This window comes from Acomys russatus, chromosome X (genome assembly GCF_903995435.1).
Source record: "Acomys russatus chromosome X, mAcoRus1.1, whole genome shotgun sequence".
NCBI lineage: Eukaryota > Metazoa > Chordata > Mammalia > Rodentia > Muridae > Acomys > Acomys russatus.
In genome coordinates, this window is record NC_067169.1 from 120564284 (window position 1) to 120686179 (window position 121896).

Genomic DNA, 121896 nt, shown 5'->3' on the forward strand with positions numbered 1-121896 from the left:
CTTTCACAAAGCAAGGGGCTCCTTACCCTGGGCCAGGAAGGGACCAAAGAAACCCTCTCATATGTGGAGTTAAGGCTCCACCCAGGACTCAGTAACTGCAGTTACGTGCCACAGTGATCAGAGAAAGAAGGGCCCCTTGATGCCTGGAGAGAACAACTTGTGCACAGTGTGGATGTGTGAAAGAACAGCCTGCTTCAGAACAATTTGAGGTTTGCTGTGCCCATCACATGGGTTGTCTTTGTGAATGCTGAGGACAAGCCTGGAAGGCAGAGCATCAAGTGAGAGAGGCTATTTCTCAAACTTTGAAACTGGAAGAGATCTGACCTACTAGATTTTAGACTTTATCACAAGGAAGCACCCCTTTTGTCCTTCCCACTTCTGTCTTCTTCATGTCCTACCATTACATCTGGGAAGCAGGTAACTTACTGCTTGGTTTCAAAGGTTCGCGGATAGAGAGTAATTTGGTACTAGGATGGGTTGGTTAACTGCTCTCCAAATCTCACCGTTGCCTAATTGACATGGTATTTGGGCAACAGTTTGGACTGAAAGAGCTGGTGCTAAAATGAATTACAGCAATGGGAGATGTTGAAAGACATTAACTCTTAAGAAGCAGGTGGCAGGCTGCTATAGATTTAATTGAGCCTCCCCTGTTCACATGTTGACCTGTTAACCTCACTTTAGTACTTAAGCATATAACTTTCATGAAAATAGGGTCATTAGATATGTAGCCAGTTAAGATGAGGCCATTTGGAATAAGGATCATCCCAAATTCCTGTGTCTAGTGTCTTTTACAAAAATGGGAAATGTGAACACACAGATATTCTTTGAAGAGAGATGATATAGAAGAAAGGCCCAGGAAGAATCCAGTTGTTTTCAATCTAGGGAGAAATCCAAAACAGATTTTATCTCACAGACCTCAGAAGGAATTAACCTGAACACTAACTTCTTCTCATGTATCAAGCCTCAAAACTCTGAGACAATATGCTTTTATTGTGTAAGCCCCGAGCCCAAGCTAGACTGTGGTACTTATGCTGTGGAAGTCTTAGAAAATTAAGACCGCTTTTGGTATTTTGCAAAAGGACCATATTAGATAGAGAATGCATGTTCAATAAAGAGATGGGACTTCAGCCTAAAAAGAAATAAGCTGTTGTTGATATATTTTAGGCAGATAAGGACCGATGTTCTAAAAATTAGCTAAGTCCCTCGTGTTGTGCTGACCTCAGCAAGAAAATTATTTTTGTTGCTACTCCATAACTGTAATTTTCCTACTGTCAGGAACTGTAATATAAATATCTGTGTTTTCTGATGGTCTTAGGGGAACCCCTGTGAAAAGGTCATTCAACCTCAGAGGGGTCACGACCAATAGGTTGAGAATCACTGGTCCAGAAGAAAGTGCATGGCCACATAAGTACAATCATAATATTTAATAACAGTAGTGGCATGACAATCATCATAACATAAAATCAAGCACGAGAGAAAATGATGCAATCCAGAATAGGGAAAACAACAAGAGCATGAAGTGGTATAATGTGACAGATTGGTTTTTACCATAAACTTATTTTTTATAAGTAGGAGTACATTCTAAACTAGCAAATAAAAGTAATAAGAAATGGGATCTGGTGATAGAGCTATCAGTGGAATGTTTGTCTAGCATGCACAAAGCCCTGGGTTTGACCAACAACACCACCACATAAAAAACAGACATGGTGGTACAGTTCTGTAATACCAGCACTTGGAAACCAGAGGCAGACAGATCAGAACTTCAAGGTCACCTTTGGCTATATATCGAGCTTGTGGCTGGCCCAAGCCACATGAGACCCTCTCTCAAAAATGTGATAAGTGCCTAATCATGTAGTATATTTTATACTGGATGTAACTGTCTTTACTTTTCTGTGACTGGCAATATCGTTCATTTGCTTGTATAAGCATCACCACAGACGTGAGCAATGCATTGCGCCAGTTTTAATGATGGTTTTGATGTCTATGGGTTTTATGAACTGTAAGTTGCAGTATAATCTTCCAGAGACATGCTGTATATTACGTCTATCACTGACCCATATGGCCCATGCTCATACTGTCCTAGGTGATTGACTTGTATTATTGTATTTAGTTATTATAATGCTTTAATGTGGTGAGAAGTATTGTTTTCTACATTTCACATGCTAGCAAACTTTCCCAGGCCATAGTTACTCATCAGTGGGATCAAAATTGACACCAGGCCACCTGGCTGCATGTAATGCTAAGCTGGTAAGTGTTTATCAACCCACTCTAATTTGTTGCAAATGCCCATTTCTTGGTGTAACTATTTCGATCACAAGCAATTTCAAGCTAGCAATGTCTCACCAACAAGCTGACAAAATTTCTGCAAATATGATAGGCCCTTGTCATAAGCTGAGGCAGACCAACCACTGAAGGACGAGGCACGGAGGAGCCCTGAGTATGAAGTGTACGCTTTCCTCCCCTCCTCCCTGGAAAGCTTTGTGCTCCTGGAGTGGTTCTGAGGCTGCTGCATCCCAGGCTGCTTAGTAAATTCAAATCTTTCCTCCTACAAGCTAACTATTCTTTCTGAGCTCACCAGATGGGAGGCACAAGGCCATAGTAGGGATGTGCTTAAGCTTCAGTTCCTTCAGGTTGTGTGGTGCACCTGGGGCACCATGTCTGTGTTTCCTCTGGTCAATATGTTTCCTGGTGTTGGTTCATATTAACCTTCTACATGGTTGTACTGATGGGGCCGCAGCATCTCAGCTGGTTGCCAGGACAGCCACAGGCCAGAGTTTTGCTGCTTTGTTTCCCTTTTTTTTAATCACAAAGTCACAATGGTCTGAAGGGTCCTAGAGCAACGGATAGAGCTTCTTCCCATGTGGGGCCTGAGTAGTGCCTGCACTGTGGGGAAAATGTCATAGCATGAAAATCAATAATTACTAAGACATCTGCATAATTTTGTCTACACAAATGCTTTGACAATGTCTTTCAGTCTTCTGCACGGAGCTGGAGGACAGCTTCCAGCCATCTGGCTCTATGTTAATTCCCTAAATTGTTTACCCATGTCTGTTTCAAAGGCTGTCCCCATCCTTATCTATGCTTTAATGATTTACCTATGGCAATCTGGAAAGCTGAGTTCATGGGAAGCAAGGAGTAGAAGGAAAAAATTGACTTTTAGCCACAATTTCCTGGCTTTATGGTGAAATCAATGCAAGCCATTCTACAGCTCCTTAATTAAATGTTCACTTGCTAATGTGGGCTTAAAAAAAGCTAAATGTTTTTATTTTTTTAATCTGTGGAGTAGCCAGGAAATTACAATCAATATTTTAACTATTTCCTACTTGTTCCCAGTGTGTTTCTTAGAAATGCTTACTGTCGGTGACATTCCAGAGAAAATTAAAATTGCTTAAGAACTCAGGGAAGAGAAACAATTCAATTCGTTCCTAGGGACTTTCTTCCGTAATTCCTAATGTCCTCTGTGATGCTGGATTCTGCCTTTTCATCTGGCTCAAACTCACCTTTTACCAGACATCCAGGGCACTTGCAAAGAAGCCAGGCAACAGCAGGGGCTTGGGCTAAGCACAGATCCTCAGTTGCCACTTGAATGTGCTGAATTTTGTTAGATTCACCACTGGTCTCCGGTCTCTAATAACTACAACAGCACCTTCTTATTTGAGCGCTAAGGGCCAGTGTCTTGGTTCCTTTCATGTTAACTGTAATGAAATATGTGGCAGAAACAGCTTATAGGAAGATTTTAGCTTAGTGTTTCTTAGGGTTAGTTCACTGCATGGTTGTTTGTCTGTCCCTTTGTGCTTGGGGACAAAGGGACAAGGCAGGTGGAATGTTTGGCAGAGGAGAGATATTAACTTTGTGGTTGACCAGGAGTCAAAGAAAGTCAGGAAGCCAGTAGGGATAACACACATCTACCAGCTCCACACAGTGACCTACTTCCTTTACCTAGGTCTGACCCCTAAAAGTCTCCCCATCACGTGAGGAGTAGGCATTCAAACCATAAGCACAGCAGCTGGGTGACCTAAAAGCAGGAAGGATCTGAAACCTTGACACTACCAAAACAAGGCAGAAACTGCTAACAGTATTTCAGGTTACAACAATAAACATGACATTTGGGAGATGGGGCACTTTGGAGACACTTAGCACAATGGGCAGCAGTAGGCAGCCATTAAGAGGTTACGGAATAAAGGGGTGAAGATTACAGCAACTGGGTATGCTTTCTGATTTTTACTCAAAATGTGAGTTATCTCTGGGTTCTGCCTGGGCACCCCCGTGGCCCCTCCCCCACAGAATTCCAGAGGTTACCCAGTTAACCACCCCCATTTGTTATTTGAACTTTCGAACACTTGCCATATGTTCACAGGAATATGACTGAATAACAGGTGGCTGCTGATTGTTTTCAAATCCATGAAGTTCCAGATTTGGGTCAGACCAAATGCAGGGCCTATATGTGCCTTGGAATATTGCCCCTGGAGTCCAATAGCTCACCCTCAACACTTTGACAGACTCTCAGTAGCAGAGCCAGAACCTTTCTGGGGGAGGAGGCTCAGTTCATTGAGACCTTTCTTTGTCTATACTGACCAGCCAGCCAGGATGGTCCACTAAGCAGGTGGCCACACACAAAGCTTTGAGATGCAATTGCTTTGTGCTCTGCCACCTTTCTGAGCCTAGCATGCCATTATCTAGAGCCAGATACATATATTCCTGCAAGTAAAGCAAAGTATCTAGGAAAATGGAGGGGTTTTGCTGTTAGTTTAAGACTCAGTACTGCATTGTGGGTGACAAAAGAACCCTGGGTGTCTTCATTCATTTACTCGGTGAAGAAAACGACCTTCTCCTTTTTAATCAACCTTGGAAATGCTTTCTTCCAACAAACACAGGAAAACCATGTTTCCAACAGTAACTGATAGAAGTATTCACTGTACCTCTATAGTTACTTCTAAGACAGACACCTATATATCTGGGCTACAGTGTCCCTTGATGACGTGACGAGGCTAGTTCCATAGTGGTGCTCACACTAAGCTCTTTGCTTGACCTTTATCCTTCTTAACATTTGTTTAGGTCAAAGGCCTCCTGAAAATGTGATGACAGGTATGCGCTCATTTTCCAGGGTGTGCACAATCCTGTGGCCAGCCTCCCCTCCCCCCAGTCTCTTAGAAAGCTCCAGGAAAAACAGAATCCATGTACTGTCACTAAGTGGAGACGCTACATGAGTCAGAGTGGGCACCACAGAGGTGCAGACAGCAGGCCCAGAGCTGCCCTCCTGGGATATAACTTACAGAGGCCAGCTGCTGGTGAGTGCTGGAGAGAAAACAAAGCAGGGGAAGGGAGAGGAAGTGCCAGAGATGGGCTTAGGGCTTTGAAACATTACACAGGGGGGCCAGGTGATATTTCTATCAAGACTAAAGGAAATGTGGGAGCTGGCCTGTCTGGGGGAAGTAAATTCCAGCCCTAGTGGAAGAGCTAGCGCAAAGGCCCTAAGGTAGACAAGTACCTACCTAGCCTGTTGAAAAAGGGTCAGGAGGCCCATGCAGGGTGACTCACAATGATGGAGGAAGCAGGGAGATGTGCCCCACTTGGCTTTCAGAAGCCCCTCTTCAGCATTGTGCACAGTACTATGGGGAGCCAATATAGCATTTTGCCCAAAAGAAAGCAGAGGAGTCTACAGGAAGGAAGAACCAGGGCCTCCTTGCTCCTGGAGTGAACTAGTAGGAGGGTGCAGGAGGCTGGAAGCAAAGAATATCCACAAGAAAGCAGGGAAGATGGAGATTGTGGCTTTGGTTTGAAACCAGCATTTCTGTGGGACTGGATCGGGAGTATGGCTGAAAGAGAAAAATAATTGAACCGTCCAAGGAGATTGTCCTAGATACCTTAAAGAAATGTATTGCCTTGAGCTGAGATCTTGAAATATGCCCTAGTCAGGCTAGAGGTCCTGCAGGCTCTCAGCTAAGTTGGGTTCATGGGTAGTTTGAGATAACTAGTGGCGGCCTTTTTTAGTGCCAAGCACTTAGCCTTAGAACAGGTACACAGCTGTGAACTGTACTTCCTAGGAATGGCCATCACTTCCTTCCTCAGGGAAGCAGAGTTACTGCCTATGAATGGTATACCTCTAGGAGTAGAGCTGCCCCTTCCACCTTCTCAGCTAGTACACATTCGAATGAGAAAAGCCTGCTAACAATGCCCCACCTTGGTTAGCTAACCTACTCCTTTTAACTCAGATACTGTTCAAGAGAAGATCAAGCTCCCTCAGCCAAAGGAGCCCAAGATGAAGTCTCCTCTCTGTGAATCCGAGGGCACCCTAGATTGTCTCACTAGCAACCCATAGCTTCTGCTGGCAACTGCAGGTCCAAAATAGAAAGGGTTGGACCCAGCTACAATGTATTCCTCCCAAACTGCCAGCCTGAGAAATGCACCCCCTTGACCTACTGGATGGTTCATGCCTCCAGTATCCAGAATCTGTGCCTTGAGTTTAGTCCCAGACAGAGCTAGGTCACTACAGAACTCCATCAAAAGCTTAGAAGGGACAGCGCAGCTATGTAGCACCTAAGAAGTCCACCAGGGGATTTTTTTTTTTTTTTTTTTTGGTTGTTGTTGTTGATTCTAGAACCTTTGGCCCCCCTCCCCCCAGACTGTCCTATGCCCCAGGGCTAGGGAGAAGGTGAGAGGAGGGGCTGAGTGGGCGGCAGTCCCACCCCTTTATGACCTTAGGCTCCTTTGGACAGGTGGACAAGCTGCACCTTGCTTCTTGAGGTACTGCACAAGCCCAGTGCTAGCTGTGGGAGTAGCTCAGCCTAGGTTGCCACTGCTACTGCACCTTCTGCAGCTGCGGCCGCTGCCACCAGGGATTGTTGAGGTTAGTAACATGCCTGGGTACCTTGACAAAGGGGTGCAGCCCACTACCAGGGAGAAGTCTCCAGCCTAGGCAGCTCCAGGGTAGAGGACGCTCGCTCTGCTCACTGGTCCACCAGGCAGTCTACAAGCAACTCATGCTGCTGCAAAAGCCACAGGTGTTGGTCCTGTGAACAACTCCACCATAAGCCTAGCCTGAGCATGGTCTTCGCTTGTCCTGAGCCCAGAGACAGAGAGAGCAAGCAAGCAATAGGAAGACTGTGGCCAGCGCACCTGAGTTCCGGGATAAGCTTACTGGCAGCTAGGACAACAATCAGCCGCTGAGCTAAGGACAGGAGCGGGGGTGGAGAGGGGGGAGTAAGGACAGAGACACTAAGGAGGGAGAAGGCAAGCGTTTGCGCGCGCGCGAGAGACAGAGAGGCGGGGGAGGGGGGCTGGGGCGGTGGCCTGTAGGTTAATAGCTGACACTTGAAAGCCTAGGTCCCTACTGAAGTTACTGCTGGTCGGCTTGTTTGACCATCAGGTATGAGCTGTTGGTGAGCCTACAAACCTATCGCCTCCCTACGTGGAGAGTAAGACCAGCGCTACCAGTGCAGCTGCCACTCACTGCAGGTGAGTGCCCTTACCTGAAGGAGGGGGGGGGGGGACTCTACAGAGACTGAGAAGGGGTCTTCCTTCCTCTTTGCTTACCTCATCATCATCTGTCTCTCTGAGTATCTCGATCACTTTTCTCTTGGTTTCTGTCTTGTCCTCTGTCTTCAATCTCTCAGGCTAAATCTGGAATATACCCTCACCTAATCCCGGTTGGGTAGCGGTTTTCTCGCTCACGCTCCCTCTCACTATTCTGTCCTTTGGTAACCCTCAGTAGCTACTAGCTTGTTCTGTTCCAATGCTATCTGGAAAGGTTAACCTGAGGCACATGGTTTTTTCCCTTAGGCCCAGGGTCTCTTTTGACCCTCCAGTGGCTCCGACTGGGGTCACCTTCTAACCCCACTGTTGCTTCTCCCCATCAGGGTACAGGACAGCCAATCCTCTTGACTTTGCTGGTATAGGGTACCCTTCACCTCCGAAGGAGCCTTCAGGTAACTGTACCCTCAGCCTTTCCACTTCTCTGGTCTCTCCTGGCTGCCCAGGAGCCATAAAGGAGAAATGAGGCTGCCACTATGAAGCTAGCCTGCTGTTCCTTTGGCCATTAAAAAGTGTTTGGAGGATGTGAGAAGTCCCCTAGGCGACTGGTTCTTAGGCTGCTTTTGGCTACATCTTGGTCTGGAAACCATGCACTTAACAGCTCAAGGCCGGTGGGGTCGCAGGCAGGGCAGCGCAGCTTCTCCTTTAAGACCGGAGCTGCTGGTCGCCGTGAGTGTGAGGGTGTGTGAGTGTGCGGCGTGCGTGTCTCCTCCTCCCCGAGTGACACAGCAGTGAGAAATGCCTATCAGTAACTTAAACCCCCGAAACTCCACCTTCCGGGCGCGCGGCGCGGAGCCGGGCGGTGGGAATGGAGCGAGCAGATTGAGGCCGCCACTGCAGCGCCGCCAGCATGAACTTGGCCGCAAGCTGAAGCGGCGGGCGGCGGGCGGGCGTGGGGGCACCGGCCGCTAGCCAGGGGGTGATCTTCAATCCGGCTGGGCCATTCGGCTGGCGCCTGGGGGAAGGCTGCCGGTGCCGGCGGCCGCCCGCCCCTCTGGCTCTGCCCTGGCTGCTGCTGGAGCTCCGCAACACGGTAAGGGTGAAGGCGGGTGCGGGAGGTCCGACTGACTGGCCGGGTGGCGGAGGGGAGGGGACTCCAGGGGGCACTTATAGCCCCCACTTACAGTCTCCATCTTTGAGGCTCCTGGGCCCCGGGATGCTGTGAGATGGAAGACCCCAAAGTTTGCTCTGAGCACACGGGCCCACCTGGTGCTGGGGGTTGGCTACCCCCTCTCAAGCTGGCCTAACTAGGGTGAGTGCAGGTCTCAACGCTCAGGGTTTTTGGCTTCTACCTTCTTTTAGGTACCCCAGAGGGCGTCCAAAACTGGGCGGAGGCAGCTGCATTCCGAGGACCAAAGGTATAGAGGGGTGCAAGCTGCGCGGACTCCTTGGGCTACCTTAGGCTATCAGGAGGCATTCACTCCATCCCACACCTCCGGGGCACTCGCTCACTGCCAAAGGTGCCATCAGAGACACTGTCTTCCCGTGCCAGCTCCCAGAGTCCAGCAGTGGGTACTGGATGAGGAATTCCCCCGCCCCAAACTGATTTGCTACCGCGGAGCAGACTGTGGGGTGTGCGCGTTGCCCAGTGCTTCCCCCACCCCACTTGCCAACTCCTCCTCATGAAAGCAGCCTGGAGCAGGGCTGGGGGCCTGAGGCAGCCCCTGCTGATTTCCCACCCAGCGTTCCCAGAGTCCCTATGCAGGAATTGGCGCTCCAGGCTCCCGGGCATTCTCTCAGCGGCAGAGCCGGCGCCAGGCTTTGCCTAGGGCGGGTGGGAAGCCCCCCGGAGCGCCGCCAAATACTTTTCTTGGCCACTTGGCTTGGCCAGGTTCCGTCCTGATGCAGTGAGTCTGAAGCCTGGAAAGCTAGCGGTGCTGTCTGATTCTGATCCGTGATTAAATTCGGACTGAGCGGACGCTAATAGGATTACCCAGACTGAAAACTCGGCCCTAAAGCCATCGGAACCTGAGCAAACAGACGCGCCCCAATCTGGGAGATTCACTCCCTGCTGGGCTCCTGCAGCTGGGTGCGGCTGAGTCGGGCACCCAGAATGTGGGTGTGTGTGAGCGAGGGCAGGAGCACAGAGTGGCTAGGGAACCTGGGAAGATTGGATTCCACTTGCTGGGGTAGGTTGTCCTTGTTGTTTGGCAGTAGAAGGAATCCCTTAGAGTGCTGTCTCCAAGCCAAATGTTCCCCTTGCGGGTAGCTGACCAAGGCCGGTTCCGGGACATTGTCTTTGAGGGCCAGAGAGCCTGGTCGAGGAGAGAAGGTCGTGCTGTAACAAAGACGCAAAGTCTCCGCCAGCCTCAGTAATTCTCAAAGAGTTTGCTCGGGAGAGGGCCAGGGTCTTTCAGAGAAGACCCCAAGGGAATCACGTCTCCCCCATCAGCCCCGGGCCATGTCCGCTACTCCTGTTGCCTGCCTGTGGTGGGCAGATGGGAGCATCACAGTGGCTTGGCCCAGTTTCCTAGCAAGCGCAGGCTCTCGCTATGGTGCCCACTGACCGGGTGGGGTCTACCATACACCCACCAGGGCTACCAGGCTGCTACCACTGCTCTGGGCCCCTGGAGGCCGCGCAGCTTCTTTCCTTCCCTCCCTCCCACCTCTTCTTGTCTTTATAGATTCCCCCCTCCCTCCCACCCCCGCCGCCGCCGCCGCCAACAATCCGCTTTATAAAAAGCCCCTTTGTTTCCCAGGAGGCTGGAGAGAGGGAAGGGGAAAGGGACTCAGAGGCAGAGGGCGGGAGAGGCAGCCTCCAAGTAGCTTCGAGCCGCCCCGGGACAGGAGGGCTAGTGTAGGCAATGGAGGAGGGGGTGTCTGTATTTTGAGGACCCTCTGTAGAAACCAGAAAAGTCACGGAAAGCTCTTGGTCCTGATGCTCTGCATGCGCTGGCCTTGGACACCCTAAATCCCTGCAGCCCAGACTGTCTGGCCCACTGGCAAGAGCCAGGCAGGAGGCAGCTAACACTGAGAGGGCTGGGTAAAAGCTGCAGGTTACTGTGATGGCAGAGCTTGGGCATAGGGGGCGCCCTTTCTTCGGTTTCGCTTTGCTTTGGGGTGCCCCTCTCTGCCTAAAACCTAGAATGGCTGATGCTCCTGTAGGCGGCAGAGATCGTGGCTTGAGGCTTTAACCACCTTGCAATCTAGCTACATTCCTCTCCCTTCCTGCTCCCCTCTATCATATCCCCTACACACACACACACACACACACACACACACACACACACACACACACACACACACACACACACAGTATTCAAACTCTCCAAGGGTGCCCTTTGTCTGTGGCACGAAGTGAGTAGTTAGCCACCTCTAGGGTAGTCTGGGACTGGAAGTGAGAATGCAAAAGCCGCCAGGGACCACACTTGGCCTGTTTTCTCTATACAAACACTGGTGTCCAAAATGCACCAGCATCAGGTTTTCAGTTGGATTTAGGGTTTACCAGGCCCTGTTCCTTCTACCCACTTCCTCCACCACTCACTAAATTTGGGAGAGAGAAAAAAAAAAAAAAAAAAGGCTTGCCCTGTGGAATGTTAAGCCTGATGTTACAAGTAACCTTTCACATTTTGTCAGCCTGCTCCTCTGGGCTTCTCCAAAATTGTCCACTTTTCTCCACCTGGGAAGATAAGGCTACTGATAAGAAAAAAAAAAGTAACAAGTAAGGAGTGGGCGGGCCTAACTCTAGCTGGTGGGTCTCTTGAGCGATCCTGTTCCTCTTGATCACTCCCTGACTCCACCCCTCCCCCATTCTCCTTTAATCTGATGTTGAAGCCTTCGTATGTACGCCTGCGCACTCATTCCTCTTTGCATATCTTTCTCCATCTCCACTCCCATCTGTGGAGTTTATTAACAAGTGTGTTGTCTGAACATTTTTTGGCCTTTAGAGTAGTAGATGAAGTGGCAACACCTCCCCCCTCCCCCGCCCCGCAACACACACGCATACATACACTCCAATTATATCTAAAAGCATCAGAAAGTAATCAAAGGGTGAACTACTGGTTCTACCTTCTCCCCCTTTTGTGCATCTCTTCTGAAGCAAGAGCATTGGAAAATAAAGCTGCTGATGTGCGAGATGGAACATATGGTACCTCCATAAGAGAGAAGCTGAAATGGCCTTGAACCTGCCGGACAGACCAGCTGTTTGCTGCCAGCTAGAGCAGCTAATCAGCTTTTTCCCCTTAAAGAAACAGCCCTCTTTTCTCTTGATGGCTTGTAGCATATTAAATAGCCTGTGCTCCAGTGGGGAAAGTGATGGGCATCTATGTTATTTTGTGCTTTTGCAGGTCTCTAGTGCTTCTTTCCTACTCTGGGAGTTGTTTTGCCCTCTAGCTTATGCATGCTTCCTCCAGTATCTATGAGACTGTTGCTCATAGCAGAACTTGGGAGGTATGGAAAGAGAAGAAAGAGATGGAACTGAGAGTTCCAGATGCCTGGAAGAAATCTATCTGCTTTGTACCTACTGGCGTTGTAAATAATAGCAGTGTTTCCCCTAATCTCTCTGTTAAAACATCTTAAATGTTGAAGGGCTTCCTTGCAAGATCTCCTTTAAAACCATCCTCTTCCGGCTATGACCATTTTCAGTTTTCCTCCAGTACAATGTGTTGGGGGGGGGGCAGCAGTTTGGCGGTTGAAGAAAGGCTTTAGAAGAGACAAGGAAATTCCATGTTAGGAAATCATTAGCAAAGGGTGACTTTGTCTGTTTTCCTGTCACTGACGCTGACAGTGACACAGATGTGTGGGTTGAAACAGAAACGTCACTGAATTTTTAAACTCAACCAGGAAATAGCCTGTTGCTGGAGTTGGGGGGGGCATATATTCACAGCATATTAAGATAGGAGATTTGCTGTTGCTGATTCTTTTCAGTGAGGAAAAGACTTTTTTTTTTAACCCAGCAGCATACTTAATGTGTTTTCCCCTCTCTAGATTTGACCAGCTAAAGGCTTTAAATGCACCTGTTAGTGAATCATGCCCAGGAACTGTTTTACTGTTTGGGCTTGTGAGATGGACAGAAATTGATTGTAATCAAGGGGTTCTTTTGGCAGTAGTTGGACTGCTTCTTTTCTTTTAGAGGGACTCCACATATGTAGTAAACAGTCTTGATTTCAATCATACTGGTTTTTCTTTCCCAGTGACAATATATGACAGATCAGATAATTTGTCTAAAAGCTGGGGAACTTTTATTTCTAAAAAAAAAAAACAAAAAAAAAACAAAATCTTTCTTTAATTAACAGAGGGATCTTGGGCAAGTTTGTCCTTCCTCCTCGCAGTCCCACTGTAACTCCTGAAGCTAATTTCCTTCGACTTCTGAAGTATTAGGATTTGTGAACAAAATGATCACTTTCTGAGAAAAATGCAATACCACATTCAGCCTTGGCATTATGGAAAACAGTGAGATAGATAAAGAACTGGGGCTAAGATTTTAAGAGGCATTGAGAAGAGAGGAATTAAATACAGCCAAAGGCCAATCAAAATAATATTAAAGTGAGAAGTATCCCCTCTCTTGTGTCTAACCTAGAGTTATAGACAAGGGGCCTGAGAGGCAACTCAGAGTGCCTCTTGTCCAGTGCTCCTAATCAGCCCTCTGGGGGCCTATTGACGGCAGACCTCCTAATCACTGGGCTGGTCTACAGATAACGGGATCTAAACTCCCGAAATTAGACTGGCATATTTCCAGAGGACTCATTAAATATAGAGCAGATTTGCTGCCTTGCAGTTATTCAGCAAAGGTTACAAGGACAAAAAGGCCCGCTATCCACATATGCACATATTCCACTGGGGTATGGATTCAGAACTCGATGCTGAGCCTTTTCTTAACCCTCCAGTTCAGAAAAATGGTTTCTAAGGAACACATTTCGTACTTCAAGGATTCAGCAGCAGTGCAGGATTCTGCCACTGTCCTGCTTGATGTTAATATTGATTTTTTTTAAACGGGTAAGGGTGGACATTATGAAGAAAGACCTTTTATCCTCTCAGTTCTTTGGCAATTATCTTGCTGCCATAAATGTTGATACACATATAATGGATGTAACTAAAAAAATCTCCTTATCCAAGCAAAAAATGCTGAGTGTTTGTTGGAGCAGATAGAATGCTGAGAGTGTGAATAGACCAACCCTGTTGTCACTGGAGAGGGAGATAAATGATGGAGGAACAGGAGCTGGTTACTATGGATCAGCACAATATTCCATCCTACACCTCTCACACCAGCACCACAGAGGGGTAACCTAGGCAGCACCAGTCAACTGGATGGCAGGAAAGAAGTACTGCCAAGCTTAGCAAGAACCAGCCTGATTTTTACATTTTAGATAGCACATTTTTAAACATCTTTAGGACTCTGGAAAGGGAAATTTCCCCAGTGGAATGTTATGGTACATGTTATTACTTGTTGCTGATGTTGTGTATGCATTGTTCTGGCTATAAATGGTGCAAAGGAAGAGGAAAAGGTGACAAAGGGCACATTATAGCATATTCATATACATCCTGCCCCATCCCCACCCCCACCCCGGTTTTAATTAACAAAGCTGTCACTCCTGGACCAAAGGGAGCAAATGGACTCAAAGGAGCTGAGCTTCTCCTTGTCTGCCCTCTCTCCCCTCCAGCTGTTCTCTCTCCTTCCTCTTTCCAGAGCTTCCTTGGTTTCCTTGGAGTCTCAGGTTTTCTCCTAAAATATGACCTCCCCAATTTCCAAACAACTGGATGTGTTACAATCTAAAAGACTCCACTGGGAAATGGAACCCGGCCAAAGGCATTGGACTCCCTAGAGTAAAGGCTTCCCAGGGACACAATCTAGGGAGGTGTTGGGCAAAAGAAGGCAAAAAGCTCTTTGCAAACGCTGTGAAATTTTCCTTGCTCTGAAGTGCGTTCTTGCCCTTCCATCATGCCTCAAGCTTCAGACGGCCCTACTGTCTGTAGACCTCCGCTAGTCCATAAGACAAGGACCTTGTGTGGCCCTGGAGAAAGTTCTAACTCACGCTCACTAGATTCTGTCTTTTGAAGTGTAAGAGCCGGTCCACCTGCAGTTCCTGACTCGCTCTGCCCAGTCAGCCATTGTATCTTCCTCCTTTCTTCTACCTCTGTAGGAGTACCTGGACACTAGGCCATAGGGATACCGTTCTATTGATTTTAGAAGAGCTCAGGTAGAAGCGTTCATGCTACCAAATGGAATGACATCAGGTTAGGAGAGTCTTCTGGCCCTGGCTTGTGCTTTCTATGCAGGGCAAGGGGTGTCGGGAACCTTATGGACTATAGACATGGCAAGAAAGTGTGTTGCTTTGGGGAATCCAGAGTGTTCTGTTCACTTATTCCAAGCCCCACACTGCTACCCCATATACCATCCATTCATAATTTATCCCTAGAACTTCAGCCTGAAAAACCCACTCTCGGCTTCTCTCAGTGGACACTGGCACCTCAGTTGCAAAAGAGATTGGGACCATTGGCCTGCTTCCCTGTTTGATGGACCCAATTAGCAAGCTGACCGTTGTCACTATATCACCATACAGTTAACACAGGAACGTCACGTCTCCTAAAGACACAGTGCTGAAAGATCGATCTTACTGTTGGAAGGTCAATCCCAGGGTGATTTTACCAGAGACCAAGACCCAGAGAACTGCCCAGCTTTTCCAGGGTGCTATAGAAAAGTTGTCCGAAAGAAACCCCTGCCTTCCAGTTCTCAGGCATGTCCAGAAGAAGCTTTTTGCTCAGACATTTGAATAGCTGCCTATTTTTTTTTCAAGGCAGAACAAAAGTAGTGAGAGGAGATGTGAGGTATGGAAGAAGAGTGTTTTGAATTGTGCTGTGAGATAATCTCCCTGTGGCTATGTATGCTGTGCTCAGTGTGGTCAGGACAGAGCAGCTGCAAGACTGAACAAAGCTGAAAAGTAGAGGCTACAAATTCACCATCCATCACGGACCTGGCCACAAGGGTCTCCGAAGGGAAGCTATCTCACCCTGCCTTTAAACTGGGCAGCTGGTGCCCTGGGGAGCTTTGCTGGGTGGTCTTTGCTGGGGGTTGTTTGGGTTTCATTCTTGGTGAGTTCTCAGTGTTAACATCTGTCTCTGGAAGTTCCAGTGCTGACCTTGGAATTTAAAACGGGACGGTAGTTTTGGTGTAATTGCCAACATCACATGCTTTGTGAGTCTGATTCTGAAAGACTGGCATGCATTATGCTAGGTTTGGGGAAGGAGGGCACAGAGTTTCTAAGCTGCATGTCTGTCAAGGATTAATTTAACCTCTAATTACTACATTTTCTTTGCTGTGTGTTGCATGAACATGTTACAACAAAGCTCAAAGTATGCTATTTTATTTCACTGCCACTCTAAAATTAATTTCAGGGATTTGGAGTCAAATCTGACCCACTTGGTGTTAAAATAGTTGTGCTGACATTGGAATTAAAGTGAACAATATAGTTCTTTCTAGAGATGCCCCGCCATGGAATAAAGAGCTTGATTATGTTAGTTGTAGTCAGGATCTCAAAATGAGCCCTTGGCAGTATCAGAGAGTGTCACTACACTAATCCCATTGGGAATTCAACACCCCCAGGGAGCGCCAGAAGCTGCCTGCATATTTTCTAGGTGTTCCCTTGGGAGCAAGAGTGATGTCTTGAGAAGCAGGGCAGCCCAGGGGTCCTTTCCTACCCACTAATAATACAAGATGAGGCCATTATCTAATTGGAGCCTCCCAAAAGCCTGCCCTGGGCTCAAACACATCCGGGAAATCCCAAGATTAAACTCATGGAGTCCCCAGTTTCCTGACCCTCTTCATAGTCACCATTGAAGTGTTCCTGCTCATTCTATGTTTTCATAAACCAGCTAGATTTGTCCAGTATGGTTAAGTAAAGAAAATATAAAATATAACTATTATTACTGGATTGCAGTGCACAGTAGCTTAGATTCCCATCCGTGGGCAAAGTGTCTCAGCTTTACTTTCATTATTAATCTGGAAGAGAGGAATCGTGCCAGTTGCTTGAAAGCAGATCGCACCTAGCAACTTGAGACAGCATCATATAATCAAACAAACAGTAGTGATTTATGAATCATAAAGTGTGGCAGTTGGCCATTGCCCTTGAAAATATGCACTGGTTTGGGACTGCGTTCTTGAGATTGAGAAACCCCCCAGCACTGTAGTGGGAAGAACACCCACCCATCTGTGTTCCTGGCTCATCCCTGATACCAACTAAGGACACTTCAAGCCAGACACTTTTCCTTTCTGGGCCTCAGTTTTCTCATATTTAGAACGTAGGAGAGAACTAAGGAAATCCAAGAACTCCTCTAGCCCTGGCATTCCATGATTGAAATATTTGAAAATGACACATAAGGATCTATAATTTTACATTACCAAAGACCTGCGTACCTAGGGGTTTTACTTTTGATTATGTAGAAGGTCATGGAGACTGTTAGCTAAAGGAAAGCAGTTTGAGAGGTTTGGCTAAAGATAAAACATTGGCATTTCTTTTTATATGGCCAAAGGATACTGGAGCTGAAGAAAAATATTACCTGCAAGTGACTAGAAGTTAAACCAGCTCAGGCCTCAGGAGTCTCATCTTGCACCCAACCCCAACATGTAGCCCCCTGCAGTCAGCAGAATACAGACCCGAGAGGTTTTTCTTTCTAGCTATCAGACAGTAGCTTATAAGGAAGACAGTTTTATCCCTCACCTCTCCCCTAACACCCATGAGTTGTTCTCAGCCAACAGTAAATATTGAATTTTGTTGGTCTTGTACAAATGCTTAATTTCAAATAAAACAGATTTTATGAATAATGGGGGGTGGTCCCTAGGGGCTTGTTATTTGAAATTATTTCATTTTAAACAGATGGCTTTTAGGTTTGACTTCGTGTTTTCTAATTTTCATTAGAGAAAGAAAAAAACAACTTCAAGCAACCCCACCCTTATTTTTGTAATGAGTAACAGTTTGTCTTGTCTAAAAGAAGCCTTTAGTCTTTCAACTGTTTGCACCCAGAGTGCTCAGCCTTAATCGGGTTTCTTTTTAAATCATGTAACTGTGTTGGCCACTTGCAGCTCACGCAGTGCTTACAAAATATACCCATCTCCTTTGGACACTGACACCAGCTCTAGAATTGCTTCTTCCAACTCCAGCCATACCCCACTCCTGTGGACTGGGTGGAGGGTAGGGCCTGGGAACTCTAGCCTTGGTGGGGAAGTAGTCTGCAATCTTGGGCCCAGCTTCACTAGCTCATCTTGTGGCCCTTTTTCCTCTGAGCCTCATCAGTCTATCACTACACTGAGGGAGAATCTGGGGACATTTTTTTTTTCTTGTTAGGTTGGCTCCTCCAACTTGGCTAACAGTTTGACCTATAGATATGTATTTTATTTGTGTATGTGTATTTATATGTCCATACGTGACTGGGTACATATACACATACCTCCACTTGTGTGGAGGCCTGGGGACAACATCAGCAGTCTTCATCTGTCACTTGTCACCTTGAGTTCCATACTCAGTGAGAAACTCTTGTCTCAAAAAGCAAAGAAGTGAGCAGCAGAGGAAGATAGCTGATGTTGGGAGGGGAGATGTTCTGCCTCTACAAGAGTTAAACTATGCTTTTCTGTGGGTGCTGGAGATCCGAACTCAGGTCCTCATGCTTGTTCAGCTATTTCTCCAGGCCTACGTTTTGATATTTCTAGAGGCAGTATACAATGATGTTTCTGCAAGAGATAGGTAGATATTTGAACAAATATATTTGCAAGTATGTAACAACTTCGTTTACTGAGCTCCTGGCCCTTAGGAAACAACTGTTCCTCTTTCTCTTCTCCCCTATGGCATGTCTTCCTCAGTGGGATTGGCATTGGGCTTACCTCTCTGCTTCCATTAGGGTACAAGGAAGGAGGCTGTCATATGAAACTGGAACTCAAGGTAACGTAATCAATTTGAGAGCTGTTTAAAAGTTACTTAGCAAAATGGATTCAACAAATAATTTTTATAAGTCTAGTATGCACAAGGTATTATAGGGGATGTGGAGGGAGGATGGGGTGGGTAGAACATGAGCTATTTAATATCCACAGTGAAAGTACAGATACAAATGTCAGTGATATAAGAGTGAGCAAAGCAGAAAAAAACATAAAAATAGCTCAGTAAGGGAGACAATGATAAACAAAGAACAAAAAGGTAAAATGTATAGTGCGTGAGATGATAAGTGCCTTGAAGGAAAATAAATCAAGGGAATTAAAGGGTGCCAAGGGAGGGTGAAGCTTTCAATAAGATGGACAAGGACCTTGGTGGGAAAGATCTGAACAAAATTTGCAAACCATAGTGCTGTCCAGTAGAAATAATTTAAGCTGCAATAACTTAAAATAAGCAGATTGTATTAGTTTGAATGATATATTTTTATTTAACCCAATATATCTAAACTATTCAGCATGTAATCAACACATAATTAATAAGATGTTATACATTATTATTATTTACATAATATGTTTTATATTTATAACACAAGTAATTTTGTATTCACTAGATTTTAAATCTTTAACAGCCACATGCAGCTAGTGACAAGCTTATTAGGCAACACATGTCAGGTTAGATGTCCTCATTTAAGTTTGTCTCTAATAAACTGCACTTTATAGAGTGATTCTTTGCTGAGTGGTTTGAAATTTTAATTTACTACTTATTAATTATTTATTTTTAAATTACTAACTAGTTATCATGAATTTGCATAGGTTATTTCACCAAGTATATTTAAACACCTTTAACACCTGTGTTTTCATATGTCCACTTGGTCTTTGGGCATTCACCTTTGCATCATTCCCCTCATAATAGGTACCCTCCCCAATGTCTCTACCTGAAGGCAGATCTCTGGTTCTTAGGTTTTCTGTCTGGAGAGACTTCAACAAAGTAGCTGCCATATGCCAGCTAGGACTTTAAGGAGCATTGGTAGTGGGTCCTTTGTCCAATTTTGACTTGAAAGCTATCCAGATGGCAGTTACTATTTTTCAGACTGCTAATATGTACCTGGAAATGTACACAATGTCTTCCTGCTTCTTAGGCAGTTATGTTCTGAGTGTGAAGCCAAATGTCTTTAGTCTCTTTGCTCTCTACACCTTGTCTTTGGGGCATCAATTGGTCATTTGTAAGCTTTTATCATGTTGTTGTTGTTTTGTATTTGGTGTGAATGTAGACATCCTTAATCACCACCACCGCCATCATCACTGATAGAGGACTTGACCAGCATGTGTAAAGTTCTAGGTTACATTTTCAACACATCATATCCACACACACACAAAGACAATTCCAATAATTTCTGAATACTTTGCACTTTGTTTCTAAGGAGTTAACATTTTGCCATATTTTCCTTATATTTTATCCACCTCATACCGACAAACCATACATGCATGCACAAATTGCTTTCTCAAATTTGTGTGAAAACAAATTATAAACACAGCACTCTGTTGTCCCCCAGATATGTCAATATGTATTTCCTAAAGCTAAAAGCCATTCTCATTCAGAAGGACAAGACATTGGTCAGAATTGGGCCTCCAACATTGTTACTAATCTTTCTAAAGGATGTAATCTAGAAGCCTTGTTATGATTGTGTAGGTTTAATCCTGGCATGGAGTTGCTAGGAATCATAGGATGTCAGAGAACACACCTTGCTCTAAGAGATATACTTCTTAGATACAACATGTCATGAATGGAATGTTTGCATTTGTATCCTCTCAAAATTCACATGTTGAAATCTTGATAACCAAGGTTATTGTAGTGGTAGTGAGATGCTTGAGGGGTAGTTAAGCCATAATGGTAGAATCATCATGAATTGCATTGGTATTCTTATAAAACAGGCCCACTCGAGCCCGCTGGCATCCTCTTCCCTATGAAGACACAAATAGACTTCTGTATGTGAACCAAGAGGCAAACCCTTGCTGCAAGTTAATCTACCAATGTCTCTCCTGCTTCCAGAACAATGAAACAAAAATATTTTTGTGGAAGTTTAAAACAAACAGATTTTGCCAGTTGTTGTAATAAAGCCTATTAAAGCATAAGCAAATCTATCATGCAGTGCAATTGGTTGTGACTTCAGTCTCCTTTAATCTGGGACTATTTCAGATTGTCTTTGTGTTTTGAAGCATTGATTTTTTTGAAGAGTACAGACTGGTTATTTCACAGAATGTCCCTTAATTTGGGTTTATTGTCTGCTGTTTCCTCTTGGTTAAATTTCATTTGTGTGATTTTTGTCAGGAGCCACACAAAAGTAATGATGTGTTCCCTCAGTACATCACATCAGGGGACACATGAGGTCACTGGCTCTCATTGTTGGTGATAGTCACTTTGATAACTTGGTTAAGGTCATGTCTTCCTGGTGCCTCCACTCTCAAAGCACTATTGCTTTACTTTGCAGTAAGAAGTGTCTTAATGGGATGAATGCATTCAAGGCTATGTTGGCATCTTATTACTCCTTTCTCTTTTCCTTGTTACATTAGCACACTTGATGGCCATGCCCGAGCAAAGTTTACTGTGGTGGCTGCCAAATAGTGAACAACTTCTTCTTCTTCTTCTTCTTCTTCTTCTTCTTCTTCTTCTTCTTCTTCTTCTTCTTCTTCTTCTTCTTCTTCTTCTTCTTCTTAATAGTGAACTTCTAATTCCATCATATTTTATTGTTTTGCTTTCTACTGTAAGAAAGACCTTCCCCACCCATATCATAAGTAAATATATTTATTTATGTACTTATTGATGTTTGTGAATTTTTATCCTAGATAATGTTATGACTCTTTATTATCATTATTTATTTTGCTTCTCATATTGCTCCTATGTCATTTTGTCTAATTGTTCTCTAATCATCACCTTCATTTTTGCTACAAGATACCCAGCCCAATTTATACCTATTCTTTACCTCCATTGGCCCTAAAATCACCCATTTTCCTAGGGAATCATAGCTTTTTTAAAATGGTATTTAGAACCCTTGATGTAGGTATTGCATGCATGATCATTCATTCCTACAAGTGTCTTAGCATCCTCTTAGTCGGTCAGGATACAGAAGAATATCAATCAAATCATTCGTAACCTTTTCCTTTAGCATTTCCACCCACCTGTCTAGAAATTCCAAGCTTATACTCATTCCTCTGAATTCCAATCCCACACCAAGGTTCATTCTACCTCTCCTCTTCCCATTTTTGTAATTCATTTTATAAACAGAAAGAAATCTCTGCTGTATCCATATTTACTCACTAAATCCTAGAGTACATAAAAAGTGATTTCAGCATTGCTAACTCATGGCTGTGAAGAAGCCTGTTAACAAGGTACAATATCAATTTATAGAGTTTTTTTTTCTTTAGCTTATGCTGCACAATTCATCGCTGTAAACAAATGTACCTGAGCTAGATCTCTGTCTCTTTACTCACAGGAAGACCACTCTGTTTGTCAAATGTTAAGATTTTCCCATATTTCCCTTATGTCTTAATAACCTTCCTCTACAGAACCGACACATACACCTCCCATCACATGTGCAGGCATATACTCCTTTTTCTGAATTGGGAGAGCTAATTATGAACATAATGCTCTTTTATCCCCCAAATATTTTAATATATAGTAAAACAAAGGCATGCTCCTGCAAAAAACCAAACCAAACCAACAATAACAAAAATCTCAAGATTTAGCTTATTTGTTTCTGATTGGATTCTTTTTCCTTTCTCTTTGTTAATTCTTTGAGGGGTATGTGTGAAATAATAACACAGCACAAGAAGTGAGAAGTATTGCCCTCAGGGACCTCGCAGAAGCAAACAGCACTTGCTACCTCTACCCTTTCTACCTCAGTCTACTCCTTTCCTCTAAATGAACACCATAGCAGTCTTTCTGTGCTCCCCTTAAACACAAACAAACATTTGTGTGGTTTTTCTTTCATAAAGTATGGCACCTTACAGACACTTTCAGGCTTTGCTCTGGCAGTTGAAAACAGGTCCTAGCAACCATTCTGTGTGAGTGCCTAGAAGTCTTCTTCAACCTTTATGACAGCTGCAACCTACTGTGCTAGGTGTGTGCCAGTTATTCAAAGCCCTTCTGCCTGCAAGCATCATAGGTTGTTTCCAATAGTTTGCACTTATGTTGCTTTAAGAAACAAGCTGAAATATATGCATTTTCATACCGTTAGAGCTGTATCTTCAGGGTCGGTTCTTATAGGTGTAATAATAACACAGTACACGTCTGTCAAATGTAAAAACAAATGAAGTTTTGATATGCATTACCCAACTCCCCTCCAGCAATGCATGAGAGTGTCTCTTCTCCCAAAGCCTCTTTAACAAAGCATTTGCTATACTTTTTAATTTTTCTAAATCTGATAGGTGAGGCGTGATATCTCAGTGTAGTTTAATTAGCATTTTTCTAATTATGAGTAACTTGGAACATCTTTTCATATGCTTAAGAGCCTTTTTGATATTTTCTGTATGTGCATTATCTGTTAAAGGCTTTTCTTCCTTTTTCTATTTTTTTTTTTTTTGTTTGTTTATATCCTCAATTTTAAGGCTTTTTGTGGTGACGATAATTGGGTTTTTATCTGTGATATTTATTACAAGTAATTTTCTAAATTTGTTTGTTCTCCTGGACACTTGTTTTCTATGGTATGCCAAAGGTTTTTTTATCTTCTCGCTTGCCTGCTGTTTTGAGACAAGGTCTCATGATTCTCTTGCCTTCATTTTCCCAGTGCTATAATTCAAGGCATACACCAAGCTCAGCAGCAAAAAGATGTTTCTGTATTCAGGTACCAGCTTTCTCTGCTATCACTCTTGGACACGGAGTCTCATAAAACCCTTTCTCACACCCACACTAGAGAACTCACCCAATTTCCTTCTGAATAATAAAATAGGCCAACTTTTATAGTTGATTTCATTTGGGGAATTAATATTTTCAAGGTTCATCCATGTTGTGCAATTTATTAGCACTTTACTTCTTTTTTTAACTTTTTATTCTTGTGTTATTTTGGTGTAGATACGTGGCTCACATCTGTACAGCTGCGTGTGCACATGAATATGAAGGCCGGAAGTCTGCATTCATGTTGTTGCCTTTTGAGACAGGATCTCTAAGTGAGACCTGGCAGCTTTGCAAGGGTTCTACCTATCTCTACCTCCCCAGAGCATCCTGACCATCATTTTATGTGGGTGCTGGTGATTGAACTGCAAACACATTACCCACCAAGTCAATGCCCTTAGTCTTTTATTTCCCCAAATATGGATAAAACTTAATTTGTCTTTCCTCTCATCAATTGACAGAAATTAGAGTTGTCTTAGCTATTGTGAATAAAACTGTTATGACCATTCATACACAATCTTTGATGTGGATAAATGGTCTCGTGTCCCTTGGGTATATCTCTAGAAGAGGGATGTCTGAATTACATGGTCACTAACACTTGGAAGAAATGCCAAACTATAATCCGAAGTAGTTGCACTATTTTACAATCTTGCCAACAATGCATTCCAATTTTTCTACCTCCTTGTCAACACCCATAGTCCTTGAATGAATATAAAGTGCTTTTTAATTGTGGTTTTGATTTGCATGTTTGTTGACTGGTAATGTTGAACATCTTTTGTATGCTTATTATCCATTTGCATACTTTCTTTGGAGAAGTGTTTGTTTAGACTTTGCCTATTTGAAAATTGAGTCATTTGTCTTGTAGTACTGCTAATAAGTTTTCCATTCTGTGCGTCATTTTTTACTTCATTATAATCAAAGGTGTTTTTGTTTGGTTTTGGTGCGCGCGTGTATATGTGTGTGTGTGTGTGTGTGTGTATACCTGCACATGTACATATGAACACACATATCATGGCATTTGTGGAGAGCAGAAGGAAACTTTCAAGAGTCAGTTCTTTTCTCCTATCAAGTGGGTTAAAAGTAGAGCTAAACCTCGGGCAGTGGGGCTTGGTGGCAAGTGCCCTTATCCACTGAGCCATCTTGTGGGGTCAACAACATAAAGGCTTCATTTAATTTTGATAAAGCCTGATTTATTTTGTTTTACTGTCATCACTTAGACTGTGGGTATTATACCTAAGACATAACTGTCTAATTCAAGGTCATAAAGATTTCATCTGGTCTTTCTTATGGTTTTAGTTTTGACACATAATTCTATCTTCCATTTCAGATTTAGTTTCATTAAAAACATTCAATTAACAAGCAAAACTGTGGAAAGTCATGTTGTGATGATTACATATACATACATACACATATACATATTATTACTACAGTCAAATTAGCACATCCAGTAGCACCTGTGGTTACTGTGCATGTGTGCTGACCACATCTAAAGCCTGTTCTCTAAGTGGTAAGGACACTTAAAATTTTCACTCTTAGCAAGTGTTTTATTCATTTTTTTTTAATGTTTAAAATGTACGTCTGTGTACCATGTGCATGCTTGGGGCGCTCAGAAGCCAGAAGAGGATATTGGATCTCCTGGGACTGGAATTACAGAAGGTTGTGAACAGCTCCCACGTGGGTGCTAGCAGCCAAACCTAGGTCCTCTGGAGGAGCAGCCAGTGCTTTTAACTGCTGGCCATATCTCTATTTTAATATACTATTTTTTTTTTTAGATAGACTCTCACTGTTTAAGCCTAGCTGGCCTCAGACTCAGAACTACCTGCCTCTTGAGTGCTACGCTTAAAGGCATGTGCTACTAGCCCTGACCTTTAGCAGATCTTAAGAGAAAAATATAGGATGTTAACTATAGTCATCATGCTGTATATTAGCTATCCAGAACTTAAATAGCTGGTAGCTGAGAGTTGGTATACTTTGAATATACTCACATTTCATAGCTCCTGGCAACCACTGTAATCTTTGCTTCCCATGTTCAAGTATTGTGGGTGGTACTGCAGTCAAATATAATCAAACCTATATCTCTTTCAGAATTGATATAATTTCCTTTCGATAGAGTGTATAGGAGTTTTACTTTTAATTTCTGAGGAACATCGTATTTTTCCTGTAATGACTGTACCAGTTTGCATTCTCACTAATGGTGATCAGGGATTCTTTTCTCCACATTCTCTCCAATGTTAAAAAAAAAGTAGCCACGTAACAGGTGAAGTGATTTTTGGCTTGTACTCCCCTGATGATCTTGAACAGCATTATACACTGTTGGTCATTTATGTGTTTTTGGGAAAATGTATAATTGGGTCTGTTGCCTATTTTGTACACAGTGGAAAAAAAGACAAGCACAATTCCTTTTCATGTGGCTATCTAGTTGCCCTCATGCTGTTTGTCAAAATACTATTATTTATGCATTATATTGTCTTGTACCTTGTTAAAAAATGAACTGACTGGGTGAGGACATAACTGTGCTCGGTGGTTACCTAGCATACCTAAGACCCTACATTCAATCCCCAGTACCAAAGAGGCAAAATCAGTTGACTATAAATATAAACTTTATTTCTTGACTCTCAAATTATTCATTTATACATCATTCTCTATGCCAGTATCATAGCTTTAGGGTCTCTATGTTTGGTGTTGGGATATATGTGTTATTTTTGTGAGGTGGTATTTAGCTCACTTAATGTATAAGCTGTTTTGTCAATTCATTGGGATTTTCCATACAGACAATCATATTATCTATAGATAAGGATAGGTGTATTTCATCCTTTCTGATCTGTGTACCTTATATCCCATTAATTTGCCATATAATACATCAATTAGAACTGAGGTATACATCTTGCCTTATTACTGCTCCAGTCTTTTATCATAAATACAATGTTTGTAAGGATTTGGAGATACTTGTTATGAAGTCCTTTTTCATTCTTACTAGTGTCAGAATTTTCATAATGAATGGTTATGGAACTTGTCCAGTGATTTTTCTGTGCCCAACGACACAATCATGTTTTGGTTTTGTTTGTTTGTTTTTTGTTTTTGTTTTTGTTTGTTTTGTTTTGTTTGTTTGTTTTGTTTTGTTGGTTTTTCAATACAAGGTTTCTCTGTGTAGCCTTGACTGTCCTAGACTTGCTCTGTAGACCAGGCTGGCCTCGAACTCACATGTATTCTTTTTTAAGCTGCCTATATTCTCGATAACATGAATTCATTTTCAAATGGTGGGCCATCCTTATAATCTGTGAGAAACTGTTGTAGGCTATAGCATATGATTATTTTATGCATCCCTGAATTCGATTTGCTAATATTTGTTGATTTTTTAAATAAATTAAATGCATGAAAAATACTGATTTATAATTTTCTTTTTAAAATAGTATTTTCATCTGCTTTTGGCATCAGAGTTGTAAAATGAGTTGGAAGATATTCCCATCATTTCTATTTTTAATTTTGTGTGTGTGCAGCATGTACAAGCAGGAGCCCACAGAGATCAGAAGAGGAAAACAGATCCCTTAGAACTGGAGTTACAGACAGTTTGTGAGCCATGTGGTGCTGAGAATTGAACCCAGGAGTTCGTCAAGAGCAGTATTAAGTAATGATTTGGCTTTCCAGCCCCTCCTGCCATTTCTTTATGTCAGTGACTGTGTAAAAGTGGGACTGATTTTCCTTTAAACATCTAGTGCAATTTTCAGGTGAAATTCTCGGTCTAGAGAGCTTTTCTTTCTTTCTTTCTTTAGCTATAAATTTATTTACTTGAGAATCACATTGCAAATTAATATTGTCGTATTTAAAGTTAGTTACTCATATCTATTTATATATTTAGTTGTGTGTATTTGTGTGAGAATGCAGTCGTAGACATGCCACAGTGCAAGTCTGGAGGTCTTTGCCAGTCAGCTCTCACTTTCCTCCTTGTTAAAGCAAGAACTCTGCTGTTGTTTCTGTAAGGCAGGGTACTCCAGACTAGGTGGCCTGTGAGCTTCAAGCTGTCTTGTCTTCATCTCCCATTACATCACAGAGGTGCTAGTACTACATATGGACAGAGATGCCTCTGGCTTTTTAGTTGAGTTTTGAGGTTTGAACTTGAATCTCAGATTGGAGTGGCAAGTGCTTTTATCCACAGATTCATCTCCCAGGCCCTAGTTAATTCTTTACGGACTTCCCATGTTCGTGAAGTGCTTCAGCTGTAGTGTCCTTTTTGTTCTGTCTTGAGTTCTCATGTCATGTTAATACCTAATTTCATTTAAAAGTATGATTGTAAAAAAAAATGAGTGTGGAATGTTTCCTTCTATTCTGTTTTCCAGAAGAAAATGTATTGAATTATTAGTTTTTTTAATTGTAGAATTCGCCAATTAAACCTTGTAGATCTGAAGACTGTGGGAGTAGTTTCACAGGTATGAATTACATTTCTTTAAAAATTATAAAGATATTGAAATGATCTGTTTTGGTAATTTATTGCACAAAAGGAAATGGTTCATTTCATCCTTTTTTTCCAATTTTCTATATGTAGGGGTTTGAGTAATAGTTCCTTATCATTTGGTCTTTGTAAGGTTTATAAGTGATATTCTTTGCATTTCTGATACTGGTAATTTGCTCTTACTACAAGTCAATTTTATTGTTCTTTCCAGAAAACTAGCATTTTTAAAAAAAATTTAAGAATTTCATACATGCATATAATGTGTTTAGATGAAATCCACCCTATTTCCTCCCCTGCCCCTCCACCACTTTCCCTTTGCAGCTTTACATGCTCTTTTTTAAAAATTCACTAAGTTCCCTTGGTGCTTCCTGTGTAAACATACTTGTAGGGCTATCTGCTAGAACATCAGTAGCCTTTTAGAGGCTCCACCCAGAATAAAACTGACTGTCCTTTCCATAGCAGCCATCAGTTGCCAATAGCCCTTCACCTAGAGGAGGTATGACATTACCTTTCCCATCTATCCTAGGATTTTTTCTAGCTTGCTCTTACGCAGGTCTTATACATGTGCTTACAGCTGCTGTAAGCTCATGTATGTGACTTTCCATATGTCGTGTATGTGTCATGTCCAGCAAAAAAATATTTCACTTCAGATATCTATTAGTACCGGATCTGAAATCTTTTTGCTCTCTTCTAAAATGATCCCTGAGCCTTGGGACAAGGGATATAAAATATTATGTAGATATTCCATTTACAACTGAGCATTCCATAGTCGCTTACTCTCTGCATATTGACAAATTATGGGTCTCTGTGTTAATCACCATATGCTGCTGCAGCTGCTACCACTACTACTACTACTACTACTACTACTAATAATAATAATAATAATAATAAGAAGAAGAAGAAGAAGAAGAAGAAGAAGAAGAAGAGGAGGAAGAAGAAGGAGAAGAGGAAGAAGAGAAGAGAAAAGAGAAGAAGAGAAAGAAGAAGAAGGAGAAGAGAAGAAGAAGAAGAAGAAGAAGAAGAAGAAGAAGAAGAAGAAGAAGAAGAAGAAGAAGAAGAAGAAGAAGAAGGCAAAAAAAGCTTCCCTAATGAGGGTTGAGAGACACATTAATCTATGGGTATAAAGATAAGTGTTCAGGGGATAATTTATAACAGTTTCCATTTAGCAGAATAATAGTAGTAGCTTTTCCCCTAGGATCTATGACCTCACTAGTTAGCAGTACCAGGTATGGGTTCCATCTTATGCAACAAGCCTTAAATCCAATCATAAAGTTGCTGGTTACTCCCATGGCATTTGTGCCATTGTTGCACCAGTGGTAATCTCTTACCGGGCTAGTCTTTCTTGTAGATCATAGGGTTCACAACTGGAAAAGACTATTAATTATACGTAACAACTTACAGCACTATGAAAACCAGCCAGTAGGGATGAAGCTTCCAGTCAGAATGAAGCTCTTTTTTTTTTTTTAATTCAGTATTTTCTTCTATTGTTTCATTTTGGAGGGCTGAAGGGCAGATGGGTGAGACAGGGTCTCACGTACCTCAGGCAAGGCCAAGGATAATGCCGATCTTCCTGGCTCTGTTTTACAGATGCTAGAACTTCAGGTGTGTGTCACTGCATCCACTCTTCTGTGGTACTGAAGATGAACCTTAGCCCTTGTGCATGCTTGGCACACTACCAACTGTACGACATTCCCATTTCCAGTTCAATTGATTTTTTATTTTATCTTTAGTATCCCTTATCTTCTGTTGCTTTGAATTTTTTGCACTATTTAAGTTATTGCAGGATAAGCTTAAATTGTTGGTTTATCTCAGGTATTGATCTGAATGCATTTTATTTTCTAATATATGCGTTAGTACTATATATTTGCCCTTCAACACAGTTTTATGTATATGCCAAGTATTTTTATAAGTCTGTGTTCATTTTTAATTAAGTTTAGTTCAATACACTTATTGGTTTATTTTTTAACTTCCAAATACTTAGAGACTTAAAAACGTTTGCTTATGATTGGTTTTTAGTTTGAGTCAATTGTGATTAGAGGACATGCTTTGTGCGACTTCATTCCTAAAAAATAATAATAATAATAATAATAATAATAAATGTTGAGATGTGTAGACATGTTTCAGGGATCCAAGTATTGTCTATCTTCATGGGTCTTCTGTGGACCCATGAAACAAATGTGTAATCTTTTAGTTGGTAGATTGTCCTGTAAATGCCATCTAGATAGTTTTAGTTGAGCAACTATTTATTGTTGATGTCCTCATCTTTAATTCTTTCTGCCTATTGATTTTATCTTTTGCTGAAAGTATGGTGCTAAAGCCTCAAATCCAACTGTGGTTTTAGTCTTTGGCTCATTCAGGTTTTGATTCATGTTAGTCTGAATCCCTATGGGCTGGGCGTAATGGAGCAGCACACCTGTAGTCACAGCAGTCATAAAGTGGACACAGAGGAATTGTGGATTTGAGGCTAAGCAGGAGTACATAGCGAGCACTAGGCCCATTAGGGCTACAGGGGAAGATAATATAAAAATGTAAAATATAAAAATAAAAACAAAAAACAAAAACTAAACTAAATAAAAAGACTTACTGTTTCAGGTGTACATACTTATGATTATTGTGCCTTTCTAGTGAGTTGGCTATTTTATCATTTATATAATTATATAATGCCTGACTCCAATATCTTTCCTTTCTCTGATCTTTTATTAATATTAACAGAGATGCGACTACTTTTGTAACATTAATATTTGTATTGTACATTTGCCTTTCAATTTACTTATGCCTTGTGTTTAGAGTGTCTTGTTATGAAATATACCTTTTTTTAAAAAATCATTTGTTAATTTCACCCTCTTAATTGATGTATTTAAACTATAAATGCAAAGTAACTGTTTATAAATTCTACCTTTAAGAAGAGTAATTTATTGTTTGATTATTCTTTGCTTTTGTAGTCTCTCTTGCCCCCACCTACCTCATTCTGCCTTCTTACATTCTCATGACTCACTTAAATATATTTTAGGATTCCATTTGGGTTTATATTCCATTTTTATTAGACCACACTATAGAGTTTTCCCAGTGATTATTACAATAAGCATACACAATTTAGCATGGCCTATCATTGGTATTTTATCAGTTTTACTAAAATACAGAAATTTTACTTGCATTTTAGGTCATGTTAGCTTCCTTACTTCTAATTAATTTTCTTAACTATTTCCCACATGCACACTAAGTATCAAAAGAAATGGTGTCAGAGGTTTTGCTTCATTCATTGGGTATGAATTATAAAACTCATAAGACTTGTTAATTGCATTATCACTATTTTTTACCTGTCCTGAATTTCTTTGCTCCTTTGTGACGTTTCTGGCATTCTTCTGTTATCATTTCCCCTCTGTTTAGAGAACTTCCTTTGGGCATTATTTAGTGATGGGATCATTAGTAACAATATCTCTCAGTTTTCCTTCATCTGAGACTATCTTGATTTCCCCTTCATTACTTAAGGGTATTTTTGTCAGATATAAAATTTAAAGTTGACAGTTCTTTTCTTTTAGCACTTGAAAAATGTTGTGGTATTTCCTCCTGGCCTCTGTGGTTCCCAAAGAAAAGTACCTTGTCCTTTGAATTGGTATGCCTTTGTAAGAAATATGCCCCTTTGTCCAGATGTTCTCAAGACCTTTTGTCTGCCTTTTAGTTGCTAGAAGTTTAATTTTAAGTTCTCTTAGTTTGGCTTATTTTGTTTGAGATTCTCTTTTATACTTGAATCTATATGTTTATTGTTTTCCCACATTTTTTGAATTTTTACTATAATTGTTTACACTTACAATCTTGCTTTCCCTTTTCTGGACTTTGGATGACACAAAATACTGGATCTTTTGTTGTCACTGTTCTTGTAAGTCCCCAACCCCTTATTTCTTCCTCTTCTATGAATATTTATTAGTTTTGTCTACTTTCATCTCAATTCTGTTGGCCCATTAAGTGGGTTATTTTACTTTTATTACTCTATTTTCATGTCTGTGGAATTTCAGATTCTTTGCTGAGATTTTTCTATTTTGTTAACTTAAAATGTTTTGGTAATTTCTTGTTGAAAAATTTAAAAACTGCAGTTTTCAAATTCTCATTAAATAGTTCTAGTACATGAATCATTTTGATGTTAAGGCATACTCATCATGTTATTCATTCATACTGTGGTGGTTTTTTCATCGTAGATCATTTGCTAAGAGGATGCTTGGGTTTGTAAAATACAACCAACGTTTTTTCAAAAGTGCATGGCTGTATCAATTTACATTCTCACACAACAATGAAGGAGAATTCCTGTTGTCCCATATCCTTTCTAGCATTGGATATCATCAATGTTACAGATTTATGGGAATTGATAAGGAAACATGGGAAAAATCATGGCTGCCTTGCTTTCTCAAGCCTAGGACCCTACATCATGCCAGGTTGATTTCTCCTGGGTTTTATTGTTTATTTTCTATTTATTTCAGTTTTAACATGCTCTTTTTTTCTGATTTTCTAATGGGAAGACATAACTTATCAATTTTGTAATTTTTTTGTCTACTATTTCTTTCTTTCTTTTTTTTACCTTTGTTGTTGTTGTTTTATATCTAATTTTTGTATACTTTTAATTTTTTCTTTCAATTTTAATTTTTGAGAACTTCATGAATGCATATAATATGTTTTGGTAAAATCCACTCCCCAGTTACTCCTCTTCAATTCTTCTTCTACTCTTTACACATTTCTCTGTCTTTGTCATGTGTGCTTTTTACAAACCCATTGAGTCTAGTTAGGGCTACCTATATATGCTTGGGTATAGGACCATCTATTTGAGGATAAGTAGCCTTGTCATGAAATTGAAAAACTCATTTTAGCTATTTGTAAATGCAATGAGTCAAGCTTTTTTTCTTTGTAATAAAAAAGACCTGGAAAAAAAAATGTGGCCACTCTCTCTTGATTAGAACCAGAAGTGTTCTTTAGCATGTTCTCCAGGCGATTCTTCCATGTCTCTGTGAGAAATTCTCTATGGCTTCAAATAGTTCAAGAAATACATGAAAATAGAAGGAGGTTGTGACAGAATAGGGAGGGGCATAAAGATGATATTTGAGAGGATAAATATTATCAAGATATGTTGAATTGCATGTATGACAATCTCCGAATCAAACCCATTACATTTTAACAAACAATGTTAATAAAATTTTGTTGGAATTTTTTATTATAGCTTGGTAATACCTTTAGCTATGTTAGAGAAAACTGATATATCTGTGGTGCCAGTTCTTATTTTTTGCTTGTACTTATTTAGCTCTAAATTTGTCAGGTTTAAAGATTTTTTATAGAACTTCTATATGTTACTGGTCATATTAATTCCTAAAGATATTATTTACCTTGTTGCTTTTGTAAATGGGTTTTTTTGCCTATTGTATATGTTCTATTCATGGGTGTTTGTACATTTGAACCAAACAAGCCATTCTCATATGTAGGTTTCCAGCTTATGGTTTGAAAATTGAGTCCAAATTTGAGCTATCCATTCTACTTATTCACCTACATAGCTTAGGAGACATGTCACTTTAACCTCAACGTGTGGGGAGCTTCCTTTCTTCTCTCGCAACCCCAACCCTTGTTGCACTCACAGCATGCCGTCCTAACAAGTCTCTAGTATCTAAAGGCTGATGCCCTCATTAAGGAATTTCTCCATCCAGTGTCCTCATTAAGGAGTTTCCAGAGACAGAAAGCTCCCTCTTAGGAAGCAGCCCATTTTACCCCTAGCCATTTCTAGGTTATCAACCAAGCCAACTCTTCCATTCTATGGTCACTACAACCTTACTGGTTACATATTTCTTTAGTGGGATCTGTTGCTCCAGCTTAGTTTTTTCCCTCTATCTTTATGGACTTCTGATGGGATTCTCAAATGGCATGGCTGTGTCAGTGTCTCTGCCAGGTTCCAAAACACAAAGGCAGAAGGCCACATCTCTCTAACATCCAGATCTTTTTTTTTTTTTTTTTTTTTTTTTTTTTTTTTGGTTTTTCAAGACAGGGTTTCTCTGTGTAGCCTTGACCATCCTGGACTCACTTTGTAGACCAGGCTGACCTCGAACTCACAGCGATCCGCCTGCCTCTGCCTCCCGAGTGCTGGGATTAAAGGCGTGCGCCACCACGCCCGGCTCCAGATCATTTTCTAATGATGGCCTCACCCTACCTTTACCACCTCATCCCTACCTACTGTGAGGAAAAGAAAGAGAAAGGAGAAAAGAAGAGGAGGAAAGGAGCGGGATGGAGAGTTTGAGACTACAGTAACTTTCTAAATTCCCATCGGAACATTACTTGTGGGAAGTCCTTCTCTGCTACACCAGTGGAGAAAAGAAAGACGACTAGCAACATTGACTATTTCTCAAGTAGAACCACAGTCATAATAATCACACCTGTGCATTTTCAGTGTGGCCTCAATAATGGATGTCCCTGATCACTTAACACAATGAAGAAGAGAGACACACACGTGCTGCTCTGAGGACTTGTAGACTAATGGAGGGGGCATCCTAATAAACAAATATATGAACAGTTGGTATAAATATAAAACAAACTATGTAATAATTAATTTCTCCTCCATGCACTGCTAAATGACATTTTTTTCTGATGTTACTATTTGTAGCTTTTCAGTATAATTATTTCTTTAAAAAAGTAATCCCCGTTAGATAGTTCATTTTGAGCCATCTTTGCATCTTTAATTCTGTCCTCTGCTATCAGAATCTCACTCACTCATTTCTAATTTCTAGGAAGCTTCCTCTGATCTTCATAGTACTAACAACTGATTGTTGAACTATTTTTCAAGGTTTTGCTCCTGTATCAGAAAGTGCTTAGCATAAAATAAATTACTGGTGAGGCATGCCTTCTACACTATAGGAACTCAAAGATGCTTCTGGCTTTATCAATAGGGTCTAGTGCCACTAGATATTTGTCATAGGTTTTCTTTGCTCAGGAACCTACAAGCCAGTGCCACACCCTAAGTAAGTTTTTTCCAGGGTTGGATAGATAGATGAAAGAAAGTTTCCAAATTATGTAATATCAACTTTAAGGAAATGAGAGGACACTCATTGCTCAGATGTAACCTGGCAACGAGATAATGATCGTGCAGGAAAAGAGGTTACCACCATCAAGCAAAGGCCTTTGCTTGGGCTTGGAAGCAATCAGTTTGGCAGAAGCAAGTGTGTAGAAGGATGTGGTGGTGAGGCCATGGCACATGTAGAGGACTCTGAAGGTGGCACTTTGGAGCCTTCCCTCGAGACAGTCAAGTGATGGCAATGTTTTTGCAAAAGTTTCTTCAGACTGTAGGGGAAATTAGAAGCAAGCAAATTGAGGCAAGGACGGCCTTCTGAGAGGAGGCTGTATCAGAATTCCAGGAGAACATGGAGAAATAAAAGCCAGGACTGTGGATGTAGGCACACGCAAGAGATCGTCACGAGGCACAATCAACATATGTCTATTACTCCAAAGATGAGCGTGATTGATGTTTACTAGGACAGAGTGACTTTAATAAGTCACAGAGTGATTTAAAAATCTGTGACTTTAATACTGTTATAAATACTGAGGGAGATGCTTAAATGTTATATATTTAGTTGTGTTTCCTAAAAGATATGTGGCAATCCTAATACCTGGAACCTGTGAATGATAATTTAGTGGGAAAGGGGGACTATGCCTCTGTAAACTAGTACAATGAGGTCAATAACATGGTCTCTAATCCAGTATGACTCTTCATGAGAAGAGGCAAATTTGAATGCAGACACTGAGGCACAGGGAAGACCATGTGGATGCAGAAGCACAGGTTGAAGTTATCATCCATTTAGCAAGGAACATCAAGTATTGCTGGGAGCCACCTGAATCTAGGACAGCTATGGAACCATGGAGGTCTTAGAACCTCTAGACTAGTTTATGGCTAAAATAGCAGCACAGTTCCTTTAGCCACTCATCTATTGACAAACACCTGGAATAATTTCATCACTTTGCCACTAGAGTACTTCAGTAAACATGGATGTCAAGGATGTGTGCTACATGACCTTGTAGGCCTTCAGGTCTACACTCAGCAGTGGTATAGCTTGGTCATTAGTGGTTCTGTCTTGAATATTTAAGAACCTTTCATATTGATTTCCATAATGACTTCACCCCACCTGCACTTGCTTGTTTTCTTGATGTTAATCATTTTTATTACAATGAGATAGTCTCAATTTAGTTCTTATCCTTGCATTTCCCTGATGGTTAAGGATATATCAAGTGTTTACTCACTGTTGGTACTTTGTCTTTGGAGAACTGTCTGTTTATTTTCTTAGCCCACTTATTGACAATTGTTTGATTTCCTTTGCTTTTTACATTTTTTTACATCCCAGACATTAATCATCTATCAAATGTATAGCTAACAGAGATTTCCCCCCATTCTTTAAGCTGTATTTTACTTGGACTGTTTATTTTACAGCTCTGATAAGTTATAAAGTATAGTAAACTGCAAATATTTAAAGTAAAATTTGGTTGAGTTTGACACTTGTGCATGATCACTATTGCCAAGGCAAAGAATATATCCCTCAGCCCCAACACTACAAATGTTGAATTGTGGTTCCTTGTAGTTTCTCCTTCTGGCCCATGTCCATCATTTTCAGGCAACTGCTTATGTAGTTTGTATTTTCTAGGATTCTATATATGCAGCTGTAAAGTAGGGATGCTGTGTCAATCTTTCTTCATTTGGAGTAATGACAGAGACCTGTGCACGTTGCTGAATGCATGTCAGCTACTAAATACTTTCTACTGCTGAGTGGTATTCTGCTGTATAGATTCTACCATGCTTTCTTTATCCATTCATCCTTTGTTGAGTATTTGAATTGTCTCCAGTTTCCTCACACTTATAAAATGCAACTACCATCACCACAGGTGTTACTAACATTCTCTTTAAACTCTTTTAGATAAATACTCGGTAATAAAATGTTTAAACCATAAGTTATGTGCTTAACTTGTTGACAAATCCCCAAAATGCTTTTCAGATAAGTGTGCATTGCATTCCAAAATTGGTGTGTGGGTTTTATTTTTATTTATTTATTTTTAACAACCCATGCTCTTCTAGGGAATTGGCTGAGATTTGTGGGTTTCCTCATATATTCTACAACAAAGTAGACACTGGGATGGATCCAGAAATAACTTAGGACTGGGTCTTGGGCCTATATTCTTAAATAATACTTAAGGGGAGGAGCTTTGTTAAGACACAGCTGGGTGTAGGAAATAAGATGCATTGGGAATAAGGGAAAGTCAAATGCAGATGGATTGATGCCCTTAAGGGAGGCATGAGAGATGTGAGTACTTGAAAGAAGGGAGAGACCGCCAAGTGCCTAGAAATCTTGCTATCAATTGGAAGATCTGTAAAATGAATAGGCAGGTTTGTGTGCCACTGTCTAGACTCTGCACTTTAACTACAGGGTCATGTTCTTGCCCAAATCTGGAAAGCCATTGCAATGGAACAGGATACACTTGGCTTTGACCTGGAATAAGTCAGGAGAAGGCACTTGTGAGGGTACCTATTTTTACCCTTAGAGCACTTTCTGCATTTTACACCCCTTCTTACCTTTAATACCATTCCTTAAAAGGCTGAGTTATAGAGAAACAAATAGGTACCACACCTTGTCAGAGAATTCTTCACCCCACAGAAGAAGCCCTAGGTTAGGAATTACTCTGAGGCAGTCAAGGCTTGGCTGAAAAGGTGCCTAGGGAGTGACAGCATGTGGGGCCCTGAAGATTATAATTCTTGGAGACAGAAGACATCTTTTCTAGGGCCTGCTCTGCCAGATGTGTCATTAGCTTCCCTTCTGGACTTTAATTACCCTCCAAATCCAGAAGGAGACTAAAACTAGGTGGCAACTGAGGTACCTTCAAGGGACAAAACCTGAGCCCAGCTTCAGGACATCATTCTTGCCTTTGAGTTGAAAAACAAACAAACAAACAAACAAACAAACACCTTTGGGCAGACATCAAATGTTCCATATCTGCATCCCAGAGCTTATACCAGCAGCATTTAATGGGGGACACTTTCCTGCCCTGGTGAAGAAAATGCTAAGGAAGATCACTGTGGGTATGAGACCCTGCATAGCTATTCTCAGCCTCTCTGCTCCTGAATACCCATTGGTACTGTCCCCTGTGACTGCCCTTGAATGTAAAGCAATAGCATGAGAGAGTGAAATGGGAGGGAAAAAACAGTTTTGGATATTCATCAAGCTTACCAGTTCTTGTCAAGTATGTATGCTTTGAAATCCTTCTGAGAATAGCAGGACCAATGACTGGCCCTGTGAGTAAGGTCACTCTTGATTGTCAATGTCCTGCACCTTTGAGTATCCCCCTACACTGTAGTTCTTGGAGGGTGGACTTTATTTTTATTGTTACCAATTTATAGACGAGGACACTTAGGCACAGAAAGGGCAAAGGCCTTGCTCCCTACTACAAAGTCACAGAAGGACAGAAATGGTAGGGGGAAAAAAGAATTCACCCCAGCAAGATAAAATCCAAAGCTCTAGTTAGGAAAGGAAGGCACATTGACCTAGGTGCCATACCATTAAGGAGCGTCCAGTCTGAGACAAGAATGGCCAGTTCAATCTGCAGTTTCATTTCCCTAGGCTTCAAAAAATGAGGTGTCCATGAGCTCATGACTTCTTGATATTCATACTGGGAAAAGATGGGTCCCATGGTCCCTGGAAGATCTACTCTCTCAGTATTTTTCCAGCAAGATAGTAGTGTATTTATTTTAGAGTTTCTCTGTGGCTAACATTCACCAGGTTTGGGCCCTTTCATCTTGGCCTCAAATGAAGGTCTGGAGCTTCACCAAGGTAGACACAGACAGAAGAGAACAGTTATTCTGGTATGATTCAGCCCCAACAGACCAGAACAGTGCCCCCTTCTACATTGACCAGGACTCCTGGGATGCCCTACAAGAGTGGTTGAGGTCTGACTCAGCATCTCCCCTACTCCTCCCTCACTTTCTCCTTCTACTTTATTTCCATCAGTGAAAGCGCCCTCTCAGCCATTTCCCAGGAAGGACTGACTCATGTACCCCAAACTGTCTCATTGGGGGGAAAACATTGGAGTGCTCATCAATGATTATAAGCCATAGGCACGTCCTCTGTCCAAAAGGGCCTAGCCATCCTAAATAAACAAGCATGCCAGCCTTCTGAAAACCAGATATAGAACTCCCAGAAGATCCTCTATAATTGGATATCAAAAGGTTCATTATACATGGAGAGAAAGCAGGGACGCTATAGATTCTAAGAGCTCTGTGGCATTGGCAATGGCTGGTCCTCAATACTTCCAAAAGGGAAGAGGATCAGTAGTGGGTGCTGCAGAAATTGCTCTCAGAGGACAGGATTCTTACCCTATAATTCTATGGGTGCCATTGGGTTTCTTGTGAAGCAGAGATCTCTCCTCCAAAAACACATGTTTAAATGCATAGCATGAAACAATGAGATAACAAGGGATACCAATTAGATCAAAAGACCTATCAGCATATTAACAAAACAAACCTGCAGTATATTAACACACATTAAATACGATCTAGCAGTAGGCCTAATAATTACTGTAATTTCAAGGTAATGATATTTAGAGTTTCCCGCTATGATTGTAATGCAAAATAAAAACATCTGCAATTTTTCTTGGTGACGAAGTCACAGGTTCCATAAATATTTCTGTAGTTCATTTCCAACATTCACAAATGAAGAAATGCTATACTTCAGTTAGATATTAGTGAAAATAAAAATGTAATTTTCCCCATTGAAATGAATGGGGCTCTTGAATTCTATCCATGGAATGAAGGATGAGAGTGCTTGCTAAGACAATATTGAAACTCATTTGATTAACTGACTTTTCCCTCCCAGATTCCTCATCTAAGTCAACCCATTGCCTCCGTGATTTATTTTGATGCAGTGCTTTCTTCTCACTATCAAAGTTCAAGCAAGGCAGTTGTTTGGTTTTGGTGCTGTCGCCCCAACTTATGAGTTACCTCATTGTGGGTAATCAGTTTTGTCCTCTATAAAATCATGAAAACAATCCCTACCTCCCAGATGTGACATGCAGATGAAATAAAATAAGACTTGTAAAACATCCTGTCGCCGTATAAGCAATTTAAAAGGTTAGTGGTGATACTGTGACTTGATAAAGAGTTTGTAAACCCAAGGGCAGCATGTATGTGTTGACTGTTATAGCTGCCTTATTCTCTGGTGATTTATCTCTTCACTGCGTTTATGATCCAGAGTAGAAGCCATAGCAAGCATACAGACCAGGGAGAAACAGTGATGCATTCCAACTGGCTGTTACTCATTCCTGAAAATCTGTTACTACATATTCAGGAGGTTGCAATCTGTTTGACATCGTATTAGTAGCTGGAAATCGATAACAGTAAGAATATTTACAAAACAGAAATCATTAAGTGCTGCAATAACACTTTCGATCATCTTTCCCCCTCCTGCCTGAGTCTCTTGTTAAACATTTACCAGCACATCACTAAGAGAGATTGGCTGGGGCCAGGGCTGTAGGGCTGTGCTGCTTTTATCAAAACATTGGTATCAGGGAAGATGTGAAAAATTAGATGTTCTTCAGAGAAAAATAAGTGTTTCTTGCAAAGTTCATTCTATTTGCTCTCTCTTGGTTCATCCATCTACAAAGATTCAGAATAAGAGAGAACAGGTTTTTCTTGATTAATGTTCTCTGTTCTTGATAATTACCTCCATTTCACCAGTTCTACAAAAGGATCTGTTTTCAGATAAGGAAAAACCCTCTGCTCTCTTATCTGAAGAGTGAGGCATATTTTACTCAGAATCCACTATTTCTATGTAACTTACTGCCATGTCAGCTTTTATCTGTGAGCCTCTAGTGCATTCTTTCTGGAGAATACTGCAAAGGCATAGAGGAGGAAAGTGAGTTTACTGATTATGTAGCCCTATTAGCATTGCCTGAATCTGAATGCTGGCTTAGATGGTGTTTTCAGATGTTTATGTCTGCAAATGGAAGCGCTGAGTAGCTAGAATTGCGGGGGCCAGTGTGGGGGAGTAAGTCCTGGGGCGGTGGTTTGCTCAGTCAATGGCATTGGAGTGCATGAGCTATTTTCAAATGCATCTAGGCTGTCTTGCTGGTGGTCTCTAATCACTTGGATCTGTTGCTTTTCATTATCAACTGTTTTTTCTTTCTTTGTCATGTACAAGTATATGTAATTGCAAGCAAGATGGCTTGTGAGTATAACCCAGGATGGCTAGTACATTGTCTTGGATAAGACTGAACAATTTATTGTGTGGGACTGTTGTAAAAGTGCCCTCAAAATGGAAAGTGTGCCAGCACATTTCCTAGGCCTTCAGGTGCTCCATGGTGATTTTGAGTAGCTGCTGAGTTACTGATACAATGTTCTTCCTGCCTGTGATTGCATTCTCTTGAATGATGTTGGTTTTTCTGCAGTGTGGGATGCTGTGGAGCATCGTGGCCTTTCCTTGTCAGGGAGGCAGCATTTTTAATATGCCATTCCCTTGGATTGAGACTCTGGCTAGCTGCCAATAGCAGGTAAACATAGATTTGCCTGTCTCAATATCTTGACGAGAGAAATAAACTATTACTCTTCTCAGCTTAATCATTTTGAGCACACCAGGCTGATCAGGTCTGATCTCACATTGCAGAGCTTGACCCTATTTCGTACTTTGTGCCTGCAAAAAGGCTTTGAAGAGACACATGAGGGTTTGAGGTGTACTGAAACATCAATTTCATTACTATCCAAACAGGAATGGGGCAAGTACCACCATCAAAAAATATGGTATATGGCAAAATCTACATCCATCCACTTAGCTGGTCCAAGATCACTTTTTTTTTTTTCTGAAAAAAAAAAAAAAACTCTTCTCCTCTTTTCCCTCCTCCTCTTCTTTCTCCTTTTTCCTTCTCTCTTTCTTTCTGTGTCTCTCTGTATATCTGTCTCTCTCTCTCTCTCTGTCTTTCTCTCTGTATCTTTATGCATCTGTCTCTGTTTCTCTCTTTCAAGATCTCCCTTTGTAGTCTTAATGGCCTGTAATTCATTGTATAGAATAGACTGGCTTCAAACTCAGAGATCCACTTGCCTCTGCCCCCAAATTCTGAGATTAAAGTCATGTGCCATCATACCTGGCTCTCCCTTTTTATACAATAAAGCTTTTTTCAGTTCAATTCAAATATAATTGACAGCCAAAGTATCTATGGCTCTCAGATGTAAGCCAAACAGTATCCACTTGCATATATTGATGCCCATAGAATTTTGGACTGCTCATATCAATATATATCTATTTTCCAAAATGCCTTTTTAAATGTGAACTTCATATTTAAGAAAAGAGGTAATGAACATTTTATAAAGTAAGCCATAAAATGGCCCATATAATTGATATAGAAAGGGTGTGTGAATAGTGCTATCAGATATTAAGTCTGACCTTGAACTTCATAGTAGTGTTTACATTATAAATATTCTGGGCCCATGTAGGAAAAGAAATCCATGGAAAGCTTAAATATGGTCCTGCTATACATTATTTGCCATCTGGAGACAATGTTACAGTCCAGAGAAGGACAAACCCCAGTCCAATCCATGCTCACCCCTATATCAAGGAAACAGCAAGGTTCTGCAAAGCCAGCTTCTTGACTCCCAGGAGAGATATTAACTCAGTGGTATATCTGATGACAGCTAAGGTTTCTTTTATCTGGATCCCAATTGCATTTGCACAGGAATTTAGTTTTGCATCCTGGTATTCCTTCTAAAACCATCATCCACAACAACTTTCTGATACACTCATTCATTTGTCAGTGTACTTGCTATAGGCCAAGCCCTCTTATAAGAAGTAGGCATCCAGCATGAGATGTGGGGAGAGACAAGACAAAGGAAAATCTCATGTCATTTTCTATACAATGACACATGGCATTCCAGTCACTTAGAATCTGTGGCCATAGGGCCTGAGTTCCCTAGTGGGATGGAGACCTACAAAGTGATGACCCTAGAGTCTTACCATGCATCAACAACTATGCAAAGCACATTCAGGATATCATGCTTTTATTTTCACCACAGGTTGATGGAGCAGACACTCTTGTTAGCATATATATTTCACAGATATGAAAACATATACTCTTTTCAAGTACTCACATCTAATGGTAGTTTAGGTACATTATAGTTCAGAAACTGGGTTCTAGAGTCCGTGCTAGAATGGTATAGTCCAAAGTTAGTTCTCTAGGATCAGATCCCATGTTCAAGGACTGTCCAACAGACAGGACAAGGTGCTCCTTACCAATAATGATTACCTTTACCCTAGACAGTGGTCCTCAGCCTCTGGGGTCATGACCTCTTTGCAGGTCACATAGGGAATATTCATTATGTCAGCTATTTACATTATGATTCATAACACTGGCAAAATTACAGTTATGAAGTAACAACAAAAATAATTTTATGGTTGGGGTCACCCCAGCATGAGCAACTGTATTAAAAGGGTCACAGCATTAGGAAGCTTGAGAAGCATTGCCCTAAAAGGAAGTCAGACGTAGCTATGTACGCCATCTAGGACTCCTGTGCCCTCTTCAGGCTTTGGGATATGAGTCCAGTTCCATTGGTGTGTGTGTGTGTGTGTGTGTGTGTGTGTGTGTGTGTGTATGACTCTCTGGGGAGCCAACCTTTGTTCCTTCTGGCATCATGAGCACAGAGAATCCCCAATCCGCCTCTAGTTCTGAGCTGGGACAGCAGGCTTGCAGAATGATGACACTGTTGCCTTTCATATTAAGGTTTTGCATCACTGCCTGTGTGTGTGCTTGGGGAACTCTAACCTTTCAAGGCCAATTCTGTCTTTGACATGCATGGAATCTCTTTTTGGATTTGGCCTCCAATTTCTGTGGAAGAAATCTAACAGAGCCACTGATGCAGAAACATGTTAGAAAGGGGCCATTTCGAGGCAATCTGTGATACATCTAGGGTGCTGACATCATAGACTATATTTCTCCAACCTCAAGGCTGCCCTACAAAGGCAATTCTCTGACCTATGTTTCTTTTTTACTTTCTGTGTCCAAGCAAGCTAATCCTTAAACACTGAAAGTTCTAAGATGAGAAACTGACAGGAAAACCAGGCATTCTGACAGTGAATTGGAACAACATTATGTAACTGACTTATTGGCATTGTAAATCATTACTTTTCATCAAATTTAGGAATAAAATTTAGTAACTAAAACCATACGATCTAGGTCCATGTTAAAAATCATGGACTTTAAAATGTCTCATGAAATGCTCTAAAGCTAAAATGGTGTTATCGTGCTTGTACCTATTTTCATAGAAGACATAAGCAAACACTCATTAGAAAAAAAGTTCACATGCCAGCAAATTGACAACAATGGAGTTCTATGCTGTACTCCTAGCTAGCTACAAATAATACTGTAGAGGTTTTGAAATTTATGACACAACATCAGAATAGAATGTAAAGAGAAAGAATTCATTTTATTGTTTTTGAGTGTGTGGTGTATGTACATATTCATGTGTTTTGTTCATCTATGTATCAGATGCATAGATGTACCTGGGGGTTAGAAGTTGGTGGTGGGTGTCTTCTATTTCCATCTTCATTTTTTAGTTAGACTCTCTCATTTAATTTGGAACTTGCCAATTCCGCTAGACTGACTGGCCAGTATGTTCCAGAATGTCCTTTTTATAAGACATGACCTCACTATGCACCCTTGACTGTCCTGGAACACACTGAGTAGACCAGGATGGCTTCAAACTCTCAGAAATACATCTGCCTCTAACCCCAAATGCTAGAATTGCAGGCATAAACCACCACATTTACCCCATAATACTCTTGTGTCTGCCTCTCCAGCTCTGGGATCACAGGCAGATGCCACCGTGTCTACCATTTACATGGGCTCTGAGAATCCAAACTCAGGTCATGCTTGCATGGCAAGATCTTTACCTTCTGTCATCTCCCCAGTCAAAGAAGGAACAATTTCATTCCCCCACACAATCCCATTATTAGCTGGAGAGTAACATGTGACACTCTCCCTACTAGTGACCTTAGGAACATTTCCTTTCCCGGTGTCACTACCTGTTCAGTTCTTTCACTAGCCCAACTGAACACTGTGTTGGAATCTCAAGCTCAACCCAGAGAACTTCACATGACCGGATGAACTTAGGCAGCAACTTTGTGCAATCATCTGATTCCACAGCCAATTTTCTATTCTCTTACCTTCACCCCACATTTAATTTCAAATACCCTACTGTTTTTTATTAAGATAAAGTGAATGCTGTTTTATTATAATTACAGTACTCCCTCAGAAACCCAAGGCATCGAAAAGCTGACTTTGAAGGGCTGAAAGGCTCACTTGCCTGTCACTGCACTTCTAATCACCACGGTGGATCACATCAGCTTTTGTACATATTCAAAGATTGTTGCTGTTTTGATGACTGATGATTTAGTTGGCTCAATTGCCTTCCCTTGCACAATATTTCCTGCGTTCCTCCCTTCTGTGGTGAGAATTGTACAATTAGTGTTTTGGAATGGTCTTCTACTTGCAAGTGACAGAAGTCTGGGATGGATAACAGCATTGTGAGAAGGCTGCCTGGCCACTGACAGCCAAAACAAATGACAGGCAGCACATTAAAAAAACAGAGGGTATTTCCTAAAAAGATCCTGAATCTTTAGCACAGGCCATTGAAGGAATCATACAGAACTACAAAAAGGAGACATCTAGACCATCAGATGGGCAAGCGCTTGTGAATTTCCAGGAGGGAGATTCTTTGAACAGGATGTCTTATGTAGCCATAGTTTGTTTGATGTGGGTTACAGGAAAACTTCTAGACGCTAAAAGGTACATGTATAGGAATGATGATTAAGGTGTTAGAAAGGATATCTAGTCAACAGTGGACCTGAAAATGCAAAGGGGGCAGAGTCTCTGGCTGTGGCAGAATAGCATCCTTCATTCTGATAAAGCACACAGGCAGGAAGGTAGAGCAGAGAAAAGCAGGCAAGAGTTTTTGGACCTCAGCAAAGCACTTGGCAGCATCTGTTGTGAAATCCTCATTTACAGCTCACTTATGTGATTGTGTAACCAATTAAAGGATTCAGTCCAGAGGCCATGGATAATGGATTAATATCCTCCCTCAGAGAAAGCAGTCTAGAAGCAGGTCCTAGGGATCCCTTGTGACCTGCTTCTCTTTTTCTCAATGATCCAAATGGGGATTTAGAAAGCAGTCTTTCCAGACTTGTCCCTGACATAGAGCCAGAAGGCAAGCAATTCCCTGAAGCATGAAATTGATATAGAAAGAGACCTTGATGAGCTTGGAATTGTCATAGGGAATGTAGCAGGAAGGAATGGCAAGTCTTATATCTGGGTCCTGAAACAATCTGCCTGGGTGTAGTGGGAAGAAAGGTAGCTTGGGAATAAAGTAGGGACTCTGAATTGTAAGGCATTTTGTTATGGTTCAGTAGTGAGCTGGGCCTGGCAGCACCAATGCCACCATTTCAAGCTGTGATGTCAACTGTTGCCTATCAGGCATCCAAATGCAACTACTACTTTTGCAATAGTTAGGATGTGGTGCTTAGGTTTGATGTCAGTCACATGCCAAGGTAGATAGACGCCAGGGATCCTTAGGTGAGTTTATCTCAGTGCCAAGCAGTTCTACCCATAGAGCTTTTTAGTGCAAGGTCCTATAAGCAGTACTTCGCTGCCTACAGAATATCAAGTCTTGGATTCATTTATTTCTGATTCATTTAAATACATTGGCAAATGTCCCAAGAGCTGGAAAACTTCTTAATGGAAAGCAGAGGTCTTATTTGCCTTTTTAGATGTGTGGGCTAACCCCTGTGATTTCCACTGTGCAAGAACTACTCAGTATACATATTCTCAAAAAGCAACTTCTTTTATACCTACATACATATGTATATATGCACCAAGATGTTTTCCCCACATATTTTCTGAACAACTATCTCATTATTGTATGCTATAGCAAGAAGAGCAAAGATTAATACTGAAATCAGTATGATTGAATGAGCTGATCAGCTGAATGAACTACATAGTCTTGGTACAGAAATTTATTTGGTGTGCTTCTAAATTCATAATCAACTATGCCCATATAGAACTCCACTAAAAAGTCTATGGCTCATGTGCTGAAACATCTTAACATGGTTTTCAAGCTCTAGCTGCTTGAACCTTTAAAGCCCAGAAATTTGTTTTGACTCCAAGATGCAGTTAAATATTTATCCTTGAGCGAACTAGACCAAAAAAGATTATTAAAGTAGTAGACATGATAGTGGTTTGAATTTAGAAGAAATACATTCAAGGAAATAAGTATAACACAACATTCCCAGGCCTGACTCTGGACACACAGAGTACATACTGTCTTTGGTGGGTCCCCAAAACCTTGCCTGCCACAGTGATCCCATGCTCCTGGGCCTAGCCCTGGACATGCAGCTTATATATGGGTATTGCCTACTGAATTTTCCTAGAACCTCACCTTCCTGCCTTCTCCACACTCCTGACATAGCTCCTGATATCCTTGCACTGGCCTTGCCTCATGTATTCCTAGTTTAAAGATGGCAGGAACAAAGAGTTCAGCAAAATTAAAGAGGATAGGAATAAATGCCTGAGTGCTGTCCAAGAAAATACTGAGTTAAATAAAAAGAAATACTGAAGAAGACTCAAACATAAATGAAAATATAAATAAACAAGCAAATAAACAAACTCAACCCAATTAGAAAGCTCGGGGGAGGGCATTACCAATCGAACGCATCAAGTAGAAGATAAAATATTTGGACTTAAAAATAAAGTAGAAGACCACACAAGCAAAGATGAAAAAAAATTAAACACACGATAAACATGCAAGAATTGAGGGATACAATGAAAAGATCAAATCTTTGAATTATAGACATGGAAAAAGAGAATAATCTCTCAGATCAACGTCATAGATCAGATACTCATCAGAACCATAGAAGAAATCTTCTCCCAAATTAAGGAAAGACATATGCATACAAGTGGCACACAGAACACCAAATGACAGGGTCAGAAAAGAAACTCTGCATGAAACATTATAATCAAAATATTAAATATACAGAACAAAGATAAGATGTTGAAAGTTAGAGGAAGAAGGAAAGAGGGAAGGAGGGAGGGAGGGAGGGAGAGAGGAAGGGAAGGAGGGAGGGAGGGAGAATATCCTTGATGAACACAGGTACAAAAATCCTCAATAAATAAAATATGTACAAGCTGAATTCAGGCATATAGCAAAAAGATCATCTATTGTGGCATTATCCTTTGAGCAGGGATGGTTCAATATATGTAACCCAATAAACATAATGCATCATATAAGTGAACTTGCAGACAAAACCCATGCAATCATCTCAATATATGCAGAAAAGACTTTGAAAAATTGCTTTCATAATAAAAGTCCTAGATAGAGTTTGACTGGAGGACTCATACTACGACAAAATAATGGCTATATATGATAACCCTACAGCCAACATTATCTTAAATTGGGAAAATTCAAAGAAATCTCATTAAAATAGAGAACAAGACAGAACTGAGCACCCCTCACCCCCCACTCACACTATTTTTCAATACAGTGCTCAAAGCACATAAACAAGAAGATGAGAGAAGGAAAGTAGCGTGTTGGAGAGATGGTTCAGTGGTTAAGAGCCTTTGTTGCTCTTACTAAAGACCTGAGTTCACATCATAGAACACACATAGTGGCTCATAACCATCTTTATCTTCAGTGAAAAGATCCAACATTCTCTTTTGAATTTGCAGCCACCAGGCATATATGCAAAGCCCATACACATATGCAAGGAAAACACTCATACATATAAATTAAAATAAAGAAATATAAAAATGCAGACAACGGAGACTGTGGCAGGCACAGCCCCTTCTCCCCTTAATAGGGACCCATATGGAGACTGAGCTATCGATTAGCTATATCTTAGTGGAGTTCCTAGCTCCTCTCCATGCATGATCCTTGTTTGGTGCATCAGTTTCCGACAGCCCCCTGGGCTCAGACTTCTTGGCTCTGTTGGTCTTCTTGTGGAGCTTCTGTCACCTCTGGGTCCTTCTATCCCCGCCCCCAAACTCATCCATAAGACTCCCTGAGCTCTGCCCAAAGTTTGGCTAAGAGACTTAACTTCTACTTTGATGCCCTGCTGGGTGGAATCTTTCAGAGGACAATTATGGTAGGCTCACTTTGCCCTTGGTGGGGTGCCTTACCATACCATAGAGAAAGAGGATGCAGGCTCCCCCTCTCTGAAGACCAGGGAAGGGGACTCGGTGGGGGCGGGGGGTAAGGGTGGGATCCGGAGGTGATGAGGGAGGGGAGGAAATGAGGGAAAGTAAACCGAATAATTTTTTTAATAAATTAAAATTTAAAAATAAAAATAGTTTAAAATTTAAATAAGATTTTAAAAGAGAAGGCAACTACAGGGATAAAAATAGGAAAGGAAGTTAAATCATGCCTATTTGCAGATGGAATGATATTATACATAAGAGAGACCAAAAATTCTACGAGAAAAGTTTCAGAAATGTTCAACACTTTCAGCAAACTGACAGGATACCAAATCAACTTTCAAAAATCACTAGTAGCCTTTCTAAATACTACTAACAAATACACTAAGAATGACATCAAGGAAACACTCCCATTCAAAATAACCTCAAAAAACCTGGCAATAAACTTAAGTAGGTGAAAGACCTTTATAGTGAACACTTTAATCTCTAAATAATGAGATCGAAGAAGATTCTAGAAGGTCGAAAAATCCTAAAGTTCAAATAGAACCATAACAGATCCTAGATAGCCAAAGCAATTCTGAGCAATTGAGCAATGCTGGAGGGATTATCATACAAGATTTCAAGCTGTATTAATAACACCCATATGATACTAGCACAAAAACAGACCCACAGGCCAACAAAACAAAACAGAAGAGCTAAACAACCTTCTTATATTTGACAAAGAGTCCAAAAATATACACTGGAGTAAAGATGGCATCTTCAACAAATGGTTCTGAGACAACTGGACATCCACATGCAGAAGGATGAAATTTGATGCCTATCTTAAAGACCTCAATTTGAAATCTGAAACTGTTAGAGGAAAATACAGGCAGTATTCTACAAGATAGTGGCATATGAAAGGACTTTCTGAGTAGGAATAATTAAAGCCAACAATTGATAAGGTTGACTCATGAAAGTCAAAAAAAAAAAAAGAATCATGAAAGTACAACAAAAGAATCAACTGAGTGAAGAGGAAGCCTACAGTAACTTTTATATTTCATCTTATCCCAGTCATAATATCAAAAATCAACAAAACATCTCAGAACAAATGCTGTAATGTTATAGGGAAAGGAAAACTTTCACTCTCTGTTGATAGAAATGCACTTGATATATCTACTATGGAAATCAGTGTGGAGAACTCTCAGAGAGCTAATAATAATTCTACCATATGACCCAGATGCCACTTTTTTTGCATATGTGCAAAGGACTCAACATTCTACTCCATGGATACTGTCTCAGCTATCTTCATAACAGCTTTACTCACAATAGATAGGAAATGGAAACAAAAGGCCACAATTGATGAATGTATAAAGAAAACGTGGTACTTAAACACAATTTAATTCTATTCAGCTGTTAAAAAACCAACATTATAGAAATTTCGGGTATATGGATGAAACTATAAATATTATGTTGAGTTACTCCAACCCAGAAAGACAAATGCTACATGCTATCTCTTATTTATAAAGCCTGTGAACCACTAACATCACGAGCCAGGCAAGAGATCCCCAAGGGTTCAATGGTGACAGTTACATCTTAGGAATAACCAATAGCCATCTAATTGAATTTAGATGCTTAATTGGAGGAAATTCATGCCTGGTACTGAAAACCTAGCCAAATTTCTGTGACTAGTGAGGCCATGGGGCCTAGAGGAAAACCTACTACTGCTATGTTCCTAAGCCAATAGAACGTCTACCTGCTTTTTAAAATAAATATCCTTATATTCAAAGAGTAGTGTGTTTCTCACCCCCAATCAAAGAAGCTTCTTTTTACAGGAGATGGAAACCATTGTAGAAACTCAATGTACCAAAATGGTTATAGAGAACTCACAAGCTTCCACTTCTAGATGAAGACCGATAGGCAAGTAATGGCTGTCAAGAGAGGGATTCTTAGTCTCCGTCAGGCACAAGACACCAGATAAGTTATCCAATCACAAGTGGTCACCTCTCAACCCAAATGATCTCACCAGGATATCCATGCATATATATGTAACAATAATAATTAAGTACAAAGTCATGAATTTGAGAGAATAGAAGGAAATGATTGGAGAGAGGAATAAATAAATGAAAATGATGTGAATACAGTACACATGTAAAAAATTCCCCAAAATTAATTGGAAAACAAAAAGCATGCAGCAACAAAAGTGAAGTTTAGAAGGATCGGGTGTGTTCTACAAGCATCCCAGTGCCATAGGATAACTAAGAATCATAAACACAAAAATGATGAAAATTTTGCAAAATAAAAAGAAAAACTAAATTGCTAGGTCCTAGAGCATGAACTCTGTACATAGCAATGTCATGTTGGAATTTCAAAAAATTTAACATTGAGGAAAAGAGGAGAGATTGCTAAGCTGGTAAAGGCACTTGCTTCCAAGCCCAAAGCCACATGGAGGAAAGAGAGATCCAACACCGCCAAGTTATGCTGAGATCTCTACACCCATGGCACGGTATGTGTGTGTGCACCTGCATGCACACAGATAGGTAGGTAAGTAGGAAGGTAGAGGATGGATGGATAGGTAGATGTAAAACAAACAAAATAGTTTGACACACTGACAGACCTTTCTAGCAGTTCAGAATGGCTCTTCAGAAGAGAGAAGCTACTGAGGGTAACTGTGCTGTATGCAAGAAGCCTGAAATAAGACTTTGGTCGCTTTCCCCAAGTTTCCTCTTCTTTGTGAACTAGCACACTGACAAACACTGCAGCCAACAGCATGTTTTCCTTCTGACTCAGAGAAGAGAGGCTTGATAAAAACAAGATGTCTTGTTTGTCCCAGTGTTAGGGCTTGGCTTACTGGATGGAGTTGTTTGGACCCATAGGTCAAGTGAGTTGCATCTACAATCTGTTTAGGATTTGGCAGCTTCTGCTTTGCATGGGCTAGATGTCAGTGGTGGAACTTCATGCTTAATAAATCTGTGAACTTGACATAGAGCAGGCAATAGAAGTGGAGGGAAAATCAACACTTGCTGTCAACCAGGATAGCCTATTGAAAGCGTTCCTATCAGCTCTCCCGCCCAGCCCTTTCAGGAGCTAAAAGCTGGCTGTGTGCAAAGCACTGGTCTTGCCTGTTAATCATGCTGTGCAGCTGAATGAGTGCCTATAAAATTGCCTTTATCTTGAATGCCTGTTTGCCTGTGCTTTGTTGACTGTCTTCTTGAAGGGAAACGTCTGGGAACCATTTCCGAAGTGCACAGCATTTCTCTCACTTTCTTTCTACACTGGAGCCATTGTTGCCAACTTGCAATGAAGGAATAATCTTGAAAATTAGATTGTTTCCTCAGAATCTATCGGTATCATCTTTGACTGTTTCCTTTCATTTGGGAAATAATATCTAAAATATTTGTAAGGATGTATTTCCAAGAATGGAGAGAATTGATTTCACATGACAGCTACTGAAGCACATTTTCTCTCATCAGGCAGGTTTTTAAGGGCTTGTACTAGGGATGTCCTCTCTATCCAAAATTCATCTAAAGGAAGACCTGCTTACTGGGAACTCTTCATATCTTTTCTTGTCTAATGGCTGAGGTTTTTCTTTTTTTGTTTTTCTTTTTATTGTTGCTTAGATACTTGCAATACATGGCCAGTTTAGCACTCTTCCACCTTTATCCATTTGCTTCAGTGTCTTATTTGTTGGACCTAGTACATTATACTTGAGGAGTAGATACAGAAAAACTATGGAGACATCTCTTCACAATATCCAGTGACAGTCTCTCTCTCTCTCTCTCTCTCTCTCTCTCTCTCTCTCTCTCTCTCTCTCTCTCTCTCTCTCTCTCTCTCTCTCTCTCTCCCTCTCTCAATTCCAGCCATGACCTACTTTCTTTTGTGCTCTGAGAGTGACGAATCATTGGTGATCAATATCCCAATACATGCAGGGCTCTGGTACCCTGGATTTACTGTCAGTTAGAGTTGATGAGGGGTGTCACTAGTGTTTGCTTTCATGTAGAGAGAGAGCCCTTAAATTCCTTCCTAAACTCTACTGGGAATCTAGAATTGGTCTAGATTCCTATCAGCAGGCTCTGAAAGGAAGTGTGAGTACTCTGTCTGGGAAAGCATAATAGGTAGATGACCACAGAGAAAGCTAGTCGTCAACAGAGAAATGATGCCAGCTGGAAAACATCGCAGGGTCCTCCAGGCCAAGCTCATTAGTATACCAAGAGAAAATGAAACTTGGAGAGGTGAAACCTTGGCAGGGAGATGTTACAACCTCTATGAGGCCAATAAGCACTGGATAGCCTGGGAGGTTGCCTTGTGGACTTTTATGTTTAGGGCTTTTCAGAAGGAGGAGCCAAGGAAGTACTGTACCTAGTGTCCTTCTTCAATTAAAACCTGATGATACTCCAGGTATGGTGGCACACACCTTTAATCCCAGCCCTCGAGAGGCAGAGGCAGGCAGAGCTCTGTGATCCCGAGGCCAGCCTGGTCTACAGAGTGAGTCCAGAACAGGCAGGACTACATAGAGAAACTCTGTCTTGAAAAAACAAAAGCTGGGGCTGGAGAGATGGCTCAGCAGTTAAGAGTGCTGGCTAGTCTTCCAGAGGATCTGTGTTCAATTCCCAGCTTACAGCTGACTGTAGCTTTAATTCTAGAGGATCTGTCACTTTCACAGACATACATGCAGGCAAAACACCAATGCACAATAAATAAATAAACAAATAAATATTTAAAAAAGAAAAGCAAAAATGCAGCAACAACCACAAAATAAAATAAAATAAAGTCCATGAAACTTTTTGTCACTGGGTTCTGACTTGAGATTCAGTGAATCTTTTACAGTCAACACTTATTGCCCATATGGTCCCAAACAAGTTTCTGTGTTAGTTTTCCAATCTACAAAAAAGAAGAGGTGTTGTGGATTATCGTGTCTGCTTTTTCCTTCCAGTAGTAAGACTTTAGGACTCTACGTTTCACTGTAAAATGGGGGAGGACAAGACAAGGTCCATTCCATTCCATTCAGCTGCAGAAAAGGACTGTCCTTCATCTGTACCTCCCTTGAACATAGCACCTCTCTGCCCAAGTAGAGCTTTCAGGTTTAAAGAAGGTCTTGTACTCGCACACGTATCTTTTTTTTTTTCTTTTTATTAATTTATTCTTGTTACATCTCAATGTTTATCCCATCCCTTGTATCCTCCCAATCCTCCCTCCCGCCCCCATTTTCCCCTTATTCCCCTCCCCTACGACTGTTCCTGAGGGGGATTACCTCCCCCTGTATATTCTCATAGGGTATCAAGTCTCTTCTTGGCAACTTGCTGTCCTTCCTCTGAGTGCCACCAGGTCTCCCCCTCCAGGGGACATGGTCAAATGTGAGGCACCAGAGTACGTGAGAAAGTCATATCACACTCTCCACTCAACTGTGGAGAATATTCTGACCATTGGCTAGATCTGGGAAGGGGTTTAAAGTTTACCTCCTGTATTGTCTTTGGCTGGTCACACACGTATCTTATGAAGAGAAAAAGCAGAGAGAATCAGCCCCACTCGGCAGGTGAGGAATTCAAGACCCTCCAAAAGTTAAGTGACTTAAAGATTAAAGGACCTTAGTCCCTTGGCTCCAAGGCTCATGCTCAATCTACTATCAAGCCTTTGCCTATTGTTGTGACTGGCATCTGGCCTCCAGTGTGACATGTCTACAAACTTTCAACAATCAGAGGTGATTACCTGCTGAAATTTCTACAAAAGCAAACAATTTCCAACATTTTCCTTCTTTCTTGTTTAGCATTTCCAGTTAATCCTATATGAAAAGTCTAGGTAAATACTGTTGAAAAATAATTTCCAGGAGGAAAAAAATGCCTTTGGGGCCATAGATGACCAATAAATAAAAGCAAAAACTAGACCAGCAACCAGATACTGTCCCTGTTTCCTTTGTTGATCAGCTGAGAGAGACTACTTGAGGGCCAAGTGAGCAGCAAGTCCACTTGCATGGGTAGTTAGAAGGACCTGCTATTCATGTCACTGACAGGATTGACCCCAAGCCTGAAGAAGGTTACTTTCCCCAGGTCCTATATAGTCTCATATCAAAGAACTCATGCCAATATGTCTATATACATCTATGTCTCTGTGTGTACAGACCAGCTGATTAGTGCCACAGGATACAGAAAAGACTGAAATGGTTTCTGAATACTTTCCAATACAACCATGGCTTTGGTAACCTGCTATGGAAAAGTTTAGATGAACTAAGTGCGTGAACATTTATTGTAATGGAAACAAACTCATACATGTTCAGACCCTTCAGTTTGTATTAGCAGTTCTAATCTGAGATCCATTACACATCCGAAAGAGTATGGTAGAAGAGTGAAATGGGAGTTACATCCCACGATGGCTTTCATTTTCAAAGAAGTGAGTTTTGGAAAAATCTCCACTTTGCATTTCCTTGAAGGCTAGGTCTGCTGCAGTAGAGAATGTGACAAGGTCAGCATTGTCATCACCGCTTTGCTCTCATTTCTTGCTGTTCCAAAGTCCCAGAAAACTCTGTTCTCTGCTTGCCATGATGAGTGCTCACTATGTTGTTTAGTTTTGGAGTCAAGGAAGTTTCCCAATCATGGCCAACTGGAGAAGCAGCTTGCTCTCAATGAACTTGGTGGTTTGTACAATGTCTGGCTCTTTGAAGCAGAATTCTGCAGTCTGAGCCCAAAGGGTGGGACCATGGAGTACTTGTATTTGCCAGGAAGCTTCAGTCCTGACCTGATTTATTACTGCATTGCACTTCACACCCAAGGAGTGTGCCTTTTGGCTTGGATGGATGGCATGAAGAAATCCTGAAATCCAGACGTTGGGGGTCCTGCTTAAACAGCAGCAGCACTGTCCAAAGCAGCAGAGACAGGTGCCTGCTAACATCTTGTCTTAGCTTTGAAAGTGACTCCATGATCACCTAGCCACCAAGAAAAGGTTTCCAGCACTAGTGTTGCAGTGGCCAAAGACTGAGCAAATGCATTGCAGTGTCCAGTTTCAAAGGGAGTCAATCTTGCTTAATGTGGAGGTTATAAATATTCATTTCCTCTAAAAACCCTAAAAGATGTTGCCTAATCCTTTCTTTACAAAGAACAGCCTTCTACAATCCTGAATTGGAGTAAGGAATGTAACAATTTGAACTTGAAAAAACCAACTTTATTAGGACATAATTCACACAACGTAAATTTATGCTTTTAAAGTATGTAATTCTGTTTTAGTGTGTTCCCAGAGATAAGCAATCATCACCACAATTAATTCTGGAATAGTTTAATCACCCTCAGAAGAAACACAATATTTGTCAGCAATGTGTCCACATTTTCTCAGACTCCCTGCTATAGGCAACCTTTGTATGTTTATAGATTTGCCTGCTCTGGACATTTCATACAAATAGAATCATAGTGGGCTGTAGAGGTGACTCAGCAGTTAGTAGCACTTGCTGTTCTAGCAGGGGACCATGCAGAGCACCCCCATGTATTCATAATCATCTACAACTCTGATTCTGTGTGATGCGACACCATCTTCTGGCTCTGTGGGAAGCAGGCATGCATGTGCTGCACATACTTGGAGGCAAAACACACATACAAAAAAAGAAAAAGAAAAAATACTAAAAGATAACAAATGGAAGCCAGATAGTGGTGAGGCAGAGGCAGGTGGATCTTCGTGAACTGGAGTCTAGATACACAAAGAAACTCTATCTTGAAACCCACCCCCCTAAAAACAAAACAAAGAAACCAAGCAAGCAAACAAAAACAAATGGTTGTCCCTGAAAACATATACAGACTGAGCATGTTGTATTTCTATATTTGAAGTGTGTGTATACATGCGTGTGCGTGTGTGTGTGTTTGTGCGCATGCGTGTGCATGCCTCTGTGTGTGAGTGTGTGTGTGCATGTGTGTGTAACAACAATTAATAAAAAAGAGGTCATGGATTTGAAAGAGCAGCAAGGGATATGTGGATGATTTGGATGTGGATGATATGAGGAATGATTTGGAGAGAGGAAAGGTAAAGAGAAAATGTAATTATATTACAAGTTTAAATTTTATTTTATTTTTTTATTAATTTATTCTTGTTACATCTCAATGTTTATCCCATCCCTTGTATCCTCCCATTCCTCCCCCCCCCCATTTTCCCATTATTCCTCTCCCCTATGACTGTTCCTGAGGGGGATCACCTCCCCCTGTATATTCTCATAGTGTATCAAGTCTCTTCTTGGCAACCTGCTGTCCTTCCTCTGAGTGCCACCAGGCCTCAAATTTTAACTAACTAAATAATATATAGAATGAAAACCAAGAGAAATAGTTACACACCATATGGTTCTTTCCTTGGCACAATGCTTCTGGGGTATGTCTGTGTAGTGCTTGTCAAGCCTTTCTTGTCTAATACTGAGTAGCATTGCCTTAGGTAGACACTTGCCATTTTGTCTATGCACATACAACTCAGTGGATGTGTAGGCTACTATGCATTGTAGCCCAGAGTGTCTGGCTCCCAGCCTCTGTGCTCTTGAGTGGAGTCTCTGCATTGTGTGGATGGAGAATCTGCACTTAACCACTTTGCAGAACACACCCAGAAGCAGCCTTTGAGGCTTCCAATTTCTTGGCATCAGCTTTAGATTTTTAGCCTTTTCTTTTTGTTGAGACAAGGTTTCATGAATCCTAGGCTGGCCTCAAGCTAGCGATGCATCCAGGGATGACCTTAAACTTCTGATCATCTTGCTTCCATCTCTCAAATACCAGGATCACAGGCATGTGCCACTGTATCTGTTTTATGCAGTACTGGGGATCAAATCCCACCTAGGGTTTTCTGCACACTGGGAAGGTACTTCACTAACTAAGCTACATCCCCAGGCCCACTTATAGTTTTCTTTTTTAATTAAACTTTTCAAAGTGAAAAGTGACACTTTCTAATGCTAATATGTTTATTAGCACAAAACTATAATTATATGCCTCACAGATCTTGGGTAATGTCAAAACAGACTCTTCAAGTGTGCAGAAACGTTGAATAAGATTATGCATTGCTAAGTTCACCTGGGCCCCAGTACACCAGGCACTGAAGCTCTTCACCAACTTAACTCACTTTTTGCGAAGGTTCTGGTGAAGCTTGTGTGCACCCTGCAGATCCATCAATTCAGCAAACAGTTCCTGAGCCCCTACTGTAGGCAAGAAGACTCTAGGGCAGCAGTTCTCAACCTGTGGGTCACAGGCCCTCTGGAGGTCAAACCACCGTTGCACTGGGGTGGTCTAAGACCATCAGAAAACACGCACATTTACATTGCAATTCATAACAGGAGCAAAATTATAGTTATGCAGTAGCAACAAAAATAATGCTATGGTTGGGAGTCACCACAACATGAAGAACTGTATTAAAGGATCACAGCAGTAGGAAGGTTGAGAACCACTGCTCTAGGGCTACTGACTTGACTCTTCTCTGAAAGAGGACCAAGAATATCAGGTAAATAAATTCCTACCAAAACAGGGAGAACACAGAAGGAGTCCCTAAACAGCAAGCTCTTTCTGTGCACGTCTGACCTCTTCCTGTACCTCCCAGGTTTAGTTCTCTGAGCTAAGAGATCTTCTTTTATCTGTACTCCCAGATTGTTAGTGAAGATAGTGATTAATAATGGTTATCCAGTGTCCTTTAGGCCAGGATGGCCTGCAGCTTGTGACAATACAGTGATAGTCTGTTTCTTGGGAAGCATTTTCTTTTTCCTCTCCTCATCTCTGTACTCCTTTCTACAATCCATGGTAAAAGTCTCAGCCTCCCAGTCTACCACAGCCAGCCAGCTAGATAGTTCTTCCAGCCTTATTTCCTCAGTCTTGGCCCAGACACTACACAAGCACAGTAATTGTGGTAGTGAAGGTGTAAGCTGCCCCATCAGGACACAGATTCAAGCCTTTGTTCAGGAAGCTCCAGTTCCTGCCCCCACCCAAACTCACCCCTTCGTGTTGGCTTTGGGGAACATAAAAGTGCAGAGCATGAAATCAATAGAGTAGTGGCTTTTTTATTTTTTATTTTTTGGAATGGTGTCTTTTAAAAACAGGCCAGCCTTTTCAGATTTTGTCTGGTTTTGATTTTGGTTTTGTTTTTTACAATGTTTTTCTTTGTAATTGAGCAAATGGGTAGCTTGTATGAAGTCCTTCGGTCTTGTGTTGCTAGGCCTGAAATAGCATAGTCTATATCCCCTGCAGACTGAAGATGCTGTGCTGATGTCACTCAGGCCTAATGGTTGCATCTGCACTAAAGGAGCTCGGATTTGTGCTTCTTCATTTACATGTGTTCTGTATAATACATAGCATTTTGACCCTAGTATTTGATCAATAGCCCTTTTAGAGCCTCAGGTTTGGTTCCTAAAACACCTAGGAAAGGCTGAAGTGGAGACAGTTGTTGATTTGTTTTGAATAGGAAGGGAGGTAAAGACATCTATAAACTGCTAGAAGCAAGAATGCCAGGGAAGAAATGTCTCAGAGGCAGTATGTGGAATCAATGTGTCCTGGATCTGAAGGGTGACTTCTTTTTAAGCAACATTCAGCTTATTTAGAAATTATTAGATTCACTGCAAACAACAAACATAGCTGATAGCAGCCCCCTTGACCCCTCACACAGTCTCCCTCAAAGTTACATGTTCCATACCAGCTATAGAATGTCAAAATCAAGAAAATGATACCATAGCATTACATATGTGCTAAAACTTCATGTTACACACTTTCATTTTCATGTCTCTAGATAAAATATCCAGGCATAAAATTGCTAGTATTTACATGTTTTCTTTTTCTTCTTAAGACACTGCCAACTTCCGGAGTAGGTGCACCATTTTAAGTGTCCACCAGCCATGGATGAGTGGAGTTCCTCCACTTCCCAGCATGTGGCATTGTCACTAAATATTTCTAAATGTGAAAATCTCATGCTCCTGCACTGATATCTAGAGCATTAAAAATGCTGTTTGTATCATATAATTGTTATTCTTTTTTGTTAGGTCATCATATTGATATTTTTTAATCTGTCAGACACAGATTAACACTTTGTGGCACAGGTAAATAACACAATTTGGTGAAAACAAGAGTAAATGACCATATATAACAAAATCATGAGTAACAAAGTAGAAATGCAAATACAGCCAGTGAATAGGATTTTATACAATAAATCAAGATAACTGTAAACATGAGGAAATGCATGGCTACTCACACAGTGCTCATGAAAGGCCAAACACACACTAGAAGCTAATCATCAGACTGCAAGTACTGGGGAAGATATTTTATTTCTTCCCTTTGACATGATATTGCAAAGATGTTTTTTTTATCACTTCGAAATAGTTTTTCTTCATTTTTTCTGTCCAGAAATAAGTTCAAATATTGTAAAAGTATGTTAGAACACTGAGGGTTTGCTGTTGTTTTGATGGGTTTGTTTGTTTTTACCATTGCTGGAATAAACACCAACTGTGAAGAAAAGCTATGCTTTCCAGATCAATGTTTGTTTATTTGGTTTGATTTGATTTGGTATTGGTTTTTTGAGATAGGGTTTCTCTGTGTACCCCTGGCAGTTCTGGAACTCCCTCTATAGACCAGGCTGGCCTCAAACTTAATTTATGTGTAGTAATAATATATATATATATATATGCCCAAAGTATAAAAAAAAATCTTTAGAAAAAAAAAAAGAAAGAACTGGTGGATTGTAGGATAAGTTTACCATTAGCAGGGTCACTTAAAGTTGTTTCTTTTTTCTTTTTCTGATTATCAATTACAGTAAAGAGTAACAGAAAGGAATCAGAAAGGCTAGATTATTAGGAAAAATTCTGTACCAACTAACTAACTAAATTTTGCACTAGACATTTTCTAACTAACTAAAAACACTAGTGCAAATGTCAACATACTATTTTTGCAAGGGGATAATATTCATATAAATAAGGCAGGAAGACTATATTAATCTGAATTCCCTGATTACCATGACTTTCAACTTAAAATTAAGGAGTGAACAAGATAGGTTAACTCCTGGCAGCGCCCAGCCTGCCTCAAAGAAGATGAGGAGCATCAAAGGACCTCCTTTATGGAGATGGATTCAAATGTGGCAATCCAGCCACTGGGCAAAATGTCCTCATTTCTGTCACAGACAGAATTTTGCCTAAAAATGGACAAGCTTGGATGCAGGCAGAGTCAATGGCCAAACTTTGCCAAGATGGGGTAAGCAAGACCTCAACAGTTCTTGCCTCACAAATATGTCTGTCAGATATATTGGGGCAGAAAGCTGAAGATGATTCTGCAACGTTATAGACAGTCTTGGGTGACATATTTGTGAGGCAGCAAACTTTCCCTGTTGTTTTCTCATTTTGGAAGCTGCTAACCTGTGCTTCCTGTCTACTCAGGTAATTCATTTATTCCTTCTCAAGTCTCTGATGGGGTTGAAGACCAGATAGTTTAGTTTTACAACTAAGCTTAGTTGTTTAAGAGTTAAGACATTTTTAGGTCTAGATAGATGCTTTAAGTTAATAGAGGTGAGATATGATAGATAATGATTCAGAATTTTAGACTCATCAAGATAGGAAAGATGTTTTCTTCAAGGCTGCCAAATATAAATAGCCAAAGCACTATGAATATAACATTAATATAATTCCTGATTTTTTATGGTTCTTATTGCTGTATGTAGTTTATTTTATATCTGTGTAATAATATAAATGTATATGTAAAAAGAAATAAAAATAAAGTAAAATATAGATTTTTAAGTAAAAACTTAAGGAGGAAAGAATTGGCAGTCTGGAAGATAGTTGTGTCTGAAGCTTAGTTTAGGCAGAATTAGCTTTGTATGGAACCAATGTTCCAAGGTTTGTGTAAAATGATGGAACAAATTAAAGTTAAGCATAACTTTCCCCCTCCCTCTAATTTTTATTCTTTACCTTTTACTATAGTACATAACACAGATGGACTGATGAATCCTGAGCCAGTGTTACATGCTCAGAGCAAACTAAGTTAGCTTGTGACCTGTATGTCCTTTTATAAGTGGCTAAAATGTCATTACTTTTTCTCTATACCTTGTTCTGTGGTTTTATATATGGACAGCTCTGTCTTTGGTGTCAGGATAGTACAAAAACCCTCCCTGAAAGAGGTCGTGGTCATATAGAGTTAATACCAACTCTTCTTCCAATACCGCACAGATAAGAAAATTACAGGCATGGATGAAAACTGAATTCCATAGCACAGAAAAAAATCAGTCATCACTTGAGACTCTCTGAGCCTAGAGTCTTCTTTTTGCCACACTGGAGATGGGATGGGGTGAGTTGAACACAGGGCCTCCTATATGCTTAACAAGCTCTTTATCACTAAGGCACATTTTCATTCCTTTGAACTTTCACTTCAGGGGTTTTAACAATTATGATTCTGTTTTTCAGAATTAAAATGACAGAGTTTTAAATATTGGGTAATTTGGCCATTTGTATTTAGGAAAATTGCTATATTTCTTTAAGATTTCCAAATTTAATAAGTGTAATGGTGTTTTCTCATCTGCCGTGTGTAGTAACAATTGCTTTTTCATTCACTGTAACTTGCAGTTGTCAGGTTCAATAACTTTACTTTGTCAAATCTATCTTTTTCATTGGACTTATCATGGGTGTGGTGTCAACCACTTGAGCATAGATAGTGTCAGTGGCCAGTGCCAAAAACAGTGATTCTTCCTTCTGCAGCAACTATCTACTGCCAATAGCTCTTCAGTATGGCATAGGTTTGGAGATCACCAGACCCATGACCTGGGTTGATTTTGTACAGGCCTTGTGCAGGTAACAACAGTTGCTATAAGTTCAAGAATTTGATAGTCATGTTGTGTCCAGATGATAGCTGTCATTTCACGTTTCTCCATCCTCTGGGTCTTATATTATTTCTGCCTCTTCCGTGATATTACCTGAGCCTCGGATGAGAGGCTTGATATAGATGTCTTATGACACATCAAAATTAAATAATTTGAACATCTATAAACAGTGATGATATTGAAGCAGTAATAAAAAGTCTCCCAACTAAAAAAATAGCCCAGAACCAAATGGACTCATAGCAGAATTCTACAAGCGTTGTAAAGAACTACTCAAATTATCCCATAATATAGAGAAAAAGAAAAACTTTTTTTTTTTATAAAACCACCATTATCCGGATGATACTCAACCCAGATAAAGTCACTACACAAATAAATAAATTAACTAAAGACATAAATAAAATAAAATTATAGGCTGATCTTCCTGTTAGGGAAAGATGCAAAATTTCCCAATAAGATACTGGCAAATTGAATTCAATGGAACATAAAAAAGATCATTCATCATGGCTAACTTGGCTTTATTCTATCAATTCAAGCATGGTTCATCTTACATATGTAAATAAGTGTAATTAATCACATAAATGAATAAAAGAAATCACATGATCATCTCAATAGACAGAAAAATTCTTTTGACAAAACCCAACATTGTGTAATGAGACATTATGGAGAGGCTACAGATTAAGGAAGCATCCCTCAATATAATACAGGCTATATTTAACAAGCCTATAGCCAATGCCATGCCCAATGGAGCAAAACCACTAAGGAGCTCCTGCTAAGATCAGGAATAAGGCAAAGGTGTCCACATTCTCCCCATCTACGAATATTAATATTAAAGTCGTAGCTACACTATGACAAGAGAAGGAAATAAGAAGGCTACAAATAGGAAAAGATATCAAGTCATCCCTATTTTCAGATGATGATTTTACATGTAAGAGACCTTAAAGACTCCAAAAATACTCTTAGAAATAATTAATTTGAACAAAGTACAAGATGCAAAAATAAACAACCTTTCTATATACCAATGACAGACAGACTAAAAAGAAAACAATCCCACTCCCCATAGCCACCCAAAATATTTGGAAACAAACATAACTAAAAAAAATAAAGACTTTTATAATGGAGATTTTAAGACATTGAAGAGACACTAGAAGATGGAAAAATGCCTCATGCTCACAGGTTGCAAGAATTAATTTTATGAAAAGACCATCTTTTCAAGAGCAATCATCTGAAATCAAAATTCCAATACCATTATTCACAAGCAGAAACAGTCCATAATGTTATGTAGAGGCACAAAAGACCTAGGACAGGCAAAGCAAACCTCAACAACAACAAATTGCTGTGGGAGGTATCACCATACATTCCAAATGATTCTCCAGAACTGGTGATGAAAATAGCATTTTATGGCACACAGGCAAGTGAAATAGAGTTGAGGACCTAGAGGTAAGTCCACATAGCTACAATTAGCTGGGTTTTGTTTTTGTTTTTGTTTTTTGTTTTGTTTTGTTTTGTTTTTGACAAAGATGCCAAACATATACATTGGATAAAAAGCATTTTCAACAAATGAGAAAACTGGATGTCCACGTGGATGTTTTCTATCACCTCACTTTAAATCTCCTTAAATTATTAGATTCGAACAAATACTGTGAAATACTATATCAGTAGGTTATGTTTTGTATCTTATTTGCCAAGCTCTTAGGTCATTTTTAATATACTTGTTGATATTAGTGTTTATTCCTACTCACTTACATGTTTTCTTTCTTTTCCTCATGAGCTTGTTTCCAAATTTTCTGTTTCTTGACTTTCTATGGATCAGTTGAGTGATTTTTAGAATAATTTTGATTCAAGTATAGTATTTTATACTCTGTCTTTTTGTGGTAGTGGTGGTGGTGGTAGGGGTGGTAAATGTGTGTGTGTGTGTGTGTGTGTGTGTGTGTGTGTGTGTGTGTGTGTGTGACTTGAAATGTACAACTAGTATCAACATTTTACTACCTTTAATTAAGTAGAGAAACTTTGCATTTATTTTAACCCTTTTACTTCTCTTTTTAATGTAATTGTGTTAAATATTTATTCCATACACATTTCAAACTATATTAGACAATATTATAAGCAGTAATTCAACCATCAACTAATTTAATCATGGAGGAAATTTTACTGCTTTTCTCTTTGCATTTTCTTTCTTCCTTGCTAATACCAGCATTTCTTCTTCAGTTGTTTTCTATTTGGAGAACTTCCTTTATTATCTTAGTGAAGGTGCGTTATCGTTGATTAATCTCCTCTGTTCCCCTTCATTTAGGAATGCCACAATTCCCCTTCTACATCTGAAACATTTTCACTAAAATTTTGTGCTGAAGCTCTCCCCTACACTTAATAATCAGTGCATTATTTTCTTGTGATTTCTGTGGCTTCTGAGCAAATTATTTTCCATTTGTGGTGTTTTGACTATGATAAGCCTCCATAGATTCAAGTGTTTGAATGCTTGGCCATAGGGAGTGGCACTATTAGGAGGTGTGGCCTTATTGGAGGAGGTGTGGTCTTGTTAGGGGAAGTGTGCCACTGTGTAGGCAGGCTTTAAGGTCTTAAATGCTCAAGCTATGCCCAGTGTGGAACACACCCAGTCTCCTCCTGAGTGTCTTTGGATCCAGATATAGAACCCTTGGCTCCTCCAGCACTATGTCTTCCTGCACACTGCTATGCTTCCCACCATGATTATAAGAGACTGAACCTCTGGAACTGTAAGCCAGCCCCAATTAAATATTTGTCTTTATAAGAATTGCCTTGATCATGGCATCTCTTCACAGAAAAAGAACCTTAACTAAGAAATCATCATTGAAATTAGTTATGTCACTCTTTCCCAGTCTTTGTCTTCACATTGTAGCCGTTGGGCTGTAAAGGGCATAAGAAATCCACTGTTCTTTCCATTCTCTTTTTTGGTACCATGTACTAAAGTTATTTAAGTTTCTATGGTTTCCTGGTTTCTAGTATTTCAATTTCCTGACATTGTCTTTGGTTTTTGTTTGTTTGGTTTTGCCTTTTTGTTTTTGCTTAAAACATTATTGTCTCTCTTGGGGGAAGCATTTAACTGATTGCTATTTTTAAGTTCTAGTCGGGTAATTGCAACATATATTGTGTTGGTGACACATCTATTAATATTTGTTTTAATTTAGTTTTAGATCTTTTGGTCTTGGTACAAGTACCCTTTTACTAAAATCAGTATTTTAAAAAATATTTTAAAACTAGCTATTATTTAAATCTTATGTTTTGATTGGTCTGGCAGGAAAAGGGGATAGCATCTTTCTTATACCCAGTAATATAAAAGTCCAAGTTCCTTAGATAGCTTCTTTGATGTAAAGGAGGTTGGGACCTCTCATTCCTACTAGTGAAGTATGAGACATCCAAGTAGTCACTAGGTATCTACCACTGTCACTCCAGTGGGACTGGGATAAGTGTCTCATTACTTCCTAGTAGGGTTACAGTGGGCTCCCTGTTTGGTCTCTGCTGGTGGGATGGGATGGGACTGCAATATCTTTCCTGGTGGTTAGCTGGATTAGAATGGTTTTGTCTTAAGGTTTTCTGTCTCAAAAGTCCCTTTCCTGCTCCAGTGGCTAAAAAAAGCAAACGTTTGTTGGGGCACTTTTGTCCGTGTCCATTGGCATTTGAGGTTGCTGGTTTCTTTGGCTCTAAATCTAGCAGAATATTTGAAGCAAAAGGAATTCCAGAGAACTCATCAGCATTACTCATCAGATCCCAAGGTCCCTGGACAATTTATATTCTCTCTGCCTTACAGAATCCTGTAGTGTTTTATATAACATAACAAAGGTTTTGTTTTCACTCAGTGGGAAAATGGGGGAAGTGCTTTCTGAGTTTGCTAACATCAAGATTTCCATGCCTGGTGTTCTACAGGCAAGGAAGGTTACAGTGAGAAAAGCTAACCCCATGTTTGAGCACCTTACCATAGTCCTCATTTCACGTGTAGCTTGTGGGAAACAGAAACCAGCTCTCCTGTGGTCACATGCCTGTTCACCCAGCATGGAGGATGTGCTGGAGTAGCTCATTTAGTGTCCAGCCAACCAGTGCAGCAGGGTTTCTGGAGCCCCCTTCAGCATCCCTTTCTTCTTTCTGCTGGCAGTCGTGATTGGAACTGTTGGTCTGCTCACTTGGCCAGAGTTAGCAGATGCTCTGAGGGCTGATTATCGCAGAGTTGAAGAGGCTCTAAGCCATCGCTTTGATTCTGTCACCATGGTTTTCACTGAAGGGAACTGTATCTCAAAAAAAAATAGAAAAGCTCTTCCTGAATTCTACATAAAAACAAATCTAGACTTAGTACTCATTTTGCCCATCTATATGCCCAATGCTCCACTCTCTCCTCTGGTTTCCAGTACAGTTTGTTCGTTTCACAGATGTGGATGGCCAGTTTATCTTGGGCACTGGTTCATGGAAGCATTCTTCTTCCCTGAGGGTGGGGTTGACTATAAGGGTGGTATGTATGGTCAGGAGAGAGACAGGAAGGTGAATGAGGAAGATCCCACACAAACCTGCCTTCAGAATTGAAAGCCTGTGAATCATGGGGGTCAGTGGTCTCATCTTCATATCTGAAAGACAGTGTACTTTTTGTCTCCTTAAGCCCTGTGTCTAGGTCGTTTGGGAAACGCCTTGGAGAGTCAAGAATAAAATTGCAGGTGAAACAATGGACGACTGGAAAAGTCGGCTTGTAATCGAGAGCATGCTTCCCCATTTCAACATGGTGGGAAATCGTCAGGAGCCCAGAAAGCTCCAGGAATCGGTCAGAAAATGGGCAATGGGGGGGGAGGGGGGTGTTGAATGCTTTTAACCTTAAATTTGAACGAGAGGTGTGTTGTTGAACTTCTTTGCACAAATATGGTGTTGGAGGCCTATGGAAAATATAAGGGATTAGAATAAAAGAAATGAACTGTCCCTGCCCTGTGGGTTCCTAGGGAAAAAAACCTAATTAGACATAGAAAGGGATTCCTATTTAACTCTCTGGCCCTGGTATGTTTTCTCAGTCATTTAACACATCTGCGCTTTCCTCTCTAGGAATTCAGCCATCACCCCAGTGTCTGGAACTCAGTTTTAGGGATCCCACTGGTAGTTCTAAGGGCAAGCACAATGGTAGGGAGCATGAGAAGTTTATGGTGTTTGAGTGTGGTAGTCAGTGCTTGCAACATCACCAGTCTACCAAGATTAGGTTAGCAGGAGCTGCAGCAAACACAATGGCCATTATCTCTGGGCATTAGCCCACAGAGGAGTGGCTTGCTTAATATCTAAAAGTAATAGCAGAAGGGAAATGGTTCCTATAGAGCCATGGATCTGTTTCCTTCCTGCTCATGGAGCTGGAAGCCCTGGGCTCTGAGGTAATGTCATTTCACATAACTGGGAGGCTTATCTTTCCCAGTTCCCAGGGTTCAGTTTAGGAATTTTGTTATGGGTACAGGTGTAGGTGACTTAACCATTTTTCTTTCTTTCTTTTTTTCTTCAATTGTCAACAACGTTTTGAGGATATGCTATTAAGTCAAGTGCATAGCTTTTAAAGCTTTTAACAAGCTTTGGTGACTGGACTATCACAGCATTCACAGAAACAGGCAGTCAGGCGGGATGGACAGAGACAGATCAATTGCTTGGCCAGTATGACCTAGTTTCTTAAGTTGCAGCCACCAGTTGATGCATTTCCAGAAGAGAATCTCCATCATAACAACCCTTTACATTTCAGACTTCTCTTTGATAGTTAACATCTAAGTCTGTAAGGAAAGCATCTAGTATGTCCCCAGAATCCACAATCAGCTTAGGTTTGATTTTAAATTCCTTCCCCCACCCCCCACACACACTTGGGCAAAATCCTAGGCATAAATGTGTGTGGGTTATAGGTACAGGAAGTAGGCTTTCCTGTTCCCCACTCACTGTCCAGACACTCTAATAAAATTATAGTGTGCCTCATAAGTAATGTTTCGTTTCCATCTGTGTTGGTCACTGTGCATGCTATCTAGGAATTACTGTCCTTGGAGCATTTGACTGGAGCAACCATCATTGCTCATGCTGTTTTATAGCTCTCATGGCAAATGACCTCTAGTATCCTTGATAAGCCTTGCAAAAATGCACATTCACTGCTTTAGAGTCACACCTTGCACTTGATCAAAATCAGCTCTTCTTCTTCCTCCGTGCACAGCTCATTCTCTGCCCTTGGCTTAGAATGACCTGGCTATTTTTGAAATGCCAAGCTGACCTAGAAGACCAACAATTTGCCCCAGTTGAAGGGGTCCAAAAATATACCTGAGTTTCTGAAAGCAGCTCCCTCAGATGAGCCTTCTTCACAGCTGAAACTGCATCTGTCTTCTTGGAAGGCACATATGCTCTCGACAAGGGACAGGATTGAGAGAGCCCACGCCTCTGTGCCTAGTAAGCACTGTTGCTCCTGTCTGTAAGTGTCCACACAGCTCTTGGTGTCCTGAGAGAACAGCTGTGTTCTAGTGGCCAACAAATGCCTGTAATACAGGAAGGTACCTGGTGTTAGCCTTCAACTTAGCTGCAGATGCTGATGATCTCAACAGTAGGGCATGAGAGACAAGACATAAGAGTCAGACATCAACAGATCAATAGCAACATATCCTGGGTGTTCAAGAAAACCCTGCTGTCCAAGGAAGTTACTGCAGGCCTTCCAGCAATTCTGGAAGAAGGCTGTCCTTAGCAGTAACTGGCCTTGTACTTCCAGGGTGTGGCTCAGCTGGATTTCAGATGTTCTGATTGTTGGCTCTCTTTCTGAGGCCACACTGTTTGTGTCACCGGAAGCCCCCTGAACATGGAAATCTGCTCCAGGAAGTAACCTTAGCTAGTTCCTTTTTTATTAGGTTGAAAAATCAAGCTAACAGAAATACCTGTATCACATTAAAATCATGAAATAAAATTCTATCGTCCAGAGAGGAGAGATTTATCTCTGTAGAGTCACGATCTCACTCTGTAGCCCAGGCTGGCCTGAAACTTGTGGTCCTGCTACCTCTGTCTCCTGAGTGCCATGATTATAGGCATGCACTCCTGGAAGAGAGCTTTTTAAAATGCTCTGGAATTTTCATGTTAACAATTGAGAATTTCTTTGAAGAAAGTTTTGACTGTGAAGTGACACATATTTTTAGTCTCAGACCAGGGCCCAGGGCCTTTGGGTTCCAGCCTTACAGCTGCTCCTAAATAGCTACAATGCTCACCCTCTAGAAACACAATTCACAGGGACAAAGAGCAAGAATACCCTTCTTGATTTCAGCATTGACTAGCTGTGAGCGCTTTACTAACATTTGGGCATCACTATCCCCTGATTCCCCTAGGAAGTCATTACCACAAGGAAACTGAGACTCAGATATGTTAAGCACCTTGACGAAAGTCACAGACCTAATAACAGGCAAATCTCAGCTCCCATTGTTCGGCACCATTCACTGTAGCCTCTTAGGCTTGTTTTGAAACACACATTGCTGAGCGCACAGGAAAAAGTACATTCTAAAGAAACATAGTGATTCAAGTTCCTTTTCAGCATCATTGTTCATCTAGTACCATGATTACTTAACAACTGCTGTGATACAAGAAAAAGAGTTTTTCTTTTGGCAACATTTGGCCATCTATCTAAGATTAGTGTATGGGGAGGCAGCATGTGGAACATCATGTCCTTTCCTTTGAAGTTAAGACTGACTCCTTTTCCAGATCCAGTAGGTTGGCTGAAATGCTCAAAGGCATTGAGTGCTCTAGAGCCTACATGAGGCAAGGACTCAGTGTTCAAGTCATGTCATCTTTGCCTCTGCTTATACCTATTCCATTTCTCTGGAAGTTTCTGAGCAAAATGGAGGAATTGGCCTCAGGGAATAGCTCAGTGAGCACAGAGCTTACTTAGCATGCACAAGGCTCCAGTTTCAGGACCCATTCCTGCCAAAAGAAATAGCATTAAATTTTCCAAAAATAATAAATATGTGGAAGGTCACTAAGTGGACAATTTGAGGAAGAATGCGGAGTATATCATCTGTTCATTGTCTGTGTTCAGTGCCTCAGTGCCACTCAATAACTCTATAGGTTACAATGAGCTGGCACGCCAGTACAGCTTATAAACCTGCCAACTACTCTTTGGCTCAAAGGGAGGATATTCTTATCACTTTCTTTATGGACAAAATAATAAGGTCTGAGGAACCTAGTACCTTGTAGAGAATGGCTAGTAAGAGAGTGGGGAGCTCTAACAACAAGGCCCATTAAATAGTCCTAAGGGTAGGGTGCTGTGCCCCTACAGAATGACCCAAATCTGTCTCCTCACCTCATCAAAAGTGGGGAACTGGGTTCTGGAAAAAGAACAGAAGACCCCACCCCATAAAGAATATGTGGATATTTGAATAACTCAAATAATATTGCTCCCAGTTCCATGTGACCAATTTCTTTTAAAATGCCTGGTAGGAGACTTTCTTTTCACCTCCTCTGTGGCAGATAATCCAGGTCAAGGTCTATGGCCAGCAACCTTGGAGTTCTGTTATTTTCTTTGCAGAATGTACTAAACTCAGGAAGGAGATCTCAGAGCCGCAAAGCTGTGGCTAGCAATATGACCTGGAACAAGTTCCCTCTATCTTGAATTCTGAGAGCATGAATATTATTTATAAGGGCCTGTCTGTGTCCGGCATCTCACCAGAATCCCAGGGCCCCTTGTATGCGCGTAGCTCTAGGATAGATTCTGGGATCCAGGACCTTAATCTTCCTTCCCTGGAAGCAAGTCTATTCTATGTTGAAATTCAAGACCAGGAGGAGGGAATCTGGTGTTCCACCAACTTTACTGCTTCCTATGCCTAGATTAGTGGCTCCAATATCCACAGGATCCTCTGCCCATCATATTCAGCCCTGGGTTCTGGGAACAGATCATTGGACAAAAGAGAACCCCAGGTGTCCTGGTGCTTTCACCCCAGTGACATCAACATATGAAGAGTGGATAGCATCTCTATTTCTGTCCAGCACAGTCTACTGTCCAGCCTGACAGAAAACCAGAATGCTTTTGAGTTCCATGGGGAGGCAGGGAGGTAGGAATTGAAATTACTCTGAGTTGGTGTCTTCGCCTCCTTCATATGGCATGTAGGCTTACTACAGGTGCAAGTGTGGCCCCAAGAGAGAAGATCCTGAATATGTGGGCTGCCCTGCTGTCACCCAGGTGGTGCCTGAGAGCAGCCCTTTCCACTTACTGAGTTCCTAACATGAGCTTCAGGGCCTCAGTTTTCACAATGGTCAAGTGGCCTTAATAAGTGTTCTCTACCTACATCAGGATCTCTGAGTAAGAGAGATATGGACTTGTCCTAAGTACGCAGGCTATGGCTGGTCTTGGCACCTCTTTAGTAATCAGAGCTTGGCTTGGCGTTGGCTCAAAAAAAAAATTTTATGTCAGAAAGGCAAGGGACAATATGTCCTTGGAGCTCAGTTTGGAATACAGAGGAGTCCTAAGGATGGCTATGGTCTCATAGCAGCCCTGTTGCACAGAGGAGAGCTGGATTTATAGTGCAACTCTGAGCATTCTGGGTCAAGGCCTGCAGTGCGTATGTGCTGTGCTATTTTGGGGATCCTCCCCACGGAGCACGCAGCTGTTCGCTCCCTTTGCCTGCCCCCCTTCTCCTCCTTCTGCAGCAAGGGCCCTTTCCTGCTAGTGACACCCAACCAGCGAGGGAAGCCAGGCACAGGCTTTGCCTGCAGACTGCTCTCTTCTGCAAGGGCTGAGCAACTTTCAACTTGAAGGACCTCATCGGGCTTGGCATCTGAGTCCTGGCTGGGTAGCTCAGCTGAATAAATCAGTGACCTGCACATTAGCCTACTAGAAAGGGAAGATGCTGGGCAGGCAACTCCTTTTGGCAGCTGGCTTTCACAGGCATGTGGAATCTTGCTGCTTACCTCTGATGCAAGCACACAATGGCCTTCTCTGCATTCCTACTTAGTCCCTCCCTGCAGAGGCCATGATATTAGGTCCAAAGTAACAAGTGTCTGGAAGTAGAGCCACTCCAGGCATGAGAGGCAAAACTGTTGGACTCCTTCAGAACGTGGGTGAAAGGAGAGAACAACAATGCTCAGAACCAGATTTCTAGGGAATGCGCAACCCTGGGGGCCATACCTTGGAGATGTGGGCCTATGGCACTTCAGAATACAAGCAGGCCGGTGCAGACTTAGGCCTCCTGCTTTCCCTAAACACCCTCAGCTGGAGAACTTGATACGTGTCATTTTAGATAAAGATGTGTGTCCTAAGCTACCTGTGAGGTCCTGTGTTCTAGACTTCGGAGTGTACCTAGAGGGCATGCCTCTCAAGTCTGGGCTACAGAATTTGGTTTGTATAATGAATATGGAATATTGTATTACACTTCCTGGCCTGCCTGCCTGCCTGTCTACCTCTGCTTTATTTAATCTCCCCCTCCTTCTCACAGATGGCCATCCTTAAGATTTCAGTATTAGAAAGATGGGTATGAACCATAGGCCAGGGGAATTCACCACAGGCGTGCAAGGCCAAGGCCCAGGCTGGCAGCTCTGTCATTATCTGCCATCCTTTTAACCCTTTGCCCCTCAGTACAGGCTTGCCTTTGTCTGCCTTATTCTAGTGCCACAGACTCCATGGCCTCCCAACTCCCCAGGTAGATTTGTTTTCCTACATCTTATCTCCCCAAGGCTATTTTCTCCCTTCCTACCCTGTGCCTGAGACCTCTTGATTTCCTGCCCCTGCAACTGTTGCTGGGCACTGTGTGTATAGTAGGTGCTCACTAACACCACTGGGTCAGTTGCTGCTCTTACTAGTTTCTGAGACATGGCTGTTTTGAGACCTTCTGCTGGGAATGGGAAGAGGACAAGATAGATAATTTGCAGAATGTCATTTTCCACAGAGGGTAATTCCCACCTGCAGGTGTCAGCTGAGTCACTCATGGATCCCAGGTGCTTTACAGGTATAGCGATGAGGAGGAAACAATTCTAGCCTTCAGAGGCATGTTGTAGGGGTGAAAACAATACTGCCCCCAGGTTGTTTCAGAGCCCCTGGGGTGAGGGTACAGTGGAGCTAGAGTATCATAGAGACCCTTGAAGGCCAGAGAGAGATGCTGTGTACAAAATGCAAATTGCCCAACTGTGTACAAAGACTGAGCAGGCAAGGCCCAAGGGAATCCAGGAGGGGATGTTGTTCCCTCTTTTCACTGGAGTTACAGAGTACTTGCCAACAGTTGTGCAATACTGTCATTAGTGTTGGTGAAGCACAGCATTTGGGACAGCTATATAAATTGCACAGTTCAGAAATGGTCACTCAGCTTTCATTATTATTGAAATAATAAAGCTTTTCTGCTCCCAAAAGATTGCAGGCACATTCCCTCATCCACAGTAGGCCTGCACCACATGGTGTCCTGCAGTGTGGGAAGGGGCTTTGGAAATATGACGTTTCCCTGGGGAAAGAGCTCAACTCATGCTCTAACTCAAGGCTTGGTAAACTGTGCACTGGGACTACATGGAGCCCAAGGGCTATCTTAGTAAATAAAGTCCTGTTGGCCCATCGCCCTGTCTAGCCCTTAGCATATAGTTTACCACACAGTTGCAGTCATAAGGACAATGTGGCTTGAAAAGTTTCAGCTAGTCACTCTATGGACTTTTCCAGAAGTTTGTAAAGCACAACTCATGTCACTGGGCATGTGGTTCATTTTTCCAGGGTCATTGTTTTCCCTAATAAGTAAGTGCTACTCTCGGTACCTACTCATTTGAGGTAAAAATCTGAGGGCCTCATGTCTGGCCATGTGTTCATCACCCTCTCTTTGTCCTAGTTGAGCTCAGATCCATGCTCTAGGTCTCATGTCCTTTTCCTTCCCATGACACTCCTTCCACCTCCCATGAGCATCCAGAGAGAGCTTTCACAAACATTGAGTTGATCTTTTCTCTGCTTCACCTTTTGCCATAATCGCTTCCCGCTGCAAACAAAACAGAGCCCAAGCCCCTTCCCATGGCCTGGGAGGCCCCTTGAGAGAAAGCACTCATGGCTACTTCCAAGCTCACTGTGTGCCAGGCCCACCTAGCTGCCTGCTAGTCCCTGAAACAGGTCAAGAGTCTTTCCCCCAGGGCCCTCCAGACTATTGCCCTCCTGCTCGGAGTACTGTGCCCCACTGCTATAGCCTGTTTCCTTCCTGCATTTGCCCTTCACTTTAATGAGGTTACCCTCCTCAGCACTCTGTCAGTCTTCTGGAGACGTCTGCTCTTGTTCTGACTGTTCATGTGGCTTGTAGGCTACCCACTAGAACTCCAGCTGTCTCACTCTGCTTCTTCTCTGTCAAACTTGAACTCATTCTGGTGGGAGCGTCAGTTCTGGACCTCCAGCCACCCTTGCCTTATACTGCTGCAAGCCTTTATCTCTGTGGGGAATTGGGAAACCAGTGCCCTTTCTTTAGTAGCCTCTTTTCTGGAATAACATTCAGGTGCTGGTATTCTCTGGTCTTAAGGTTGCCCATATGACCTCAGAAAAAACTAAAGGTGTACTTACTTTTCCTCGTCCCTCAGGTCAAGCCTTTAAGATAGAGAGCAATTAACTTAGCCTGGGTAAAATGGCTGCAGGAAGTAATTCCCAGAACACCTGCACCCAACCCTTGCTTTCTGAATACATTCCTTCACACAATGAATTGCACAGCTAACTACTCTCCATCCTCTTCTTTTTTAAAAATATATTTTATTGATTTATTCGTATTACATTTCAATTGTTATCCCATCCCTTGTATCCTCCCATTCCCCCCTCCCTCCCATTTTCCTCTTACTCTCCTCCCCTATGACTGTGACTGAAAGGGACTTCCTCCCCCTGTATCCACCCTCTTCTTAATGGCCTTATGACATATAAAAACCTTACATTGCTCTGCCCTTGCCTCTGCCCTTATAGCTGACGTTAAACTACATTAGTGGCAGTATACCAACAAACACCAATCTCCTGTTTCCCCAATAACTTAGCATAATTTTTCCCAAAGAGTCAGTGTAGGAGCCAAGCATGGTGGCTTGGGCTTGTCAGCACTTGGGAGGGAGTGTAAGGCAGGAGGATCACCAAAAGTTAAGTGTTACCTTGGTTATGTAGTGAGTTCCAGGATATCTAAATCTATAGAGTGAGACCCAATTCTCTCTCTCTCTCTCTCTCTCTCTCCCTCCCTCTCTCTCTCTCTCTCTCTCTCTCTCTCTCTCTCTCTCTCTCACACACACACACACACACACACACACACACACACACACCAACACCAACACCAACACCTCCCTCTGGGCCTGTCAGTGGGAGCTCCTTAGAGTGTTATAAGACCTCCATCTTCCTGGGAACAGTCATTGTCTGCAACACCACCCTCATCAACAGCATTCCCATCATCACCTGCCCCCAACTGCCTGATACCCTCCATTGCCATCATCATCTTTACTATTTCCTTTACCTCCTCTACCTCCAGCATCACGTTAACATCATTCATCCTGCTGGAAGCATCCACACCGTAACCACTGGAGGAAGTTCTCCATCACCCTTGCCACTTCCTCTTCTACCACATCCAACTCTGATGCCATCGTGATCTCTGCCACCACCTATCAATTCTATCATTTCCACCATCTCCGCTGCCATCACTATCACCCTACTACCCTCTCTCTCTGTCCCCCTTTCTCTTCCCTCCATCTCTTTTTCCTCTGACACTACACACACACACACACACACACACACACACACACACACACACACACACACACACACACAAACATAATTTGTGGGGGTATAGGTCACTTTGCAATATATAACCATAGACATTCCACATATAGTAAAATAAATACATGTTCTAAACTTATTATTTTCAAATAATCTACTCTTGTTATGGTGTCCTTTGGGGCTATGGAACAATAAGTTTATGGTCAAAACTGAATTAGAATTCATTACAAGACTGAGTAATAGCCTTAAATGCACACTCTTAAAAAAATACATTTAAATAAAGGAGCTTTCACTTCATAGAAGGATGCACTGAGGATTTTCTTTCAATGGCAAATTCCTGCTGCATTTTATTATGATTTGGTTTACAAAAGTTAGCCTTGCACACAGCTGTTTAGGAGCATAGCCAATGACTAAAGGAAGATCTGCCTTGAATGGCAGATGTTGCTGAGCAATCCATGTTAACAGCTATTTTAGGACCACCAAGAATGTGTTTGAATTTTCAAGCTTGGAAAGAGAGATACTATTTATTTGGTATCTACACCAGCCAAACACTCTGGTAACTTTACATTTTTAGGTTTACAGAATCCTTAAAAGAAGTTTGTGTTAGCTCCACTCTCCCATTTTGTAGGTAGGAAAACACTGAGGGTTCTGGACCTTGCTTCAGACCTCTTAGCACTTCACGCTGCTGAATTCTACAACTGAAATTTAATATCCAGAAGTCTCTTTCACAAGACTATCCATTTTCCTGCAAAGCTTTTAATATGCAGAGTATCTGATAGTTTAGACAGATGCACAGTAAAGCCCCCAAGGCCCCTGAGGCCACATAATGGGCTTTGGAATCAAGTGCTTGGGCCCAGGAACTTCAGCAAATTCCTATGAGCCAAACTCCCATTGTGTCCAACCTGAAAAAGGAACTTCCTTCTCTGAGGCCATCCCTATCTACTCTACCCTGTGATGTGTGATTTAGAAAACCCTGGGAAAGTATAACAGTCCCTACGGGAAATCGAACCACTGTGACCCACATTAAACAGCAGGGTTTCATTCTCTTGGTGTGTAAAGCTGAAATGACCCATCATTCCCTCAGCACCCCAGAACAAACTGAGTGTAAGTGAGAAAGGCTGGCTTACTGCAGAGGTGTCCACACAGTCACCATCATGGATATTCTGGTTCCCGACTATACTCAAGAGTCTTAAATGTCAGAGTTTCCTCTACCACTCATTAACTGCATGGCTTTATTAAGTCACATGTCTGCTCCAAGACTCTCTTTACCCATGTGCAAAAGATATATCCTAAGGATAGCCACTGCCTACATGCTAACATTGTTTTTGGAAGCCAAGGACCATGAACAGAGGGTGAGACTGTCACAAAAGCCTGCCATTGTTAACACCAAGACTTGGTTATACTGGCCTAGAAAAAGCCCAGCATCTTAAGGACCTGTAGAGATTCTGTCTGTTGCTTGAGTGCTCATTTGCAAGCAACATAGATTCCTCAATCCTCCAAAAGGCTTTGCTACCTGGATCCAAAATAGCAGGATCTGCCCATTCTTGATCCACTCTCCCCTCTTTCTTCCTCCCCCTGTTTCTCCTCATTATCTCCTCTCTGTCTGTGCCTGTGATATTGGTTATTTGTGTGCATGTGGGGGGTGGTGGTGTATGTGTGTTTTCTGAGACAGAGTGTCACTATCTTCTGACTTTGAACTTCCTATTTGTGACACTCCTGCTTCTGCTAAGATTACATATATGTACTACCACACAACTCTCAGATATACCAATTGCTTCTTCTGGCTTGGTTTCCCCCAGAAAAAGTTTTAGAGGAGTTTCCCAGGAAGTTAAATGGGTGAAGAAAGACTACATGGTGGTCTTGCCTTTGTGCTAGGTTCTGGACATGGAGCTGGCTGATGAGGCCCAACTAACTTCTGTAGGACAAGACCTTCAGAGGGGCTTGTTGTCTTGAAGGAACTACAGTCCAGGCTAGATTGTTCATTCTATATGGAATAAGAATGTCACATCCCATCCAACACAAATCATAGTAACACATGAATTCCCTCAAACCCTGTCATGTAAGTCTAGGGTTTTGCCAAATGCTCCCCAAGTTATAGTTTTAGGTCAGAAAGGATCCCAAGTCTTGAGGAAACACAGAGGCAATCTTCAGGTTGCTGAATTTCTCTTGGCCTTCTGCCTTGGCTAGAAGTTACCACAGAGTACAGGGACCTCTGGATGCCTTTGGTTGACTGCAAGATGGGAAATGCACTTTCTGTATTTGCCTTTGGTCCTTGCAGGGGCCACAGACTATGCGGGAGACAGGGAGCTAGAGCAGATAGGTATTTCTCTAAAGCGGATACAGAGGTCAGCCAACATAGTTCAGTGGGGCAGTGCTTGCCTAGCACGTGCAAAGACCACCACTGGTCAGAAGCTACAAAGGGTTCTCTTAGCTAATCTGGAAGTTGACAGAGCCCTCCCTGGAGTCTTTCCCTAGAGCTGCAATGGTAGATGTTTCTAAGAGGACTTAGATTGTAAAACACCACCTTTGGGGTCTTGAGAACACTAAACACAGGCTTGTCCTAGGATCCAGCCATTCCACTTCTCCCAAACCAAAAGTGGACCTACAATCAAATGTGTACTTAAGTGTGTACAGCTGCATTGTTCAACATACACATGATGATAGACAATAGTAGTGTGAAATTCTGTCTTCTCAATTTGACAGAGCTGTTCCATTCATGAACAAAGAGCAGCTTTCTGTATAAGATCAAGCCAGCCAACGTCAGTTTAGATAGGTAGATGGTCTCCTTGTCCTACCCCATATTGAGTAGCTATTGGCAATGGGTAGTTGCTGGTGAAGGAAGAGTCCTTCTTTCAGGAGCATGTGGCCACCAGTAAGTTTCTCATGAGCTTGGGGATGGCCCCACAACCATGTGCATATAGGCAACACTAACCGCACTTAATGGGTTACTTTTTTTAAGACATGAAGTTAGAGGGAAGACTCATTGTAGAGGATATGTGGGAAGTTGGAGGTGGAAGGGGGAGGGTACATATGGTAATAGTTCATTGCATACATGTGTGAAATTCTCAAAGATAAGGAAAATTTAAAATATCCCAAAAGACAGAAATGACCCAAATATTTACCGTTCAGTAAATGGATAGAAAAACATGTACTCTATCCATCCAATGCCCTATTATTCACCCTGAACAAATGAAGTATTGATGCATACCACAGCATGGATGGATCTAGAAAACATGCTGAGGGATAGAAGCCATACACAAAGGTTTCATTTTGTGTACTTGCTTTTCTATGAACCATTGAAAATGATTAAGCCTAGGCAGACAGAAAGATGACTGGCTGTAGCTCAACTTAGATGAATCTTCTGAGTAAGAGGCCCTGGGGTTGGGATCATCCTTTGAGGCCTTGAGAAGAGAAAACTCAAGCAATATAAGTTAATAGCCAGTAGGGGACCGAGCACACAGAGGACTGCCTGTGCCTAGCTTAAGAACTGACACTTCCATGTTCACCCAGTCACAACCAAAGCCTTGAGCTACCCTGCATGGTCCATTGTTTGTCTACAGCTACCCCAAATAAAGATGTTTCTACAGTGCCTATAGAAATGGATCTATGCTGCTTCGGCCTGGCTCTGACAGCGGTCTAGTCTCTGAAACACACTGGAACCTCCCTTAAGCCCTACTCAGACCACCAAATCAGTCCAAGAGATTCCTCACCTATCTCATCTCCAATCATATTGCCAGTATTACTAAAGTGTCCACCATTGCCTGAGGTCCTCTATTAGGAGACCAAGCCAATAAGGTGGTACTCTTGAGAAGGCATAGCAGACTAGGAGAAAGGGAAAAGGAGAGCTCTGATGCTGTCCATGCTATATACACTCATCGGTCAAAAGGGCAGCCTGAGAAGGGGCTTTGGGGCATAAAGGTTGGGCCAGTTTTCTTGGCTAGTCTCTGAAAGATGCCCCAGAGGGAAGTGTGGAAAGCTGGAGACAAAGTCTGTCACAGCCCAGGGCAGCATAGAGACTAAGCACAATGATAGAATTTGACAACTTACCAGCCTATGGTTTACATGAACTTTTCTGGCTTGCAATATGTCTAAGAATTACTGCCTGAGGGTGTCTTCCACTAGTCCTGTCACTGTACAGATGAAGTGCCTTCTGTCATTTGTACGTACTGCCCAGGTGCATTTTAGAGGCCCCTTTTACTTCATTTTTTGATGCCTTCCATATTTTGATGCCTCTTTGAAGTACTGAAGCAAAACAGACATTTTCTTGGTTCCTTGGCTGTGCAACCTGGCTGCACCCCAGTCACATAGTTTTAGTAGCAAATGGTTGAACGGTCAAAAGGTTCCACATAATTCATAACATTCAACTGAGTCCTGAGATGAAGCACTGTAGAATGAAGGGCCCCACAACAACTAGAGAGGGCTTTTTAAAAAACTATACATGGAATCAGTGTGTACCAGCATCTCCCTTTTTCATTGGCCTAGACTGTACATGAAGGCCAGTCACTGGTACTCAGAGACCATTTGCCTAATCATCTGGTCCTCAGCTCTAAAAAGGAAAATGTCCTGTTCTCGAGGTTGGAAATAGGGGCCTATGTTTGTATCTAATTATGAGCGTGCCATCTCTGTTGATGTAGGGCAAGGCAAGGCTATTAACAAATACCTACCTTTAGGTCAAGATTTTTTGCTCCAGACCACCTAGCAACAGAGACTGGGGTCTTTTTTGGTAATCCAATTATCACTCAGGGGCCCTTGCCTGTCCGAACCACCAATGATTCTCTAGAGCTGCTTGTCTTGAAAGTCTGGAAAAACCGACAATCTTGTTTGTCCTGTAGAAACTTCAGCTTCAGTTTATGGGAACTTTTTTTTTTTCAAAACCAACATGCAAATGATACATGCTCAAGTATAGAAATGAATAGAATATACATGAATATTTACCTGTGCCTCAGAGTTTATCTAGGTCTTTGCTCTAATTTCTCCCTTCCTATAAGCCCAGTCCTGATATGCACACATGTGCACCTAGACATACACAAAATAATGGCTTGCCATACTTCAACTTAACCAATGTTCAAGGAAATCAGAAGCTATGGGACTGAAACAGGGTCCTCCCCAGGAAATACAGCTGCTTTGTCTTGTCCTTGTTATCCTTGGCTGGTTTGCTCACAGAGTTAACCAAGGCATCCCAGGCTGACTGTTGAAAGCTTTTACCACTGAGTCCAAAACACAGTATAGCCTCCTAAGAAAGAAGGGTCTCATTGAAAAGCAAAAGCTCAGAACAGCCTGTGGCTGCCCCTCTACCAAAATAGCAGCCGAGTAGGGGAGCACCTAGGAGATATGGCTGAAGGCAGCCAAAGGGAAACTGCCTCCTCATTAGGTATCCCCTCAGTGTTCACTGTGATGAACATCAGCAAGTGCCTGCCTGTGCACTTCCCATAACAAATCAGATCCAAGAAGCACAAGAGGCCCCTTGATACCCCAAAGAAGTATCCTGTGAGTGGAGACCACTTTATGGGTGTGGTTGATGGGTGCAAGCAAATTCTCAGTTAGGTTTCCGTTGGAGTCCAGGAGTTACTCCGAACTTCCCAACCTCTTGCCACCTTATTCACAACAGTTTCATGGCAGACAAACAATTAAGTAAAAGCCTAGTTTGTGAATTTCAGAGCCCCACCTTGCCAGAATTCTAGGCTTTTCCCCTCCACCTCATCCCACCATCTGCCTGCCTCCTTTCATTATTGTTAAAACTATTATATATTTCATGCCACCATGAAATATCCTGTAGTACCCAACTATTGTTAACCTGGTTTCCCTCAAGATAATGGTTATGAAGATCTACGCTACATGAACATCTACTAATTCGTCTTAGACATTTCTATTTTTAGCCTATCAGATTTCTTTGAATTCTTTGACAGAATATTGATGAGACCAGATATCAGTTTGGAACTTGAGGGGCTTGTTTGTGGACTGCTCCATAAGTCACTGAAGAAGTTGCCAAGTTCACTATGTGCCAAGACACTTGGGTTCATCTGTCCATTGGTTAACTTGGCTGCTATTTACTATTTACTTTAATTCCTGTGGGCCAAAACCTCAGTTAACTGCTTCCTGAGCAGCTTGACAACCCTTGGATTTCTTAATCTCAACCAGGCTCCTAGATAGGAAAGTGGGCATGGAAGATTAGTTAGGCTTCTTCTTCAAACCCAACACTCCTGCCTAACTGGTAGCATACAGTCCTCAAATGAATTTGGCAATGGGTCTATTTCCCTTGCTTGATACTTGCACATCTCAAGTCAAGGATGTGTGCAAGTCCTCTTGCTCAAGGGTTAGGTCACTGCAGTGCTCTACATTTAGGATTAATGTGGGAAAACTGAGGCAACCTGGTGCTCACTGGTGTCTCCCTTCAACTGGAATTAATCCACTGGATTAGCAATACAAGGCAGACTGCCTGCTCCCTGAAACAATGAGCCATTGTTGTTGGGAGATGTTGAATTTCCAGGGCCCTTCCACACCTGGATTAGGAATGTCACAATCCTTTGCAGCCCTGCATGTATAATCTAGTCTGCCTATTTCAGTCAAGAGAGCAGCAACAAGGCCTAAGAATTCTTTCTCATCACTTTTCACATGATAAAATGGGCTCAGAGAGTGTACATGGTAAGGCCGAGACCTCCTTCTATCACCGTCATGACCAGGGACCTATGCCACACTGCCTGTCCACTACCTGGGCCTTACCCTAGATTAAATTTACATAGTTGAGTTTTTATGAGAGGATCTGGCAATCTGGATAGTTCTAAGTGATTCTTGTGTGCACAAAGGCCTGAAGCACATAGCTCTGGGAGGTTTACTTTGATGTTCACTTGGCTATGGAAGCCATGACCTTAGCCTGCTGGCAGATGAGGGGCTGCCAGAATCAGCATCCTATCCTTATTTGAATGCCTCCACCTCCTGTCTCTTTTACCTACTGACAGACAACTCAGAGTTATTACCATGACTGGACTTCAGATAAGAATATGAAATGGGGAAACAAAGTGTAGCTTTGCTCCTGAAGACTGCTGTTATATATAGTGGGCAGCTCTCCCAAGGTCCTAATCCCACAGCAGGGCCTCTTCCTGTTGTTTGATATCTTCCCAATCCAAGGATACATCTGCACAGAGGAATTCCTTACTTAAATAACTTTATACTTGGGCTTTTTTCTTATTGCAAGTTTTTCTCATTAAAAACAAACAATACAGAAATGCAGAGAATAGGATGGGAATCACCAGTTATTCCTCAGAAATGACCATGCTAAAAGATTATGTATTGGTTCATCTAAGTTATTTTTTGTATGTACATAAGCAGTACATATGTGTTCATGGGGAGAAAGTGTGTGGGTGGAAACTAAATGGAATAATGACTCCGATGACTGTTCTAAACTGTACACTTTCCCCTAAACAGATCTCTCAGTCTGCCCCTTTGCATTTCCATTTCATCATCACTGTTGAGTTCTATTTTATCAACATGCCCCGATTCATTTAAGCCAGACAGTGAGGCAAACTGGAAGGTCAACATCTATTTTATGGCTTGTCTTTTTAGAAACTGGGCTATCTGTAGCTAGGTAGAAATTGAAACTGTTCTGCTAGTTCTAGTTTGCACTTGAGTGCCTTGCCTTTGGCAGGAAGTTCATTTAGTGACTTCAACATAGTCCCTGAACTCCCCCTTAAGTGCATAAAGAATACCCTTTGTGTGACTTTCAGTCCTGTTTAGTATACAGAAAGCATACTGCTTTATTTGAAATGTAACAAGACTGTTTAAATGAGACACAGCAACAAAGAAACAAAAACCGTGCTTCCAAAAATAGACTGTATTTTTATGATTTTTGACAAGTGTAAGTCTAAACTGAGAGTCCTATTTTATCTGTGGGCTTTCCAGCATTAATTTTAATATGTCAAACCTTTCATTAAATTTGTATTCATTCATTCTCTGTCTCTGTCTCTCTCTCTCTGTCTCTGTCTCTGTCTCTCTCTGTCTCCGTCTCTCTCTGTCTCTGTCTCTCTCTGTCTGTCTCTCTCTCTGTCTGTCTCTCTGTCTGCCTCTGTGTGTTTCTGTATCTCTGTCTCTCTCTCCCTCCCTCTCTTTCTCAAACACAGGGAACCAGTAAAAGAAGACAGGAAGGAGACAACTTCCACTTCTCAAGCATGGCTGATGGAGGCTACCCTAATAAAATCAAGAGACCTTGCCTTGAAGATGTCACCCTCTCTATGGGCTCAGGTGCCCATCCTACTTCTCTCCCTACAGAGCTGCAGATGCCCACATTAACCATGAATCCCAGCTCTGCAGATCTGGGGGTGGCTGGCCAGTCATTGCTCCTTGAGAATAATCCTCTGGACAGTAGCGTTGTGAATAGCAGTGCTATGGGCTCACCATTTGGGGTGTCTTCAACTGCAGACACAGGGCTGAAAGGACATGCTGTTCCTTACTATGATAAAAACAACAGTATGCCAGCTGTAGACCAGGAGCTTCAAGATCTGCTGGAGGAACTTACCAAAATTCAAGAGCCTTCTTCAAATGACCTTGACCTTGAGAAGATTCTGGGGAGCAAACCAGAAGAGCCTCTGGTTTTACATCACCCCCAGGCACCCCTTGGCCCCCCTGCCAAGCTTCCAGTTCAGATGCCACATATGGAAAGCCTTGGACCCAGCAAGGAGTTTGCATCTAGCTGCAGTCAAGTTGCTGGGGCATCATTACCAATCCTGCCCTCCTCCACAGGGATCAACTATTCCATTCCTTCTACCAGTAAGCAGATAGTCTCACCCAGTTCTTCAACGGCACAGGCTCAGGTCAAAAACCATGCCCAGAACATGCTCCCCGTCACTCTGTCTCCATTGTCTGTCCCTCAGTGGCATCATGCCCACCAGCTGAAAGCTCTTGCAGCCAGCAAGCAGGGATCTGCTACAAAACAACAAGGTTCCAACCGCAGCAGCTGGTCCAGTCTGCCTCCTCCAGGTCTCTCCCCGCCTTATCTCCCGGTGCCATCACCTCACCCACCACCACCACAGCCACCGCCACCACCATTCAGCCCACAGAACTTCACAGCGTCCTGCATGTCATCCAATAACTTGTCTGGCAGTGCTGTGCAAAACTCGCCCAATGCCTTACTCTCCAGCATGGCCCCCAGCAGCAGTGCTGCCCTTGGGCCCACATTGCCCTACGCTCCAGCGAAGCTCCAGGGTCTGCCTCTCAATCAGCAGCCACAATTCAGCCCCCAGAGCTCCATCCTTGCCAATCTGGTGTCCTCTACTGTCAAAACCCCACAAGGACACATGATATCTGCTCTGCCCACCAGCACCCCAGGGCCATCCCCACCCTACCGCCCAGAGAATCTCTCTAGCCCCGGCTTGCCACAGCAGTCCTTCACTCCACAATACTCTCTGATCAGAAGCCTCACTCCCACCAGCAATCTGCTAAGCCAGCAGCAGCAGCAGCAGCAGCAGCAGCAGCAGCAGCAGCAGCAGCAACAGCAGCAGCAACAGCAGCAACAGCAGCAGCAACAAAAACAGCAGCAGCAGCAGCAACAACAGGCAAATTCCATCTTTAAGCCTATGACCAGCAGCCAGCAACCCAAAACCCTGAGTATGATTATGCAGCAGGGCCTAACAAGTTCCAGTCCAGAAGCACCTGAGCCCTTTACCTTCAGCAACACCAAGCCCTTGTCACATTTTGTTTCTGAGCCAAGCCCCCAGAAGATGGCCTCCATGCCTGCCCCCTCCAGGCAACCATCTCTGCTCCACTACCTGCCTCAGGCAACACCAGCACATGTTCCTTCTGCCACTGCCTCCTCCACTGCCACTGCCACTTTGCAGCTCCAGCAACAGCGGCAGCATCGGCAGCAGCAGCAGCAGCAGCAGCAGCAGCAGCAGCAACAACAACCTGATCAGTCTTCATTCCTTCTGCAGCAGATAATGCAGCAACCCCAGCGCTTTCAGCGCATGGTGGCCTCTGATTCCATGCCTGCTCTGCCTGGACAGGTAAGGTCACCTCCTATCTGGTGGTGCTCCTTTGGGAAATAACTATGTGATAAGTTATATAACCCTGGTTTGGGCAGGCAAATCCAGGCTATTAGCCTCACCAAGGCCAAACTTGACCCTGGAAAAGCCTGTGTAAGTCAGCTAGTTGCATGTAGTTAAGTACAGTGTTCATGAGGCCAAAAGTATAGTTGCAGGGCTTGATCAGCTCACCTAACTCTACTGGGAGGAAAGCTTCGCCCATAATCTGTGCCCAGGGGAAGGAGTTAGACTTCTAGAGATGGACATACTACTTCCCTTGGACTGAGCCAGCCCCACACCCGGACACACAAATGCTTTGAAGGATGTATGGAAATTACATGGAAGCATTTGGGTCTTGTCCATACTGGTGTTACATTGAACACTGAGCCTTCTAGAAATGCCCCAGCAACCTTCTGCTGAGCAATCTCGGTGTGTCTTTCATCACTAGGCTAGATAGTGAGGCAGGTCCTAAAAGGAAAAAAAGACAGATACCTCTAAAGGAGTTAGTGTCATCATCTCCATTGGAGGCTCAGAAGTTGGGATGCCTTGCCCAGAGTCACACAGTTAACAATCCCATAGCACAAGATTAAAGCCAGAAAGTATTGCTTAAAAGTCTTTCTCTTCATGAAACTACTTTTGTCTCACATCCCTCATCACCTACAGTCTTTTGATTCATTAAAGGCAATTGGTTTTCCTTAGTGGTTTCTATCATAGTTCCCATTTTTCTTTGCTCTGATCCTGGCCTGTGTTGATTATCTACTACTGTGTAACAAATTACCCCGAAGTGTCAACTCTGTCCTACATGCATATATTGGCTCACAGTCTCTGTGGATCAGGAATCATGGCTTAGCTGGTCTTTCTGGACCAGAATCTCTCAGAAAGGCACAATCATATCCAAGATCCATGGGGAAGGAGCTTGTTCAATGCTCATTCATGGCATCGTTAATAGGAAGAGGCATTTTGCAGGGACCCCATTGGACTATTTATTGGCCAGAGGCTTCTTCACCAAGTATTAAACAACATGGCCTCTGGCTTCACCCAAGTGGGTGAGAGACATGCCATGTAGATGCAAGGGTGGAGGCATGGATGGGGGGAAATTGTCAGAAAGCTTTAAGATACAGTCTACGTTATCCTCCAGGTGTCAGCCACAGGACATTTCAGGAAGGCCTGGCTACCAGGAGGCAGGGCTCAAAGTCTTCCTGTAGAATACTGTCAGTCATGATGCTTTTTTTCACTCATTGGGTTTTCATATGAGCTGGTAGAGTTGACCCTTAACCATCACCCCACTAAATCATCCTTAGCTCTAAGAAGTTCCTTGCTAGAATAGTGTCCTGATGGTGTTTCCCTCTTGTTCAGATATCCCCAGAGGGTCACAACCTAACTCCACATAGTTCTTCAGACACAGAATCTGTGAGGCTGCCCCTTGCACTTCATTCCACAACTTGAAGTGCTCAGAGTTCTTGGCCTTTGTCCTGCTGGTTCCTATGCCTGGCTTTCTCTTCGATTTCTCTCCTGTCTAACTTCTGCAGCTTCTTCGAGCTCACATTGTCCCTTCAGGAACATTATCCTGCGTGACTTGGTGCTCCCACTTTCTGCTGGGACTCTCTGTTCTAGAGAGAAGTCACAGAGCAGATATCTGTAGACTGCTTGGGCAAAGAAGCACATTTCAGGAAGTGACCTTCTTCCCAAAGTTGTACATGACAGCTTCCTAGAAACAGACTCTTCACCCAGATCTCAGGGACCCCAATGAAGCACGGTGCCTGATACCATGGACTTGGCTATCTGAAGGGTGCATGTAGCAGAGAGACTCCCAAAGGGGTGGCTGGTGTATAGAGTGAGTGGCATGAAAACAGACCCAGCAGGCAGCACAGGGCAACTATCTGGGGGCTTGAGCCCTTGTCTGGAGCTCAGGAGCACTGTGGTTTGATGTCATTGTAGGGCTGTTGCCATCGCTGTGCGTGGACTACTGCGGCTCTCTGGCTGGAGCACCAGCATCAGCAGTGGAACTCTCTCACTAGCACTCATGGACATGTGCCACCATCTACCCTTGTGAGCCACTTTGTTTTGTTCTTATCTGCAATGGGATGTGTTTGTGGTTTGACTGTGTTGCCACAGAGCCAGTGCAGATGGCTTAGGGGGGGAGATGCTTAATGATTTAGGTCATGAAGGTTATGCCTCGCTGATCACTAAGGTGGGATTGAAGAAAGTGTTTAGTAGAAAGACCAAGCAACCATGTCCTCCAAAGATTAGGAGTTCAGAAAAGCTCCAAAGACCCCTCATGGAGAAGCTAGGCTCCCCATGGGGACAGCAGCATTTCACTGTGAGTAGTCTTCTCACTCAGGTATAGGCCCATAGGCTAAGCATGGGCATTCTCTGTCACCTCACTCTTCTCTTAATCCTCAGAAGTACAGCAATGTATCATTCTAGTCAGTACTGAGAAGAGAAGCACAGAGAAGTCACCACAGTGGCCAACAATCACCCAGCAAACCAGACAGACAAGCATCTGACTACAGAGCCTGTGCTCGTGTAGCCATGACTAAGGCACTGCCTCCAGAATGTTCTGTTCCTACTTCCCCTTCTTTCCCATTTCATCATCCACAAAATGAGGAAATAGTAGTTGATTGAGGACGAAATTAGATAAGACATCTAAAGTTCTTTGAATAAAGCCTAGCAAAACCGACTTTTTGTCACTGCCTAACTACTGGACTTGAGCCCTCAAATCTGTCCTCTGAGGTTTGAAGACATGGTTCTCCAAACCATGAGCCAGGTCGGAATAGAATGTGAGCAGCTCTCCCTCTACTCTGTCTCTACCAGGATAGTGGCAGGAGTTATGGGCTTGGTGCACTGTGTGGGTTTCTGTATTCTAGGCTCAATGGAAAAGGCAAAGGCTCGCGTTTACCTTGTAAGCACCACATTCCAATGTCCTAAGCACTTATATGTTCCTGCTCCATTCATATAACATCCTTCTAGCCAAAATGCATCAACAGCTCCCTCTTTTATGGCCTCTCTCCCACAACCGTAAGGCCTTGAAACAGCTTGGTTACTCATCTTGAGGAAGACAAGAAAGGAAGAGGTTCGTGATTGAAGCAAAATGTGCTACTCTTGGGGAAGAACAAATGGAAGCCCCAAAGGTGGGAAGTACCTGATTCTCAGCTTAGCAGTAGGGAAACAAACTGCCTGGCCAGGCTAAATCTGTAGAAGCAATGGCTGCTTGATGACACGGCATTCATTAGCCTGTGGCCTTTCCCCTCTATGTTCATGCTTACTGTGGGAAGACTGGAGATGCACATGAATCTGGAGCTTGGTTTTTAAAAGGAATATTTTCTTGGAGCAGAAATTCCCACTCTGACTGTTTATAGGACTCATTTTGTGTTTCCCAAGTTAGGAGATTTCCCCTTACCAGGAGAATAACTGATTAAATGTATATATACTAGCTCTTCCATCTAAGCTACAAGGCAAATGTCATCCATGTGAAGGAAATCAGTCCAGTATGACAAGTCAAGTGAGGGTGCTGGCTGCACACAGAGTCAAGCTTCCAATCTAAAGCAGTTGTTGATGTTTAATGAACCAGGGCCAGAAGCAAAGTTCCCTAAGTCCTCAGAGCCTCAGCCAAACATACAGACAGAGAGGAGCAGTCCCTATCCCATACAGAGCTGAGGAAGAAAAGAGAGACACACTGCTCAGAATGTGAGTACATTCAGACGGGAGCAGTATGTGTAGTGAGTGGCCTGAGGTCTGGAACTCCTGCGGACAAGTGAGACTCCAGTAGTGAACACTGGGGACATGGGAAATGCAATATGGCAGAAATACCAACTATGCTACAACCCTCTCCGGTGTGGGAATAGAAATAGAAAAAATTGAGTCCAGGTAAAATTTGACCCCAAATAAAAACTGGTCCCAAGTTCATAATAGGAAGTTGTCCTTTTGAGGTACTTTGACTTCAAATTACACTAAAAAAAAACCAAAGACATGAAATTATCAGGTGAGGGATTCCCCTAATGACAACCTTAATTCGTCCCATCTTGTTCTTATCATATATTATTTCTACAAAATAGTAAATACCATTGTGACATGTTCATAACATATTTTGATCACATTCACCTACCTCCATTATCTTCACTTAGCTAACCTCCAATACTACTAATCCCTTCCTTTTCCTTAATAATCCTTATACTTTTTATGACATTTTTAGGTTCCGCATATGAGAAAAAAACATGGTAATGTTTGTATTTCTGAGTCTTTCATATACCACTTTACACAGGGATCACATCACCAACTACAAATGTTTTCTGGCAAATAAAGTGATTTCATTCTTTCTCACAACTGAATAATATTCCACTGTGCATAAACCACTTTTGTTTATCCATCCATGTGTTATTGAACACCTAAGCTGATTTCATATCTTGGTTATTGTGATTAGTGCCATGATAAAAATGGCTATTCAGGTATCTCTGTTGTATGTTGACTTTAATACTTCAGGATATAAGCCCAGAAATGATAAGGCAAAATCGCATAGAAGTGTTAGGCTTTACTAACATTTTTCTAGTACTGGGAATTGAACCCAGTGCTCACATGTGTTAAGCAAATGCTTCACCAGCCTGGAAGACCTGCTTTTAGTTTACAGATCGTAACTATCTCCATAGTGGCTATGCTAATTTGCAATCCTACAAACAGAGTATAAGGGTATGTGTGTCCCCCTATCTTTGATAGAACTTACTGGGTTTTGTTTGGTTGGTTTTGTTTTTTGTTGCTGTTGTTGTTGTTTGTTTGTTTGTTTTTGTTTGTTTGTTTTTGATGACTGCAACTCTGACTGGGGATAATCTCGGTGTACTTTTGATTTGCATTTCCCTGATGGCTAAACAGACAGAACATCTTTGCATGTATTCATTGGCTATTTGTACTTCACTTGAAAATTGGTTAGTTCATTCGTCTATTACTGATTAGATTATTTGCTCTTTTTGTTTAGTTTTTCTCACCTGTTTACATATTCCAGATGTTAATCCCATCAGGTGATTGTTTGGCACAGATTTTTTTATTCCTTCTTAAGTCCTTCTTTTCACCCTGATAATCATTTCCTGTGCTATGTAGAAGCTTTTTAATTTAGCGAGACCCAAATTGTCAATCAGGCCTAGGACTTAGTGCAGTTTTCCCATTAGACACTTGAGAATGGAACTCATGTTTACTCCCAAAGAGGAAACCAAGTGTGTTTAGATGGAAGGGATGTGGTGCAAGAGGCATCCTTCAGCCACACAGCCACAGTGCCTCCTGCACCTGTGCTCTGCTGCCCCATGCAGATCTGCAAGGCTAGGACTGTGACTGCATGAGGGGTAGGGGTATGGATGACAGCCAGTTGGACTAAGAACAGAAAATCCTGGAATCTGATCCTTGGGGCAGGCTGCACTACACAGGGGGGAGAGGGAGGCTGCGGTGAAATACACCAAGAAGCACATGATATTTTGACAAATTTTGAGCAGAGAGAAGCAGGATTCCAGTTCCACCTAGGAGAAAACTGTATTAATTCCTTTCTGGGACAGCTTTGTTTTATATACTCAACAAGAAGTCACTTACCCCCTTAGCTTAGGAAGCAGTGGTTCCCTAGCAACTATGAAGGGACATACATCACTTTTCTCTGCCCTCTCGGAGACACTGCAGCACAGTAAGCACAAGGGCAGGGTCTTCCTCCCACCACCCATGGGCCAGGACCTAAAGGGAAATTCACAGAGCAAGGATCTTGTCCTTGGCCTTCCCAACTGGGCCAAAACGTTGGACTCCAGGCCAGGTCCACTTATTTCCAGCCATGAATAGCCGAGGCACCCGGCAACCATGCAAATACTAAATGGTAAATGTGACTTCGGGATGACTTCAGGTGGGCAGGAGGAGAGGCTAAGGATGTGATGACAGCAGCTTGCTGGAGACACCTGTCTCTTGGAAACCAGGTCCTTAACCTGGCAAACAGGTCTGAGAGTGTGCACAGGAAGGGAAAAAGAAAAGGCCAGACTCACCTACCCACACCTCCAGGCTGACCAAGAAGCCATAGGGATTAAGTGCAACACAACCATCATCTCTCCTTGCCCACCTCTCTCCTTTACCACTCCATACCCCTGGAGCCTTTAAATAGAGTATCTGTGCTGCCCCAAGATTCCTTTTGAGTTGAACTTCATACTTAGTAGTGCATGAGCTCTAATTACTGCCCCTCAATACTGCAGATTAAATTATCTGCATTCAAACTATGGCCTCCCATTGAAAGCAAAAATGACCACTGAGGTTCAGAGAATTCCTTCTGTAATGAAAGTTACATTAAGCCCATTTTAGACTACAGGCAGGACAGAAAGTGAACCTTTTCCTGTTCTCAGAATCACTCATTAACATTTTCACAGTGACCTTTAACCTACTGAAAGACATGACCCCTCCCATCAACTCAGATGCTTCACTTGGGCTTTCAAGTCCTCTCCCTTACTTTGCTGCCTTTTTTTCTTACTCAGTGAGGTAGGAAAACATTGGGTAACATGTTCACAGGGATGTTTCTGGAGAAATGCAAGAGCAGAAGCCTTCAGGAGCAAGCAGTGGGCTGCCTGTTAGAAGTCAACTGACAACTAAGGAAGGGCCTAGGTTTTCCAGTTGAAGGAAGTGGGGAAGGGAGACACGTGTCAGGTTGAAAAGAGCCACTGATCAGAGCCCAGCCTTGACCAGCATACATCTTCTCTACCAGACATGAACATGGTTCCCTGAGTGAGCATTATTACTTTGTATCTGACATAGGTGGATACTGTAAGAAGAGACATGTTAGGTACATTGTGACATACATCTCAGAGATTGGTAGCTGCCACCTCAGCGTTGAGCAGCTGTGCTTTAACCACTCTGGATGGACAGGAAATGAGACAACAATGGTCAAAACTCAGCATTAAAGTTGCCAGGAATCAATGCTTTTTGTTTTTTGTTTTGCTTTGGTTGTTTTAGTTTCCTTAGTACTGATAATTATGCTCCACCTTAAATCTTCCCCCTTTTTGATCTACCAGGATCATAAATCACAGGTGTATGGAAACCTTGCCTAAGTCTATTGTGCTTTTAGAGGTTGGCAGAGCCCATCACTTCAATCTGCCTTTAGAAAGCTCTGTGTACTCCGACTTGACTGCTTTTGAGCTTGAAGGGAGTAGCAGAGTAGACTAAAGTGAGTCTTGAAAACTTGCAGACTCCAGATTCTCACATTAAAGCAATGATGGAGCAAACATATTTGTGTTGGGGGATGGTCTAATGTATTTTGATACTAATCACTTCTTACTGTCTGTGTGACCCACCTTTTGCTTAAATAAAAAGCCATCCCACCTGGGCAGGACAAAAAAGATATGTGAGACTTAGAGAGAGAGGAATCCTAAAAAAAAGAAAGAAAGAAAGAAAGAAAGGAAGAAAAGAAAAGAAAAAAAGAAAGACTGCCACAAGGAGAAAGGAGAGAGACCTGAGGAGAGGAGAGAAAGGCCGCCATGAGTTAGCTGGAGAAGAAGGACATGACTGGTGTGGATGGAGAATTCAGCCTAGACAAAAAACATTAACCAGTATTTAGGATTATGGATAGGAGGTAGCTTGATAAAGGTTATTTAAAACCGATGGCATGGGATTGAGACAGAGATCCCACGTCTGCCCCCACTATAAAAAGTAGTTTAGAGGATTGATATCTGCCCTGCCCCAGGTTAACTAAGACTATTTTAAAATATAACAAGTGTCTGTGTTTTGATTGATTGCTAGCCGGGCATACTAATAACATAGGTAATACACGTAATTTTAAAACATTATATTTGGGGGAAAATCGTGTGTTATGAACACCTGCATTTTCTTGTTATTACTTCCTAAACAATATAGCATAATTGTTTGCATTAAATTACATATTGTAAGTACTCTAGACATGATTTAAAGTATAAAAGGGTGTATATAGAGTCTATAGAAATTTAAAAATGGTTGAGATAGATGAGGCTATGCAACATACAGTTGTGTATCATAAGACGGTATTTCTGTCCACATAGACTGGATGCCCAAGAGTGTTTCTCTAAGATTACAATGGAGCTGAGAAATTTCTGTCATTTGGTGACGTCATAGCCATTCTGTCTGAAGGTGTTACAGTACTGTAGTGATGCTGGGGCAATCAAAGTGACTTCACTGCCAGCCCAATAAAAGAAGAACACGTGCAATCATGTATCAAATACTTCATGTTTGTAGTGAGAAAAAACTGGCTAGATTACTAGTCCTTTGTATTTCCTATGCTTTTGGGTTTGAGTATGTTCTTTTCACTTATAAAAAAGAAATTTACTGTAGAATAGTTGCCATGTTATGCTGGCAATTGCTCATCTATCTTGTTTACTGAGTCTCTTGATTGCATCATGATGCCACAGCAGAGTGATTTACTTGTATGTATCCTGTAGATTTGTCTAAGTGCACTCAATGATGTTCTCACAACGATGAAATCACCTAGCAACACATTTCTGTGTCCCTATCATTAAGTGACACATAGCTGTGCCTGAAAGCAACAAAACAGAAAAGGAAACACTGCGGTTTTAAAACACTTGTTAGTCCTCCACTAATCAAAAGCAACCCTTTCCAATGTTACTAATGTGAAGTATCAAAAAAGCATTAAGCTGGCTGTCTATTTTCCTGCTTAGGAGCAGAAGTGAGTGGATGCCTACTCACCACTTAGTACAAACCATGTCTTAGTGAGCACATGTAAGTTAATGATACAGAACTGACATACTGCACACAGCCAAGGCATAGACATAAATTTTCCAGTAAATTAAACCATGTGACTCCCATCCTCTGGGCATTTTAAAGAAATGCCAATGTTGGAGGTGCAAAGAAATGACTTCGATTGGAATGGGCATTATTGCTGCCTTTGACCATGATGAGAATTTGCCTCATCTGTTCTCTAGGTATCTACAAGTCTGGAGTCACCAGAAAGGCTGACAGTTTTCTGGATAATACAGGCACCAGTCAAGGATGCTGGTGACTAGCTATCTAGGACTGACTTTCTAGGAGCAAGATCAAGGCCTTGAAATAGAGTTCTGGAACAGGTTAGGAATCTCAACTACAACGAGAATTGCTCCTAAAGCTTTGACACTGGCACAAGAGCCTCTGATAAATGTTCAAATGACTTGTAGGAAGTTGGCACATCTGGTTTTATACACACAGGACCTTTAGTTTCTACCTGTTGGGGTTTGGTGATGTCCACTTTTTAAGTTGTTTGTATCTTATCTGTGGCCCCATTTAATGCTACCTCTCAGCCACAGGAAAATATCTTACCTAGCTTTGAATGTGAGCAAGACATGTGACCCTTTAAATAAGTGTAAGAAAAGTCAGGTAGAAAGAATGAAACAGTGACTGAGTTGCATCTGCTAACTTTTACAGAATGTTAAGGTCTTGAGACTATTTGGATGGTTAGTTTGGATAATTGTTGATAGATGCTCTCAGCCTTCAGGAGACTTGATGAACTTGGCTGTTTTCGTGTTGGGTAGAGGAAATGTCTTTGCCACCTCGTGAGAAGACACTGCCTGCCTGCAATGCATCTTTGTGATCTAGTTATATTTCTTGTACTTCTACAGCATTTGTATAATGTCTGAACATGTCTATCTCTCTCTTCAACTTCTAACAAATACAGTCATGCTTCCAGTGGTACTTTGCACGGGGTGTTCTGTTGTTGCTGCTATCACTGTTGTTAATGAAGTTTGTAAGGACAAAACAAGACTTCTGGCTGCCATTTCACATACCACAGTGACAGTCACACATGATAAGAAAAACCCAGAAGACAGCTAGCTTAGGAATTCAAGCCACTTATTTTATTGTTTGTTTTTAATGAAGATTTATTCATACCACTCAAAGATGCCACTAACCCTACTGGTACAAACCAGCCAGCTGCAGGCTTAGGAGCTGTGAGTGGTCTCCACTCACACAGGGTAAGAATAACTGCTATTTGTTTCTGACTAGCACAATAACATGGTTTAAAGACTATTTGGCATATGATAAATAGTTCTTTCTTCCTAGGCTTAAAATGCAAATTGTTAAGAACACTTATATATGCTGAGCCTGAGGACACACATAACCCTAGCACTGAGGCTGAGGCAGGAGCGTCACAAATTTAACATCATCTTGGGCTACATGCACTTTATACCCCACACACCAGAAAAAGAACAATACTGGCTTGGTTGTATTTCAATACACTTTGTTAGTCAGCTGTCTGTCACTTTGACAAAATGCCTAAGACAATAACTTTGTAGGAAGGAAGGATTTATTTGACTCACAGTTCTCAGTCCATAGTCTGCTGGACCCCTTGCTTTAAGGCCTATGTTAAGGCCGGACACCATGGTGGAGAGCACATAATTGATCAAACTTGTTCAGCTCATAGCATCTGGGAAGCAAAGAAGCACAAAGAGTCAGGGATCCAGTATTTCTAGGCAAGGGTCAAGGACAGACCCCCAAAGATCTAACTTCCTCCTCTTAGATGCTGCCTCCTAACAGTTCTACCACTTCTGCCATTGTACCACACTCTGGCGATCAGGCTGCTATCACAAAGGCCCTTGAGAGGAATTCAGCATTAGAACAATAGCAAGGGCATACCATAGTATTAAAAACAAGATATTTATTTGTACTATTTTCTGAATATAGATTCTACATTTCTTGTGAAAAATTTGTCTTTGGGCTTTTGTTTTCATTTAGTTTGATCATTTGACAGCTACATTGCTAATTGCTTTTTTATTTTTTTTTAATTTGGAAACATCTTTTTTTAGGGCAATTATATCACAAGGAGTTACCTTTCCTTATCTCTATCCTCAGTAAGGGCCCTGGATTCTTTTATTTCACTATTAATTGCTATATTTATAACAATACAGATCAAAGCAGTAAAGTGGGCTGACAGGGCAGTCTCTGGCGATGCCTTTAACCGTAGTACTTCTTGGTGAATTCTTGGAGGTCCACATAAGTCTATTCTGCCTGGCTCTTTCTTTCCTACGCTGCTTGTGGGAAGTGTGCTCCTCTCCTCAGTTCAGGAGTCACGCCCCACTAGAAATGATACAATTATAACCAAGGGTTTGACTGTTAACAAAATGATGTTAGTATATTTGAAGTGGCGGCATGGCCTCACAAATTTACAAGTCTCCACAAAGACCCTGTTCCAAGCCCTAAACTGGCTGTGACTTGTTAGACCTAGGTAGAGTGATATTTACTATAGAGTTCAGATTCCTCCTTCATGAACAATGCAACATAAGTTCCAATGTGTTGAAGTTGATCAGCTGATTGAAATTCTAGTTCCATATGTTCTCCCTGAGACTTCAGAACCGTTCAGAGATTTAAGACAACTGAGATCTTTCAACTGAGTCTCTACCATCAGTTCTTGGCCACTCTCCTGGCTGCTTGGCCTCTGCCCTAAGGACTGGGAACTAAGGGAAGACCCTCTGAATGGGTGTGGGTCCACTGGAACAACAGCACTCCAGATGCATTTAGTGCAGTGGAGAAGGGAATTGGAGATGCCCCGCCCCCATACTTTGCCAGCCATCTGCTTTGTTCCCACCTCACACTAGGGTAGCAGCCATATCCCCCATCTGCCCTACTCATTGTCCTTGCCAATTGCAGCCCATAACACTCAGGGAGAGTGAGAGTGAGAGAGAGGTAGAGAGAGAGAGGAGAGAGAGAGACAGACAGACAGACAGACAGAGGCAGAGACAGAGAGAGACAGAGACAGAGAGAGACTGAGAAGCGTGTCTCTGTACCTCTGTATTTTATTTCTATCTATTTTCTATTCTCCAATAGGTAAAGCATTTGATGCAATATTGGACAAAGGAATAGAGAATGAGAATAAACTCCTGTGATTGCTCTAGAGTCATGAGCAGACTACTCAGGAAGACCTTTTATAGGCTTTTGTTCAGTTGTGACCCTTGACATCAAATCTTGATTTCCTACTCTCTTATTGGACTCTTCAAAGGATTTTAAAATTTAGGAGCTTGGTTGCAATATTTGCTCTTAGGAGCTAACACCACCTGTTTTCTATAGACAAATCCCAGCTTAGATCAATTATTTTCTTCACAAAACCCCATAAAGTACACATTGAAGTTTGCATCAGAATTGAATACAATCCAGAGACTTAATGTTCTGCTGCACTATTGCTTTTCAAATGTGTAGCATATTCTACTAATGCAAATTGAAGAGCTTGAGTACTGAACTAGAGATCCAAACGAAGAGCCAAGCTGGTGATATTTGACCTGTCCTTGCGAATGTGTGCTGAAGGATGCTGTGCATTGCAGGTGTGCTACACTTCTCTCTAAGGCAGCTGTTCTAGGCCTAAAGAAACGTGACTCTAGAATGAGCAACACTGCCCAGGGCTTGAACTTCATCATCAAAAACATGGTGTTCTTGTACACGGTCCTACTATTCCTGATGCGCCCTGTCTTGTCTGATATTGGAAGCTAAGCAGAGTTGGACCTGGTTGGTGCTTGGGTGGGAGATATCATAAACTGGGAAATCTGAAAAGTCAGGCTAAGTGGTCGAACAGAATATAATCAACTGCTGGCAGCAGACAGCCTTGTTCATGCTGATTTAAATAACAACAAAAATTACAGCTAGCTCCCTCTTGTGGGCACACTGTGCCTGTCAGCAATTCCAGAAGCTACCAGCTTCATCCTGCTCCACGTTCAAAGGACTGCTTCCAGTCCCTGCGTCAGAAGAGCAAGGACTTCCAGGGTGTATTAAGGCTAAAAAGGCTAATATGCACACTATACTGCTTTCTGTCAGCAAAATTGAATGCCCCACCTTTAGAATCCTGGGTGGGATCGGGTTCCTCCCAAACATTTAGAGGCCATGAAGCTAGCCGATGAGGACTCAGTGGACACTGTCTAGGCCATCAGCAGCACACACTGCTACAGTCAGCCTTGGTGGCTCTCCTCATGCACTCATTCCTTCCTGTCATGCTCTCACTTTCCCGATTGCTAAACCCTATGTAACTCCAGTATGTCTTTTGGGCTTAGTCTCCAACTGAATAACACTAGGGATGAGCCATCCTCACAACTGGTTCTCTTCGTGTTTCCTTGTGTTCCAAGGACTGTTGATTTCCAAGCTCATCTGAGTAGAAAAGGAATAGTAATATGGACCAAAGGAAAAAAAAATACCAGGGAAAATTCTCTGACTTAAAAAGGTGAACTTGAAAAGCAACAGTGAGTGGTCATTGAACTTTAACCCCCCATGCCCCTCCCCCATGCTCTGCTGAACAGGATCATTTATCTCCTGCTTCCCTAAGGCCCAACCCCCTGTTACTAGTCACTAGGTCCCACATCTAGAATTTCTGATTCCATAGGACAATGTGGAACCCAGGAATTTTTATTTTCAATGGGTTTCCAAGGAATGCTTCTGCCTGTACTCCAAGGCTCCCACATTGAAAACCTCTAGAGTGAACAAGCCCATCACCCTTGCAAATTTGATATTCAGAGCTCTAGAATTTTGATTAAAAAGCATAGTTTCATAACTGGATCATACCAAATAATACCATGTAAAAAGATGGAATCATCTTGAAGGACACCATAGGGCGCTTATCTAAGTACAAATTATACCCACCAACCAACCTTTCCCGATCCCGCCCCAGTCCTGCATAACTACCCTTTGACTCTCATTTTTATGAGATCATCCGTTTGAGATTCCATGTATAAGTAGGATCATAGAATAGCTGTCATTCTGGGCCTGTCTTATTTCAATTAACATAATCTCTGGTTTCATTCCCGTTGCCACAAATGACAGGCTTTCATTCCTTTTCTGGCTCAAGATACTCCATGCAAATGTGTACCATTTTATCTTTTTCCATTTATCTGATTATGGACACTATTGTGAGTGATGCTATAAAAGCATAGGAGCGCATACGTCTCTTCTAAATTCATTTCCTTTGCTTATCTATCTAGTGATAAGTTAGATGGATGATACGATAACTCTACTCTTAATTTTTTCAGAATCATCTATATTGTTTTACATAACATCTGTATGAATTAATCTTCCTCCAGCAATGTGCAAGAATTCTTGTAGCACTTGTTCTCTTTAGCCTCTTTGATAGCACTCATTGTGATGTTTCATTATGGCTTGGAAACACAGTGGCCTGCTGCTCATATTTCATCCTTTGAAAATGGTCTAGTTAGATAAATGTCCTATTTTGTTTGGTTTTTTTTTTTTTAATCAGAATTTTCATTGTTTTTTTTTTTTTTTTTTTTCTTCTGCTGTGAATGCCGTATCAGATGTAATATTTCCTCATATGTATACTGTTTGGTCATTTGCTGTGCTGAAGTTGTTTTAAAACTATTTGTCTCTCTTTGCCTTTTGGATCCTATCCTCCCAAAAAATCTTTGTGCATTCAAATTTTCTCAACCCCTTATGTTTATTCTAATAGATCCATAATTTCAGGCCTTGCACGTGAGAAGCCCTTTATATTTTTTGAGCTGGCCTCTAACTCACTGTGTAGCCAACAATGACCTTGAATTTCTGCTCCTCCTCCTCTACCTCCCCAGTGTCAAGATTACAAATCTATGACCCCACGCCCAGTTTCTGCATTTCCAGGGATGGAATCCAGGGCTTCCTGCGTGTTAAGCAAGCAATCTACCAAGTTGAGCTACGTCCCTAGGCCCCACTTAAGACTTTAATACATTTTGAATTAGATTTTCGTAACTCTGGAAACTTGGGGATTTGCCTGCATTTTTGTAGGTAGATACCCACATTCCCCAACATCATTTATTGAAAAGACTGTTTCTCCCCTGAGCTACAATCTTACTACTTTTGTTGAAAATCAGTGAGACATACACAGACAGACAGACAAACAGATAAGTTATTTGATGATATTTTTTAGTCTGTTCCCTTTGTTTGTGTGTTTGTTGTTATGCCAATAATATGCTGCTTTAAGGGAAGTAACTTTTTAGCCTGTTAATTCCTCCTGCTTTCTTCTTTTTGATCAAGATAGCTCTAGGTATTTGTAGGTTTAAGTGACTCCATACAAACTTTAGAACTATTTTTTTTTCTAACTCTATCAAGAATACCACCTTCATTTTGATAAAGGTTGCATGGAACCTACTTTATGTAGATGAAGATTTTTATTATATTGACTCCTCCAATCTAGGAACAAAAGATGCCATTTAATTTGTCTTCTTCAGTTTCTCTCATCAATGTTTAAAATGCTTCATGATAAGCTGGATGTGGGGGCACACGCCTTTAATCCCAGCACTTCAGAAGCAGCGGTAGGTGGATCTCTGTGTGTTCAAGGCCATCCTGGTCTATAAAGTGAGTTCAGGATAGCCAAGGCTACACAGGGAAACCCTGACTTGAAAAAAAAAAGTTTCAGGGTAGAAGTCTTTCACCTCTTTTTTTTTTTTAAAGTTAAACTATTTTTATTGAAGTTTAATGTCAACATAGAAAAACACACATATGCAAATTGCACAGCTCCACATACTCTTTTTAATCCGCTGAAAATTACATTTGTTTCCTGATTTCTATTTCAAATAATTCACCATTCATATATAGCAATGCCACATTTTTCTGTGCTATTTTTATTTTCTGCAACTTTGGTGAAGTTATTTAGCTTTGGGAGTTTCTGGCATTGCCCCCCTTTTTTTTTTTTCAATTTGGATGTGTTAAGTGGTAAGAGTGGCCAGGTGTGGTTATGCATGACTGGATCTCTGCTCTCAAGAATTGAGAATACAAAGTCATCCTGGGCTACAGACATGACCCTCACTAACAACAACACCAAACTACCAAAAGGACAAATAGTGAACGTGGCTATCCTTACCTTGTTGTGTAGACATTAGAGGGATGTTTACATGTACGTTAATGCTGGTTTATTATGAATGGCCTTTGTGATATTGAGGAATGTTTCTTTTCTGGCCAACTTGATCAATGTTCCTTATCATGAACTAATATTGGATTTTATCGGATGTCTTATCTGCACTCATATGCTGTTGCTGTGATGTGCCTTGTTTATTAATTTGGATCCCTGGTAGAAGTTTCACATAATGATAGTCAACAACTTCAGAATATGCTGGGGAGCTCATATGCTGATGCTTTGTTGAGAATTTTTGCGTCTGTGTTTATGAAAGGTTCTTGGCTTATAAGTATTTTGTTTGTTTGGGTGTTTAGCTGGTTTGGGAATCAGGGCATTGCTAGCTTCGTGTGATGTGTTTAGAAGAATTTCTTCTTCCTCTGTTTTTTTAAATAAGTTAAGAAAACTGGTTTTAGTTCAGCCATGAAACCATATAGTCTTTGGCAATTCTTTGATGGGACATTTATATTACTCGTTTAATCTCTCCACTTGCTATTAGTCTGTTCAGATTTTTTAGTTTTTCATGATTCTGTGTTGGCAAGATCTATAAGTCTACCAGGAATTTGTTATTCTGTGTTTCTGTGGTGTTGGTTGTAACATCTTACATTTAGTTTATGATTTTATTTATTTCTGTCTCCTTTAGTAACCTACCTAACAATCTGTTTGTTTTATCTTTTTAAAAATGTTATTGTTGTTGTTGTCATTGTTATTATTGAGTGTGCATGATGTGAGGAAGCACATGCCACAGCACACATGGAAGTCAGATAACACCTTTGTGGCGTGCGTTCTGGCCTTCCACCATTCCTTGAGTTCCAGGGATTGAACTCAGATCACCAGGCTTTCATAGCAAGCTGTAACCCACTGAGTCATCTCACTGGCTCTATTTTATCTTTTCAGAGAACCATCTCTTTGTTTCAGTCATCATTTAGATTGCATTTCCTTAGTCTCCATTTCTTTGGGTGGGGTGCAGGGGGGGGCAGGGCGGGGCGGGGTACTTGTTCTGTTTTGTTTTTGGTTGGTTGAATTTTTCTTCTCAGAGTTTTAATTCTTTCCTTCTAAATTAAAGTTGTTAGCTTTAGCTTTTCTAGTTCCTTGGGATGCAGTGTTGGAGATCTTTCTCTTTTGATGTGGGTATTGATTATTATAAATTTCTCTCTCAGTAATGCTTTTGTTGTATCCCGTAGGTTGGATCTTCATTTACATGTGCTTTAGGACAGTTTAAATTTCCTTCTTCAAGGGTAGAAGAATTGCTTAGTGGTTAAGGGCACTGTTTTCCCTTCCAGAAAACCTGGATTCTATTCCTAGCTCCCACATGGTGCCTCAAAACCATCTGTAACTGCAGTCCCAGGGGATCTTATACCCTCTTCTGAGCTATGAGGGCATTAAATATACACAATGCACAGGCATATGTGCAGGGAAAACACTCATTCATATATATATATATGAATGATATATCTATAACAACAATAATAAATGAAAACTTTCTTTTTTATTTCTTCCTTGACTCATTGTGTATTCAAAAGTAAGTAATGTTTTTCTTTTTCTTAATTTCTGTCTTTATTGCATTATGGTTAGAAAAAAGCTTATCCAATATAATTTCAATTCTTTTAAATTTGAGTCTTGTTTTATCACATATTGTATGACCTATAATATTCAATGTTTAATGTTTTTATTATTAAATCTATCTTAGATAATATTCTACACAGAGAAAATGTGTGTTCTGTAGCTGTCAGCAAGAAATGTTCTATAGATATCTGTTAGGTCCATTTGGTCTCAGCTGAAGTTTAACTCTGCCATCTATTTCTTGATTCTCCATTTGGATGATCCACCCAGTGCTGAAAGTAAAATGTTAATGTCTCCAGTTATTATTGTATTAGAATCTACATCTCCCTCTCAATATATTAAAAGTTTAATTACACATTTATACATTTATAAATTCAGGGCATGTGTTCATCAGCTTTCTCTTCCAAAATACTAGAGACTACATAAAAGAGGAGAGGTTTCTTTTGGCTCACAGTTTCCAAGGTTTCAGTCCATGATGGCTTGGCCCCATTGTTTTGTGCCTAGAATGAACCTGGACATCACAGTGAGAGTGACTGGTAGAACAAACCATTTCACATTTTTGTGGCTAGAAAACTAAATCCAGATAAAATGAGGCCAAGGCCCTCAAATACCTTCAAGAACAACAACAACAACAACACACACACACATTGAAATTCTTTTTAGTCTAGCCTTCTTTCAGTGTTATAGGTTTTTTAAAATTTTTGCTGAGTGTATTTTTAAGCTCAAGAATTTCTGTCCAATTTTTAATTGCTTCCATCCCTTGTTAAGTTTGCTTATTAGATTATCAACATGTTTTCTTTAAGCTCATTGAATTTTCTTTAAACAGCTGTTGTAAATGCTCTATCTAAGCTGTATCCCATACTGATTAGTTTCTGGCACCTTGTTTCCAATACTAAATTATGTTTTCTTGCAAGCCCTTTATGCTTACCTGTTGCACAAGGCATCACCTTGGCACTGGCCTTGGTGGGTTTAGTTATTTATAACAGCTTTAGTTGTGCCTATCTTAAGAGAAATTCTAAGCAGGCTGCTTGCTTTCTCAGAGCCTGCAGTTACTTTTATTGCTTCAGCACTGGATAAAATCCAGGCCCAGATTTGCTGAAAGTCTGCTGTTGATGTATTGTCAACGTTTTTAGTACTATACAGCAATCACACACTGATTTGATCCAAATATACTATTGGCGTTTCCTAAGAAGGAATAAAAGAGAGGGTCAGAGAGATGGTGCTGCTAGTAAAAAGTCCTCGTCTTCAAACATGACAACCTGAGTTCAGTTACCAGGTCCTACATGGTGGAAGGAGACAACTGACTTGCACATGTTGTCCTGTGATCTTTGTGCATGTACTGTGGCATGGGCACACTCACACATGTACACATACGTGCACACAAAATTTATTTGAAAATGTAATGAAAATAGAGTTGTGAAAGTAAAGTACAAAGAAAAAATAGTCTGTCCCAGGAAGTTTCTCTCTGGGACTAGGGTAGACTCAAATACCTCTCCTGTCGTTACTGGCCTATCACTATACACTAGGATTCTGCCTAGTTCCAGGAAGTCTTGTGGATGGACCAGCTTCTGGGTTTGGACTATTTATAACATCATATTGTGTCATACTCCAACCCCACAACTGCTAAGATCATCATAAATCCAAGGTAGAACCAAAGGCACACTTCTGTAATCATCTATTATTGAGGTAGACACATGTCCCCAGATGACTGCAACTCATTATAGGCAATGCTATCTGGCCGTCTGAGGCTGTGTGTCTTCACCTAGCGTGGGAGCTATTCCAAAGGCTCTGTCCACAAGCCTTTAGTATCCGCCCACTGTTGTTTCATCAGCCTAGCATAAAACTTGAGGACAACGTTTTCTGTTTAATGCCCTGGTCTACCTCTAATAAACGGGATCTTGGGCCTTGCTTTGCTTCCTAAGGGTAAGATGGTACGGTGAAAGTGGACTCCATTGTTCACGTAGGCTAATGGCAAACTGGGTTACAACTGAGGCTCGCAGCAAGGACCTATGTCATCTTATGTGGGGGTCATCAGTTCCATATCTCAGCTGGTGTTAGTCCAAACCACAGATCTGCCCCCAATGGGATACATATCTCTGCCTAGTGCTCTGGGTTCTAAAGACCCATTTGAGACTTCTGACTTGGAGATAACTATGCTGGCCAAGGTTGGGGGATGGGTCGTAGCTGTTTCTCAGTGCTTTTTCAGCCCATTCCATTGGCTGCCACCACAGGATGAACTTGGTTGTGGTAGTTCTTGGGCCTATAAGTGGTAAATTTGCTATAAGCATGCAGGAGTGTACTCCAGCTTCTCTAGCAGGCACCTAAGGAAACTAGTAACAGTGTGGAAGCCAGATGCTAAATGGCAGAGATGAAAGGTGGTGGGGAGGAGAGTGAGACAAAAAGACTATAAAGGCAATTGGAGTGAATACAGCCCTGGGCATAGAGTTGGCAGTATAGTGGCTTTCCTAACCCAGGCCTACATGCTGAACTTAAAAGTGTCAAGTGTGCTAGTTACTAACTCCCAGGGAGAAACAGACAGACATTGGAAGAGCTCAGTGCTGGAGACTGTCTGCTACTCTCACTCAGGGCCTTTGCTTCCACTATGGATCCTGCTTTCACTAAGGTGTCTATAGAATGTGTTTCCATTCCTGGCTTTCAGAGCAAGGAAAGTGCCTGCTGTTGGGACAGATGAGTCATGTGCAAGGGACTTTTCCCACTTTGCATCTCAGTGACCTTACTGCATTTGTCAGCTTTCTATTACAGTAACAAATACCTGAGCTAAAGAAACAAGACAGACCATTATCTCAGCTCACCACTGCAGAGATTCTAGTCCATAGCTATCTAAGCCCATTGCTTTGGGCTGAAACACAGGACAGCATGGCAGGATATAGGAGAATCGAGACAGATATCCCACAATTCTCTAACACCTCCCACAACATCCACCTCTGAAAGATCTACCACATCCTAACTGTATCCAAATAAGGACTAAGCCTTTCACAAAAAGAGATGGGGTTGGTAGAGTCTCTTAGAGTACTCCAGATCCAAACTGTAGCACCCAATCACCAAATTGAGAGCTGGAGCAGCCAGTGTTGCTCAGAAGAGAGTATTCTAGAATTCTAGACCTAAAGAGGGCCAAGTGGTAACAACAAGAGTTCTCTGGGATCTTGCTGACTCGCCCAATCTGGTTTCATCCTGCTTGACTGCCTGAAGCAACAGTGTGACCTGTCCTCTGCCTACAGAGAATGCCTGAATGGATGGCCTTGTGCTGCTACTCACTTTAGAAAAGACGGGAGAGGGCTGAAGGAAGAGGCAGAGGCTAGGTTTTCACTGGAAGTAGGAAGGAAAGAGGCATTGCAGGCAGCCATGACAGAGGAGTCACAGAACACCAGCCATGTGGGTGCCTGTGAATACATTTCACGAGAAGAAGAAGACAGAGCCCATATCTTACACAGCACTTGGCTGGCATTGCAGACCAGAACTAAGTGAGCCAGCACCAGACACATTCCAAAGGCCTTGCTGCTAGTGTGTAGTCTTCAGGCCCATGGCTCAAAGTTTCATGCCCTAACCTCACAGCTATTGCACCTGGACTAGCTCCAGAAAGACAAAGGATTTGCAGCAGAAAATACCAAAGTGACTTTTGAAACTCTCATGATGATGGCTTTCCCTAAACTTGGGTTGTTCCTTTGACATAGCACTTTCTTTACTACTGCCAGGATTCTTGGCTTGCTGTCAAGGAAATCTCTTGTAGAATGTGTACAGTAGAAGTGAAGGAGAGTATGAACCATCAGGCACCAACCAAGGGAAGAAAGAAAACATTGAATATTTCCTAGAAGCTTCCTGGATACACACACTCTTCTGAGAGATCACACCAATGCTAACTTCCCAGTGACAACTGGCAGCCTCCCTAGACTGGGGAGTTAGGAGAGTACTGTGGTGTCCTCGGCTTGGCCAGCCTTCTGCCTAGACTTCCACACATGCTCTTCACAAGGCTTTATGTGCACCCTTATTCCTTTTGATATGAGGACCTTGTGGGCTTTGTAATGTGCATGTTGCTTTCTGATTTCAAGAGTAACCCGTTTTTTAGAAATTGAAGTCGGAAAATGGAGAAAAGTATTTTTAAAAGCCCACAAACCTCAGGGATAATAAACATATAAAGATGAATAATATAACAACCCAAGCATAACTCCTACTACCGTATTAGAATACAGCATTTTGTTTTTTCTATACAGAAATATATATAATTCTCATTATCATATTGCTATCAACCTCCATACACATTTCCTCCTTTATTATGTAACAAGGCATGGCTGTGGAAAGGGATGGAAGATCTATATGCATTGAGTAACAAGGAAGTGAAAAGTAAAAAACATGTATTCATGCATCAGGTAGAGAAACAAATGCTGGCCCTAGTATATCCCTCCTGGTCACAGTCCACCCAGCACACGAGAGTCTTCATTACCTCAATGCTAAGATAACCATTGCCATTTTTTTCTAGATAGTTTCACCACTTCCTAATGGTGTATTTTGATAGGATCTCACTCACCAACTCAGACTGGTCTCAGACTCATGGCAACCCTCCTTACTCAGCCCCCTTCCCCAGTGCTAGGTCTCACAAGTATGTGCCACTATGCTCTGCTGAAAGAAGTCTCAGGCCACTACTGTTTGAGTGCCTCCTAGTAAGTACTCCTTTGTCCCCAGCTCCCCTTTAAGGGAAAGCAAGAGCTAAATTCCCACCTCCATGCTGTGATGCAGGGCAACACTGTGGAAAGAATGCTAGGCTTGCAGAAGAGATGAGGCCAGCAAAGGACCGAGCCCCATCTCTGCCAGGCTTGGGGAGAGACACACTCCCATGAATGCAGAGGTCTGCTTATTCAGCCGTTCAGTTCACACAGTTTTTCTTGGCCACCACCCCATCCTCCTCAGCACCCAATAGTAGAGTATCTGAGTCTCCTGCTATAGTGCATGGTGGAGATTTCAGTTCATCTGTCAAGTAGCTCTGCCCTTTCCCCTCTGCTGACTTGCAGTTCACCTTCCTTCAGGCTGAGGAGTCACTGTGTTCTGCTCTGTCTGGGTAGTTTTCTTTGAGGGCTTTATTTGGTGCCATTGTTGTCAAATATGCTTTGCCTATGCATCCCAAATGGCCCTGGGACCCTGGGGCCCTCTCGCCCCTCTTTCTCTTCTTCCATTCTAGCTATAGCAGTACTGTCCAGGTCTGCATTTTAGCTTCACCAATTAATGTGTAATTATTATCTCCTCTCCTCTCCTCTCTTTCCTAGGAAGAATTTGTTCTTAAAAACAAAAGTAAACATAGAGGCCTGCTGTAGTTTCATGATCTCTGGGAGGGAATGAAGTTAGATGCATGCATTAGATTCGCTGTTTAAATCCGGAAGTCTCCAGAGGAAATCCTGCCTCTCCCTTCCTTAGTTGTCTGAACTTCACTGTCAATTGCATGGCTCCCCCTGGAAGCTCAAGGCTTAGAAACCCCACTTGCTCTGTCTAGCAAGGGGACAGACATTAAGGGAACATGAAGTTAGGAGGAAACTTTACTTCATCTTGAGGCACAATGATTAGAAGCCTAGATTTAAAAAAAAAAAAAAACAAACAAACCCTCAGGCCCTGGTTCAGTCCCCAGCTTTCTTACTTGCTTGCCATAGATTTTTGAGCTAGCTGCAATTAGGAAAGAAAGAGATACCATTCAATTTTGACTCTGGCTGACTGGAAGACTTCTGTGCAGCTAAGGTGTGTGTTTTCTGCCCCTTATTTAATGGGCAACAGAAACTGCCTAAAACTGTGTTCCAAAGAAAGAAGATTGTTAAGGACACTGTAACTCCCAGAGGTTCCTAGACCTGGGATCACTCTACTGTTACATGTGAGACACACTTCCTTTGCTTCACTGGGATTGGTGTTTCAACTCAGGCTTGTGGTGATCTTGCAAGTACCTGCTCCTATCTTCCTGCACCTGAATGAGTAGTTCCAGGCCACTCATGGTTGTGCTACTAAATTAGGGCTGTGCACACCATTGAGCCATTTGCTATAGTTGGTTCCATGTACCATCTGCCAGGCTTTTCTGTCTGATGAATTACTGAGACACTGTAAGCCTGTGCTAATGTTGATGGAGGTCCAGTTCTTTATGGTTTTTTTTCTCTTTATTATCTGAGAATTTCATACATGTATATAATGTGATTTGCTCATATCTATCCCCATTTCATGACCTTTAATTCCTCCCCTATCCTCTCAACACTGTTCGCTTCTAGTATCACATACTCTTTTTAAAACCCATGAAGTCCACTTGGTATTGCCTCCATGTGCATGTTTATGTAGGGCTTACACAGGTCTTGTGCATGAACTAACAGCTACTGTGAGTTCATTTGTGTGAATGCCCTGTTATGTATGGAAAACTGTTTAAACTTTAGTCCTTTACTACCTTTATTCTTACAATCTTCCACCTAGAGGTTTTGGGGGAAGGAGTGTGATATAGATTTCCAATTTAAGTCTAGGTCCTCATGGTCTCTTATTCTCTCCATGCTACCCAGTTGTATATCTCTGTATTAATAACCATCTATTGCAAAAAGAAGCTTCTCTGATGAGAGTTAAAAAAGTAATAATTTATGGGAATAAAAATAAATTAGGGAGCCATTTAATACTATGCCTAACTATCACATTAGTTAATGGTAAGTTCTCCTCCAGAATCTATGGCCTAGCCAACCATGGGGTTTTGGACTAATAACAGTACTGGATTAATGTCACTTTATGGAAAAGCCTTAAATCCAATCAGCAAGCAGTTGTGCCACTATAACATCTGTGCCACTATAGTACTACTTGGTGTATCTTGCCAGGCCACTTGCTATTGAAGCTCACAGTGTACACAGCTGAGTGAGAGTCTAGCTTATGAATGTCAGTGCTAGCTTCATTTCTCCAGGTTCTATATTGCAGGTATATAGTGTCTTCAATAATGGTGTCTTACCATCTACTTCTGATGAGTAACCAAGAGTAATGGGGATTGCTAGTAATGATTGGGGGTCCTTAGGACCCCACTGACCAATAACTCAAAAAGAAGTAAACCATGCCTGGCACTGGGCTTTTATTTAATAGCCTATGGTATCTATAAGAGTCCTTTTCCCCTATTATAGGGTAACTCCATTTAAATCCCTTTTATACATGTACATATATAGATATATATAAATATATATATATATTTATACACGTATAAACTTTACTAATCTTCTACAGTAACAGGTTTCCATATAGTTTATTCAAAGGTCTTTCGTGTTAGTTGTCCCTTCCCATACTCCCTCCTCTACCTTGTCCTCCCATACACCATCCCACTCAAATGTTTTCAGTCTATTATTCCTTGTTTCTACTTTACGTCAACTGTGTTCTATCCAGTGAACGTCTCTCCCATGACCCCTTACTAGTTTCCTAACTTCCATGGATAAATGGAAGTTTATTCCTTAAGTAATTTCATCATTAAACTTTCTCAAGACATTGAATTACAGAGGGACTAAAACAAAACAAAACAAAAACAAAGATGAACAAACCTTTTATTCTCTATGAATAAACTCAATGTCTGGCATGGAGTAGGGCAAGTTTCAGAACCTGAAAAATATGTATATGTCAGAACTTTTCAAACTCCAATGTTTAAAAACAAATTTCCAGTCTCACTTGTAGTCTCAGCATTATGGAGGTAGACTCTGGAAAACCAGGAATTTAATGGCATCCTCAACCACATAGTGGGTTCAGTAAGTTTGAAGAGAATGTGGGACCCATAAGAACTTGTTCATACAAACTTCTATAGGATAGTGTTTAGAGTTACCAAGAAGCTAAGCATGTAGGCATGAAGAATTGTAAATTCTAGGAAATCACAGTTCTCCTCTGTCTCACCCTGATGAACGTGCTCCAAGGACAAATGGGAGCTTGATGAGCTGCCCAAGTAGAGTGGCTCTGAGCTTGCTAGCTGGGACAAATATTGTCAGAATAGCAAAAGATACCTGGGCTTGAGAGGCGGATGCTGGCCTATTTATTATAGATTGACATGTGTTATTTTTTAAAAATATTTCAGCTAGTCATTTTCTTATTGCCATATTTAAATATGCATAATTCATTCTTAAAATGACTGGAATCTCCACTGGAACCCTGCCTGTACTTTCACTATAACACAATTTTCTAGTCGAAGGCTTGTTTTCCATATCACAATTTAACAACTCAGTACATGCTACATGTGGATTTGGGAATGGAGCAAAACCATGTCCACATCTTGCATTGGTAATAAATAATAGTTGTGTGACTTTGGGCAACTTAGTTAATCTCTCTGGGCCTCCATATCCACATGTAAAAAGTAAAGAATGTAATACTGTACCTCATAGACAGCTATTTGTAAGGACAGAGTGAGTGAGATCAAATGTTTAAAACCCTTGAGGTAGTTAGTCCAGAGAGCATAGTTCACTAAATTTACTAGTGTAGTTTTATTGTTATTTCAAATAATATACATATAGACCATATATCTATAATGAATCATCCATTGGAAATAGTTTCCCTTGATAGGAGATCACTAAGTGTTTCTTGTAGTGAGTTGGATGAATCCAAATGTTTTGCTTTGATTCAGGAAGTGAATATTACCTTTTCCCCTGGACTGCTGGGTGGACACAATAGACCACTTACAGCTTAAAGATGAAAAACAAGAGACATTGCTTGATACAGAGAAAAAGAATGGCTCCCCATCATGCAGGTGTCCCCCATCCTTTGAGACACAGCTGCTGCTAAACACTTGCTCGCTCACCAGGGTATCTAGGCTCTATTGGCTATCTACTTGACTTTTGAAGCCTTTGTTCATGTGGGCATCAAGATAAGATTATTTTAATTGCCTTGTCTGAAGGAACTGGATCATGCATTTCACACTCTCAGAAGGGGTGAAATTCCTGTCTGGTTAACCAAGATGGCAAGGAAGCTCAAGCCCACAACTAGCCCCCAAAACTTTAAGGCCTGTCAGGGTCTGATGAAGTGAGGACTGCAGCTCAGAACATGGCTGAGAGGAGGAACATACTTGACTAGTTTTGTACTCACCTCAGCATGTCTACATGCCAGCGCCTAGAAAGCACTGTTAAACTGTGTGTTCTGTTGTTGAGGGTGGGTTGCAGGCGGGAGAGATCCAAATGTGCCAAACTCATTGTCAATGAGCCAGGTATCTGATTTAGCTTTATTCCTGCTTCCAAAAAGACAGTGGTTGCTTAAGGAAAGACATCACTCATATGAAATCCTTTTTATGAGCATTAAGTATTCCCCCAAACCAACCAAAATACATTTAAAAATTGTTGGTACTCTAGGGAGGCGGAGAGATCATACATTTTCTGTGGAGAGAGACCATACCTTCCAACTGATCCTCAATGGACTCTGTGATCCATAACAAGCTAGTAGCACAAAGATGTTTGGTTTTGCTTCTCTGAGACCAGTTGATGTCTATAACCACAATATTCAAAGAACCCAATTAGTTGGTCAGCGCAGCAGCAAAATCAGTCAGAAGCCTTTTGTGGCCAAACAGCTGATGGATTGTTCAATCGGTTGTTGTAGACTCATGTAGACAAAGCCTGCAAGCTTGGGGAAGCCAGGCCTCCCCAGGTCAGCCTCGGGCGACAGCCCCCATCGCGCCAGGCCCTGGGGAGTGAGTCCTTCCTGCCCGGCAGCTCCTTTGCTCATGAGCTGGCCCGAGTCACCTCCTCGTACAACACCTCAGAGGCAGCCCCCTGGGGCAGCTGGGATCCGAAGGCCTGGAGGCAGGTGCCTGCTCCACTACTGCCTAGCTGCGATGCTGCAGGTAAGTCACTTCCCCCTGTGCCTCGCTTTCCTCATCTGTCAGCTGGGGCACAACCCCTTGCTCAGCCTGCCCGCCTGGCCTGCCTCACAGGGATTGGGTGGAACTCAGGAGGTGACAGCTCTGAAAAGTAGGCCCTTTGCAGCCCATAGGGCTCTGTACAACTGTGAGGGGTTTCTATCACCTTCTAAACTACTCTCTTCTTAGCATTCTCTGGCAAAGTGAAGAACTCAAGCAAACAGAGTAGTCCAAGCACCTTGGCCTTACCTCTAGAAACAGCTGGAGATTGGCTAGTGCAATCTCTCCCATTGACACCCATCTTCCAGCCCCTCATGTGCTTATTTACCTGCCTGCCTGCCTGTCTGACCCTGTGTCCAGGCTGGCAGGCTAGACCTCCAAATCTCCTACCCCGTGTCTGTTTGTCTATCTGTCTGATACCTAGTAGAATTTAGAAGATTCAGGAACTCCATCTTCCGACAGTATTCTGCTATTCTACATCCCATACCATTCTGGGCCTCACTCAGGACTCTTGCTACAGAAGTGGGCAGCCGGGTCACCCCACAAAAGGACAGGCAGTCTGGGAGACATGTTTCAGTGTTTATTACCAAGCCTGCCAAAGCTATCTATGAGTTTAGCTCAACCTCTCTCAATTCTAGAGTCTAGAAGGAGTGACTTGGTGTGCCTCAGAGTCCCATTAATGGCCACGAGAACAAGGTGATGGATACGAGCCTTGGCAAAAGATTTCATTTGAACCATAGAGTTATTGTTCTGAGGCATGAAATATCAATGCCCACAGGATGTCTGCCCTATCTGTACAGAAGCCTGTAGAAGATAGTTGTTGAGCTGAAAGGACCTCCTGAGATTCTGGCCTTTAATGGAAATTCTGCTTTAGTACACACAGCTTTGTTCTCTTTATCCTGTGTGCCCTGGCCTGGAAGAACAAGCCGTGCTATCCAGTCAAGGCCTATTGATTTCTTTCTCCCTCAGAGTCACAGCACTCCTTAGCTGCCCCCTCTTCAGCTGAAACCAGAAGAATCTTATCCAGCCCAAAGCTTCCAGGGAAACTGAATTATCAAAAGCTCAGGAGACTCTATCTACTCTGAATATCATGTTTTCACGGAGCCCTGCCCAGCTCTTCCTTGGCCTCAGAAACCACATGAGAGGATTGCTGCTAGCTTGACTGGCGAATCCCTACTCCCCACATCACGACTCCTGTGCTGAAGCCAGTGTCTTTCAGGCTGGGGTGAACACTCAGTGAGATGGCCACTTTGAAAGCTAGGTCTCCATTCCCTCTCAGTCTCTGGGGAGGGTGAGGTAGGGGTCTCAGGTACTATAGAGACAGAGCAAAGACAGGTCTCCTCTGCCTAGGGATCATCTCTAGCATTTAAAGCAAATAATGCAGACATCAGCCAGCCCCGAACTCGCCAAGACCAGGTAGGAGGGGCTTTTATAGGCCGTGGTCAAGGGTAAAGACAACTGTAAGGTACAGATGAGCCACACAAAGCTCTGTCAATTACTTGTGATGACATTTGTTCTGTGAAGACCCTGTAAGGGTAGCTCCAGTACTGCAAGTGAAGCTGGCAGCCATTTATGCAGAGGTACAAAGAATGACCACAACAGGCCAAAGCCTTCCTGGGTCTTGCCTAATAAAGAAATGTTATGGCACATCTGGTTAGAATATGGCCTGAGAGCTCTGTTCATGCTTGTCCACTGGGTGTCTTTTCGCCTTGCCATAGTGCCTTTAGAAGACAACTTACCTCCAATGATTGCCTAGTGTCTTGCCAATTCTCCTGCCTAGTGTAAGCTCCACAAGCATAGAGACAGCCTCACGGTGGGAACAGCCTGACCCTGAGCACAGCAGCCATAAATATTTGTCAACTGACTGCTGAAAGGACTGGTTGAGTTACACTATAAGCCTTATCTTCTCAGGTAGTCCTTTGGCAGACATAATTGGGGGAACCTCAGAGTCATGAGCATGGGATAGTTGCTTTCAAGTCTGGCTTCCCAAATTTACAAAAGAAAATGCTTTTCCTTGTGGGTAATAAACAAGCTATGTCAGAGCTCATTAAGCTTTGGGACAAATAGCTGGGTGCCTTCTGTAACCTAGTGGGCTGGCTTCAGTAGGGGACACTCAAAGGGCACTGCCAGCTGCAAGGGCAGATGGGAGGTGCCTTGTAAGAAGAAAAAACAGAAACAAACAACAACAAAAAAGAGCTCCTCTTTTCTCTTCCTCCCTTTCCTTTCCTTTTCCCCTTCCTCCTTTTTCTTCATCCCTCTCCCTCACCTCTCCTTTTCTTTCTCTCTCTTCTCCCTCCTTCCCTCCCCCCATATTTCCCCTTCCCCTCCCCCATTCATCAGCCTCTTTCCCTATCCTCTACTCTCTTTATCTCTCTCCCCCTATTCCCTTTCTTCTCGCCTTCTCCTTTTCCCAGCTCTCTCTTCCTCTCCTCCTTGTCTTCCTCTCCTTCCCTTCTTCAGTACTCTATTTTCCTAGAAGATCACAGAGTAGGTAACTTTTGTCCAAATAAGGCCAAAACCCAGGACATTTTGTGAGACACACATGCAATTCCTGCTGGCTTCCATGACCCTACCCTCACATTGGAGAGTCCCTTTGTGTAACTATTGAGCTGCTAACACCTGATTTTCCCTCTTTAAGGATGAGAGAGGGGACCAAGGCTGTGGCACTGGGGGCAACAGGAGGCACTAAGATGCTGGCTTGAGCTGATATAGCCCAAACTCACTTCTGGCAGACCCTGTGCCAAGATCTGCTCTGCTAATAAACAGTAGCAGTGGCAGCATTGGGGCAGCCTGGGCCTTTTGCCTCTCTCCTACTCTTGGCACATAAGTCAAGGCGCTAGTGTCCCAGAAGCCTCCAGAAACAAGTGGTGCTATACAGCTTCTTGGATAACAGCATAAAGCTTCCAGAAAGGCAGGACCTGTTGGTGAATGTGACTAAGTGGGGCTGGGAAAGGGTGTGACAGACGAAGAACTGGGGCCTTAGTTACCTGAGACTTTCTGCTGGCCCAGCCCTAGGCTTCCTAGCTTAGCCACTGAGGGAAAACAGTCTTGGGCTCCCACAAGGCCTGCTGGTCAGTGTCCCATACAACAAAAGTCGTACTACAATTCAGCTCTGGCAACTTGACTCATTTAATGACCTCTCCATATGTGCTTAGGAAAAGCCTCAGGACCTGGGCTATCCTCCACAAGAGGGGCTGCAAGTGTGTGCTGTCACCGAGCAGCAATTCTCAGCCACCATTTCCTCCTGGTCACTGAAACCATTTGTCATTTCCTGTTTTCTCCATTTTCCTAAGGTTCTAATTGTCAGTGTCAAAAGGCAACAACTGTTTTCTTGGGGCTTATCTTTGTAGCACATTGATTCAGAACAAAGGATGGGAGCCTCCTCTGCAAAACAAAGGAAGCAGCCTCCTCTGGAGGCCTGGAGAGAATGCCAGGCGCCCTCTGCCAGGGACAGCAGGACCCTGGTGCGAGCAGTAGGCTTCAGGGCATAGAGCCAGCCCATGGGGGACACTCAGACTCAGGGGTCCTATAGAGCTGCCTGTCAGCACCCAGACAAGCATGAGGCCCTGTTACGCCTTAGCCAGATTTCCCGCAGCCACTTTGGGGGCTAGAGAATGTATGCTTCCCTGGACAAAGACTTCCCAGCACCTTATTTATCCTTGTGAACCTGGCCCAGGTCTACAGTGCTCTCTTATCTTGTGGGCCAGGTGGACCAGGATATGACCCTTTGACTGCTGCCTCTTTCTGTCCATCTTCCCCTTTGCATTTTGCTGCCCTACTCTGATTTCTGTTCAGTCATACTCTTAGCCTCCATCTGCCCCTGCCCCTGCCCCTGCCCCTGCCCCTGCCCCTGCCCCTGCCCCTACCCACAGACAACACTGATACTTGAAAACTAATAAAACAGACAGGATGAAATCCAGGTGAGCTTGGACAGCAGTAGTCATGCAGGCAGGAGGGAGTGGTGCACTGGATCCACAGTTAACAGGCATTGCACTTGCTAGCTAAGTTGCTGTGGGCAGTCATCTCTTGAACCTCACATGTCAGTAATCTGGGGACTATAGATCTTTCCTTGTATCCTTTAGAGGGAAAACAGAAGTGAAAGAGCCATCTTTAGAAATGGTCACTCACCCAGAGATTCTTCAGCCAGATTCAGATGGACTGGCCTGGGCTGGTCATGTGACCCCCGCCTCTGGGTTATGGCCTCATGACAGGAAACAGTGGGTGTGAAGTACTCAGGACAGTAGGACATAGCCACCCCACCCAGCTCCCTCTAGACCCCGTGATTTAGTAGGAAGAGGACAGCTCTGCTAGTCAGCTGTGGTGGAGCCTCCCTCCCTGCAGCATGGCCCAATAGCCCCAGGACTGCAGGAGGCAAAAGCACCACAGGAAGCTGCCTAAGGGCAGGGTAGAAAGGCAAAGCCCGGTCTGGGGAAATCGTGTATGCTGTAGTCTTCCCGGTGCCATGTGTTTGTCCTCTCTGCCTTGGCAGGGACTAAGACCAGGAGCTGCTGCCAGGCTTGTGAACTGGGCACATTCCCAAGCTCTGGCTTCCGCCCCACCCACTGCCACAGCAGCCCTTCTCAGCACACAGAAGGGTTTCTGGGAGCATTTCGTTGGAGAAACTAGCCATACACAGGCATCCCATATCCTGAGAGCCAATCTCCTGGCATCTGGGGTCACCAGGCCAGCAGGTGACCTAAGGGTGTGCGCTTCCTGGCAGCTGCCTTTGATGGCTCACATACTAGCAACAAACTGAGAAGGACAGAGAGGTGGAGGTGGTAGTGGGTAGTAAGAGAAGGGGGGTCCTGCCCTGTGGCAAGTCAGACCTTCATTACATCCAGAGTGAGGCCCTGCCAACATGAGGGGCTCAGAGCAAGCTGTGGCTACTATCTATGCCTGGCCTCCAGACTTCATCGGGAGCCTGGTTGGATTTTTTTCCCTTGACTCCATGGCCGATTCCAAATGGAGTGTGGGCCCTGAAGCCCTGAAGTACGACTCCTCCCCCCTGAACCCCTAGCCCAGTTGGAGATGAAGACAGGAGTTCCTCCCACTCTCCACCCTGAAGCAGGTCAGGAGGAAGGAAAGCAGCCAGTGAGTGACTGGCCACTCTTGGTGTGTCCATTTGACCACATGGCCATCCAGGACCATGTGAATGTTCTGAATCAGTATTTCCTCCGTGACAGTCCTGCAGGAACAGGGCAGTCTCCACCCAGTACAGCCATCCCTTGACTGGGTCACTTGAAGTATTTATCCCTATCCTCCATTGCTTACCATCCTCTGGATACAGCTACTTCATCTCAAGCTCCCAGAGTGACATGCCCAGACACCTGGGGGTACTGTGAGTATGGTTTGGCCAAATCAAAGTAGTAGAAGACTGTCACCTCCCTCCATCTGCATACTCTGCTTCTGATAATGCAGCCTAATGTTCTATTTGCTGTCTTTTGGCAACCATATCTCACTACTGAGCTGTCCTGAGCAGACAGACATCCGGAATATCTAACTCTTTCTGTCCGTTCTCTTGCTAGTCCACCCTGTGTCTCCTGCCTCACCCTTTGCTGTTGCAGTTGGTGGCCTTAAGCCAGCTGCCGGCTCCTTTATGTCTCCTTGTGGGATCTTGCTTGGGAGGGTGGGGCATGCATGGGAGTGTATGTTGATGTGTCCGCTCATGCTTTCGCTGCACCAAAGCCGAGTCCTAGGTGCCTACACAGCAATCCAAGGCTGGTAGTTCTTGGTATCTGTAATCTAATATGGCCTTTCCATCTTCTGTTTAGCAAGAGAAGCAGAGATCAGGTCTTATGGCAATGACCCCTAAACAGCGGAATGCGTATGTCGCCCAGCAGATGACTCAATTTCAAGGTAAGCAGAGAAGATTAGAGTTCCCAAAGGAGCCAGTGAGGTGGAGTGCTGGTTCACTTCCATCTACAGTTTCTGTATGTGGTGTTAGAGAGACAGGGAGGAGCCTGAAAGTCACATCAGTGGTGCTCAGGACAGGGATCTAACACTGCAAGCAGCTCACCAGCCTCTAAGGGCATAAGCCATCCCAATGGGAGGCCTGCTCACAATGGTTCCAGTAGCACTTTAATTGAAGATTGATTAAACTGAGTCTGACCCCTTTAAGAAGCCCCTGTTCTGTTGTTGTTCCTCATTGCTATTTGGGGATAGGATCTCATTCTGTAGCCCAGGCTGTTCTTAAACTCCAGCTGGCATTGTGCCTCAGGCTCCCAGTGTGTTTGGTTTACAAAAGTACATCACCACCACCCCACTTTTGTTCAGAAGCAGGCCCTCTTGGGGTTCTGCCCTGACCCTGCTCTCCAGTATACTTGTTACAATCTATTTCTAATGGGTTTCACAGTGGCCATTATCCCTGGAAGGTATGGGCAATGAAAAGGGACTTGGAGATACTCTAGCATAGATAGTGATTGCGTGAAGGTATTCCCACACCCTCCACAGATAACTAAGGATTCCTATGCTGTATCACAGCTATCAATGTCATTGATATTTATTGGCAGTGGTCAGAAAAACCAAGCTCCAACTTCAGGGAGCTTATAGCTGCACCAAGGCAACCTGAGTTCACCAACCCTTTAAACCAGTGCAATGCTATTTAAGCCATGGGCCCTGGAGAAGCATCTCAGCCACATCCCTATCTCAGCCCCATGTTACCTCCACATCACTGTTCCTCTATTCTTGTGCAAAATACCATGCTCCCTTCGACCTAGAAGCAGCCAAGTCTGCACCCCATTGGCCATGCTGTAGTGGCCAGTGAGGCAGGGCCGAGTCAGCAGAAACAGAACTCAGAGGTTAGCCTTGGGAAGGTAGACTATAACCTAGGTGAAACACTTGCTTCATGCTACAGAAAGAGCGTATGCATAGCTGCAAGGAAAGGGGAAAATGTACTCATAGTGCCGAGCATAGGTTATAGAAGAGCTCACACAGGCCAGGACGGACATTCCCTATTTGACCTCCAGCAAATGGTACCACCACCTCCTTCAGTTCCCACTCTACAGAAGTCCCAGTAAATTGGGGTCACCATGGGCTATCATGGTGATAAAGAGAAATGCATCTCTACCCTAAAGTGCTGAGGATTTCACCATTAATCTGTTCCTGTTTCTCCACCACAAACATCCCAGGCCCCCAGGTTTCAAGGCTCCCAAGTTTTCTGTCTTTAGAAAGGACTTCCACTGTAGTTCAGATCAGAAATATGTCAGTCACTGCTCTGGGTGTTGACACTGCCTAGGCTGTGGGACTCTAGAGGAATCAGAACACTGTCCTCACCCCTATCTATTTCATTTATCAGGTGGAAAAGCTAAAGCCAGCCATGCCCTCTGTTGCCTAAGAGCCTGAACTTTCTTCTGCAGCACCCTCCCCCATTCCCTCTACAAAACTGGAACCATCTGTGGGGAGATAAATAGTGTCGAGATATTATACTAAATGTAGTCACAACTCCTGCCCTCATGGTGCCTTCAATGCACACGAAGAGACAAATCAGTGGGCATTTCAAGTCCAGTATTATCTGTGCTTTGTAGAGCAGTGATTCTCAACCTGTGAGCCATGACCCATTTGGGGGGTTGACCTAGCCTTTCAACAGGGGCTGCTTATTAGCTATTCTGCATTTCAGATATTTACATTATGATTCTTAACAGTAGCAGGATAACAGTTACAAAGTAGCAATGAAAATAATTTTATGGGTGAGGGGCACAACATGAGAAACTGTACTAAAGGGTCACAGCATTAAGAAGGTTAAGAACCACTGTTAAGGAAGATGCTGTGAGCACGTGTTCTCAAAGACCTTCCCAAAGTCTACAGGTAAAGGAATGAGGGGAGTTAAGAGGGACTGGGAGAGATAGCCAAGGGTAGGGATGAAGCCAACATTGTGCCCATACCTCCTGCCCTGTGATCACAGCCCCGTGAGGATACCTTTGCAACTAATGCCTATGTCTCTTCTATGCAGCAGTACAAGAACAAGTCATCTCCAAGTGTAGGCAGACCAAGATGAGACCCCCATCTAACCAGCATATGATGCCACCCAAAACTGAGCTCCTTCAGGACAATCTGGTTCCAAGAATATTACCACCCACAAGTCACATGGGTATTTTCTCATCAACTCTGAAGAAGCAGCAAGTCAACACCGGCCTTCCATTTCCCATCTCCTCAGGCTCGGGTCAGGATTCCTTGAACAGCCTTGGCTCTGTCTGTCCCAAAGCCAAGGCCACACCCTTAGAAGTGCCCCTGCCCAAGCTCTGTATCAGCCCCCTGGGCAGCCAACCCTTGACTCCCTACCAACTCAGCCTCCCCAGTGTGCCAATGATGTCTTCAGTGTTCAGTA

The 121896-nt window shown here is 42.3% G+C and overlaps 1 protein-coding gene across 3 annotated transcripts; it reads left to right on the plus strand.

The window, feature by feature from the left end:
• Positions 1-8309: 8309 nt before the first annotated feature.
• On the plus strand, positions 8310-121659 carry Mamld1 (mastermind like domain containing 1). Of its 3 annotated transcripts, none has more exons than XM_051140968.1 (7): positions 8310-8563; positions 67316-67474; positions 84484-86361; positions 88318-88428; positions 113315-113558; positions 119345-119429; positions 121522-121659. In XM_051140968.1, the coding sequence occupies exons 2-6, from the start codon at positions 67379-67381 to the stop codon at positions 119383-119385; spliced, it is 2370 nt and encodes a 789-aa protein (XP_050996925.1). In that variant the 5' UTR covers positions 8310-8563; positions 67316-67378; the 3' UTR covers positions 119386-119429; positions 121522-121659. The 3 variants fall into 3 exon arrangements, with proteins under 3 accessions (XP_050996925.1, XP_050996926.1, XP_050996927.1); XM_051140969.1 differs by having other exon boundaries at positions 121525-121641; XM_051140970.1 differs by lacking the exon at positions 88318-88428.
• The last annotated feature ends 237 nt before the right edge of the window (positions 121660-121896 follow it).

Excerpts from the sequence above, each read along its gene's own strand:
- Mamld1 (XM_051140968.1), top strand. The coding sequence starts at position 67,379 with ATGGACGACTGGAAAAGTCGGCTTGTAATCGAGAGCATGCTTCCCCAT. Across the intron at positions 86,362-88,317 it reads TGCCTGCTCTGCCTGGACAG|GGCTGTTGCCATCGCTGTGC; the intron begins GTAAGGTCACCT and ends ATGTCATTGTAG. Across the intron at positions 113,559-119,344 it reads GCCTAGCTGCGATGCTGCAG|CAAGAGAAGCAGAGATCAGG; the intron begins GTAAGTCACTTC and ends TCTTCTGTTTAG.